Consider the following 144,179-nt stretch of genomic DNA (forward strand, 5'->3'; position numbering starts at 1 on the left):
CGCGGGCAGCTTCGGCCGCTGCTGTGAATCGCCGAGACCACCGCGGTCCCGCCTCCGCTGGCATCCGTTGACTCGCCGACGTCGCTAAGCCGCACCTGTTGGAGCTTCTTCCCCTTCTACCTGCTACCTGACTGCGGGCAACCTCACCCCCGCCTCCGCCGTCCTGGCCCCGTATTGTTTCCATGGCTGGCCCCGTTCTTCGTCTCTACGGCGTCCCCGCTTCGAACGTTTCGTTGCGCCGCCCGGGTTGACTCCGCTGCCGCGCTCACTGCGGTTCGCTGCCATAAAGTGCCGGATTGGGTTCGCTTCTGCCACGACCCGCCCGCGTGCGCCGGTTTTTAGCTCTGCTCCTTCCCCGATAGCTGTGAACCGGCTGACTGAAATGACCCGTGACCCGGAGGTGATCTACGGGCATGGACACCAGCAGGGAACAAAAGACTAATTGCTCAGTCTATGAGCATGGATGCCAGAGCAGGAGCATTGCTTCCCCTGTGCTTGCTCTGCCTGGAAAGAAGGAAACGAAGGAAAAGTCAAGGGCGGTTCAAAAAATCATGGAAGCAGTAAAATTCAGATCATTTGGAAAACCAACGACGTACAGGACTGGCTCGACGTCCGAGGAAAAGATCAGGTGCTATCCACCTTATTTATTTTTTCAATGTACTTTAAATTCCTCCTAGAACAATTATCCTCCCTTTAAATATTTTTGTTCCATGTTCATGGCAGAGACGACAAGATCATCTGTCATCCAGGTACATCGGGACAATTGTTCACCGCTGAGAAGCTTACGTTGCCGCCCTTGCGGTATAGTCTACATCAACACACCGGAGCTGCACCCGTCTGCACGAGCTGCTTAATGAGCGCATGCAAGTTACCGCTCCTGCAGCCCGGTCTATTTCAACAAATCTGGAGCAGATCATAATATATTATCAGCTTCCAGCGGATGGCTCAATGAATTGGAATACAAATCGTTGCCACTGCAGTTTGGGTAATTTCAACAATCAGCGTGGATGACCCACTGGCCGGGTTACTGACATAATTCCAATGGGATCATTTATAACCCGCCATCGTCGACTTGAACCTTCTGTTGATTCATATCGCGTTATTAACGCTAAAGATATACAATGAGTACTCTGAAGATCATCAACTCACTATCTTGCCTCCAGCTTTAACATATTACAGCGTTTCGCTGTTCAATTATATGCCGGTGTACATCATGGTCAAGCATGGAGAGTCTCAAGACAACTCCCCGAGTAGTCTTAAGACTCGGGGGCTACGATGACATGACTCAGCAAATCTGGGCAGTTTCAGCTAATTCAAGAACCCCAGGACGATGGAAGGGAAGATAACCAGGTCCCGGAAGCTGCTGCCATATTGATGAAAATTTAAAGGCCGTCAGAAAATTTCCGGCTCAAAATGAAGATTCCAGTTCAAAATCCGGCTCAAGAGACATCTTTCTCCCATAAGGCTTTGAAGCTCTCAATATCCGGTTTAAAACTCCGGTTGTAAAAGAAATTCATCTCTCGCAAGTTCGAGTTCTCAGAAAAATTAAACGTTGCCAAAGAGAACTTGCTGCCATGATGCACGGTTCAAACATGGGAATCCTGCCTTATGGGCTTATCTTATTATGGTCACATGGGGGCTTCCTGCTCATCGAGCGAAGCTATGATTACCCTTTGATCCGGCTTATACGCCATGCTTACAAAACACTTGGGGGCTTGCTACCCAGGTTAAAGGGACCAAAGAGAGTCTGTTGCAAAAGCACAAGTCAAACATAGGTGCCCATTGAGCATAGCTCAGAAATATTGCTTGGGGGCTCTTTTGTTCTAAAGAACAAGAGTTGCTATAACCCTTGTGATAGGCTTAAAAGCCAGGCCTTAAAGCCAGGTGTATTCACCTAAAACCCCGGGTTATCCTGCCTTTTTAAGTAAGCCACTCCGCCCAGGTATTCCTGGAATGACCCGCCGAACGTTTGACAAGTCAATCTTATGCAGACCCTGAACTTGTCAAAGTTAAAACGACGATTGGTTAAAGTGAGGTCCATCTTATAAGGTTTGTAAAACGGTTTAACTCAGTGGCCTGGCAGCCCGTGAAAAGCCTCGATTTTCGGCCTGGCAGCCCACGAAAACCCTCATTTTCGTGTGTTTTTATTCGACAGATTTTTTGAGGTTTATCCGATAAGGCTTATAATGCTTTATGATTATAATTCACCGGTGTTTATTGACCCGGCTTGGCTTTCGACTATAAGTCGTCAGTATATGGTAAGTTAAGATCTGATGTTTATTAACCTGGCCTGGCTTTTGACTATAAGTCGCCAGTATGAGATAACATAATATCCGATGTTTATTAACCCGGCCTGGCTTTGTTCATAATCCGGCAATATATGATAATTACCAGTGCTCAAATTTTGGGTTATCACCCTTACTACACTGGCTTGGTAAACCAACAGTATGATCAAATATCACAGGAACCGGTTTTTTAAACCGGGTTATATTATTCAAATCTTTAATAGCCAACATGCATGGCTGCATTTTTATTATGGTTATCAATAACCAGTATTATGATTAAGGTTTTCAAAGTCGCTTCAGCGCAATGGCTGTTATTTATCAATGGATATGATTTATTCTACAATGAAAGGAATAGTCCCGAGTCGCTGCAGGCTTACGACCCGGCACTTGGGGGCTACATTATTCAAGTTGAGATCACATCAAATATGCAAGTCCCATGTCACTGCCAGCATGCACCATGGCACTTGGGGGCTAATGCAAAGACATTTTTACTTGCCTTATTGAAGACCCGACTCATCATATCATAACGAGCCGGCCCTTGGGGGCTGCCAATTAATTCTTTCAAAAAAATTAAGGTACACAAGCTTTAATCCATTATATTGAAAGGTTTATTGCTCAGTTGGTAAAGCACAAAGTTCTTAACCTTGTGGACATGGGTTCAAGCCCCGTGATGGGGGTTACATCATATGATGTTATCTTCAATGAAGCATATATAAAGTCCCAGCTCAATATTATCTTACTGAGCCGGCCCTTGGGGGCTACACGTTGTTGTTCAAGTCTACATGATCATATCTATAAAGTCCCTGCTCATTATTGCATAATGACCCGACCCTTGGGGGCTACACTAGTTGAAGTTTTTATGAGCATAAGGCAATTACAAGTCCCAGGTTGCTGCAAGCATGATAACCCGGCACTTGGGGGCTACATATGTGGAATACTCAGTTTATGACTAGTGATTGAGATGAACAACCTGGATTACTTTAAGCTTGTGACATTCATATTGAAGCAAGTCTTAAGTTGTTACTACGTTCCCTTCTTAAGACTTGGGGGCTACAAGTGATATGCATATAAGAGGTATATTTTTAAGCTTGATGTTAACAACGATTATGACCCGGTGCCATCAATATTTATAAACCGGCAATTTTGGCAATGATAAACCGGCAAGTTTTACATCTTCAAGCCGGCTGAAGAATTAGAGGAGCATTTCAAAGACCAATATTTTTTAAGAATTGGGAGCTAAAGTCAAATGAATTATTCTTCACAATATTTCTCTGTGACAAGCCAATGACAGCAAATTGATTATGAAGCTGGCTTATTGACCCAGATTTTCTAGAAGAAGGAAATGACAAGGAATTAAGGATGATCAGGTGACGGCTTACAAAAGTTCTTAAACCGGAGCATAATCTGTCAAAATTGTTCTTGTGTTTGTTTTTACGGGATCAGTTTAACATGGATAAATCCAAATTAAACTGGGGGCTAATGTCGGGGATATACCCCGCGGTATGACCCGGCCGGAATTATAACTCGGCTGGGACTTGGTAAACCGGCAGAGAGTTAAGACAGATGGTTAAGGCAGACAGTTAAGACTGATGGTTAAGACAGATGGTAAACCGGCAGGTGGTAAACCGGTAGACAGTCATAACCCGGCAGACAGTCATAACCCGGCAGAGAGTCATAACCCGGCAGACAGTCATAACCCGGCAGACAGAGTCGCCTGGGGTTAATAAGCCCGAGACGTTAAGAAGCCCAAGATGCTAAGAAGCCCATGAAGAGAAGTCAGAATAGTTTAAGTCTTAATCCGAGTTGGACTCTACATGCAACCCGCCCCTTCAACTTATATAAGGAGGGGCAGGGCACCCCAAGAGGAAGAAGAAAATAATCGTTAAGGCTTAGACACAACTAGGAGAGCCGGTTTACGGCGACTCCCTCGTGATGATAATGAGACCTAGCCACAAACAGCATGTAGGGTTGTTACCGGATGATGTTTCCCGGGGCCCGAAGCTGTCTAAACCTTTGTCTTGTGTTGCGTCTCTCGATTCCGCTCAACCCCTCTCAAGCTACCACATAGATGCGTTGGCCTCACGACTAAGTCCTCACACTAGGACATCTGCCGTGAAAATTCCACGACAGGGTCCGAGGTCGCCTCCCCTCGGGCACGGAGGTCCGAAAACGTAATGGCCCTGGGGATGGCCTCTGCCCCATTTGTTTTGTACCGAAAGACTGCAACCACATCTTCTTTCGGTGCCCTGCGGCGCAGTTCCTATGGAGCTGCTTCCGGGAGGTGGTCGGCGGCAATTGGTGCCATGACAACCTCCCGGACTTGTTTGGGGGAGGTTCTTAGACTCCCCGGCGCTAGTCGCGCCCCAACCTGGGTGGCTTTGGGCACCCTGGCATGGACCCTATGGTGTACCCGCAATAAACTAGTCATCGAACGTGTGATTCCGTGCCGTGTGACTGATGCTATCTATAAAATGTGTGGCTTCTTACAGCTCTGGAGACCGCTTAGCCAACGGCACGACCGAGACGTCATTGACAACATCATTGCGGGTCTGCGTTCCTCGGCGTCGGCTTTTGCTCCACCACCGCCTCCTCCGCCACCACCTCCCGAGCCGGATTAGCTTTCTTTAGCTTTGTTTGGGGCTTGTCTTTTTTTGCATGGTAATACGTGTCTCATTCATATCATAAAGATCAAAGTACAAGTCACATAAGGACTGACATGACAAAACTGAAAAGATAGCAGAACATCTCTGAGTTTCACACCAACGCCCGTCGTCTGCCTCCGGCACCACCACGGCGGCCACCGAAGAAAAGAATGACGGATCACCTCCTCAACCGAGCTCGACGCGGCTCCATAGTTGATATGCAGCTTTGCGGACCTCCAAGGTGGCTCACCAAAAGTGAAGCCCTTGCCGTTGAACGAATCAGACCGGGGCAACACCCCGGACACGCCATCGAATTCCAGATCTAGAACCCCACCACGACTAAAACGCCGAGGGAGGAAACCATACCTGCCATCCACGAACCACGAACACAGCACACGTTCCGTCTTCCAGATGTCGTCGATGCAGACCACAATCTGCATCCGCTCCTGGACTACCTCCCAAGCTCCGCGCTGACGCTGGAGCAAATGCCGTCGCAACGGCGGAGCCCGAGGACACAGATCCACCACGAGGATGTCGTCGCCGCCACGCCATCCTTGCTTGAAGAGACTGGTTTCCAAATCCATCCCCAACCATACGACCGATGGCCTCGTCAGGGAAGGATCCGAGGAATCTTTATTCAGCGCTATCATCGTCGTTGTCGAAGCCAAAGCGATGAACAGCCTAAAAAACCTAGACTACGAAAGAGTAAAAACGATCCACATACGTGGATCCGGCGACCCCCCTCACCACCGACGACCGAGGTCGCCGGTAGAGAGGGGCCGCCGGAGGACGGCGCTGGAAGACTGGCCTCTCCTAGCGGCGGCTAGGGTTGCAGCCGCCAGGGGAGAGGAAAATGATTCACAAATCACTGCCGTATGGACCCTCTGAGCTGTTTGGGGCTTGTCCTGCTGTGCCCCTAGCGTGACTTTATGACTTGATTGTACTCTGTACTAATGTGTTGGATGCTTGGTTCGTTGCTTTATAATATAAAGCGGGGGAAAACACTTTTTCTTAATCCTACTCCACTGACCACTGCCTCACCTTTAATCCCGTGAGTGGCCTCTAATATCTCCCCTTTGCTTTGTCAATGCAAACCGCAACAGAGAGCCGGCCCAATGGCTAATCAGCTCAGATTTTTGATCTGATTGGAAAATGGCAAGAACGAGCTTGCCTGTGACGACGCCGGGCGGCGGCAGGCCAACAGCAACCTGCGAGTCTCCGATTCGGTCAAAACAGGTCAAAGCACTGGATGGTGTCAGGGAAGAACTAAAAGTATAGCGTTGCATGCTTTGCCTCTCCTTGCTGAACGAGGTATATTTAGCTCTTGCAATGTCTTTCTGACGATACATTGATCAAGCTTTCAAGCAATCCTTCTGTACATGCCTTTGTTTTTTCAGGACCTTATTACATACATTTCAGTACACTATTTTTATTAAATGGTTCATCTATAAGGTTTGCTGTGATTTTATGGTGTCCATCCAGTATAAAATCGGTGCAATATTCAATATAGAGTGGCCATACTTATGATTATTTAACATTTAATTGACATTGTTCCTGTACTACGATCGTAATTTCCAATGTGCTATTTATGAACTCTTGTTGTACGTATATTTTAAAATATCAGCGCAATTTTCTGTCGGTTAATTTTACTATCTGGTTTTGTAAATTTTATATCTCAGATATGCTTTAAAGTTTTAAACTGTCAGCATGTAGCACTACTTTTCGCTGGCTGCAATGCTATAATTCTTTTGTTTTAACAAAATTATTGTTAATTTATTTTTGACATGAAATTACTGTTCAGTTGCTTTCAGGATAAGTAGGGTCATCTATTACAACTAGCAGGTGAGTTTTTAGGCAATGACATTGACGTCGAAATTTGGCTCCATGTGGCCCATGTGTACGCAAGGGCGGTGATGCCTTTTAGTACACAAGGGGTTCAGAGGAGGTATGTCTATTTTTATCAAGAAAAAACTATGAAGAAATATCACTCCATTAGTTTGATATATCAAAAGTTTTAGTTCACTTTGACCTCTTGAATACAGTTTTTTGAAGTTTGTCTTGTGAAGTTGTGATTGACCAGAACCCGGGGAAAGCTAAGGATTTTCTTTTTAGTGGTAGTGAACATATTTTTATGTCTATTGGCAATGACAAACATGGTGAAGATCTTTCCGAGGTACCAAACATGATGAACACTAATTGAACCAATCTTTTTTTTGATGGTTAGAGGGACAGTGGTATCCCCAGCCCATCAGAGTTCAAATCCTAGTGCTTGCATTATTCCTGGATTTATTTCAGGATTTCCGGCGATGCGCTTTCAGTGGGAGGACACGTTCCCGTCGATGACGAGGCGCCTACGGTGACTTCGTAAATCTCAAGACGATATACCGGCTCAGTCTCTCGAAGGTACTCATAGGGGTAGGATGTGCGTGTGTGCATTCATAGGGGCGAGTGTATGCGCATATGTATGAGCGCTTGCATATGTTCTGTGTAAAAAAAACATGATGAACATTGTTCCAAAGTATGGTTTTGATTAACCATTTATTCTTTGGCCATTTTTCTTTTTCTCTTTAACAGAAGGTGGCTTACGAACACCTGTTTTTGGAAGGTGCTTCGGACAATAGGAAGTTGGCGGTGAAAAGAAGAGCAACATCTTGAAGAGGAAGCTTCGACGTGGAGGGGAGGGACACGTCGTGAGGAAGCATGGTTTGTTGAGGTCGACCTCTCCCCACTCCAACCCTAGCAGCATCGTTGCCCTTGCGCTCCCCCTCTGCCACCATGCCGACTCTTGCTGTGTACATCACAGATGGCGAATGTCGCCGCGACCATCCTTTTGACATCTCCTTCGCAGGTTATTTTTTCCCGTTGCAATGCACAGGCCCATGTGCTAGTGAAAAATATTGCATGCGCATGTATGTTCTCGATGTTTTCAATCCGATTCAGATGAAATTTGATGCGTACGCTTGTGTGTGTGTGTGTGTGTGGAGGTATGATTTCAGCTTGTTTTCTTGCTAGAGTAGTTATTGTCTTCGCATTAATTGGAAGAGCTCCCATTTGATTATTCATGAATCTTGGTCATGCTTGCTTAATCAAATCAGCTGGGATGCACTATGCAGCTCGATCGGTGAGTTCATCTCCGGATTACGTACATCGCGATGAGCTCCGCCGGAGCCTCGGAGGACACTTGCTAAACTCCAAAGCGCCCCCCTCCTGACCTGATCTATATGGCTTGGCCTGAAATTCTGAAAGGGACACAGCTTGACTCTAACATCTCCACTGAAGAATCGCCTTCTACTTCTAGCTGAGAAAAAATGGGTGTAAATATGTGGCTACAAGGCTCATAATCCTCTTGCACCAAGTGGCGAGAGGTCGAATATGCGCCACCGCTTGCTCCTCCTGCTCGTCTTCTTGCTTCCCCATGAAACCCTCTCCGGCACAACGGCCGCCGCCTCGTGTAACCGCTGGTGCGGCGGCACCAAGGTCCCCTACCCCTTCGGCTTCTCCGACGGCTGCCCCATCGCCCTGTCCTGCGACGCCAACACCTCCACGCCGATCCTCCCATACAGAGGCGACAACGGCACATCCCCGTACCATGTCGTGTTCTTCAACTCCACCGCATCCTCCTTCGTCGTCTCTCTCCCGCCGTCGTGCGCACGCAGCGTCTCCGACGTCAGGAAGGCGCTCTCCGGCCGCAGCTACGACGTCTCTTTCCGCACCGTTCTGATCCTCCGTGGTGGCTGCCGCGGCAGCAGCGACGCAGCGGCCGGCGCCGGGTGTAGCGTGCCGGCGTCTGCCGTGTCCAGGCTGCTCCGAACGGCGCAGTGCGGCAGGAACGACACCTCCACCGAGGTCGCGTGCGTTGCTTCTGCTGCGCCGAACGCCACGGTGGCGAGGGCGGTGTCTCTGTTCTGGGAGAAGGTCGAGGAGCAAAAGTGTGACGACGTGCTGACCTCCGCTGTATTCATGAACACGGCGGAGGGGACGGTGTCGCCGGAGTTTAAGACGGCGGAGTTGGGGTGGTGGGTCAATGGCACGTGTGCCGGCGGTGAGGCTGGCGGCCAGTGCGTCCCACAGACCGCGACGTGCTCCGACGTAGAGACACCGAGCGGCGTGAGCGGGTACCGATGCGCGTGCATGGCGGGGTCCTACGGCGACGGGTACGCGGCTGGAGATGGATGCAACGTCGGTAAGCACTGCCCACATCCCCTGATTCTGTTTCACGCGCATCTTTGTTAATCCCCGTAGGCTCGGGTCGCAAGTCTACCTGGGAGTGTTGTTTGGTTCGATCTTCGATCGGCTTATTTTCGGTTTTTGGACTTTAGCTTATTATTTATATATTTATTTATTTATTTGCGTGAATACTTTTGGTCTATTCAGGGTATGTACAATGCATAGCCTCAAGGTGATGCCTCGCATGCCACGTAGGATCGGATATGACGTAAAGTAGGTTCGGATAGGGAAGCGGGATCCTCTCCAGGAGGCGGGTGCTTGAAAGAAAAAGTGTGGTCCGGTGACAAAAGCTGAAAAGGTTGGAGTGAAAAGTAGAGATGCATGTGTGGTAGAGTCTTTATTTTTTATTTCTTAATGAGGCCCACTAGTTGTAGTTTGCATTGGGGAGAAAAAATAAATGTAAATGCCTCAAATTACTTTTTGTCATGGGGCATATGTATCCATATGCCATCATTGTACATGCCCTCATCGTGCCATGACTGTACAAAGAACACAAAAATAATATCTATAGAAAGCGTGCCGCCATCATCGTCCCTCCCCACCGGGATATTTATAAGACAAAAACCTATAAAAAAAAGAAGTCCATAGTTCAACCTTAAGCTATCACAAATGTTTAAGATCAAGTCTGAACTATGTAACCATCTACGTTACGACTACGAACTGTCACAAGTTTCAACCCTGCTCTCTTCTCAAACCAGTTTTTGATGGGCTGAAGTGATTTTGACTAGTTGACCACCCAGTCAGCCGGCTAGTCAATTGTCATGTCACCAAGTATTGGAAAAATAATGAAAGTGTCCAGAATTTTCAAATAATTCTCTAAAATCAACACTACCATGATTATCGTTCTAGAAAAGTTTCAATTATTTTTTCCAAACGGATTAAAAATACGAGAAAAATACATATTCAACCCCTTATTTGTGAAAACTTGACAAAAAAATGAAAGTGTTCAAAAACTTTGAAGGCATTATGTTAAATCAACAATGTCGTGGTGATCATCCCGGGGAGACCAATTCTCTCCGTAAGTGTTAGACAAGGCGCTGTAAATAACTAAAATGATACTTTCTCGCATGTATGTCTTTCATCATCGATTCCATGTTTTCCATGCAGATCCAACATGGGCAAAGTTGATCGTCGGGGCCGCGTTGGTAACATGGGCTTTGGTCGTGCTCATACTTGCTCTCTGCATAATTTCTTGTATCTGTCTCTGCCTTTGCTGTCACCGTCGAAGGCGCAGTAACACGAAGAAAACCAAACAATCGTTGAAAGCGTTGACAACACTATTTCGCGGCGAACTTGTCGATGGCGAGCTCGACCAAGGACTCTCTGGGCCCCGACGATTTTCTTTCGAGGAGCTCGCTGCAGCGACGGATAACTTCTCCAATGACAGGGCGCTCGGGAGAGGAGGCTTTGGGTCTGTGTACCAAGGGTTTATGAGCGACATGAACCGCGAAGTGGCTGTCAAGAAGGTGTCAGAGACATCTCATCAGGGCTGGAAGGAGTTCCTCTCGGAGGTGCGGATCATTAGTCGGCTGAGGCACCGCAACCTCGTGCAGCTCATCGGCTGGTGCCATGGCGGCGATGAGCTCCTCCTTGTCTACGAGCTGATGCACAATGGCAGCCTCGACACTCATTTGTACAGATCCGACTACGTGCTGACATGGCCTGTTAGGTATGTTGCTACTTTTTGTCCCCAAAAAAAGTATGTTGTGACTTTCTAGTTAATCAATCGTTTGAACAAATCTTAGCACAATAATTTGCTACGTATAAGGGATTCGTCACTCCTTGTCAAAATAAAGAAGCAATTCCTCACTTCTCTCATTCTCTGCCATACTAGGTACGAGATAGTGCTCCCTCACTTCTCTCATTCTCTGCCATACTAGGTACGAGATAGTGCTCGGCATAGGTTCCGCACTTCTGTACTTGCATCAAGACACAGAGCAGCGTGTGGTGCACAGGGACATCAAGCCAAGCAACATCATGCTAGATGCCTCCTTCACGGCCAAGCTCGGCGACTTCGGGCTCGTGCGGCTCATCAATGATGGCCAGATATCGTACATGACTGACACAGCTGGCACAATGGGGTACATCGACCCGGAGAGCATGCTGGCCGGCACAGCGAGCGTCGAGTCGGATGTGTACAGCTTCGGGGTCCTCCTCCTCGAGGTCGCATGTGGTCGGCGGCCAGCTCTAGTCCAGGAAGACGGTGGTGCCGTCCACCTGGTGTCATGGGTGTGGGACTTGTACGGCGGAGGATCAATCCGTGCCGCCGCCGACGAGCGACTTAGGGGGGAGTTTGACGGTGCAGAGATGGAGGGTGTTATGGTCGTGGGGCTCTGGTGTGCGCACCCTGACCGTGGCATGCGGCCATCCATCAGGCAAGCGATGAACGTGCTGCGGTTCGAAGCGCCATTGCCGAGCCTCCCGGCAAAGATGCCGGTGGCGACCTATGGGCCGCCGACTAATCCTTTGACTTCAGGAACTTTGGTGCTGAGCAGCAGCATCAGTGGCCGGTGAAGGCGTTCCTACCAGTACACATGGACCACCAACGATGGACTTTCTAGTTACGGACTGATGTGGCATATCATTTTGTGTGTCCGGTCTAATTGAAAAGCACTGGGCCTACATCGCAAATTCGATGTGTGTTCGCTAGTTAAATTCTCCATTTCTCACCCAAAAATAAAAACTTCTAGTACCACGAGCAGAAAGAGCCAAGTACTGACATAAAGTGTTGCAGCCATTGAGCGTCTATAGAACAAACCCGATGTATATTGCCGGATCATTTGTATTTTGCAAAGAAACTCTTTTTTGCTCACATAAAGCAAATGCATGTGAAATTTCGCAGTTTCATCTCTAGCAGCTGCTTAGAACTATTTCCAGCATGGTAAAAGCATGCGGTGTCATATGGTTCTTTATCATTTCGGAGGAAGCCACTCAGCTCCCTGTAAAAGCAGAGTCACCCAAAGCAGGTCAACCCGAGTTCCCTCCAAGAAGATCATTTCACTACCACCGACAGTCGTGTACCGCTGGGATTGCTGCTCATCAGCTCATGGATTCAAATAATTCAACTCTAATTTGGAAACTTCCTAATGAGAGTTGGAATGTTTCCTACTGGATATCAGGGGCTTTGTGCCATATGAAATCTTCTGGATCCGATTGTGTCATCAGTAGATTTTTCCTTCAGTTAAGTTATATGTGGGTTTGGCTCCTCTGCTGTTACGTTCATACTCTACCGGTGTTTAAGGTATTTAGATCAGTCATCCATTCCAATCCAATGGCTCTCATTCCTTCCCCTCTCTCTCTCTCTCTCTCTCTCTCTCTCTCTCTCTCTCTCTCTCTCTCTCTCTCTCTTTTTTGAGGGACTCATTCCTTCCTCTTAATTCTGCTAGTCAGTGGCAGAAAACTCTTTGTGGAAGGGAAATCCCATGCGGCTGTAGCCAAATAGCGCTATTATTTTTCCTTGAACCAGATAAGTGTGGCGTGCTCTCAGTTGTTGTAGGAGATGGGATCATACGGACTTGTATTTGTAATTTGTTTTATTTTGGAAGGTACGTACAAGTAAATTGAAATCTTGTTCATTTCTTGGGTGTGACAAGTGCTCAGTTGACTTAGATTTGGTTAAGTCTAAGTCGGTTGATATCAGCATGTTTCTACGTTATTTTTCTATTTTTATGTTTTCCTACATTTTTTTAAGTGCAGGTGAAAAAATTAAGAATTTAAATATGTTTTCGCCTTGGAAAATTAAGATCAAAATGATTTACCAAAACAAATAATCCGTTACACCATGGCATGCTTTATCTTTTCTTACATTTTAAAATGTTACAAAATATTCCATGAAAGAGAACAAAATAAAAAATACAAAAGATTATTTTTCAATTAAAAAAAGCCATGACCCATGCAGTAAATTTGTCATGCTACAAAATTAGAATTTACCATGATAGAAAACAAAAGCAAAAATATAAAATATTATTCTTCAGTAAGTTTGCCATGACCCATGAAGTAAAGCTTCCATGATACAAAAGATAACTTCCAATGTTCCATGTAGTACAATTTCCCGTGGTACAGAGCATAGCGAAAAACAGGATTTCTAAAGTAAATTTCCATCACCCACGAAGTAATTTTGCCATGATATAAAGAAAGAAATTTCCACGTTCCATGTAGTACATTTTTGCCATGGTTTAAAAGAAAAATAAATTGCCATGGTCCAAAAAAAATAGAAAAAGATTTTCGTGTTCCATAAAGTAATTTTCCCATTGTTAAAAAATGGAATTTCCGCTTGCCATGGCACTAAAAAACGAATTTTGCCGATGTCGAAAAGAAAGAAATTTTGCCATGGTTCAAACATAATTTTCCATGACAGAATTTGGAGAGTTTCTAAATAGTCGCATGGCAAAATAATCATAAATTTGCCATAATTCCTTTTTAGGAGTTTGTCAATACTCGCATCGCAAATTTAAAAGAACTTACGTTAAAACATATATATTGTTTGATTCTTGCATAAAATTATTGCTATGGCATTTTTAGGTACAAACATCTTTTTTTTTCTTCGAGCCATTTTTGATCTGATTCGTTTGTACATGATGGCAGTTTTATTTTATATCACATGGCAGTTCGCTTAATTGTGTCTGTATATATATTATATAGCTATTCAATGTCAGGTCTAATATCAATTTTTTAGCCTTTGGTAGTAATCACAGAAAATAGCGATGATCCACTTCTGAGCTCAGGCTCATCTGCACTCGCGCTGGAAAAAAAATCAAAACAAATACTGAAAAATTTCAATAAAAATCCAATTATTTTTGCATGGTAGATAATTTGATGCGTGAGGGCCGCTTCAATTTTCAAATCATTTGATCTCTGAGCAGCTCTCGGCAAAAAAGACGAATTCGAGGTTTGTAAAAAAAGTTTACTGTTCATGAATTGTTCTTACCAGATTTGTCTTTTTTGCTGAGAGCTCTTCAGATGTGCAAATAATCTGAAAATTGGAACAGACCTCGCACAATAAATTTTCTACCGTGCAAAAAAAATGATTTTTTTTGTAATGCTTCTCCTGAAAGGGTGCTGATGAGCCTGGGCACCGAAATTCTGCACTCCAGGAAATAAAAACGATTCTGCGGCCTATATCAATCCCACGTCTAAGGACTAAAATAGCCTAAACGTGAGGGGGAGTGTTGAAATATATTGCCCGCCTCTCTCCATTAGTTCGGACTTTTAAATAAATTGATTGGAGCATGAATTCAATAGTGTGCTCGCGCTGGGTTTTTTTTTCTTGCAAATATCTGTTTTGCGGATAACGCACTGGGGGGTTCCGGGAGCGAACAGAATCGTTCGCTCGATCGAATCCCCCAGGCGAAAGTAGAAGCCGAGTCGGTAACTTACTACTGTAGTCATCTATTCCTAGGTATACTTGTTATATACATGTGTATTGGCGGCAGCTATCATCACAGAATATCGATCGGGGGCAGACTAGCCTCGTTAGACGAGGCTTAGCTTTGCACGACGGTGGATCGATAAGAAGCCAGCCTCTGCGTCGTTCGTCGGCGTCGTCCAAGAGTGCTCGGCGCCGTGAATTGGACAAACAACGGCTACCATGGCACCTCAAGAAAAGAAAAGTGAGTAAATAGCATAAAACTATTACTTTACAGGTTAGGGTTCTAAAAACTACTGGTTTTTAATTTTTCTCAGATAACTACCAAGTGAGCGGTCGGCTGTTTCAAAAAACCCTAATCATAGAGTGCTTTAAAATTGATCGCGATTACGACAGTTGGGACCCGCATGTAAGAAAACCGTTTGTTTGACCGTCTGTTTGACCGTTACCTTACATGTGGGGTCCACATGTCAGTGTCCCTTTGTCATATTCTAATATAAAAATTATGTTCTTTATACATTTACAGACAACCCCTATAGGTTTTCTAAAAAAAGCAATCGGGTTCCTGAATGTTTTTTAAAAAAGCAATCAGGCCCTTGAGGATAACCCGCGTGCGCTAGAGAAACGGCGTCGGCAGCTCGTCGGCGGCCAAATCACCGGCCAGGCGAAAGGAGGCGGGCCCACTGGGTGGCGGAGTTCCCTGCCGGCCACCGCCGCTGCTCCTGGCCATGGCGCGCGGTGGCCCGTGCTCTTGTGCGCGGCGGCTTGAGCCCCTGGCCATGGCGCGCGGTGGCCCGTGCTCCTGTGCGCGGCGGCCTGAGCCCCTGGCCATGGCGCGGCTGATGGCGGCCCGTGCTCCTTGGGCGGCTGGTGGCGGCTCGTTCTTTTAGCGCTGCTGGCGGCGACCCTTGCGGGCATGCTCCTAGCCATGGCACACGGATGCCAGCGACATGTGCTCCTGTGTTGCGGCTGCTCCTCCGCGCGACCTTCATTCCCGTCATCGACCTTGTCTTAGCGCGCAACGGATGGTGGAGGTGGCCGTCGGCGGGTAGGGGTAGTCGGGCAAGGGGAGAGGAAGAAGAAAGAGCCAAAGGAGAGAAGAGAAGATAGAGGAAGAAGAGATAACTTACACGTGGGTCTCACATGTAAGGTCACGGTCAAACATAACGGTCAAACAATCGGATTGTTTAGAGGTGGGCCCGACCTGTCATAAAATGGTTTAAATCGATAGCAACAAGTGTTTTGGGTTTTTTGAAATAGTCGACCGCTCAATTGGTAGTTATCTGAGAAAAATTAAAAACCGGTAGTTTTTTGAAACCCTAGCCTGTAAAGTAGTAGTTTTATGCTATTTACTCAAAGAAAAGTAAACTAGCTGCCACCATGGCACCAGGACCGCCGCCAACACTCCCGAACGAGCTTGTAGAAGAGATCCTCGTCCGCATCCCGCCCGACGATCCGGCCAGCCTCCTTCGTGCCTCCCTCTTCTGCAAGTCCTGGAGCGAGGTCGTCTCCCGCCGTGGGTTCCACCGCCTCCTCCATGATCTCCACCGAGCACCCCCGGTGCTCGGGTATCTCCATGACTACGAGGACATGCCCGAATTCATCCCCGCCACCGCATCGCCACCATTCTCCCTCGCCGTTCCCGACCGCCGGCTCTGACAGGCCGTCGACTGCCGCCACGGCCGCGCCCTCTTCCTGTCCAACCCCAAGTGCCCGTATACCGAGGAACTCCTCATGTGGGAGCCAATCACAGGTGCCCAGCAGTGCATACCGGTGCCCGCAGCATTCCAGAGTGGCCGCACAACCGCCGCCGTGTTCTGCATAGCAGATGGCTGCGACCACTGCCATTGCCACGGAGGTCCCTTTTGCGTGGTCTTCGTCTTCTCCGTCGACGACGAAGACATACGGGAAGGCGCCGTCGAGCAGGAGTAGGAAAAGGGGCTTTTACCCCGGTTGGTAAGGGCCTTTTGTCCCGGTTTTCGAACCGGGACTAAAGGGTCGTTACTAAAGCCCTAACCCTTTAGTCCCGGTTCTTACACGAACCGGGATAGAAGGTCCTCCACGTGGCCGCTGCTGCCAGCCCAGGCAGGGGGGCCTTTGGTCCCGGTTGGTGCCACCAACCGGGACCAATAGGCAGGCCCTTTTGTCTCGGTTGGTGTCACCAACCGGGACCAATAGGCATCCACGCGTCAGCATTTCAGGGGCTGGGGTTTTTGTTTTTTTTTGAAAGGGAGGGGGGTTGGGGGGTTTTGGGGGGTTAATTTAGGTGTTTCATATATTGTGTTAGCTAGCTAATTAATAGAGAGAAGTGTCATCTCTTATCTCCGTGCTTGGTCGACGCTACGTATTATATACGTATGGAGAGGACTAGACACGCTAGCTAGTAAGCAAATGAAGGAAACAGAAGATCGTCATGAACATATGCATACAGAGAGAAGTGATATCGACCAGCTCTCCTTCTCCGAGAGATTGGTCGAACAACAAGTTCTCGTATATCTATCTGACACTACCGGCTACATATATACAATAATTATCTCTTACAATATAATCTCCTAATTAAATTGTAAGAACACAGGGTCCACATAGTATTCTCCGTTTTCAGCGATCACGTGGTCAAGGAAGAATGCCGCCAATTCCTCTTGAATTGCTCGCATACGATCTTCTGTAGGAGTTCATCCCGCATCCGAAACATCTAATTTGAAGAAGGGGGTCAATACATACATATACATATATATATATATATATATATATATATATGAATAAATGAAACTCGACACAAATGATGGTAATAAAATAAAATTGTGAATATTATTGCTTACGCACTTCATATTGTTCGTTAGAGTAGCCCCGCTCACAGGTCGTGTGGCGGATAGACTCGCAAACATAGTATCCACAGAAATCATTCGCTTGTTCCTGCCACAACCACTTTACAAGAAATAGAGGTCAATCTAACTGATAAGCAAGCATGCTAAATGGTATTGATGAAACTAGCGCTTGAATCACTAGGAGATGTGCGGAACATGCTACTATAGTACTTACTTTCGGGTGTCTAAATTGCAACTTCTTCGGCAGTCCCGGAGCTTTTGTGGTGAATTTTCTCCAAACCCTGCCAGACAAAGAAAACAATTACTTGATATCAGGAAATGAACAAAGTTGCTGATATGGTGGATAATGATCGATTTAACTTACTTCTCGAGCATTTGAGTCATGTCCGCATAGTCCTGGGGATCTTTTCGTCTCGAGTCTAAGACGGTTACTACTCCCTGCTCAAGCTTAATCTCTAGGAGAATATAGTGGAAGCTGCGCATGCATGCATAAGTCATCAATTACATTACCATAACCTGGACTAATAAGGGAAACCAAATATGCACAAGACAGTAACACTCACTTGAAGTTGTAAGGGAAGAGTATTATATCTTTGTTTTGATTTAATACCAACGATCGTAGCAAGTTGGCCTCGGCTTCTTTGGCATGTTTTTCAATCGTATATGCATCTATGAGATTTGTGTTAATGAACCCAATATCACCGATTTGTCTTTTCTTCAATTCGGCGATCTTCAATCTGCATAATATAGTGAGGATAATTATAAATACATGCAATGAAAGAGCTGACCTATATAGAGAGACTTAATGACAGAAGTAGTACTACTTACAGACAGTAGCAAGTGATCGTTGATTTATCGAGGGCCTTTTGATTGAAAAACTGGAAGAACTCCTCAAATGGAACATTCAGCAGTTCAATTCCAACGAGGTCATGCTCCGGTTTAACTCTCAGCATCAAAGTATTCATCCCATCAGACTCTCTGCAGGTTTTCATGTACCAATCATGTAATCTTCGCATCATCGTTGTTAGAGATCTTTCATCTTTGACGAGAGGCTTCCCGTAATGGTATTTGTGTTCGTCCACCTCCATGATTTCATAATGTACATCGTCGGGCAGGTAATCTCCAAGATTGCTATAACCGGCCACCATCCTCGGATCATTAGCGACGATGTCTTTAGACACCTTGAGCGGGGGGCACGATTGGTTCGCTTGTTCGCCGAGCTGGGCAATTTTTTTCCCAGCTCGTCGTTCTTTTAACCTTTGATCACTGACAGTACTTCTCGACCGCTCCGCTTCGACAAATGTCTTTGCAATAATGCGCTCATAGTTTCCTTTCGGCGGAGACTTTGGTGGTTTTGTCAGGGCATCCAGAGTGCGCTTCGCTTTCACCGGATCTACCTTCTCCTCCAGAGGTGGATGTTTCTTTGCTTTCACCCCTTCAAAGAAGTTCTTCACTTCGGCTCGCACGATCTTCGCGTTCTCCTCCTCGGTCCTCTCGTATGGTAACTTCTCTGGAGTCTTCAGAGAAGGACCGAATCTGTATTGCCTCCCGCCTCTGGCAGCTATACTGCTAGACGCCGACAGAGCAGACGGAGCGGCTGCGGCTGTCTTCTTTCCTTGCTTACGAGGCGGAGGAGAAGGACTACGATGCGCCGGAGCAGCCGGAGCGGCAGCGGGTCTCTTCCGCCGTTGCTGACGAGGCGGAGAAGGAGGAGGCTGGCTGCTTTGGCACGCCGGCGCAGGCGAAGAAGGAGGCGAAGTGCCGCCACGCGCCGGAGAAGGAGGCTGAGTGCCCTGATCACTCGCCGGAGGAGGAGGCGGCGGCGGAGTGCCCTTACTCGCTGGAGGCGTCCAGTTCGGAAGGTTAATGAGCTCCTTCCGCCATAGGCACGGAGTCTTCTTTCGGCGGAGACTTTGGTGGTTTTGTCAGGGCATCCAGAGTGCGCTTCGCTTTCACCGGATCTACCTTCTCCTCCAGAGGTGGATGTTTCTTTGCTTTCACCCCTTCAAAGAAGTTCTTCACTTCGGCTCGCACGATCTTCGCGTTCTCCTCCTCGGTCCTCTCGTATGGTAACTTCTCTGGAGTCTTCAGAGAAGGACCGAATCTGTATTGCCTCCCGCCTCTGGCAGCTATACTGCTAGACGCCGGCAGAGCAGACGGAGCGGCTGCGGCTGTCTTCTTTCCTTGCTTACGAGGCGGAGGAGAAGGACTACGATGCGCCGGAGCAGCCGGAGCGGCGGCGGGTCTCTTCCGCCGTTGCTGACGAGGCGGAGAAGGAGGAGGCTGGCTGCTTTGGCACGCCGGCGCAGGCGAAGAAGGAGGCGGAGTGCCGCCACGCGCCGGAGAAGGAGGCTGAGTGCCCTGATCACTCGCCGGAGGAGGAGGCGGCGGCGGAGTGCCCTTACTCGCTGGAGGCGTCCAGTTCGGAAGGTTAATGAGCTCCTTCCGCCATAGGCACGGAGTCTTCAGAGCTAAACCCAGCCGAGTCTTCCCTTCACCGGTAGGGTGGTCAAGCTGGAGGTCCTCAAATCCCTCCGTTATTTCATCCACCATCACCCTAGCATATCCTTCTGGAATCGGCCGGCAGTGGTAGGTTGCGCCGGGTTCAGGAGGTAAAACAGAGCCAACAGCCGCCTTGACTTTGAAGTTCTGCCATTCCGCCATAAGGTGGCAATGTTGAGACTCCGTGATAGCATCCACGGGGTAGCTAGCAGGAGCCGTCAAGACATGCTCCGGCTGAAGCAGCTCGGTGGAAGCCACACTGCTTCTCCGCTGAGATGGCGGGGTAGCTTCGGGGGTAGTTTCGGCATGTCGATTGTCGTCTCGTTCCTCTAGCGCTTGAACCCTTTCGTGCAGCTTCTGAATTTGGCCTGCTCCATTTTTTTCCTCCTCTCCTGGCTTTTGTAACCGCCTGCGTCCGAAAAACCAGCCTTCCACGGAACGGAGCCTGGCGTGCCTCGTGTCCGTCCAGGGTGCTCAGGATTCCCGAGGGCCATTGTGAGCTCGTCGTTCTCTCTGTCTGGAACGAACGTCCCTTCCTGCGCTGCATCGATATATTGCTGAATCTTCTTGACTGGTATTCTCAAAAGCTCGTTCGTCCAAACGCACCTCCCTGATACAGGGTCCAAGGTTCCGCCAGCCCCGAAGAACCAAGTCCAGCAACGGTCTGTCCAGTTCATTGTCTGTGGTTCGATCCCTTTTTCAAGCAGATCATTCTCAACCTTGACCCTCTTAGGCCGGGCTTTGAGGTAGCCACCTGACCCCGTGCGATGGTGAAGCTTCTTCTTCGCAGCATTCTTCTTGTTTGTCGCTGACATCTTCTTACTCTTTTTCGATGTCTTGTGGGCCACAAATGCGGGCCAGTGATCTCTGATCTTCTCATACCGGCCGATGAATTCTGGTGTCTCTTCTTTGTCGACAAACGTTTTCAGCTCATTCTTCCACCTCCTGAATAGGTCTGCCATCTTCTTAAGAGCATGAGACTTGATTAATTGCTCTTTAACTGGCTTCTCCGGATCCTCCTCTGACGGTAGGGTGAAATTTGCCTTCAGCTCAGTCCAAAGATCATCTTTCTGCATATCATTGACATAAGACACCTCAGGGTCTTCCTTCTTAGGCTTATACCATTGGTGGATGCTGATCGGGATCTTGTCCCTAACTAGAACCCCGCAGTGAGCAGCAAATGCATCCTTTGTCCGGATGGGTTCAATCGGTTGGCCGTCGCGCGCGATTGCTGTGATCTCAAACCTTTCATCCGAGCGCAACTTTCTCTTCGGGCCTCGTCTCTTTACCGAAGTTGTGCTCGATCCGGAGGGCTAGAAAAAAGAAGAAAGACGAGTGTTAATTAATATGTGTACATACCAAAACAATGAATGCATCAATTAACTAGTCAGCACAGGCTTAACTAATATATTTACCTGGCCGGACTCTGTTCAGTCACCGGAGCCGTCACCACGGGCTCCTTCTTGCACCAGCATTGGGTCACCGGAGCCATCATAATCATGTCTTTCCTCCTCCACTCTTCGATCACGGTAGCCTGCTTCTTCACCCTGTTCTTCCAGACCATCATTGTCGTTAAGATACGACAAGATATCACCTCCGGCTAAGATTATGTCCCCCAACACCTCTTCTGCTTGCTCGTCTCGTCCGTGCTCCATTGTTTCTGCAAATATTACAACATGGCAATTATTACACAAACATGACAGCAGGTGGATATATTAGTGCAAACGTAGACCTAGCTTATTCCGGGTTTGGGGTGGCCTCGGCAACGCTTCAAGGGTAGGGGCGCGACAGGAGGGGGTAGGAGACCAACATCGTTTTTTCTAGGGTTTGGGTGTCCTCGAGAGTTTTGGTCGAGCGAGATGGCCGGGGGGTGCTCCCGTGGTATAAGTTATCACGGTCGAGAGGGGGTATAAATATCGACCGTCCATCATGTCGAAGTTATCTAGGAGGGAGTTATCCATATCGACAACGACGACATACATACATGGGAAAATAATGTTATCGGGGAGGGGGTATATCGACCCCCCCCCCACGTGTTGAAGTTATCGGGAGGGGGTTATATCGACAACGACGACATACGTACATGGGAAAATAATATTATCGGGGAGGGGGTATATCGACCCCCCCCCCTCGTGTTGAAGTTGTCGGGAGAGGGGTATATCGACGACGACAGACCCGATAAAACATAAGAAAACGAAGAAGAAATAAAAAGAGGAGAAGAAGAAAGGAATAGAGGAGAAGATCGAAGAAAAAAAAGAAGAAGAAAAAGAGGAGAAGAAGAAAGGAATAGAAGAGAAGAAGAAAAAATAGAAGTTTCTCTTCTTTTTCTTCTTTTTTCCTCTTCTTATTTATTTCTCCTCTTCTTCCTCTCCTCTTCTTCTCCTTTCTTCCTCTTCTTATTTTCCTTTTTCCTCTCCTTCTTTTTCTTCTTCTTCCTTTCCTAGCTAGATACATAAAACTTTTCTAAAAATGTAACTTTTGCATATATAAAACTTTTCCATGGATCATCATTTCTCATATATATCCATCTATAGCCACATACATATATAAATGGAAAAAAATGCTATGAACAAAAATACATATCTACTTGGTAAATATTCTATGAACATCGTTTCTCATATATATCAATGCATACATCCATGGATCATCATTGCTCATATATCCATAGTCATATATAAAAACTTTCTGTATATGAACAAAAAAACATATTTAGCACATTCTAAATTTTCCTAACTCTTTTACAACCACAAAAATTACTCCAACTTCATGACAGTACCCACACTCCATTTCACCAAAAACCTTCTGATCCATAGTTCAAAATTTTCAAATTTCATTCAAATGAAATTTGAACCAAATTCAAATTCCTTGCTGAAAACCTATTCTAAACCAATCCAAAATTTCTGAAATTTTGCCATCACCTTTGTCTTGCATCAGTACCTCACCACAAAGAATATCATAAATTCTAAAAATGCCCAAAGCCATCTAGCATTTGATCAAACACCCTCTATATGCACTGTTCATATCTGTAAAAAAATTCAGAAAATTCAGAAAATTGGACGACGTCTTGCTGCTGCTCCACTCCTTCTCCTCTCCTCTCCTTCTCCTCTCCTTCTGCTCTTCAATGCGTCGGGGCCGGCGGCGACCATGGAGCAGGGCGGCAGAGAGCAAGGGGCACTCGGGCGCAAGAGCGGCGCTCGATCGGAACCATGGGAAAGGGGGGGCTCACTTCGAGGGGGGCGGCGATGGCAGGAGTCCAGCGACGAGGACGGCGGGCTCGGGGCAGCATGCGGTGACGGGGACGGCGGTCTCGGGACGGCAGGCGGCGACAGGGATGTGGAGGGGTGGGCTCGGGGAGGCACGCGGCGACGGGGACGACGAGGACGGCGGGCTCAGGGATGCCGGCGACGAGGACGGCGCGGGCTCGGGGAGGCGACGGCGTTGGCGGGGGCGTAGACGGCGAGGTGGAGCAGCCTGACGGCGGGGGGGAGGCAACTGGCGATGAAAACTGAAAATTTTCACAAGTGTTTGTTATATAGTCCAAGCATTAGTCTCGGTTCGTGGCACCAACCGGGACTAATGCCCCCTTTAGACTCGGTTAGTGGCACCAACCGGGACTAAAGGGGGGCATTGGTCCCGGTTGGTGCCACGAACCGGGACCAAAGGGGGGGCATTGGTCCCGGTTCGTTCCACCAACCGGGACCAATGGCCTTGCACAACGGCGTGGTGGTGGGAGTTTAGTCCCACCTCGCTAGCTGAGAGAGAGCCGCACCTGTTTATAAGGTGCGGTGCGCCTGAGCTGTCGAGCTCCTCTCTAAAGCAGGCTTACGGGCCTAACCTCTTTGTACATGCCTGTGGGCCTACTGGGCCTTCTGCGGGCCTGAATCCTGGCCCATGGATGGGTTTCTAGTCGTATTCAGGCCGTGGTGGCCCAGTAGGTGGCATAATTTTTATTTTTTGCCTGTTTTTTTGTTTTTTTTGCTTTATTTATTTTGTTTTGTTTCTACTTACAACAAAAAACTTATTTATTTTATTTTATTTTGTTTCTAATTACTTATTTATTTTACTTTATGATAATTCTTTTTGCTATTAAAGTTTCTAACAAAAAAAGTTCTTTATGAAAATTATTTTTGCTTTCATTGATTTTGAACAGAAAATACTTCGATAATTTTAGTTGCATCAATTTTATATAATTTTAGTTTCAATAATACTAGAGGTTGCTTATAATGTTTTGAACAGAAAATACTTTGATAATTTTAGTTTCATAAATTTTATTTATGTTATTGAAGTTTATTTTATCTTATTTCTACTTATATATTTTATTAAAGTTTATATTATTTTGTTTCTAATTATTTATTTATTTTATTTGTTATTTTTCATGCACCATTTTTCATGCATTTACTGATTATTTTGAGCTATAAGACCCTAAAATTGAAAAGCATTTCAAATGAACTCTGAAAAGGTTAAAAGTTGGCATGGTATCATCATTTCATCCACATAGCATGTGCAAGAAAGTTGAGAGGGTTACGGCAAAAACTGGATGCACTCCGTGTACAAAACGGACAATCTCTTTCGAAGTATCAGGATTTCATACGGAAACTCGTCTGTTACAAAGGGATTTCATTTTTTTTAACTTATTTGAACTCCTGACTTTTTATGTGTTCAAAATGCACCATTCAAAGCCACATCATCAATTTTCAACCCTTTCTGACTTAATTTGTTATTTTTCATGCATTTACTAATTATTTTGAGCTATAAGACCCTAAAATTGAAAAGCATTTCAAATGAACTCTGAAAAGGTTGAAAGTTGGCATGGTATCATCATTTCATCCACATAGCATGTGCAAGAAAGTTGAGAGGGTTACGGCAAAAACTAGATGCACTTCGTGTACAAAACGGACAATGGTATCATACTCGTCTGTTACAAAGTTGGCATGGTATCATCATAATAGTTGCGGGAGAAAGTCTTCACTTTTTCTTCGCTTGTGTTATTTGCTTATTGCGCCGTAACCATGGATAATCTTCATCGTTTATCAGGATGCTTGGGTCAGCCTTGACTTTGAAGGGAGGAATTTCATGAAACTTTTCATAATCTTCAGACATGTCTGTCTTGCCCTCCACTCCCACAATGTCCCTTTTTCCTGAAAGAACTATGTGGCGCTTTGGCTCATCGTATGATGTATTCGCTTCCTTATCTTTTCTTTTTCTCGGGCTGGTAGACATGTCCTTCACATAGATAACCTGTGCCACATCATTGGCTAGGACGAACGGTTCGTCAGTGTACCCAAGATTGTTTAGATCCACTGTTGTCATTCCGTACTGTGGGTCTACCTATACCCCGCCTCCTGACAGATTGACCCATTTGCACCTAAACAAAGGGACCTTAAAATCATGTCCATAGTCAAGTTCCCATATGTCCATTATGTAACCATAGTATGTGTCCTTTCCCCTCTCGGTTGCTGCATCAAAGCGGACACCGTTGTTTTGGTTGGTGCTCTTTTGATCTTGGGCGATCATGTAAAATGTATTCCCATTTATCTCGTATCCTTTGTAAGTCAATACAGTCGAAGATGGTCCCCTGGACAACGAGTACAACTCATCACAAACAGTGGTGTCACCTCTGAGACGTGTTTCCAACCAACTGCTGAATGTCCTGATGTGTTCACATGTAATCCAGTCGTCACACTACTCCGGGTGTTTGGAGCGCAGACTGTTCTTGTGTTCATCGACATACGGGGTCACCAAGGTAGAGTTCTGTAGAACTGTGTAGTGTGCTTGAGACCAAGAATATCCGTCCCTGCATATTATTGAGTCCCCTCCAAGCGTGCCTTTTCCAGTCAGTCTCCCCTCATACCGCGATTTAGGGAGACCTATCTTCTTAAGGCCAGGAATGAAGTCAACACAAAACCCAATGACATCCTCTGTTTGATGGCCCATGGAGATGCTTCCTTCTGGCCTAGCGCGGTTACGGACATATTTCTTTAGGACTCCCATGAACCTCTCAAAGGGGAACATATTGTGTAGAAATACGGGCCCCAGAATGACAAATCTCGTCGACTAGATGAACTAGGACGTGCGTCATGATATTGAAGAAGGATGGTGGGAACACCAGCTCAAAACTGACAAGACATTGCGCCACATCACTCCTTAGCCTTGGTATGATTTCTGGATCGATCACCTTCTGAGAGATTGCATTGAGGAATGCACATAGCTTCACAATGGCTAATCGGACGTTTTCCGGTAGAAGCCCCCTCAATGCAACCGGAAGCAGTTGCGTCATAATCACGTGGCAGTCATGAGACTTTAGGTTCTGGAACTTTTTCTCTGGCATATTTATTATTCCCTTTATATTCGACGAGAAGCCAGTCGGGACCTTCATACTGAGCAGGCATTCAAAGAAGATTTCTTTCTCTTCTTTCGTAAGAGCGTAGCTGGCAGGACCTTCATACTGCTTCGGAGGCATGCCGTCTTTTTCGTGCAAACGTTGCAGGTCCTCCCGTGCCTCAGGTGTATCTTTTGTCTTCCCATACACGCCCAAGAAGCCTAGCAGGTTCACGCAAAGGTTCTTCGTCACGTGCATCACGTCGATTGAAAAGCGGACCTCTAGCTCTTTCCAGTAGGGTAGGTCCCAAAATATAGATTTCTTCTTCCACATGGGTGCGTGTCCCTCAGCGTCATTCAGAACAGCTAGTCCGCCGGGACCCTTTCCAAAGACTACGTGCAAATCATTGACCATAGCAAGTACGTGATCACCGGTATGCATGGCGGGCTTTTTCCGGTGATCTGCCTCGCCTTTGAAATGCTTGCCTTTCTTTCGACATTGATGGTTGGTCGGAAGAAATCGACGATGGCCCAGGTACACATTCTTCCTGCATTTGTCCAGGTATATACTTTCAGTGTCATCTAAACAGTGCGTGCATGCGTGGTATCCCTTGTTTGTCTGTCCTGAAAGGTTACTGAGAGCGGGCCAATCGTTGATGGTTACAAACAGCAACGCGTACAGGTTAAATTCCTCATGTTTGTGCTCATCCCACGTACGTACACCGTTTCCATTCCATAGCTGTAAAAGTTCTTCAACTAATGGCCTTAGGTACACATCAATGTCGTTGCCGGGTTGCTTAGGGCCTTGGATGAGAACTGGCATCATAATGAACTTCCGCTTCATGCACATTCAAGGAGGAAGGTTATACATACATAGAGTCACGGGGCAGGTGTTGTGATTGCTGCTCTGCTCCCTGAAAGGATTATGCCATCCGCGCTTAAACCAAACCATACGTTCCTTGGGTCAGCTGCAAACTCAGCCCAGTACTTTCTCTCGATTTTTCTCCACTGCGACCCGTCAGCGGGTGCTCACAACTTCCCGTCTTTCTTACGGTCCTCACTGTGCCATCGCATCAACTTGGCATGCTCTTCGTTTCTGAATAGACGTTTCAACCGTGGTATTATAGGAGCATACCACATCACCTTCGCAGGAACCCTCTTCCTGGGGGGCTCGCCGTCAACATCACCAGGGTCATCTCGTCTGATCTTATACCGCAATGCACCGCATACCGGGCATGCGTTCAGATCCTTGTATGCACCGCGGTAGAGGATGCAGTCATTAGGGCATGCATGTATCTTCTGCACCTCCAATCCTAGAGGGCATACGTATCCTTTGGAAGCTTCTTCTTCAATATTTTCAATAGCTTCTCAAATCCTTTGTCAGGCACAGCATTCTCTGCCTTCCACTGCAGCAATTCCAGTACGGTACCGAGCTTTGTGTTGCCATATTCGCAATTGGGGTACAACCCTTTTTTGTGATCCTCTAACATGCGATCGAACTTCAGCTTCTCCTTTTGACTTTCGCATTGCGTCCTTGCATCGACAATGACCCGGCGGAGATCATCATCATCGGGCACTGGTTCCTCTTGATCTTCAGCAGCTTCCCCTCTTGCAGCATCATTGGGCACATCGTCTGGTTCCTCTTGATCTTCAGTAGCTTCCCCCGTTGCAGCATCACCGTATTCAGGGGGCACATAGTTGTCATCGTCCTCTTCTTCTTCGCCGTCTTCCATCATAACCCCTATTTCTCCATGCCTCGTCCAAACATTATAGTGTGGCATGAAACCCTTGTAAAGCAGGTGGGTGTGAAGGATTTTCCGGTCAGAGTAAGACTTTGTATTCCCACATATAGGGCATGGACAACACATAAAACCATTCTGCTTGTTTGCCTCAGCCACTTCGAGAAAATCATGCACGCCCTTAATGTACTTGAAGGTGTGTCTATCACCGTACATCCATTGCCGGTTCATCTGCGTGCATTATATATAATTAAGTGTGTCAAAAACCCTTACAGAACATCATGAATAGATAATTAAGTGACCAAATTAATAGAAGTTCATCATCACATTAAAACCAAAGTACATACATAGTTCTCATCTAACAACATATATATAGCTCTCCAGAGCATCTAATTAATTAAACCATACATTGAAGCTATGTAAAACATTTCAATGCGAAAACAAATGCGATCATAATCACAACCAAGGTAACAATTGATCCAACGGCATAATGATACCAAGCCTCGGTATGAATGGCATATTTTCTAATCTTTCTAATCTTCAAGCGCATTGCATCCATCTTGATCTTGTGATCATCGACGACATCCGCAACATGCAACTCCAATATCATCTTCTCCTCCTCAATTTTTTTTATTTTTTCCTTCAAGTAATTGTTTTCTTCTTCAACTAAATTTAACCTCTCGGCAATAGGGTCGATTGGAATTTCCGGTTCAACCACCTCCTAGATAAATAAAATCTATGTCACGTTGGTCGGCATATTTGTCATAAACAATAAATGAACCAAATAGTTATAAAAAGATAATATATACCACATCCGAATCATAGACAGGACGAGGGCCGACGGGGGCGGATATCAAAACCATCGCACTATGTAATAAGAAGGAATAATAAAAGTAACAAAATTAGATAAGTATCTATCTAAAGTAAGAATTTTTTTCTTTCAGAAAGAAGATAAGAACAAGAGGCTCACCACGGTGGTGCTGGCGACGAGATCGACGCGGGCGATCGATGGCGGTGAAGACGGGGACGGGACATGACGGACCGCTAAACCTAGACAAATCTCGGGGAAAATGGAGCTCGGAGGTCGAGTTTCGAGAGGAGAAAGATTAACTAGGGTGGCTCAGACATTTCATCGAACACCTCATGTTCATAGGAGGTGAGCTAGAGCACCCAAATGCCCCCCCTCGCCGGCTAGAAAAAACAGAGCACTGTGGAGTGCTCTGCTGTGGCGATGGGGTATATATAGGCAACTCATTGGTCCCGGTTCGTGGCACCAACCGGGACTAAAGGGGGGGCATTGGTCCCGGTTGGTGCCATGAACCGGGACCAATGCCCCCCTTTAGTCCCGGTTGGTGGCACCAACCGGGACCAAAGGCCTTGTGCTGCCCCGCGTCAAAAATTTAGTCCCACCTCGCTAGTTGAGAGAGCTCGAGAGTGGTTTATAAGCGCTGCTGCGCCCACCCTCTCGAGCTCCTCTCAACTGCAGGCTTTCGGGCCTAACCGTTCTCTTTGCCTGTGAGGCCTACTAGGCCTTCTGCGGGCCTGAATCCTGGCCCATGGATGGGTTTTAAGTCGTATTCAGGCCGTGGTGGCCCAGTAGGTGGCATAATTTTTTCCCTGTTTTTTGTTTTCTCTTTTGCTTTATTTATTTTGTTTTCTTTCTACTTACAACAAAAAACTTATTTATTTTATTCCATTTTGTTTCTAATTACTTATGTATTTTACTTTATTTATTTTATTTTTATTTATTTTACTGCTGCTATTTTTATTTATTTTATTAAGGTTTATTTATTTTATTTACTATAGTTTATTTTATTTTATTTTATTAAAGTTTATTTATTTTATTTACTATAAAAAAAGGAACATAGATGCGCCTATAGAGAAAATTCAACCTAAATTCATAATAAATTTCTATGAAATTCAAAGAAATTTACTGTGAATTTAGCTCAAATTCCCTGTATAAGGGTATCTATTTTCACTTTAAGAGGAGCTCAACAAGGCAGAGAGGGACGGGCTTATAAACCGGTGTGAGCGCCCTTCGATTGGCGAGGTGGGACTAAACTCTGACCGCTACTAGGACCAACCATTTAGTCCCGGTTTGTGGTATGAACCGGGACTAAAGGGTGAGCCTCTGGTCCCGGTTCAAGCCACCAACCGGGACCAATGGTGGTGGGCCAGGAGCGAGGCCCATTGGTCCCGGTTTGTCCCACCAACCGGGACCAAAGGGGCCGGACGAACCGGGACCAATGCCCACACGAGGCCCGGCAGGCCCCTGGCCGCACGAACCGGGACCAATGCTCACATTAGTCCCGGTTCGTGACTGAACCGGGACTAATGTGAATATTGCCCTGTGACCAAAGCCCAGTTTTCTACTAGTGAGTATGTCACATCGGCGTGCGTATACTCATCGGACACTGACGCCTGGGGCGAGCCGACCTTGATGCATGGCGAGTGTTACATGTCCTTCACCTATTATTCCAGTGTGCTTGTTGGGAGGTCTCAGCTCCACTTCTTGTCCGATGGTGGGTTGATCTTGGAGTATGACTTGGCAAGGCACAGGCTGATTTGGTTCGATGTACCATACTCCTGCAGCATTAAGGATATACTCCCTCCGTTCCTAAATATAAGTCTTTTTAAACATTTCAAATGGACAAGAACATACAGATGTATGTAGACATATTTTAGAGTGTAGATTCACTCATTTTACTTTGTATGTAGTCACTTGTTGAAATCTCTAAAAAGACTTATATTTAGGAACGGAGGGAGTATTTGATTGCAACCTCATGCTGGCAGAGAACGGTGGACTAGGACTCGTCGAAGAATTGAATCCGCATCTACAATTGTGGTCAAGAGAGGCTGATGTCCAATGGGTACCGGGCCGGATCATCTACTTGGGGAGTTTGTCCCTAAACGGTGCTCCAGTGGAAGAAGCTCATGTGATGGGCTTTGCCGAGGGAGCAAACGTCATTGTTGTGACCACATCTGCTGGCGTCTTCTCAGTCCAAGTACAATCAGCGCATGCAAACAAGGTGTGTGATGAGGCCAAAGGGTGTGATGATTTTGGCTATGGTAATCTGATTCCAATTGTGGGATATTATACACTCCTGTACCCCAAGTTGAGCACATGAGAAAAGGGGTTATGATATAGGTGTTACCATGGTTATTTAGCAGCTTGACCGCCTGAATTTCCTGTTTACCAACTTGTGAAATAATAAAGCTTTTGAACTAACGATAGTTAACAATGCTTTCTAAGTATTGAATTGCATTGTCTGATTCGGATTATTCTCTGAAAGAATTGGATTGCATGGAATGTGTTAGTTCTTATAATGTAGATTTCCATTGGATAAGACCGTATTCAGGTGAATAAAAGAGTACACATTCACTTGCAGGTCAATTGATTGGGTGTCACCTTGTAACCAAAACAGGAAGGTGTGGCTACTACCAGGTGTATCCACACTGATACGACCACAATTAGCACTTGCCTCTCGTTGCCTTTAGCCCACACTAACTTATTTCTGTCAACCTGCAAGCATGAAACCTCATCATTCAACATTGAACATATAAACCCGGAAGAACTGCTAGCTAGGACCAAGGCCTCCACGTCGGCTTTAAATCGCTATTGCCACCGCCTGCAAATTCTGTGCCCCGCCGAGGGCATTTTAGTCTTTTCACCTTTGGGTATAAAAAGCAGCCCGCCCGTGGAGAAACCCTAGCCGCGCCCTCCGCCCGCACTCGAGCCCCGCACTCGCACCTCCGCCCGCACTCTCTGCTCTCTTCCCCGATCCCCTCCCACGAACCCTAGCATCCTGGTGCCGCCACCCCTTCCTTCCCCCGTCCCCCCCCCCCCCAACCCCTCCCCCGCGCCGCGAGCCCCTCCCTCCACTTCGTCGCCACCGCTGTCTCTCCTCTTCCTCCCCGCTCTAGCCCCTCCAGGTCGTCGCTCGCGGTGGTTCCAGATCCTGCGCTGGTCGTCCCCATGGGTGAGGAGGGGAGGTTGGGTCTTCAAGGTTGGCGGAGGTGCAGGGAGACCGGCAGCGTGGGGAGGAGCAGTGAGCCAGGAGCCAGGGAGAGGCCAACGTCGGGGACAAGAAGCAGCGGGGCCAGCGGTCCATCGCGGTGGTTTGGAGGGAGAGGGAGAGGGAGGAGGTCGGCCACGAGAGAAGGAGCAGGCCGGCCCTGCTTCATCATGGAGGATGTCCAGCTGCTCGTCCTCCTCCGCCTCTTCTCCAAGCGTCCATCCTATCGCAACTCAGCTTCAGGTACACAATCATACTTCTCTTCCTAATTTTTCTCTCTCCCTTTCTTCCAATCCCCTATTTTTGTTTCTCTGTGCCTGCAAAGTGTTTGATGAAAATCCAATAAGGCTGGCAGGGCAGTATTAATCTATGTAAGTCATCTGATTTCTTTTTTCTATTATTTAGTTCCAGTAGAAAATAACAAGTTGAGTAGACCGACTAGCCTTTTGCAATTTAGGTATTGAAGAAGATCATCATGACTGCTTTTTCTTTCATGCAATAGTTCAGGTTTATTGTTCTTAGTTTTTCTGTAGTGGTTAATTTGATTGCTATGGATTAAAATCTAGAGCTACCTTATAATACTGCTTGAAAATAGCTTTGGCTCTTCACACATGGGAGTAATAGGACAGTTTGTGTTCCTATTTTCTTTTCTCTGTATATGTACATAGTTTTCAGATTCTATTTGTTTGCTACTGAAGCTTATGTTTTTCTTTTTCAGAATTGGGTGCGTATGAACAATGCAACGGAGGTTATGTTAATTCCTAGAATCTTATATGTTCTTTTGTCTCCTGGTGATTACTTCGAATGGCTGTGTGAGGTAATAGAGCTAATACCTTTTGTTTCTTCATCACTATAAACCGTGTCTGATTTTAAAACTGAGAGCCATAAAATATATGCATTAATCTCTCTTGATATTTTCCCATACGACCAACATTAATCTATGTTGATGTGTTCTATGCCAATTCATTGCCGATGGAGTGCCAACATTAATCGTATATAAAATTTAGTTCTAACTTGCAAAAATGTTCTGATTACTGTTTGTGTGTGTGGCTACACATCTGTGCCGTTCCAGCTGCTCTGTTCTTACTTTGAACACCGAGTTGAGCAGTGGATCACGCGGGAAAAAAATCAAACCGCTTCAAATGAAGAAATACTCTTCTAAAACTATGCTCCTCTTAGGACAGACACACCTCCTGTGCATATGGTTGTAGGTTGTATCCATGCCAAGATAGCACCTTGTATGCATAAGATGGACCATATTTTGAATATACGAAAAATCAATTTATTTAGTTTTCTTGCTGTCAGAATAAGAGCATGAAACCAACTTCCATCAAACACATATCTGCAGCATTATACTATGTACAGGGTGCAGATATATATATTTGTTGACCAAGCAATTCCTTTCTTCTGACTAAACGACCAATATATGATTACCAATCACCCAATTTCCTCCCTATTTTTTTATTGCAACATAACATATTGTATTCTCTGTTTTCTAATCTTAGTGTAATCTGATGTGCAAACAGAGATGCCTTTATTCACAAAAAGGCAGGCAGTGTAAGTGAAGAACACCTAAAACAGATGGAAAATGCAATTACAGACACACCGTCGTTCTATTTTTCTACAGGAACACAGGTTGCAATTCCAGTTTCATCGACGGACTCGCTTGCTGCTCTAGAAGGTGCTTGGGCTTGTTTCTCTGACCGATTTATTGGGACATCTCACATGGATCTTCACTGCCTCATATACCTATTTTTTATTCTCTCGTCAATTCCACACGTCTGCTCGTCCATTACATGGTACTAGATGGTCCCTGTTAAGTTAATTCGAGGTACATCCCATCAGGACTATTATTTGATTTGTTGGATTAATTTATTTCAGATAGCTTACTCCAGGTTGAATCTCTTTGTCATTGAAACTTCATTGAGAAGACAGACAACAATATACTTTGCAAATGCGACCCTAGATGTTCCAATATATTGTCATATTATGGTTTTGTTTTATTTTTTATTGCTTCCTATTGTTTGCTTTGTTTGAACTGCATTTTATAGCCAGGTTTTTTTTGTTGCTTTTGTTTTGTTTAGGTGGGTTCTAAACCATTAAAGCAGAAAACATACTGTTTATAAGAAGTATACATAGTATTGTAGATTTATGTTCACCCATTATCCAGAACGTTGACCTGGAGTCCTCCTTTTACATATTTGGTCTTCTTGGAATCAAGCAAAAATTACTAAGAAGCACATAACTGATTATTTCTTCTGCTTAGCCTCATTTTTGTTATGCACACAGGTGGGTAAGGTTTGAATCTCTATAGGACTCACAGTTAGGTGCCACTGGAGGCATATTATGTAAGTGCATGTCTATTGTTATGAGTTTCAGTTTTCGACTCTATGCAATTCTCGGTGCAAGGGCCCCCGCTTCCTTGTTGTGACGTTGCAGCCTCACTGGGCCTTCTGCAGGTATGCTAGCTCCTTCTCTCCTCTTCTTTCATACTGATGCAATTCTCTCATACTGATGCAAAAGGAGAGGTGCAAATCTGAAGATTATATAATAATTGTTAAATTTGCCTATTTTGGCCCTTTTGCAGGCAAGAGTTATGTCCAGATGAGCTAACCCTTTACTATCCAAACCTTCTGAAGATGGAGCAACAACGCTAAAGATGGAGCAGCCTGCCATGTATTAGGGCATACGCATTTCTGTTGGGATTATGCGGGTGACAATATCAGGTACTAATCTAACCATTCTCTACAATTGAAATGCACAATTCTTATGCTAATGAGATAGGTCTTCCAAAACAGGTATGTACAAGCGCCTCTGGCATACCCTCGAGAAAGAAAGCGAAGGATAAATGGAGGCCAAGGATGGTTGCCGTTTTTTGTATATTGTGATGGCTTCAACCCTGAAACAAGAATAGAAGGGAGCCTGAGAACACTCAGCTTGCGCCATGGTTAGCCAAATATTTTCAATGTACTGTAGATCCCCTGTGTTTGCTAAACAAACTAGATAGTTTGTGTATGCGAGCAATTTATTCCTTTCAACTTCCATTATGTGTGCACAATTTCATCTTCAGTTCTGAAGTACATCTCTTCCATTCTATTTCAAGTTAGGTGTATCTCAGTAGGTATCAGGAGGATAGAATAACCAATACCCTTACTGGTCATTTAATTATGTGCACTATGGATGATCACAAATTATTATGGGTTCTATACACCAAATAATGCTTTCACTTTTCTGTTTAATGTAAAAAAAATAGTTTTTCTATTGTTATTGCTTGATGTTCTGCAAGGTTCGGGTTCCTCTTAATTTTCTGGCACTATTGGTTTTGCTTGACAGTTATTTGGTGCTTTACATCTATGTTTAAATGTAGGCAGTCTGACTATTGCCACGACATGAGTTGCGATGATACCAAATTCCTCTTAATCAAAGCACCACTTTGAACTCAATGAACTAGGCACAGTACATCCCTGTGTTGCGGTCTCTGATGCAAGATGAACCATAGATTGTAGCCAAGGCATCAACCATGTCTACTGTGTTTGCTTTTCTTTGATACAATTTCACATTTGATTCGATGGTTTTACATCATGGTGCAGGCGTCCCTCACAAATCATTACCATGTTTATCGACAATTTGTTATTTGCGTTATTTGTCTGAACCGGTACCATAAATGCTTCCTTCCTTTTTATGTACTGGAGTTTTCTTTAGGCCATTGTACAAAATAGGCGCCAATGCAGTTATGGACAGTACACTCACAATGATGATTCTATCTTCTTTAATATCTACTTGACGATTTTGAAAGTTCAATTATATATGTTCTGTGCACTGATTTTTGTAGACTGTTTAAGTATATACCAGAACGCAACTTGTAGAATTCGAAGTTAATTGTATTTGCTCTGTTTTGGCAGCTCTAAGAGATAGACGGAGGTCTCAACTGGCTGGGAAGATTTGACAAGAGATGTGGAGATGGGGCACGGGGAGGGGAGGGCGAGTCGGCCTGGAGGCCCCGGTTGTGGCTTCGACTAGGCAGGCCTGGGACTCGCGGTGGCGGGCGGCCTCGCGCTGGAGCTGGTCCTGGCGGGCGGCCTTGGCCTCGTCCACACGGACTTCTCCTGGTTGTCGAACCGGTCGAGGTTGCAGCTCTTCTTCTCCGTATCAGTGTCACCGTAGTTTTTTCTTTTGCATGCGTCGCTTCGGCCGGCTTTGCTTTCCATGTCCTCGTGCTCTTCGATTTTCTTGTTCTCACTTCTCTTTATCTTGTTGCTGCAGGGTCATCCAACTTCTTGTTTATCAGGCTACTATTTGATAAAATGTAAGATATTTCTGTTTGGAAGGGTAAGATATTTCTTGCTCGTCTGTTGTTTGATAAAATGTCTCTGAGCTGAGATGTTTGTTCGTTGCTTCTTTCTCTTCCTGTCCAGGTTTCCTGACGTCCGGACCGGTCATACTTTTGCAAGGTTAGATGTGTTCTTATTGATGCACTTCATTGCTTCTTGCTACATGCTCTGTTTGCTTTGTTTCGTGGCCTACCACTTGTTCTTGTTTGGTGAGATTATGGTGCGCCTTGTCTTTTTCTAATGCTGTCAGCCTTTGTCTCCTTATTAGCCTGTTAAATTATGTATATGGGTTCACATGTAAGCAAGCTGAGTGGGTTATGCAAGCTACTTTGTAAAATGTGCATGCATAACTGCCTGTAAAGGGGTCCAGTATATCATACAAAGAGCAGCAACAAATGCTTATTATGTTCCATTAAAGCAGATTAGAAGATTGTTTAGTTTGGGTAATTTTATTAATTGCTTTTTTTCTCCTAACTGACCGAACTGGCTTTATCCAAAAAGAAAACGAGCAGGCTTCATTAGCTTAGAGAAGAGAATTTTTTAAAACGCTGTGGTTATAGAGTTGTGCTCGGTTTGCTTCTTTTGGTCATTCTTGATATAAGCAATTGGGTAGCGTTGCTGTTTACTCATATAAGGAATGGATTGCTAGGAATGAGTTTATCAGAGCCTACTGGAATGCACGCCCTCTGTCCCTGTTTTTGTCTCTGTAGCTAAACTTGAGAATTGTACACTTTGGTATATAAAGTTAGTTGCTGAGTTTACATGCAGTTATGAAAGTTAGAGCACATACATGCTTTATTTTACTTCCTTTAATACAGGGCATTCTATAATTACTAAGAACTGATTTGTTCAAGTGTGCCTCCCTAATTTGTCCAGATACATGCGAGCATTGTTGTGTCCAACCTGCACAAGAATGCCAAGAAGTCCTTCTCGGAGACGTAAGCCACGACGCATGTTTCTACCATGATTTCCTTCGATTGAATTTCGTGGATTTAGGTATTGAAAAATCATGGGCTGTGGATGCAGGATTAAGGACATGTACCTGCACTACAACGAGAGATCTGGGCTGCTTCTTTGTGGCTTCCAAATTTGAAATGTTTCTTTGGGAGTTAGTTTAGTTTTCTGTTATGGATTCACAGCTTCTCACATGTACCATCCTCTTAGACCTTTAGATTTCCAAAGAAACAAAATGAAGATATTGTGGTATGGTCTCAATAATACAACTTAAAGCTTTTCATGCTTTATATTTTCTTTGAAATTTGCTCTTGAAGAATCATGTATCTATGTTAGATTCGGTGAGAAAAAACGGCTTCCAAGCAGAGGATGCGGGAGTGTTGGCCACATTTTGTTTTTGACTTGGGTGTCTAAATATTCTCACCATACTTGGCTCCCTCTTGGCCTTTGCGCCATTGGCGCAACTAGTCATCTAGTGTATAGAAAGGCCCACCTCAACATGCAACTATGCATATTAAAAATCCACTTCAACATGCAAACATGCATGCATGTAGAATTCCATTCTACTATGCTATTTACATTTAATTCTTATACACTTTCAAAAACTATTATTTTAAATATTCATGTTCCATATAACCAAAACCTCATTGAAATATTGCAAAATATTCCTGCAACAACGTTCGGGGCATCATCCAGTTTATATAGTCAGCACATCCTTTTTTCTCGGATACTTCAAAATTTTCTGTCTGGTACAAACTGAATACGTTGACAAATCTTCAGAACCAGCAAGCTGGTTGAACTTGAGTACCACTAGGTATAACTGATGTCTCGTGTCGTCCACATCCCAGCAAATCAGTCTTGGTTATGATCAAACTCACTGTTTTATTAGCACGCAGACATACAAGTCACACACCATTTGATTCAAGAAACCTAACTCAAACTGATCTGACATTTCCATCTTGGCCATGAAGAAACTACCGTACAGAATGGCACACAAATCTGCACGTGTCATTGTCTGGAGCAGCATAATGTGTGGGCAGCTAAACATTCCTAGACTGAAAAAGGAAAATCATATACCTGTTCAGTTCACATGTATGTTTTCACACAAATCACTAGCTCATATGCAAATCACCAACCTGCATGCACCGCTGCCTCTACTTCAGCCATCATCAGCACACAAACTTAAAACAGCACAGAAAACTATGATCACGAACGGCGGCAACATGACCAAACTAACCAACCAAGCAAGAAGGATAACTCGTGCGCACCGATTAATAGTTACAGTGATATGCAGCTAATTAACCAGGAACAGAAGGATAGTTGAACTCATCATGCAGTGATAAAGAGACAGTAGAAAGTTCTCTAGCTGGATAAAGAGACAGCACAAAGTTCTCTAGCTGTCAACAAAGCGTACGTCTCCATCCTACCATTTACAAGTCTCATAACGCTGCGCCATCCCTTGTCGAAGATAGATGGTGAAGGACATAATTATGTCAGGCAATAACTACTTATAAAAGTGCTGCATACTTCTCACTCTTTGAAGAACACGAACGTACTCAAAGTATTTACTGGAGTCCATCCCCATAGTTGCATTTACTGTCGTCCCACCTCTATATGAACTGTAATTTCCGCCAACAACTAAGTCAAAGCCACCAAATTCCTTAAATAGGTCCTCAAGTGCATCGGTCTTTAGCTTCCATATGCCATTTAGTTGTCTCAGAACTCCGCTCTGCTCTGTTTTTGCCCACCATCTTTTCAGAATTTTCCTGTTCACATCAGACTCTTCAACAGACACTACACACTTTAGTGGAATACCGAGACGATGCAGCGCAATTTCTGCACCCCCAACTCCACTATAGATGGATAGTACCCTCAAACCATCTGGATAGATGTCTTTTAGAACTGACAAAAGATAAGCAATGGTGTCCGTTTGAAAAGCGTATTTCATAGCAGCAATCCTGTCCGGTGGGTTTAGACCAAACAGATTTGTATGGTTTGATGGGTAACCTAATATCCGCTCCATTTGATTTGGCTGCAGAGGGCCTAGCCGGTCTTGACCAATCCAGATAAGATTTGCCATCTTGCATTGGTGCAAGATCTGCGCTCGTTTTTCTTCTGAAAGAAGTCCTCGTGAATCTTTTATGGTCTTTCCCAACATCTCACAAAGTTGTTCAATTCCTGCCACCTCTGAAGTAACACTACCAATATGTTTTCTGGTATCCCATGTGGGCCAGTAATGTCTTGTGGAAGGCACTGCATCCTCAATTGTCATTGGTGACTTCGGAACCACAACATGCCTTCTCTCTGTTGGAAGGTTATGAAGGTAACCTTCCCTTCGCATCAAAGCCGAGAAAAGCTGACTATTTATAAACTCGGGCCGCACACCGGACAAGAAACCCGATATTTCAGACCACGCATCTTTGGTGATGTTAACAACATTTCCATAGAGGAAGAAGGGAGGCTTGGCAAGCTCACCAGAGACATTTGCACGAGGGCCCAATGTCATTTCATAATCTTCTTCCTTCAAATAACCATCACCAGCTGACCCAACACCGCCACTTAACCACGGAGTAGGTTGATTGACAGCATGACTACTTGAGGCTCCTCTATCATCTCTGAATATATGCTTGGCCTTTTTAACTCTTTTGTTGTCATCGTCATCATCATAATAGTTCAACCTCTGATGATATGTTGAATATTCAGTTTCTTGCTCCCCTTGCTCCCCTAGAAATTCAGACTCAATTTTCACCTACAATAGAACATAAGAGGCCAGATTAGAAATGAGAGTGGTTATTAATTGGATTTAAATATATATGCCACATACATAAGAGTTATAGGAACATACGAGCACTGAAGTCAATGATTACAGAGTTATATGTTTCGTAAATCATGAAACAAAACCTAGGAAAGCAACTGGAAACATCAGAAAGAACATCACAGGAACGTTTATGTAAACAGCTGATCTAACCTATAACCTTGCCATATATGCTACACGGCCCTACTGTATACAAGATGACTTCTAGCAAAAATCTAAAACAACATGTCTGTCAAATTCACCACACAAAGTCTGTAGCAGTGAGAAATGGATGTCAATCAGTTACCTGTTTCTGCTCAATGGTACTGGCAATACGTCTTGCAAAAATTGAGTCAGCAAGCTCCTGAACCGCTGCTTCCTGACCTGAAAAGAGTAGGAAACATGACACTTAAAGGATTGTTTGTAGGAACTCACCAAAACAGTCTAACAGCAGTAGACCACAATATACTCGTCAGCTTAAAAATGTCAGATTGGTACATTAAAATATGTGGATTACAACTGTGCTTTTGTCCTAACATCACGTTTCATAAGTTCTGCCGAAGTGTGCCTGGGAGCTAAAATTAGCATCTGATAATGTCAGTATTAACGAAAACGGCTTTTGCCCCGGTTTATAGATAAAGCGCCCAACCAAGCCACACACACACACACACACACCAAGGTTTACGAGTCAGATGAGTCGACGAGTCGTCCTGAGGTTGAGACTCGTAGACTAAGCGTGAGTAGTCGACACTAAAGTTGCGACTCATAGACTAGTCGACACTGAAGTGTAGTCGGCCCTGGAGTTAAGACTCATAGACTAGTCCTTGGACTCATAATCCATGACACACACACACACACCAACCCTGGTGATGATTTCAGCTATACAAGAGAAGCACAAATAAGGCCAAACAAGAGACCAGTAAACCGGAACTAAGCAAAGCTAAGCTAAGCACATGAACAAAAGGTGCTTGCTTGATCCTGACGACAACCGTAAATCTTCCTAGAGTGCCTCGACACGCAACGCCCAGCGGGACACCACCCCCAAGGTGCACACCTAGTGACAGGCCAGGTGGTACATGATACGAGCAGTTTGAAGGAGAGGTAAATGGAGCGGTGCCTTCAAGGAGAAGAATGGCGTCTGTGGACGTCGTCGTCAGACATGAACATGGTCATGCAAGGCATTCACCGGCACCCAAGCCTCCAACCCAATGGACCTTGGCAAGTAGATGATACCTCCGACAACCCTTGTGGCATGACGCTGATCCCAACAACCCCCTTGGTGCTGTAATGGCCGTCCAAACTAGGGGTAGACGAAAAGCTCGTAGCTTGCGAGCTTAATGAATGCTCGATAGATCGACTCGTGAAGCTCATAGCTCGCTTCTTAATGAACAGAACCAATCACTGGTTTTAGCTCGTTAAGCTTAACAAGTGACCTAACGAGTTTCATGAGTAGCTCATTAAGCTTGTTAATACAACACAACATGTATTCTTGTGTTAAGTTACTACATTTTGTGGCACCTCAACCCTTCTATTCCACCTAATCAACCTAACCCAACCACTGGAAAAAAATAGCGTGCTATAGCGTGTAGAGAACTGTCTCACTAAATAAATCAGTGTACGATGTCTCGCTAATAGCGTAATTTAAAGGGGCGACGCTATTTTGTATATCACGCTATTTTTTCCCTTGAACCCAGCACATCGAGGACTAGTGTACCTCCACATGTGGTCACTTTCTTCCTTCATAAAAACACATTGTAGCTGAATCAAAAGGGGGTAATGCCTATTAACTGTTAGAGTTATATATATTTAGCTGTGTATACTTTGTATTTTCCCCATTCTATGAGGGGCTTTCTGCATATTGTATTGCACATGTACGTGTATATATACTGGCCTATGGCCACCTGGAAATATAAGTGGCATATTTCCTAACATGGTATTAGAGACCCCAAAAAATTTCCCACGTGCAACCTGTGCTTGAGCCCATCTTGTGTCGCCGCTTCCTCCTCTTCAACGGTTGCGCTGCTCCCGACGCTTTTGCCTCTGGCCGCTGCCTAGCTGTTGTCGTCTTCCACTGGCCGCCACCTCTCCTCCAATCCCCAATCTCTGTTTCCGCCAGTCTCTCCGCCTATGTTGCCTTGTCTACCCATGGTTGTCAATAGTGGCATCATCGTGTTGGTCACTTGTGTGGCTCTCGTCTCTCATCCTTAGTTCCACATGGTTTTCTTGGATTTGTCTCCGACGGTGTGTCTTTAGACTATGAGGGTTGCCGACTTGGTAAACAAGTCCAGTTGCCTTATCCTCATAGCGGGACTCTGTTTCAGGGTCCTTTCGACCATGTTCATTCTGATGTATAGGGTCCAGCTCCCTTTGCCTCAAAAGGGGCGGTCACTACTATATTATATATACAAGGATTTCTCTCGACACACCTGGATATATTTTATGTCTTATCTATCTATATATAAGCGTTTTGCTGCCATGGTTCACACTCAGTTCTCTACGCCTATTTGTGTGTTCCGGCTGATTTTTCTACAGAGTATATCTCCAAGATGTTGTGTGGAGTCCTTGCTGGGCAGGGTACTCTTGCTCGGTTCTCTTGTCGTGGTGCTCATGCTCATAATGGTGTGGCTGAGCACAAGCATCATCGCCTTCTTGAGACGACTCGTGTGTTGATGATCGCCACCTCTCTTTTGCCCCACTTTTGGGCTAAGGTTCCCTCCAGTCCCAGCTATCTTAGCAACATTCAACATGCTTTGCTCAATAGGGCGGCATTCCTTTCGGGGGTCTTTTTGATCGCTCTCCTGATTATTTGACGCTTCTTTGTTTGGTTGTCTTTGCTATGTTCTTCTTGCCCCCAATGAACGCACCAAACTAACCATTCAGTCTTTGCTATTGTTGTTGGGATCTTGTCGGTCGTCGAATGCGTGTTTCCAAGATGTGAATTTTCAATTTTGATGAGTCTTGTCCCTTCTACCCACGTCCATCTTTATCTTTCCTCACTTTTCCCAACACACCTCTATCACTCATGTTGAGCCCTTGTCCACCCATCCCATTGTTCCTGCTTCTTCGACTGATGCAGATCCGATGCTGCCATCTCCTAGGGTTTCCTCACCTCACATGTCACATGATTCTGCACCTTCATCCCCTGTGGCTTCCCCATCTCTATCACTTGAGTCTATACGACGGTGTGTGCTCGTATTCTTCCCTTTTTTCCTCACTATTATACTCATCGTACACGTGTTGTGGATGACTACCAATGAGCCATCTACTTCTGATGTACCCTCTTCCTCGTCTCAGCCTACTTATGCCTTACGCCATCACCCGCATCCGCCTGTTGACCCAATGGTTTTTCTAACATTGTTGTCCTTGAGCCAACTTCTTATCATGATACAGTTGTTCATCCCGAATGGCAGCTTGCGATGGCATAGGAGATTCCCGCTCTTGAGCGCACCAGCACATGGGATCTTGTTTCTCTTCCTTCTTGTGTTCGTCCCATCACTTGTACAAAGCTCGTCTTGTGGCTTGTGGCTTTCAGCAGGATCATGATCGTCATTACGATGAGACTTTTGCTCTTGTGGCCCATATGACCATTGTTGGCACAATTCTTGTCGTGGCCTCAGCTTGATGTTAAGAATGCCTTTCTTAATGGTGAATTCTGTAAGGAGATTTACATGCAGCCACCACTTGGATATTTTGTTCCTAATGGCATGGTCTGCCATCTTCATCCCTCTCTCTATGGCCTTAAGCAAGCCCCTCGTGCCCGGTTTGAGCATTTCGCCTCTATGGTAATTGTTGCTGGTTTTCTGGTAAGTGCTCATGATCATGCGTCGTTTGTCTGCCTCTCTGCTCGTGATCGGACTCCTCTTCTATATGTTGATGTTGATGACATGATCATCACTAGCGACGACCCTGAGTACATTGCCTTTGTGAAGGCATGTGAGCAGTTTCTCATTCTTATCTTTGCACACTTCACTACTTTCTTCGAATCAAGGTTTCTTCTACCTCTGATGACTTCTTTATTTCCAAAGAAAAATATATCCAGGATCTCCTTGCTCATGCTGTTGTTACTGGTGAGCGCACTGTTGAGACCCCATGGAGCTCAATGTTCACCTCCGTGCTTCTGATGGTGACCCTTGTTTGATCTGACGCATTATCGCCGTCTTGTTGGGAGCAGTGTCCATCTAGTTGTCACTCATCCGGATATCTCCTATCATGTCCATACTTTTGAGTCTGTTTGTCTCTGCTCCCACTTCACTAGTCACCTCCCTCTTGTTCTCCAATATCTTCGGGGCACAATCTCTCACCGTATGTTCTTTCTCTGCTCGAGTTCATTACAGCTTCAGGCCTATTCAGATGCTACATGGACTAGTCACCCTGGGCTAGTGTTTTTCTTGGTGGTTCTTTCACTGCCTTGAAGATGAAGAAACAGACTACAGTTTCCCATTCGAGTGTACAGGCTGAGTTGCGAGCTCAAGCTCTTTTGACAGCAGTGGTGACGTGGTTACGGTGGTTACTTCGGGAATTTGGTGTTTCTGTCTAAAAAGCATGGACACGACTAATATAGCCGAATAGCCATCCTAGTAACTACGGGACACAGGGCGCGGACACGACACGTATCCAGCAATATCCCTTCCCTTTTGGGTTTATAAAAGAAATAAAAGAAAAAAGGGGTACATCAGGGATACTGGACAAATATGGCATGGGGGAGATGGGAACGTTAGCCGCTGGTGAGAAAGAGCCAGGCAGAGTGGAAGATGGGAAGGTGGCTGCCGGTGAGGAAGAAGCTCTAGAAAGATGGGGATTGCGGCCTGCGGCGAGGAAGAAGATTCAGGCACAAGGGAAGATGGGGATGCAAGTTGTCGACAAGCAAGAAGGTACAGGCGCATCTCATGTTCTGCACTTCTTTGGCGGCTAGAGGAAGTGGAGAAAGAGCATGGGAATAGGAAGGGCTAGAAAAGCTGACCTAGCCTAGGTTTTCAAAGGTTGGACTTTATATGGGCTTTGAGTGGAGGATTACATGTACATGGGCTTTTGGTGGAGGGTCTTCTTACGTGAATGGACTGCTCACAACCTTGCATCACTGAAAATGGGGCAATATATATGCAAAACTCTTAAATAAAAAATTCTCTCATCCGAAATTATCATTTAATCTTTGTTGCATGCCATTTATTTTTCTAAATACTTACATATCCTGCCATATTACCAAATGGTTGTTTTTGGAAAATGTTGAATCTCGTGTCCCCGTACTCGTATTGATGCTTCTTACGTTTCTATCACTACACCTACTCTGCTCTTGTTTGACAGTACAAGTGTTGTTAGTATTGCGAATGACCCTGTGAAGCATGAGCTCACCAAGCATATTGGTTTTCGTGCTTCTTTTGTGCGCGCTGGTGTGCAGGATCAATTTATTGCTCTTCGGTACAAAAATGCCTTCAGAGTTACAATTGGCGGATTCCTTTACAAAGGCTCATACTAGAGCACAACATGACTTCTATCTAAACTCACTTTGTTGAACCACCATGAGTTTGAGGAGAGGGGGGGGGGTGTTAGAGTGATAGGATCTGAGATCCTACCAGGTCTAGCTCGTAGGTTGTAGGGGTGGAAGGGGGCTTGGCGTGGAGGAAGGCGAGGTCGCCGGCGCTGGGGCACCGTCGCGCGAGAGAGAGAGGGCGCAGGACGCGGCGGCTAGGGTTAGGTCTCCCGGCTCCCTTCAGGAAGCCAAGCAAATATGATTGCTTCTGCTTAACTTCAAACGAGTCCTTACATGAGTTTATATAATCTCCAAATATGATAATTGGGCTAAACCCCTAATAACGATAAGATAACTGGGCCATGCCCCTAACTGCCTGGGCTGTAGTATATGCCGGTCATAACATCTCTCCCCGCCTGCACAAACAGCTCGTCCTCGAGCTGGAAGGCGGAGAAGCGCTTGCGGAACTCCTCGAGGTGATCAACAGGCGCTAAACACCTCCGCGTCAGCTGGGGCGGGCAGGTCGCCGAGCCCGGCGGCGGCGGTGTCCTCCTCAATGTAGTCCGCAGCCTCCAGGTAGAAGAGTCGTGGGCAGACGTGGCCGGGCACGTAGGGCTCGTCGCAGTTGAAGCACAACCCTTGGCGGCGACGCTCGAGTTGCTCGGCCGGGTGAGCCGGCGGAACGGGCGCGCCGCGGTCACGGCGAGGGGCGACGCGGAAGCCTGAGCAGGCCGACCCTGCGCGGGAACTTCCGGCCAGGGTGGCGGCCCAGTGGCCCGGGGCGGTGACGCCTGCTGGATGGCCACCGCGCGGCGCTCGAAAGCGTGGGCGTAGTACATGGCCGTCTGGAGGTCCTGTGGCCCGCGCATCTCCACGTCCACGCGGATGTGGTCCGGTAGGCCGCCGACGAAGAGCCCCGCTGACGAGCCGAAACGCCGGGGGCGTGGCACGCCAGTGCCTGGAAGCGGTCGGCGAAGTCTTGCACTGTGGTAAGGAACGAAAGGCGCCCAAGCTCCGCCAGACGGCTCCCGCGTATAGGCGGACCAAAGCGCAAGAGGCACAGATCGCGGAAACGCTCCCATGGTGGCATGCCGCCCTCGCCCTGCTCGAGGGCGTAATACCACGTCTGGGCGGCGCCTCGCAGATGATAGGAGGCGATCCAGGTGCGGTCGGACGCGAGCGTGCGCTGCCCCCTGAAAAATTGATCGCATTGGTTGAGCCAATTCAGTGGGTCGACGGTGCCGTCGTAGGTCGCGAACTCCAGCTTGAAGAATCTCGGCGATGGCTGGGCGTGGACGACAGGCGGGTATGTGTCATCCGCGTGGAACAGCGAGGGCGACGGCGCCGAGTGTGCAGGCTGTAGAGTACCGCCATGGAAAAGGGGACCGTCCACACCATCATAGGGACCCGCGGCACCCGAGGACCCGCCGAACTGCATGGTCGGGGGCGGCGCCGGCGGTGACAGCACGTGCGGCTGTCCTGAGGCCATCATGTAGACCGGCTCGATGGACCCGGCGAGCCAGGCCGGTAGCGGAGATGGCGACGAGGGAAAATGGACCTGGTGGATGGGCACCCCGGGCACCGTCGACGAAAGGCCCGGCACCGAGATCGCCGGTGGTGGCGGCGGCGGCGGCTGCTGCTGTGGCAGCGGCATTATGGATGCGACGGAGGTCGCCGGTGGTGGCGGATGCCACGGAAGCGGCTGCGGCCCCGCGATGGTGGTGACGGGGGCGGGCGGCTGCAGCCAATAGTGCCCCGCGAGGAAGGTGCGGATGCCCTGGACCGCCTGAGTCAGGTCCCGGAGCGCCGTCGTCATCTCCTCCGGGGTGAGCACGGCGAGGGCGGGCGCGGGTGGCGTCCAGGGGGCGGAGGAGACCGGCCCGGTTAGGGACGGCGTGCTGGCCGCGGTGGTCATCGGCGACGAAGAGGCGATCGGTAGCGGAAGGGAGGAGGTGGGCGGTGGCGCGGACATGATCGAGCCTGAGACACCTGATACCAGATTGATAGGATCTAAGATCCTACCAAGTCTAGCTCGTAGGTTGTAGGGGTCGAAGGGGGCTTGGCGTGGAGGAAGGCGAGGTCGCCGACGCTGGGGCGCCGTCGCAAGAGAGAGAGAGAGGGCGCAGGACGCGGCGGCTAGGGTTAGGTCTCCAGGCTCCCTTCAGGAAGCCGAGCAAATATGATTGCTTCTGCTTAACTTCAAACGAGTCATCACATGAGTTTATATAATCTCCAAATACGATAACTGGGCTAAGCCCCTAATAACGATAAGATAACTGGGCCAGGCCCCTAACTACCTGGGCTGTAGTATATGCCGGTCATAACATAGAGTTATATACATTTAGCCGTGTATCCTTTGTGTTTTTCTACATTCTATAAGGGGCTTTCTGCATCTATACTGCACATGTATGTGTGTATATACTGAGTACTCATGACCTAGTGTGAGAGTTCAAGAGCTTAATGAGCATCAGATGAACAGAGCCGGTCAAAGTTTTTTGCTTGTTAATGAGCTTAACACCGAGTAGCTCGTTAATCCACCCCTAGTCCAAACCAAGAAGCACGCCGTCTAAAAGAAGCCCGGAACATTGTGCGTCAGGAAGGTCCTAGAGTGAACATTGACATCACCACACATGCAAGAGCACCACACAAGGGCACAATGAAGGAGGGCGACCGCAGCAAAAGGTGAGGATACTGGAAGACCTAGAGAGGAGGGGCATGGAAGCAACACCTCATAGGAGAACGATGTTAGGCCTTGCACAGCTTCTGCTGATATCCCATCCTCCATAGGCACCGACAAGCAACATCGCCAACATCAAGGGAGAGCATGAAGCTTGTCACCCACTGTCAAGCCCAACAACCAGAACCTCGTAGACAAGGAGCTTGCCTCAGAAGCACAGATCACCTCTTCGGCAACCCAACAAACGAGCCCCGACAAGAGCCATCTCCGAGGAGAGCATGCGTGGGCCATCTCCCTGGCACAGGCCACCCTATCGTGCAACGACCCCTGTCCAATCCACTCAAGCCCTCGTTACAACCCCTCCATCGGAGAAAACACATAGCTAGTCACCTATCGAACTATGGACGGGGAGCACACCATGGAGGCTCCAGATCTGGCACCTCTAGATTTGGAGACTCGACTAGATGTCAAGCGACCATGCCATCAAGGCAGCACAATAGACACCCGAGCCATCGGGCTAGCCGGATCCGACCACTAGTCCACCGGAGGAACGTCACGGTGGATGGGAAAGACACCATGAGCAGAGCAGGGCAATCGAAGGTCCTCCTAGTCGCGACCATCCTGCTCCAGGCCGATGGGCACCCATAACGAGGCGATGGGAGGAGCAACACCTGATGGCAGTGCAACAGAGGCTAGGGTTAGGGTTTGGGTCGCATGGGATCCCGGATCCGAGAGTAACAGCGGAGGAGACGATAGCCCGCCCTCGCCAGCAATCGCACGGGGCTTTGCCCGATAGCTCCAGCGAGCACGACCGAGGGAGGCAGGTGGAGGAGAGGAGAGAAGCTGGCGTGGGATGAGAAAACGTAAATGTTGATGCTTCACAAAAAACCATGCACCATATAGTGCTTGCTAGAAGGGTGCTCCTATGCAGCGCCTTCAACGCCACGAATGGCAACTGACGCTCACAACAATCCCTCATGGGCCGGCCCACGAATGCGAGGCGACGCAAATTGAATTCTTTTTTATAGCGCAAAAAAAGAATATAAAAGATAGCCACTACCAGGAATCAAACTCTCACCCCTACACTAGTATACATGTTCGCCTAACCACTGGACCCTAGCACTATTGACTGAATTCATAGCGAATTATTTAAGAATGATGGCAGCCGCGCTATCTGTTGCACAAAAAATGTACGATTTAATTTATAGCTTAGATTTTCGAATTTTTTAATATATTTTGAAAAAAAAAATTCTTAAAAAAAGTGAACAACATTTTAAAGTAGTCAGATTTCAAAAAAAGTTCATCTATCCAAAAAAAGTTCACGAAATCAAAAGAAGTTGTATTCAACAAAAGTTCACGAATTAAAAAAACATGAAGTTGAAAAAAATTCATGAAATTTCGAACTAAGTTCACAAATTTGAAAAAAAGTTCATCAAATTTGAAAAGGTTCATAGAATTTGAAAAAATGTTAACTGAATTTGAAAAAGTTCATCAAATTTTAAAAGGTTTTATCAATTTTTTAAAAAGTTCATCAATGTTTTAAAAAAATCATTGAATTTCAAAAAAGTTCATCAGATTTGATAAAAGGTTCATCGATTTTGAAATAAAAATCATGGATTTTGATAAAAGTTCATGAATTTTCGAAAAAAGTGCATAATTTTGAAAAAAAAATCATCAAATCAAGAAAAGTTCATGTATTTGCAAACAATTCATCGAACCAGGAAGAAGAAAAAACAAAAAACGTAAAGGGAAAAAGGGAAGACGAAAAAAAGGAAAAAGGACAACGAAAGAATAAAAGAAAAAAAAGTTAAATCTTAACAGTTCTCGCTGGCGGGGTGGTTAGACCAGCCTAACTAGGGGAGGGAGGTCGCTTGTTCGAATCATGATAAGAGCATTTTCTTTTTTGCGGATTTAAAACACAGAAGGTAAAAACTCTAGATGGGCCGGCCTAGCGCTGCAGGCGCCCGTTAGCAAAATGCCCTATAACGGGCGCCTGCAGTGCCAAATAGGGTTCACCTTGCTAGAAGGATGAATAGTGTGTAGTTTGCATAAATGTTATAAGCAGGTATCGTAAGCAATCCATTGGCACATATATCATAAATAATCTTTTAAAGGATTCGAGTATATCTAGTAAAAGTAGTACTAGAAGCTAACAATATATTGAATAATTTTAAAACTTATTAATTTTGACCTACCGAAGCTATCAATAGCCAATGACACTTCTTCCTCAGTAAAACCCATCTGAAGCAAATGAAGCGTTTTATCCATTACCCCAAACAATGATTCAGCTTTTACCTGGAAAAGTGTGTTTTAAAGTTAAAAGTTGTAGCCTTCAGCCTAAAAGGTCCTCACATTTGTATGCAATTTAGAATCCCATATACTAAGTGTTAAAGAAATAAAAGCTAGAAACATAGGTAATAACTGCGATAGATGTTAGCAATCATGTCTAAATTTCATACTACAGCCGTTGACTATTATTGTTGTTAACAAAGGAAATGTATATAATACAGACTAGTAGATAGTGATTATTGAACAAGTTCTTTGGGGTATACACATGGAAACCTAGAACACATGGAAATAAGCAACGGTAAACAAGCACGTCAGAAAAGAATTGCAATAGAAATAACAAAATTACGGATGGTACTCATTATTTGATAGAGATAATATGGAAGTCTCTTCAAAAACACATTTATGGAGTTCCTGCTGGAAGCCTTTTCCCGTGTTAGATGATATGTTATTTTTAGTCTCAAACCAATAATCACAGTAGAAAGCAAATGACTATTGAATTTTGCAGAAAGAACATATTATAAAAATAATTGATTGCTCATGTAGTCCATATTGTAAAGGGCCCATGGAATAGCTAGCTCTAAGTATACTTCATGTCTACAAATATCGAGATTTAGAAGTAGAAGTAGCAAAGAGAAACAAAAGGAAAAGGAAAAAAAAACCTCATTTGTAGCATGGCCATTTTCCATATCTCCCGGTAATACTCCTCCCTGAGCAGTGACAATGAAATCTACAAGCTGATCAAGTAGTGCATCCTCACCTAAAATTAAGCATATGTTGGAGTACTATTGTTATAATGAATATAATGAGAGAAAAATCAATATCAAACACTACTAAATTGACTTTGATACATATTTACAATAAACGATGTTGTGATAAGACTGTGTGTGCTCTTGGTACTCCTATACAACAACAAAGCCTTTAGTCCAAACAAGTTGGGGTAGGCTAGAGCTGAAACACATAAGATCTCGAAACAAACTCGTGGTTCTGACATGCTAGAGCTGAAACCCATAAGATCACGAAACCAGCTCATGGTTCTGGCACGTGGATAGCTAACTTCCACGCACCCCTGTCCATGGCTAGTTCTTTGGTGTTATTCTAGTGATTCAGATCTATATTTACGGACTTCTCCCATGTCAAGTTTGGTCTACCTTGACCTCTCTTGACATTATCTATACACTTTAACCATCCACTACGCACTCGCGCTTCTAGAAGCCCATGGGCCATTTCTTTTGGGGCTTATGCCTGGTTTTGAAATAAGCTGCCCCCTCTCCAACTTATTTTAGAAGCCCAACCAATTTTTTTAGAAGCCTACTAATTAAGGGTGCAGCTTATTCCACAGCCAACCATAAGCCCCCAAAGAACTGGCCCTATATTGTATATGCCCAAACCATCTCAGACGATATTGGACAAGCTTCTCTTCAATCGGTGCTACCCCAACTCTATCACGTATATCATCATTCCGGACTTGATCACTTCTTGTGTGGCCACACATCCATCTCAGCATGCGCATTTCTGCTACACCTAACTGTTGAACATGTCGCCTTTTAGTCGGCCAACACTCAGCGGCATACAACATTGCGGGTCGAATCACCATCCTATAGAACCCGTCTTTAGCTTTTGTGGCACTCTTGTCACAGAGAACACCAAAAGCTTGGCGCCACTACACAATCGTAAATATATAAAAAATTGCTACGTTTACAAGTCAGTGCAGAATCACAAACCTAATTGGTTGAATGCTAAATCGACTTCCGTCTGTGAGAAGTTCATTGTGCGGAGTAAATATGACCTCCTTTCTGAGAAAGAATCTGGCTCCGGCTGAAGTTAGGAACATTCAGAATATTAGTCCAAAGAATTCAAAACGAAGAATATGATGATAACAACTATGGCTAGGAAATCACCTTGATGTCTTGTTTAGAACTGTTTTCTTCATTGTCAGAATCAAAGAGACTGCCTAACGAACTTGACGATTCAGACCCGGAATTCTGAGAGGGCATATAGCATCAAGGTAATTTGAGAAATATGAAGAGCATGAATTTAGATCTCTTTCACAATGTGCAACATATAATACCATTAATGAAAATTGCAAGATGAGAATGCCAGATTCGACACCAGCCAATATCCCTCTAAATAAGACATCATTCTAACTCCTTGTATATGTTCTCACACTAGTGACTAGCAACAATACAAAAAATGAAGGAATAACCACATAGAAGAAACAAAAGCTTAAACACTGATGACCAGAATTAGCCCTCTAAATAAGACATTGTTCTATCTTCTAGATATCCTCAAATAAAGTTACACTAGCAACCAGCAACAATACAGAAAAAAAGAATAACTGCACAAAATAAAAGAAAACAAAAGCAAACATATCAACAACGATAATTTCAAGGTTCATGAGATGCACAAAATACGAAGTACAAGATCTTTACAGGATGGTAGCAATCAAGCACTGATACTGGTGTGCAAGAAAAAAATCTTAAGGAAATAAGAATTATTCAGTATATTCTTTTTGCGGGGGAATATTGAAATCATTAACATTCTATACATTTTTCCCAATCTATACAATTTTTTCAGCTATTTCTCTTTAATCCAGAATCAGTATATCACGATCATGAAAAGGAATAGGGACACAAGGGCCATGGTAGACTTTTAACAGCAAACTACTCAATCGAGGACTCAAGAAGGGATAATTTTACTATAAAAGCAGAACATAAACACTACGACTGTCCCAACATATCAACTCGAGAATGCATGGGAAAATCAGAATCACTTACATGATGAGACAAAAGTGACTCCAATATAGTGTTAGAATCATGATCACCTGTATTGGAGATATGTGTGGTTAGTCTATAAATCGAAAGGTATTTGCTCTAAGTTAACTGTGTGTTCATTGCTGTAAAGGTTTCATATCGCTATACACATAAAAAATATTTTATAAATTATAGCATACCATGTTTCTGAAGCATTTTGTCGACCAGTATTGGTGAAAATCCCATACCAATAAAGTGTGACCTTAAATAGCTGGATGAAGAGCCTGGCTGACCATCCTAGAGTAAGAGTGAAGAAGATCATGTCATTTTTACAACTTCACTAACAACAATCCAATAAAAGGGAACGATGTCACAAAATTGTGGTAGTCCTACCAATTTGCGATTCTCTGATTCTATTTGCAATATAGAAAAGGTGTCCAGATAGCATTCTAGTTACTCTCAAATACTAAACACCGTAAATCAACTGTATCACTGTTAGTGCTCCAATCTTAAAATGCAGACTACATCCAACACAAGAATCAAATTTATGATAACTCCTTGTGTTTTGGCGCTACGATACATGTGTTCAAGTGAAAGCAAAACAGGACAGGTGAAAGGTTTCCACGGAGAAAAACAGAAACTTGACATTGGTGGTTCAGTTAGAAGCACCACTTTAAGATCCAAGACAAATGTACATCACTAGAAAAAGTACACAATATATTGATTACAGAATTAGGGCAAGATGACCCGACATCCTATTCATTAAATCAATCACCTAGAAATCAAGCACATGTAGGCAGCAATTGACACTCATTACACAATGCCTCTAAACAAGCAAGCACATGTAGTACATTACGAAACGCTGTTATATTTCTTTACAGAGGGAGTACGCACTAAACAAATACTACCTCCGTCCCAAATTACTTGTCTTAAATTTGTCTAGGTACATTCGTATCTAGACACGTTAGATACATCTGCATCTAAACAAATCTAAGACAAGTAATTTGGGACGGAGGGAGTACATACTTCTCCCGTTTTTCCCCAATCCATTAACAGTAGTTTACCACAACATTCAGATAGCACATACATCAATCGCCTCCTCCGCCTTGACGGCAGCGGGTGCCGGAGCCGGATTGGGCTGCGGCGGGTCGGCGGCGCCATCCCCATCACAATCTTCGATCTTGACCTGCGTTTAGTGTGGCAAGAAAAGGCGCGAGTCAGCACAAGGGCGGGCGGAAAGAGGAACACGGGTGAACAGAGGAACCAGCCGCTACCATCTCGATCGAATCCGCCTCAGACGAGACCCCCTGCGGAAGAAATGGTGATGACGACAGTGGAGTGGTGAGCACTGGAGTGAGGTGAGTGAGGTGGTGGTCGGCCGGAGCCGAGCAGGACACGGGCACGCGGTCAAAGCCCTAGCCGCCGCATCGCGGAGTGGAGGACTGGAGGTGGTCCTGCCTCCTGCGGCGACGACTCCGCCAGAGAGCTTTTTTTTTATGTCGGGGTTGGAGGGGGGTGTTTGGTTCAGGGATTTTTAGTCCCAGAGACTAGAAAAAATCCCTAAAAAATCCCTAAGAACCAAACGGGAGGAAATTTTTCTACAGGGACTAGAAAAAGACTCTACTAGAGAGTCTTTTTTATTAGTCCATGGGACTAGAAAAAGTCCTAAAACTTCTGAACCAAACACCCCCTAGGTTTGCCTCACTCCGACAAACCTCTCGGCAAACCCAGCCGTGAGTGTCATATAAGCTATCTTTGGCTGAAACTCAGTCAAGCCGGCCAATTAACGCGTGCATTAACTTAATCAAATCGGCATTTTTCCAAAACAACGCCATCATATATTAAATTATTCATATAAAATCTTAAGAAAATTTCAACTAAATCTAATTTTTTTACCTTTCATTACGCATATCCAAATCAAATTAAATCTTATCAAAATATCAACTATATAACTAAAATAACGGGCTCATTTGCGTGTTTTTATTTTTATTTTTTCTTCTATGTTTCATTTTTTGTTTTTGTTTTTTTCTTTTTTTCTATGACCAATCTATTATTTTGTGCTCGGCATACTATAATATTTGACATTCTGTCAAAACAAAATCCAACCAAATCAACACTTTCCCAAAAGAATGTCATGCACTAACTCAAAACAAAACTAACCAAATCAGCACTTTCCCAAAAGAATGTATATAGATATATTTTAAAGTGTATATTTACTTATTTTGCTCTCTATATAGTCTGTATTAAAATAGGAAAACGTTTAGACCCGGCGTGCCGGCCGAAACGTTGCGGCGGTCACCTTCCACCACACACGTGTCTAGTGGGGCCCAAGCACCGCTTTCCCTCTTTTCTGCCTTATCTCTTCCAATCGAGCATGTCAGACTATCGTCTCCTTCACATCTCTTTTTTTCTTCATTGCTCTGCCATGGCATCCCTCGATCTCGCGCGCCCTGCAGTCTCACCCCCACATCCGACTGCGCGTGAGCACCCATACAGGGGCCCTGCACGAGCTCGTTGATTTCCCCTGCTGTGTGGCGGGGCTGCATGGCGACGACGAGCCTGATGCTCGTCCTGCGGGGGTGTGGCGGCTCATCGGCAGTGGAGCAGCCGGTCCGTGGCGGAGGCTATTGCGTCCAGCGGCGACAAATGCTGGGACCGACAGCGACGCGGGGGACGTGCTGCAACCGATAAGGTGCGGTGTTGGAATCGGGCGAGGGATTTGATTCAATCGACGAGGGTTGGTGGTGGTCAGCGATGGCAGTGTCCACCGTGGATTTTTATTGCATTCATTCTTTTGCTGGAACCACTTTACATTTTTGCTGGAACCAGCTTTCAATGTTGCTGCAAACTCAGAGGATGGTGGTATCCTCGCCGCATGATCTTTGCTACATCAATTTTGGGCTGGAACTACTTTTGATTTTGGTTGGATCCAACATTTGACTTTGCTGCATAGGCTAGGAGTTGGGGGCGGCAACGACTAGTGGCTGCCATCTGTTTTTGCGCATTGCTGTTTTTGCTGAAACCAACAACCATTTTTGCTACAACCATCTGAAGCAGAGCTGGAATCGGCGAGATTTGTTCGCGACCTTCGACGACGGCGCATTTCTGCTGGAACCATGATTTTTTTTTTGCTGGAATGGTTGTTGGTTTTTGTGGCTACCACCAACGAAACCCCCTTTTTTTGTTGCTGAAGCTTTTTTCTATGAACACAGTGGTAGAAGCCGATGCCGGCGACGAGCAGACGACGATGACCAAGGGTGCTACAACCACGAGGCCACGTCTTGGAACCAGCTGACGAAGAGCTGCAAACGGCAGAAGCTGAATCAAGGCGACGAGGGCCACAAAACGACCATGAGATTTAGCTTCAACGACGACACCGGGGTTGCGAGCACATCGATGGCGAGACGAGCGAGGAGCGGCGCCCTCCGTGGGAGGGTAGACACGGGAAAGGTCGACCGACGCAATGGGGGCAGGGGACGCTTTTCTCCCTGGACGCACGTGGACAGGCGCGCCGGCACCTAGCACTCGCCATTAAACTTTTTTTTTTGAGAAATAGCACTCGCCATTAGAATAAGGTTATTTTGAGGAACGGATGGCGTAGCCCGTAGCAAGGCACTGGATTTTCTACCAGGGGAGTCGTCGATGCGGGCTGACAGGTGGGCTGGAGTGGACTGGGCCTCTGCCAATATATGACCGTCTCCGCCGTCAAAGAAAAAGAAAAAGAAAAAACTCGTCCCCGAGTTTCCCCCACTCCCGCCAGCCGCCGCTCCTCCAGGTCTCCGCCGACGAGGAGGGCGCCGCCGCTCGTCCAGTACCCGGACGCCACCGCCTCGCCTCGCGACTCCCGTGACCAGGAAGACTCGCCTCGTCTCTCCGCTGACCAGGAAGGTTCCAGAAGCTACCGGAAGGGTTCCCCACGCACCCCCTTCTTCCCCGCGCGAGTGCTAGTTCCGGCCGGCGCCATGGACCTGGACCCCGAGGGCATCTTCCGCGACGACAGCGACGAGGACGACGACAACCTCCATGTACGCTCCCTGCTCCGCGCTATCCTTTCCCCCATTTTCCATCTTGGGTTCGATTGCTGCGTGCGTCGCGATTTGTTTTGATGCTAGCGTGTGGTGGTTTTGGATGCAGGAGAGGGAGGCCAACAAGGAGATGGTCGTCTACCTCATAGACGCCTCGCCCAGGATGTTCACCCCCGCCAACGCCGCCAAGGTGAAGCACAAGCAGCTTATATGCGCATAGTTTCACAGCCCCAGAGCATTGTTGATTCTGCAATTAAGTCAGCATATAACATGTATTTTGACCATAACTTTCTCAAAGTGGTGCAACTTACAAGTAGTATGCCTGGTTTTCGGCACACGCAAAGTAGGCAGCTAGTCTCTGTATGCTTTCGAGGGTTTGCTTTAGGTCCAGGACTCTAGGTTATGGTTTAGAGTGAACGATTTTGGATAATACGATGGTAAGGATAGGAGCTTGCTGTATTTGCCGATATTTAGTTTGTGTGAAGTTCTGTGGTTATATTTATTTACAGGTAATGTAGCATTTTGGTCTTGTTGTTCTTTGCAGCCAGATGAAAAGCAGGAGACACATTTCCATACCATAGTGAACTGCATCACGCAGTCTCTGAAGATGCAGATTATCGGGAGATCCCGTGATGAAGTTGCAATATGCTTCTTTAACACCGTAAGTTGCTACTCACAGTAGTAAGCTTTAACTCGATGCTTGATTAGTTATTAGTTTATTTATTCACTGGTCCAAGTCCTCTGATTTTACTGCAAGTGATTGTTCGGACTATAGGCAAAGGCGAGGTTTTCGAGTTCCAACCTGTTGGTTGAGACCTTAATCTTCGCTGGTGTATTGCTCTCTGTGACAACTTTGCTTCCTAGTTTTACTTGATAGATCTGCTGTTACTAGGCCTGATGAATGGACACTGAACTTGAAGATTTCAATTATGTCTTTGAAATCCACTTTCATTCATCAACAAATGAACTGATTAGAACTGCCAGGTGTTGAAAGAGTGACATGTTGCTATGATTTGTTCTTTTGTCTATTGAGCAGTTAAATGTGTGAAAATTTGAGCTAAACTGTTTGTCTTGCACTGTGTAGATTACTAATATCTGATAAGATTCTTTTTATGATGTTCCTTACAAAGTGCAACTTCCTTGAACGCTTACAAAGTGGTACTGATATGCTATTATTACATGGTACTCTTCTTTGATATAGCTATCACATAACTCTTGCAGAAAGAAAAGAAAAATTTACAGGAGCTGGCTGGTGTATATGTTTACAATGTCACAGAAAGAGAGCAACTTGATAGGCCTGATGCAAGACTGATTAAAGAATTTTCTTGTGTAGAAGGTAATGCTACTTAATGAATTGTTCTTTTTGCACAGCCGATCAGAGTTCGAGTGATACACATGCTGGGCTACTTCCATGTAGCAGATTTGTATATAACACTTGCAGAAAATTTGAAATTGTACAGTTGGATGGTTTACTTATACCATATATCACATGCATAAAAATCATGCTACAAGACTGAAACTCAGACATTGTATTATCTCAACTGATTCTGGCATTTTACATCTCATGTTGATTTCATCTTTTGTATTCTCTTGGTCACTAAAAAATTGTGAGGCAACCATGTTTTTGGAAAGTTAGCTAGGAAATATCATTAGTATCAGTACATGAACATTGTAAGCATGATGTTTATTTCATTTTGTTTTGGCCTGAACAGAAAGGCTCTATGGATAAAATTGGAGTAGGATACTTGTGTATGAGAGAACTCAGCAACTATGTTTTCATTATGATCTTTGTTTTCACTTGTGCAAGATTCTTTTATGAATAACATTGGAAGCCGGTATGGAATAACCTCTGGATCTCGAGAGAATACCCTGTACAATGCTCTTTGGGTTGCACAGGCACTGCTGCGTAAAGGGTAACTTCACTTTTCTCCTTTGTTTCTCAGATGCCGTAGTTTATATTAATTAACACATTCCAGTAGCATTAAACATCTTTGTTGAGGTGTAGCCTGTATACATGACAAGTATTGTCTATAACTTTCTTGGGGGATACAGTTCAGCAGTAAAGCTTAAATTTCTATATATTATGCACGATCTAGTTTGCATCAGCTAGATCATTGTGCACATTATACTTATTAGTTATAAGTGAATGTAATATACTTTAGGTGCTTTAACAGTGTTTTGCTGGATGTTGAAGCATAAATTCACGTGTTAGTGAATGCAGCATCCTTTAGGTGCTTTAGCTATCAACCTATCATCTAATGTAATGGTTAACACCTATATGGTTCAACTTCAGTGATTCACCTTTCTTCTTTTTTCATTCGTCAGATCTGTGAAGACTGTGAGTAAGAGAATCCTCATATTCACCAATGAGGATGATCCTTTTGGTGGTATTACAGGAGCAGCAAAGACTGATATGATTAGGACCACAATTCAACGTGCAAAAGTTTGTTTATGCCACATAAATCTATTCTGTTTTTACACCAAGCAGCCCACAGATGCAAATTACTCCCTCCGTTCCAAAATATAGTGCGTCCTCGGTTTCCGTGCTTCAACTTTGACCATAAATTTAACCAATGAGACCGACTGTGGCGGGAGCAAAAGTTATACCAATGAATTCGTATTCAAACGAAGTTTTCAATTATATAATTTTTGCTCCCGCCGCAGTCGGTCTTGTTGGTTAAATTTATGGTCAAAGTTGAACCTTGAGAAGCGTGGGTGCACTACATTTTGGAACGGAGGGAGTAATATTGTATGGTCCTAATGATCTTATGTTTTTGTTCTATAATTACTTGCCTATCTTCAGGATGCACAAGATCTGGGCCTGTCTATCGAACTTCTTCCATTGAGTAGGCCTGATGAGGATTTCAACATGTCCCTGTTTTATGCAGTAAGTTTTCGCAGCTCTCCTCTCCCCTGGTATCAGTGCCAAATGCTAAGCAACTTCCATCTCCCAGGATTTGATTGGTCTGGAGGGAGATGAAGTAGTGCAGTACGTGCCATCTGCTGGTGAAAAGTAATTTCCTTTCTTTAAGCACCAATTTTACTTGTCGATTGTTTCTTTTGTCTTGTTGATACAAATGTAAATACTCAATGGCATCTTATTCTTCTAATTACTTTGCGCAAAGAAAAGAAAAAAGAAAAATATTGGTGCTCGTGGGAACTTGCAACTTTGTTGAATGGAGATAATCTGTGTCTCAGAACCAGATCTGAGAACAAATATACAGTCTGTTGTTTCTTGTGACTATGTAGACTTGTTATTGTCCTACCATGAATTTTGTCCGTAGTGGGTGTCAACTCTGTGCATTGTCCTCCAAATAATAAGAACATAGGATAAAACAACTGAAGTTGAATGGTTAACTTGTTATCTTTGTTCTCACCAAAAAAAACTTATTATCTTTGCTTAAGCGTACAAATGCTTCCATAAGGTTTTTTGCCGTTCTGCATGAAATTTAGGTTAAGTAACCTCAGGTGCACTTCTTGTGTGAACTAATCCAGCTGTAAAACCATTATGTGCTCGGGTGTAGGGAAGAGGTGGATGCATGTGTAGGCGAGAATTGTGGTTTGCGCACAAGGAAGAGCGGTTCACCCTTGTACACGCGGCATGGCTCTTCCCCAGCCGCGAAGCAAGGCTCTGAACACTTGTGACTTGGAGAATCTATTTGTTGCTTAATTCAACTAGTTATACATTGCACTTATATAGCAGACCCTGGAGAAAGGATACCATACACAATAGGCATATAGCCAACTAGTAATACTCAAATATGTAGCTAACTGCTACTAGGATACAAACTCTTCTCGGCTGCAATCAGGCGCCTCTCCTGATTGGGTCATTGAAACAAGGACTAGGAGTCCTAGTCGATTATCACCTTACCGTCCAAACTGGGTTCAGATGCTGCTGCTGTTGCTGTCTTAGATCTTCGCCTGTAGGTCAGATGCGCCCGTAACAAAAACTTGAATGGATTTTTTGCTTGGTCCATCAACAAGAATGGTTAGCTAACTCTGTAGAGCTTTCGGAGGCTCTAGCTATATCTTAGCATCTCTTGGTACGCATCATAATTTTTATGCTACTGGTCTGTTACCCTAATCATTATGGAAGGTTATGCTTATGCTTTACTTTACTTAGATATAGTTTTCTTTAGACCCACTTACTTCGAGCCCTCATTCTAGTATTGTTCTTTGAAGGCTGGAGGATATGACCGATCAACTGAGAAAGCGAATGATGAAAAAGCGCAAAGTCAAAACTCTCTCATTTGCAATTACAAATGATGTTTGCATAGAGGTGAACACATATGCGCTAATCCGTCCAACTGCTCCAGGTATGCTCTGACTCTGTCTTTCAAATGCTTCTTTACAAGTTGTTGTAACTTAAGCATAAATGTGTTACTTCTATATTTGTAGGGACGATTACGTGGCTTGACTCGATCAGTAACCTTCCATTAAAGGTAAAGTTATGCTCTGTGAAAAATATATGCTCTTTGTTGCTTTCTTTTTTGGATTTTGCTGATGCGCCTTCATAGTTTGTTATGCTATCATTACAAAAGTTGTGACGAGCTTACGGTAGGCTTAAGTCATACTCCCTCTGTATCACAAATACATGTCGTTTCGGATATTGACATGGTCTTCAAGATTTACCCATGACCACTAATTTTTACTATAGTAATAGTATGCATACATAACACAAGAAAATTATCATAGTATGAGTACTTTTCAAGAAAAATGTATCATATGGTTTACAAGTTCTGAATCTAAATAGTTGAAACAATATTTATAGTCAAAGTTTGAAAACTTTGACTGAAGGCATTTCCAGATGGAGGGTAGCTCAGAATTGTAGATAGCATCCTGGCTATGCAGTACCATCTCTTGGATAATGTTGAAAGAGCATCTAAGCAATTTTTTTCCTGCTCTAATTTCTAAGGATATTTGGTTTGTTTGACCGGGAAGTGAAAATGTTTTCATGGTTGATGATGCAACATTCTATAGTCTGACAGTGTGGTAACTGATTCATTGTAGACCCAGATTATGCAACGCCAATCTCTTACCATTATAGGGCAAAAGATTGATGCAACCTATGTATAGGATCAGTACCCAGCACTTCCAGATGTTTTGAGTGTGCATTTACCTAAGCAGCTGGAGATGCAAACACACAGTTTGGTTTTGGGGTGTTATGGACCGTTCCACAACCTGATAAATTGCATAAGAATAGGATAATGGTTTGGAAACTAGGGATAGGGCACTCACCTAGTCCTTGATGTGGAAGAGAGGCTCTAAGGCTTATTGGAACTTTATCTGATTGATTGCCTAAAACGGTTACACGCTAGTCCTTTATATAGTACAACTAACTTGATCCACAAGTTGGATCTCAATTCAAGCTTAAGATGCACCAAGAATAATTAAGACCTAAGACCTCCCTTAATCGAACAGGTTTCCACGTACATGTACGGCACATGCATCTATCCTGCTGTAACCACTACTATATCTCTAGTGTACTAGCCATATCCAAATCGTTAGCACACTAACTAATGTCTATCCTATTCCATCCTGAATGGACAGCCATGTTGTTATCCTGAGCATGTCGGCTGGCCGCATGGCCCAGGGCCATGACCATAACGTGGGGGCGTACACCCCCACCCGCAGGTCATGGATTCTTCTCTGATGCCCTCTCGAAGCCCTCTCCAAGTGTACTGTGTCCCTGTGAATTTGCTGCAAAATGGTCAATAATATTTAATAACGAGTAATAGTCAAATGGATAGAAAAGTTACACAGCCACACTGTTGGTATCTGGAAAATTCGAATTATTCAGATTCATGATTGAAGGATCTGAGAGCTACATGATATAATCTGATTGGATCATAGAGCTACTATTTTATGGTCATGCATTCCTGACCTTCAAGGGAGTTGAGGTTGAGGTGCCATCTGTTTGCCACACAAAAAGGAAACGGATCAAGACTAGTCATTGTGTAGAGGACTACCATTATAGATTAAGCATTTCTGTGCCTCTTGGGCATAACAGAACATTCAACAGTTTTACATATTGTAAACAATCTTTGGGCTTTTTCTTCTTCAGAATCTGTTCCTGAATGTACTCGCATAATGAGATGTTGCATATCTTATGGAAGTGAGAGTTTTCGTTGTTATTAACTTCCTTTTATTAGGGAAGATTTGCAGTGCAACTCTTCTCTTGCAGTTGCTTTTTGCTTACATTTTCTTAACACATAAAATGATGTTTATACAGACTGAAAGGTCTTTCATATGCAATGATACTGGGGCCCTTCTTCAGGCTCCTCAAGAGCGCTTCCAGCTATACAATGAGTAAGTACACATATGTTTATACAGTATCATGTAATAATGTATTTTTTAATTTCTAGATTTTTTTGTGTTATACTTCCAGTATCTGCTTCCTGGTTTCTTCACCAATCTTTCCATTATTTGTTTTCTTGTTTCAGTTTGATGCTTATATTTGTGATCTTAAAGCACTCTTATGTATTCATGTTTGTGCAGTAAAGTTGTGAAATTTTCTGTTCGTGAATTGTCTGATGTGAAGAGGGTTTCAAGTCATCATCTTCGCCTTTTAGGGTTCAAGCCATTGGATTGCTTAAAAGATTATCATAACTTAAGTCCATCAACATTTATTTACCCCAGTGATGAGGTAATAACACTACCTTATATTGTCATTGCTAAGGGTACTTTGTTCTTTTGTGCATGACGTTCATCATTCAAATACTATTATTATTTTGTTTCTACAGAGTCCAGACCATTTGTGTCTCTACTCTCTATCTTTAGACTGATAATCTTGTTCATAAGCTTCCAATATTTTCTGTGATGAGAATGTTTTCATTATATGTGCTTCTCTAACTTGAGGTAGATAATCAACAGTTGTAAACTTTCAGTATTTTCCTTGATGGGAACGTTTTCATTATATGTGATGACAATTTTGTAGTTTGACTTGGTGGTTCTAGTGCATACTACTTCTTGTTCAGGCTGAAGGACTAGTTCTCTTAGAAAATATAATACTTCGCTCAGTGATTAGTTACTTTGTGCTATTAGTAACTAAATAGATCTCTTGAAAATATTTAGGGTTGTTGAATGATGGGTGCATGCTAGATTTACCTCCTTTGCTTTGATGCAGCAAATATTCGGAAGCACTCGTGTTTTCGTTGCTTTACATAGCTCGATGCTGCGTCTTGGACGGTTAGTCACTATCGCCTATTCCCGATCCTGCCACAACTTCTATGACCACTTCAGGAAGAAAGCTTGTCCGAGAACTGAAACCTATGAATGTGCATGAAGTTATCCTGAATCATAAGGATGCACTAAAAAGAATTAGTATTGGATTATTGGTTCTAATTAATCTGGATTATTCGTTCTCACATTACATTCTCTCGTTGTTTGGGATAATTTCTGGGGATATCCACTTTGGTATGATGTTGAGGTATTATTCACGACAAGTAATGAATTCGAATACACGTGGTTGGAACATTGTTTGCTGAAGTTTTGGGTTTGTTTGTTGTGTCTTCTGTTGAAATATTTTTTGATGATCTGATCTGTAGTCTGCTGGCTGTTTGGAAAATGAAAGGATAAAGGAGTTGTGACTTATGATGTGAAAAGCATGGTAATGGGTGATATGGTACACAACAGGGAAAGTTACTTTCTTTTAGGTCATATATCTAAAATGGGTTCTTTGGTGGCACTCTTCTAAACTGTAGGATCCCAGTCAATGCCATTTATCTGTTTTCCTCGTGCTATGCCTAATTGGTTCCTTGTAACTTCTGTTGGGTCTGTATATTAATTAGATTAGTAGTCTAAATACTAGCTTGTGTGTTTGATCTACTTTAGATTTCATAGAATCGAATGGATCTAAAAAATCCGAAACATTTTTTTAGGTTGTCGTTTTGGCATGTATGTTCAACTTACTCGTCTCTTTTTGTGTATGGGAGGTGCCAAAGTCAATAAGAGTTTGGCCACACCAACAGATAATCACTTACCTTACTAACATAATGTTCTGTAGCAACCCATCATTGCAAACCTTTCTATGTTACTAGCTATCATGTGTCATGTACTCATGTTGTACATGTTCTCATGTGTTTATTCAAACAAGTGGCTGGGCATAGACTAAGATGTTCATACAAGTGGCTGGAAATTAACAAGAGTACACACGCTTATAGCATCATAAATGTAGTGTTTCGTGTTTCTTTTTATGGTTATGCGATCTGTTTTACAAACTTAGAATTATGATATGTATGATTTCAGGTTTGCACTTGCATTTTACGGGACCCCAACTCGCCCACGGCTTGTAGCCCTTGTTGCACAAGTAAGATATATTTTCCATGTTTATGTTTGTTTTGCAATGATTACTATGGTAAACTTTTTAGTCTGGGTTACGTGTATGATATGACCAACCTCTTTAGGAACAGATCTGTTCAATGTAATAGTGCAAATGGTGTTAATTGCACACAAAAAACGCTGCTTATTTTCCATAAAAAATGATTTCTGGCAAGGTGATGTGTAACATGATTGTTCTATGCATCACATGATAGCTTATCTCTAGGCAACCACAGCACTATGTCTGAAATATCTGGGTTTGATTACGTCAACAAAAATGATTATTCTTCATGCTTCATTTCCCTGAATTTTTTCTAATTGCTTCATTCAACTAATTACTTGGATATTTCTCAGTGAGATAATGAGGTAATCTGTAATAAACCCAAAATGACTTAGCTCTACAAACACCTCTTGTTGTGATGCTCAACTTTCCAATCTGTCATGTTCCAGCTTCTCCCCATTTCTCACTTGTAGGATAAGACTCGAGTGGATGGTGTGAAAATTATCTACTCCTGCATCACATTCCACTTTTTTTTTTGTATTATGCATCATAATTTTTCTGTCTGTGGCTCTGAACTTCTTGGATTTACAATTTCATAACTCCAACTATTTTCTTTTCCGAAATAAACACTGGGATTGAAAAACAGGAAGAGGTTATTTCTTCGAGTGGTCAAGATGAGCCACCTGGAATGCACATGATCTATCTTCCATACTCGGATGATGTTAGATATCCTGAAGAGGTAACCACTGGTGCTGCTTTTGTATTTTCCCTTCTTAAGCAACAGAATGATTTTACACTTATGTGCAGGTTCATCTGACTTCTGGGGATGCACCTCGCGCTACAGATGAGCAAATAAAGAAAGCTTCGAATCTGTTGAGACGTATTGACCTGAAGCATTTCTCAGTAAGCCATTTTGCTAACCCAGGTAAATCACTACCTAGAATTGATTTTAGTTTTTGTTAGAACTACTCGTAACTTATGTGTGTGTTCCACTTGTAGATTTGCCTCTTGTCTTACAATCTATATAGACCAGGATTGCTTGCTGATGTGTTGTAGCTCTATATCTTGTTGGGTTAGCATGGCAATGAGCATTAAGAACTAAGTTGATGCACAGACTCTAAATTCAGTGAATTTCTCATTATTCCGATTGTGGTTTCTGTTCTTTCATGGAACAGGATTGCAAAAACACTATGGGATTTTGGAGGCCTTAGCTTTAGGTGAGGATGAGATGCCGGATATAAAGGATGAGACCCTGCCCGATGAAGAAGGCTTGGCTAGGTACATGTTTTTATTTTGTCAATTGTGTATGCTACATCCTAATTCCGCCATTTGTTTCTTGCAAATGCAAATTATTGAATAACTATAGTCAACCATCTTGGTGTTCCTGCATCCAAACAGGGACAGTGATGATGAAAACATAATTTAGTGCATGCTGAAATAGGCTTAAGATATTTTTATTCTTTATATAAGAAAGCACAATCTAGGGCATGCTTAAATAAGCCGAAGGTTTACTTATCAAACATATTGTTTGTATTATAAAAGAAACATACAACAGTCGCCCCGTACCTTATCGTGGAATATTTCCTATACTCTTATCTTAGGCCAGGAGTAGTTAAAGCTATAGAAGAATTTAAGGCTGCAGTGTTTGGTGAAAACTATGACCAAGAGGAAGCTGAGGCAGCAGCAGCAAAAGGTGGGGCCTCAAAGAAGAGGAAAGCAATTGCTGATGCAGCTTCACAGAAAAGCGCGGCTTATGACTGGGCAGACCTTGCTGATAATGGGAAGGTGAGTAGTCAGGTTATATTACAAAGATTGTGTTTGCACGAAAATCTGCTCAATACGCAAACTGTTGTTGGATAAATTGGTCTTTTGCTGGTCGCCCACTCTACAACCTATGCTGTAATTCCAAAACTAGTGAGCGTAATATGCCAGATCTTGGCATTTTAGGAACTATAGTTCCACCAAGAATCATGCTTTGTTGAAAAGTGATCCGCAGAAAATGAGAAGGTTATACATGTTCAAACTATGCATGCACCTTCGAAGCATGAATTACATTTGGATGTGCTGCTTCTTTGATATCCCTGAATGACGCCATTCATCCAAAGCTTTCTAAGTTAACCACGCTAACGTTTGTTTTGCAAAATTCTGAATCTTTAATTTGCAGCTGAAGGACATGACGGTGATGGATTTGAAAACTTACTTGACGGCGCATGGACTCGCAGTTTCTGGTAAGAAAGACGCCATCATCAGCAGGATCTTGACTCATCTAGGCAAGTGAGAAACAAGAATCAGTGACTGGAATGTGCAAGACGTCTAGTGTGCATCCTATGTAGCCATGGATGATAGACCCACCCTCTCTGTTTGGGACGTGGCGATTTTGTATAGCAGTACCGGGTGCCAGTGTGACTTCCATGTTAGTTTATTTGAAACCGTGCTTGTGCTCTTGTGCGACGGAATTTGGGATGGAGTTGTCTTAGATGACTTGTGGCTGGTGAAGCACCATTTCCACGTGTTGATGAAAGTGTGTTCAGACAAAAAGGTTAGGACGCCGATAACTGCCACACGTGTGGTGTATCTGGTGGTTGTGCCGCACGCCCTGTGTGGCACGGAGATGACCCCGCCTGCATGACCGCGTACGGGCGCGCACAGCCATAGCCCGCACGTCCGGTGCAGCGTGATCGTCCCGCACGAGCACGCGGCCCGCACGACGTGTCTCGGCTGTCGCCCCTCCCTGCCTGAGAGTCACATGCCCCGCGTGTCAGTAACCATGCGTCCCGCCGCGATTGCCATTGTCCGGACCTCTTCGGTTGCCATGTTGCTGAACTACGGTTGCCATGGTTGCTCAATTGCAGTTGTCATCTTAGGTCAAGTGCCGGATGTCATTTTGCAACTGCAGCTGTTGCCATATATGGTTTGGTCTACTATAGTTATCATGATTTGAAAAACTTTAGGAGTTGCCACCTACTAACACTGGACAGTTGCCATGTAGCACTAAAAAAATGGCAAAAAATATTTCGGTAAAAAAAGAGTTGCCATATGCTTACAAGCACGCTAGGGCAGTTGTCATGTACCCTGCAAAACACATGGCAACTGATAGCATTTGGTGTGTGGGAGAGGAGACGGGCATGTGGGCGATGGTGGTATCTTTAGGAGTTGCCACCTACTAACACTAGACAGTTGCCATGTAGCGCTACAAACAGACGTGGCAACAAATAACATGTTCGGGGTAAAAAAAGAGTTGCCATCTGCTCATGCTCACAAATAGGGCAGTTGCCATGTACCATTCAAAAACATGGCAAATGACAGCTTGGGTGTGGGAGAGTGGGAGAATGGGCAGTCGTAGGAGATGGGGAACAGAAGTGGTGCGCGGCGTGCGGGCGCGACAGCAGTTTCATCGCACGCCTCGACTGGCGAAACGTTGATCGCGGAGAGAAACCGGCGTGCGGGCGAACTCCCTCACACCCACACACACGAGTTGTCCTATGTGGCATACAAAATCAGCCTTTTCATGCCACGATTCGTGCAAAAGGTGTTGGACGCTGATGAAAACGTGTGGGTGAGTTGTCTAACGCCCACATGTGTGGGCGTTAGTGTTTTCGAAAGGTTATTCCATCCGCTTTGTCCACAGCTTCCTATGATTGTAGACAAAGGCCAAACCTTACTAGAGAAAATTATCGATATACCATTACTAAATGCTTGGCGACGCCTGCTCGAAAATCACGTTGGGTGGTCGGTGCTACAGAAGCTTTTTTCTTTTTTGAAATAAGGCAAAGAGTTCCCTTTTTCATTAATTAAGGAGTTTGTTGCACAGTAGCCACATTACTCAAATGCTTGGCCACCGCAATGGCCCAAAGAAGTACTTCATCTTTGATGTTTCGTGTGATGATCACCGCCTTGTTCCTAAAAATGCGTGCATACCTTTCCTTCTAAAATTTCAATCCAACAAGAAGCTGTAGCGAACACGGTGCTTTCACACGTTGAGCATTGTGAGTGAGAATCTTGTCCAACTCCATGTTGGCGGGTGATCCTCTAGATCGAAGCTATGATGCAACTCCGAGATTGTTCGGTCATGGGTTAAAACACAGATTACTCCACGCACGCGATAAAGGTTTTTACCTAGGTTTAGGCCATCGTAGCCATGCCCTATTTGTTGACATCCAATTTTGGCACGGTCAAGAACTTATTTAAGATGACCTCAAGTGGAGAAGTGATCTACATGAAGGAGTTCCGTATTGTTGATATGAACATCTTTGAAGTTTGGCCATCGCCGTCCGATTTCATCTTAAAGGCCGAAACTATGCTCAAAGTACCAGGATCTTATATTCAGAGTACAGTTTGGCCGATTAAGCCCTCAAGACGACCTCATATGAAAAATGATCTACAAGAATTGTCTTCGTCTCGTCGAAACGATCGATTTTGATATAAAAATCGTCTCAATCCGAGTTTGTACGCAAAAATTAGAGGCAATACTTCGCGGACCAGTCCTGAGTGAAAAAATGACGCGAGGGACCAGACACCCACCTAGGTAGTGTCTGATGGGTCGCGTGAGTTATTCGGCCTTTGCCGGCTGAATGAAGCTTGCCGGGATGAAGCCTTGCCGGTGTGAAAGCTTGCCGGGATGGAGACCTTGCCGGCGTGGAAAGTTTGCCGGGGTGGATACCTTGCTGGCGTGGAAAGCTTGCCGGCGCGGAAAGCTCGCCGGCGTGGAAGCTTGCCGGTGTGAAAGCTTGCCAGGGTAGAAACCTTGCCGGGGTGGAAACCTTGCCGGGGTAGAAACCTTGCCGGGGTAAAACCTTGCCGGTGTGAAAGCTTGCCGGGGTACAAACCTTGCCGGTGTGGAAAGCTTGCCGGGGTGGAGGCTGTCAAAGTCAATCCGATCAGAAGTTGGAGATGGGCTCGAAAGGTTATTCAGATGACCTCGGATGGAGAAGTGTTCTACATGGAAGTTGTGCGTACCGCCGAAGCGGTCAAATTTGTTTTTGGAGTCATAATCATCGGAGATAGTATACAGCCTGCAGAATTGTTACAAGACTCGGACAGTTCAGAAAACTGCATAATTAAATCCGACCCACATTTAAAGATGGGCCCTGAAATTCATAAAGATGGCCTTAAAAGGAGAAGTGGCCCGCTTTGTATTATGCAGATCATCGAGGCAGACAAGTTTGATGTTGAACTCGACTCCATCCGAGTTAGTATGCGATTTCTACATCCCGCGCAAGAAGCAGGACAGAATTATGGGACAAATTCGGGCTGAATTCAAGTTGGACTGAAACTAAAACTGTAGGACGTGAATTGATGTAATTTTCTTGTAAGGAAAGCCTAGATGAATCATTTGCTTGTACGGGAAGTCCAGCCGCCTCTTATATATGTTAGGGGTGACGGCCGATTGAAACAACACACAATCGAACAATCAATCTACTACTTTTTCGTGTTCATCTACCTTTTATCCCTCTCCCTTGTATCTTTCTTCTCTTTCTTCGCTGTTCTTCATGCTGGAGGGCTGCGGATCCACGAGGCTCTAGGGCCGAGCGAATCGACCTGGAGCAGCCCATTGCCGCCGCACTCCCTGACGGGGTCCCTCTCGGGTGTGCGGGGTTTCGGGTCTAAAAAGCACCCGCCAACTGTCCTGCGTATCACGCTGTCGGTCGGGTCTCCTTCGACGTGAACTGCGGTGCATCACCCCCGGCGTTGGAGGTACACGATGACGTGTTCGTGTGCGAACACACTTTTTGGCGACTCCACTAGGGACGAAGCTTTGAACGGTCTCCGGCCTGTTCTTACCATGAAGAGATCGTCATCTAGGATTTGCAATCTACAAAGGTAATACGAATACCCAATTCCCTACTGTAGATGCAAATAATTCATATGGTGTTACTAGATCGTTCAATGAGTATACTCTATTGGCCAGCCCTAGTTTTCTCAATAATGCATCTAATTACGTGCATAGGCCGATTCAAAGTAATTTACATGCTTCAACTGCTTATGATACTAGTAACATACAACATACGTATCCTAACTCTCATGCATCGGCAACCCCACAAATACATATGCCGATGAACAACATGATGGGTTTGGTTAATCAATTTGAAACACCTCATGTTAAAATTTCCAATAGCATACAAGAAAGTGTTTCACCTTTTTATTCATCGGCAACTAATTTGCAATATACTAGTTCAATCATGCCGATGGATGGGAGAATTGGCCATGCTACTACTAGTTATTCGGCCAGTTACTCTCAGCCTCATATGCTACACCTCATGTCAGTAAATTTTCAGCACCATACACAACTGTAGATGTTCATAATTCGGCTTCATACCTTCCTGGTCATAGCCGAATAAATGTAAATTTTACAAGAGCGGTTTTGCCCAATATTGTAGAAGATGAGGTGGTGGTGGCTGCATTGAAGAGTTTAGCTCAAAAAAAGAGGATTAGTGCTCTTTGCCTTGAACAACATGAAAAGGGGCTATTTCCTGATTATGCGGCAATAAAAGCTAGAGTTTTGCAAGAAGATGAATCTTTGCCAATTGATAAAATTGGCGAGCAAAAATATGGTTTTACAACAATGCTTGTGCCTTCACCTAGTACTACATCATATTATACACCCCCTACACAATTGCAAAGTTTCGGCAACACCCATGTGCCATTGCCAAAAGAATCTAAAAGCATTGGGGGGCAATCGTATCCGGAGTGGGCTGAAATTGAGAAAAAGATTAAAGCCAATTTTGCTGCTCGCCACGAGAAATAAACAGAAAAATAATTGGCTCAAATAAAAGAAGCATTGCCAATTGGCAGAAACGGTGAAAAGAATGATGAATCGGAGACTAAAAGTGCTTCGGTTGAAAAAGCTGAATCAAGTAGTATATATTTCGAATCCATCAAATCCAACGAGGCAAGCATCACTGAGAAAGGGCATGGCAAGCATAGGAAAACAACGGTGCTTGATTTTTCTGAAGTTAATAGAACCTACTTCCTGCCCTATAAGTTCCGTGCCGTACAAATTGACAAGCCTCAAGAACAAGAGCAAGTAGCCGAACAAAGTTTTCCTGACAAGGATCTTCAAAATAATGATGCGCGGAATCAAGAAAAAGATGATGATAAGGCATTGGGGAGCCATCCAAAGATAGAGCAAGATATTGTTCAAGTCACACCACCATCATGCTCTCCCAACATATTTGAAGAGGTATGCCTAGCAAGTAATTTTCCTATTTTCAGATTTGGTCGCAACTTCATAGTTGATGCATCTATTAGAAAAATCCTTATAAGTAATTTTGAAAGACCAATGAAGAAGGCTAATTTACTTGTTAGTAATAAAGTTGTTATTGAGCATATCGGTCAACCCATTGCACCATTTATAAAGACCGATAGTGACTTATTGTTGCACCCAAGGCTTTCCCTATTGCTTTATGTAAAGTTCATATCTAATTGGGTAGCTTTGCTTATTTATTACTTGACTTGCATTTGGTCTCAATTGAGACATGTATGCTCTAACTATTTTCGTTTCAGAAATTTAAAGCCAAGGTTAAATTCTTTTGAGAAGACTGATGCTATTATGATATCTTATCAAAAGACATCGGGTATAGAGTGCAAAACACATTGCATAGCCGAATGGGGAAATTCCAAATCTGAACCATTCGTTTGCTTACCTCCAAAGCCGTCCTCACAGCAAGACCGGCTAAACAATAAGAAGTATACCTTCAATTCAAACATGTGTGATTAAATCTTTGATCTGTCGTTGACAAATAATTATATTAGAATTCTTGATCACCATGTTGAGCCATCTATCCAAGGGCGAATGTACTGTAAGTTGCATGATTCGTTCAAGCATAATTTTGAGGATTGCAACATGTTTCATCAAATAGTTAAATCGGCCATTGAAAAAGGACGATTGAAGTTTGTTGAAACACCAAGAGATGACCAATCTATTCTGATTGGTCCCGATGGCAAAAAGTTTTTGCATCGGCTGCTTCAAGCCGATCCATTTAAAGAGAAGGTAAAAACTGTAGGTGATGGGATCAAGCTTTCAAGTAAAGAAGTTGTTGAAGAATATAATGAACATAATCTTGAGGGCGGGAATTCCATCAAAGCTACAATGAAGACGCCAAGGACTAGGGGACAACAAGCAAATCCAACGATCGATGAAAGCAAACCAATGGAAAACAAAGGCCGAAGTAAGAGATCAAAAAATACCTTCGCTGAACTATTGGAAAAATATCAAAAGAAGAGTGAAGAGAAGAATGCTTATCGGCCAAATCATGCAAAGAATCCAAGATCACCCCCAAGGCGCAAATATGAGGATCGGTATTGGCAAAGTGAGAATTTTAATGCAACATATTCATATCCTTATTTTGGTTCGCCAGTGTCAATGCCGTGGATGCCTCCCTATGCTCATATGGAATCATATCCATCATGGGACAGGTATGACACAGGGGCACATTCTCCATATTAATTTAGACCATCTCACCAACATTATGCAGCTTCAAGAGGATCAACATTTGAACAATCACATGTTAAATACCGTTTCAATCATAAGGAATCGGTCCAGAACTCAAGGAAGAAGAAAGAGGTGGTGAAGCAAGTTTACCGTGTTAAAAGAGATGGTCGTAAGAGTGCAACTTCAGATTTGATCTCAAATGAAAAACAACCAATTAAAGTGTTGACATTGGCTACTAAAAGCAATGAGATGAAGCAACCAATTATTGAGAGTCAAAGTGCCAAATCTGAAGAAAAGAAGTTGAGAGTGCACAAGGTAAAACAAGAATTGCCATTGCTTCAAACAAAATCACTGCTGGGGTGCCCACTCGGCTTATCATATTGGCAAAAGAAGAAATTACAAAAACTTAGTGCACAAGAACTTGAAGAAAGGAACATGGCATGGGTTCCCAAAGGAAGTGCTCAAAATAAGAAGTATGTGCAAGCTTCCATTACAAGAAGTGCGGCAAAGGTGAAGAAGGAAAAGAGTGAAAACTACGAAGGACCAAGCCGAAGGTTTCAGCATCTTTGGTCTACACATTATCCATATTCTTCAACTATGCCATTAACACCTATGCCATGGAATTCGTCATCAGGTATGATTGGTAACCATCAATGGGCTTATTTTAATCCATGGATGCAATATAATTTCTTACATCATGAAAGGGTATTACCAAGTCACTATACATTTGATTAGCTACAAGTTTGTTGTTGATCAAAGGGCCGAAATACTTGATTTGTCATTTCATTTGTTTATTTCGGCTATATGTGCTTTGAATGAAGTTTACATGGTAATGGCCGATATTTATCTATCGTCCCACGAGTATGGCAATGCATGGCCAGTGTAGTATTCTAACATCGTCCTTGGTTCGATTGGAGAGCGAGACAAGGTATGTGCTCATGGAAATTTATATGCATGCCTATATTATGATTGAATGGAGTTGAGACATCATTGAATATACGTTGCATAGACCAATTCATAGTTGCAGAATTGGCTAGTGGGCTTATATTTAGTTTGGATATGATTTGGCTTATGCATCTTTGAGATCTATAAGAGGCCAAATCATAGCTGATTTTATTACTGAACATCAGATTAATGACATGCATAATATGGATGTTAGCCTTGTCTCTCTAGTACTATGGAGATTATGTTTTGATGGTTCAATTCGTAGAAATGGCCAAAGTGTTGGTGTTGTTTATATATCTCCTTATGGTACTATTTTTTTGAAGCCTCATGCCGCTTAGAATATTTTTATGCATGATTAATCAAGGCCGAATATGCATTGTTATTCAGATTGACTCTTTTACTTGCTATAGGTGCTATACATATTGAGGCTTTCGGTGATTCATTATGAGTAGTGCAACAAATATCCAAGGGTTATCAATGTTTCAAAATTTCCATCCAACAAGAAGCAGTAGCGAACACAGTGCTTTCACACGTTGAGCATTGTGAGTGAGAATCTTGTCCCAGCTCCATGTTGGCGGGTGATACTCTAGATCGAAGCTATGATGCAACTCCGAGATTGTTCGGGCATGGGTTAAAACACTGATTACTCCACGCACGCGACAAAGGTTTTTACCTAGGTTCAGGCCATCATAGCCATGCCCTACTCTTGTTTTAGTGTGTTCTTCGGTGTTATTCATCTCCCCCTACCAATGTTTCCATCGTCTCCTTTTATACCCTCTTGGACCTATGAAGAGGGGACCCGGCAGCGCGTGCGGTGACGTAGGTTGCTGGAGGCTCACCTACTCCTTTCATTTCGTTCCTTTCATGAAGGACGTGATGAGCCCATGTCCGACTTACCCTGTTTCATGCACATCCTGACGTGCTCCTACCACGATATGCCCTCCTCTAGTACTATCCCCCAACCCCCCGGGGACGACTGGTATGAGGAAGAAGCGGGGAGAGAACGCTCACGAACGAGAGGAGGGGGGCTGATGTAGGGTAGAACCCTAGTTCGGCCCAATCTTTCACACTTGGAGGGGGAAAGAGGAACACTCAAGAGCACACAAAGTGAACCAGTCAAGACAACATCCAATTACACATCCACTATCAGGGCAAACAACAAGAGATCAACAAAGGTACATGAACAACAAAGGGAAAAGAGTAGCAAGAGTAAGTTCTTCCCAAATCCATAAGGAGATGAGGTGTTGAAGGGGGTAGTCTTCTTCAATCCACAAGTGGAAGGGAGGCCTTAGAAATTCCTTGGAATTCTTCTCCAAAGGAGGCCTTGATCTCTAATGAAGAGGGGTACATGAGCACAACTCTCTCAGTTTAGTCTAATATGCTTCGCTAACCCTAACTAGGAGGTAGGGGACGGATATATATAGTGCTAGGCGTGATAGGGGGTAACAGAAGGGATACATGGCCTCTAGGGCTGGGCTGCACGTAGGCAGGTACCGGATGTCCGACCCATGGGTGATGCATCGGATGTCCGGTGGGTGCTGGATTTCTGTTCGAGCTGGTCAGGCATCTGTTGCCTCCTTGTCAGATTTTCAGTGTGCGCCGGATGTCCAATCAGTCGATGTGACACCGGATGTCTGATCGCTGTTGGCTGATGGCCTTCGCTTGTTTCTTTTCCTCTCCTGGTGGCATCGAATGTTTGGAGTTGTAGCGTCGCGGCAGCTCCGCTAGTTGCTTCCCTCGCCCACTTCCCGTGGGGCTCGGTCTTCACTCCGAGATTCTTGGACTTTGATCCCTTGGTACATGAGTATCATATCGTCTCCGTCTAAGGTAGTATACTTGTCTTGTGTGTATAAGACGGGAGTTCAAAGAGGAGCGAGTTAAGCTCATCTTCAATGGCATGTGCGCGGACTCTTGTCATCAGTCCGCTTGGCTCTTGGGGTGTTTTCCAAAGTAAAAGACACTACAAATTATCTCTTATTTTGTCAAAACAAGCACTACACATTCTGTTTTAATTATATGAATCCATTTTGAGCACTTTGTGAGTATAGACGGAATCTCTAAAACCAATTTCATAGAAACATCCAGATGGCCTGAAACATTCAAAGAAGCACAAATATAGGTAGTCTCATATTACATAGCTCAAATATAGGTAATTGCATTTTACATTAGTCCAAATCAACCAAAATCACCATCTGGCTTAGCAACTTAGTCTGATAGGTACATAGCAACAATAGGATAAATTAAGGTAAAGTATCATACTCCAACTAACTCTCAGCCACTCACCTCAATGACATCAGCCTCTTCACAAATCCCCTTGGTCTTCTTGAGATTGCCCTTGTGAAGTGCACCCATTTTAAGCAGGTCAGTTATGACATACTCCAACTTCTTATTCTTCTTGAGCTCATCTACTTCCTTCTTGATATCATCCCTCTTTTGGGGAACGCAGTAATTTCAAAAAAATTCCTACGCACACGCAAGATCCATCTAGGTGATGCATAGCAACGAGAGGGGAGAGTGTTGTCCATGTACCCTCGTAGACCGTAAGCGGAAGCGTTATGACAACGTGGTTGATGTAGTCGTACGTCTTCACGATCTGACCGATCCTAGCACCGAAGGTACGGCACCTCCGCGATCTGCACACATTCTGCTCGGTGACGTCCCGCGAACTCTAGATCCAGCTGAGGTCGAGGGAGAGTTTTTCAGCACGACGGCGTGGTGACGGTGATGATGAAGCTACCGGCGCAGGGCTTCGCCTAAGCACTGCAACGATATGACCGAGGTGGAAATCTGTGGAGGGGGCACCGCACACGGCTAAACAATCAACTTGTGTGTCTATGGGGTGCCCCCTCCCCCGTATATAAAGAAGTGGAGGAGGGGGAGGGCCGGCCCTCTCATGGCGCGCCCAAGGGGGGAGTCCTACTCCCGGTGGGAGTAGGATTCCCCCTTCCCTACTTGGAGTAGGAGAAGAAGGAAGGAGGAGAGAGGGAGAAGGAAAGGGGGGCCGGCCCCCACCCCAATTAGGATTGGGCTTGGGGGGGGGGGGGCGCCCCCACCTTGGCCTCCTCCTCCTCTCTCCCACTAAGGCCCATAGACTCCCCGGGGGGTTCCGGTAACCTCCCGGTACTCCGAAAAAATGCCCGAACCACCCGGAACCTTTCCGGTGTCCAAACATAGCCTTCCAATATATCAATCTTTATGTCTCGACCATTTCGAGACTCCTCGTCATGTAAGTGATCATGTCCGGGACTCAAAACTACCTTCGGTACATCAAAACACATAAACTCATAATATCGATCGTCACCGAACGTTAAGCGTGCGGACCCTATGGGTTCGAGAACTATGTAGACATGGTCGAGACTCACTTCCGGTCAATAACCAATAGCGGAACCTGGATGCTCATATTGGTTCCTACATATTCTTCGAAGATCTTTATCGGTTAAACCACATAGAAACATACGTTGTTCCTTTTATCACCGGTATGCTACTTGCCCGAGATTCGATCGTCGGTATCTCAATACCAAGTTCAATCTCGTTACCGGCAGGTCTCTTTACTCGTTCCGTAATGCATCATCCCGTAACTAACTCATTAGTCACATTGCTCGCAAGGCTTATAGTGATGTGCATTACCGAGAGGGCCCAGAGATACCTCTCCGACAATCGGAGTGACAAATCCTAATCTCGATCTATGCCAACTCAACAAACACCATGGGAGACACATGTGGAGCATCTTTATAATCACCCAGTTACGTTGTGACGTTTGATAGCACACTAAGTGTTCCTCCGGTATTCGGGAGTTGCATAATCTCATAGTCATAGGAACATGTATAAGTCATGGAGAAAGCAATAGCAACAAACTGAACGATCATCGTGCTAAGCTAACGGATGGGTCAAGTCAATCACATCATTCTCTAATGATGTGATCCCGTTCATCAAATGACAACTCATGTCAATGGCTAGGAAACTTAACCATCTTTGATCAACGAGCTAGTCAAGTAGAGGCATACTAGTGACACTCTGTTTGTCTATGTATTCACACATGTACTAAGTTTCCGGTTAATACAGTTGTAGCATGAATAATAAACATTTATCATGATATAAGGAAATATAAATAATAACTTTATTATTGCCTCTAGGGCATATTTCCTTCACCCTCCTCGTCACCACCTCATCCCTAGCATTCCTCAGCTCATTCTTATCCTTCTTCAGGTCATGGATATCCCTCTTCACCAGATCCATCTCCCACTTCAGCCCATCCCTATCCATCTTTAGTTCATGATTCGATTCCTCATGTTACTGATCACTTCTCCTTAAACAACATGAATGACCTTGAGATCACTGATCCCATAATGCTTGTTCTCTAGCTGCTTCCCCAAAGCTTCAATGTCCTCTGACATAATTTTCTGGTAATTATCTTGATGCACCTTTTGCATTGTTTGATATAGTATCTTTGTTCACATATGCAACAAGATTTTTGTACCAAGTGTCCAATTGCTTAACCTTGTCTTGGAGCTTGAGCACTTTCTCTACATGATCAAGCATTCTTGGATTATAGGACCCCTACATTCTTCATATTGATCCCACATCTTCTATAGTGCTTTCTTTGTTGCTTCAGGCGACTCCTTGTCAACCCACTGAATAAAGCACAATTGCCTAACTTCAAAAGATAAAAACATTTCACATAATTTAAACAACTGTCAGGAAATACAACATGTATTACAGGGAAAGAAAGAACACTCCATTTTTTCCAATTAAAATAGAAACTTTGCACTTTGCACTCCAGTTTTAAACAATGCACAACTTGAGCATAAAAATTCACAGCAACAATGCAGTGTCTAAAGATGAGGCAAATTTTCTTGAACACTTACCAAAATTTACAACTTTTAACAGTACATTTTATCAACAATTCATAGCAACTATACACTTCCACACTAACAAAATATACAACACCCAACCAAAATGGTAACATGTCAATGCACAAAGTGTTCCATGTTTGTAGAGGATTACAACTACATAAAACATCAGTTATGTGACACAATTCAGTGAGATCTAAATAAATTACATGGAATTGGATAAATCTACTAAATCCATTAACTTTGTAATGGACACAATTCATATTTCAGTAAATTAACTTGCTTTTGAACTCGCAAAAGTTTTTCATCCTTGGACAGAGGGATACTTACATCCTGTGCACAACCATAAACCTCCTTATGGTGAGGGTGCCTTTGAAAGCTATAATTTTCTTAGCATTTCTCTTGTGGTCGCACTCCAAATCCACATTGTACTCATAGTTAGAGTCTTGAATGGTGAGAGGCGTCTGGATTGAGGTCAAATCGGTTAGAGCTGGTCAATTAGACAGGAATTTCATCTTATGTCATAATAAGTCAAATCATAATAATCATATATTTTAACGTGTAGTGATTAACTAGCGAAAGAGCTTCACGCACGATACTTGTGCCTGACCCGTGCACGATGTGCAAATCCAGCGGCTACTGTTGTTCTCAGTCATATGCATGTCCGGCTGGATTCCATCTTCGTCTATCTATCGTGCAAAATTTGCCGTGTGTATAGCACAACTCATTAACTAGTTCTACTGCCTTACTTTTGTCCTTGTACGGTGCTGTGCGAGCAGTGCACCAAAACTGTGTTAAGAGCTTTACTACATGTTCTGAACACTATGGTTGGCTAATTGAAAGTTGTTTACTATTGTCCTTGAACAGTGCTATTGACATCAGACTAAATGATCACTAGGGGCGCCTCTTCCTCCTCGTGCTCCCCTCGTTTCTCCTTCTCACGGCGGATCCTGACCTCCTCTGCGACGGCGTGCGGCTGCTGGCCCCCATACTCCTTGGCTTCGGTGGCTCGGCTGCTCACAACGGTGTCGAGCTCCAGCGAAGCGGGCGCTCCCTGGTGGCTGATACGTCTCCAACGTATCTATAATTTTTGATTGTTCCATGCTGTTTTATTATCAATCTTCGATGTTTTATAATCATTTATAGTCATTTTATATCATTTTTTGGTACTAACCTATTGACATAGTGTCCAGTGCCAGTTGCTGTTTTCTGCATGTTTTTTTACATCGTAGGAAATCAATATCAAATGGAGTCCAAATGCCCCGAAACTTTACGGAGATTTTTTATGGGCCAGAAGGAAGAAGATGGGCCCTGGTTGCACCTGGGGGAGTCCCGAGGAGGGGACAACCCACCAGGGCGCGCGAGGAGGCCCAGGCGCGCCCTGGTGGGTTGTGCCCACCTCGGGTTCCCCCCAGACCGCCTCTTTGCTCTATAAATACCCCAATATTCCAGAAACCCTAGGGGAGTCGACGAAATATTCATCCAGCCGCCGCAGAGTCCAGAGCCACCAGATCCAATCTAGATACCATCACAGAGGGGTTCACCACTTCCATTGGTGCCTCTCCGATGATGCGTGAGTAGTTCTTTGTAGACCTTCGGGTCCGTAGTTAGTAGCTAGATGGCTTCCTCTCTCTCTTTTGATTCTCAATACAATGGTCTATTGGAGATCCATATGATGTAACTCGTTTTGCGGTGTGTTTTTGTTAGGATCTGATGAACTTCGAGTTTATGATCAGTTATATCTTTTTATATCCATGAAATTTATTTGAGTTTCTTTGGTCTCTTATATGCATGATCTCTTATAGCCTCGTATTTCTTCTCCGATATTTGGGTTTTGTTTGGCCAACTTGATCTATTTATCTTCCAATGGGAAGAGGTGCCCGGTAGTGGGTTCGATCTTACGGTGCTTGATCCCAGTGACAGAAAGGGAAAAGACACGTATGTATTGTTGCTACTAAGGATAAAAAGACGAGATCTATATCTACCGCCATATAGATAAACACATCTTGTCTACATCATGTCATCGTTCTTATTGCATACCCCGTTTTTCCATGAACTTAATACACTAGATGCATGCTGGATAGCGGTCGATGTGTGGAGTAATAGTAGTAGATGCAGGCAGGAGTCGGTCTACTAATCTTGGACATGATGCCTATGTAATGATCATTGCCTGGATATCGTCATAATTATTTGAAGTTCTATCAATTGCCCAACAGTAATTTGTTTACCCACCGTTTGCTATTTTTCTCAAGAGAAGCCACTAGTGAAACCTACGGCCCCCGGGTCTTCTTTCTCATATATTGGCCTAGCGATCTATTTTTCCTTTGCGTTTTTATTCAGATCTATTAAACTAAAAAATACAAAAATATCTTGCGCACTTTATTTTATTTGCGATCTATTATTTCAATCTATTATAATTTTCTCCCGTCATCGTGCCTTCTGGCGCCGTTACCCGAAAGGGATTGACAACCCCTTTAACACGTCGGGTTGCGAGTGGCTGTTATTTGTGTGCAGGGGCTGTTTATGTTTTGTTGCTTGGTTCTCCTACTGGTTTGATACCTTGGTATCATTACTGAGGGAAATACCTACCATTGCTGTGCTACATCATCCTCTTCTCTTGGGGGAAACACCGACGTACTCTTAGCACACATCATCAAGGGAATTTCTGGCGCCGTTGCCGGGGAGGATCTTCAACATAACCAGGTTCCTAATCACAAATCTCATCTCCTTGCAATTTACATTATTTTCCATTTGCCTCTCGTTTTCCTCTCCCCCACTTCACAAAAAGTTGCCGTTTTTATTCACCCCTCTTTTCCGTTCGCCGTCTTCTCGTCAGATCTATTCTCTGTTTGTAATCATGGGTGATTTCGGTATGGCACCAACAGATGATGGCCTGACTCCTAATATTGGATGTACAGGCAATTTGTATGCTAAAATTTTTATCTTGGGGCAAGGGAACGTTATGGGAAAAGAACGTATCCAAGAATTTTTCAATTGTGTGGGAAATCTGAGTCTTGATGATGCTCCTATAGTTAAAACTACTAGATCTTATGCGGATCCTATTTCAGCACTAGTTCTAAAACTTGAAAGTAAATTTATCCGCACTCATCCTACTTTGCAAAGATTGTTTTTTGAGCTGCCCGAAATAAAGAATCCTAGAGCCAAAAAGTTGGCCAGTCTCGTTCTTATGAACGAGTTTGACTACATAATTCGGGAAGCTAGGGAAATATTTGACTTTTATGGTATGAATCATGAAAAACCCGTGATAGATGAAATTCTTTACAATAGTGATTATGAACTAAGGCATTTGCTTGGGGATAATAAGATCTTTGATGAGAATCTTAAAAAGGAAGCCAGTTCTAGATATAATCCAACAAGTTTTCAATAATGTTAATCAACATTACTCTTGGATTGTTGCGGGAAATCAAAGGGGTTATGATGAAAACCAACTAAGGAATGCTAAAGTTTCCATGGATAATATGTTTTATGTTTTGTTTACAAAACCTCATGATGAAAACACCTCTAAGAAAACTAAGAAGAATAAGGATGACAAAACTTAGATCCTTGCCTTATGCCTAGCTAAGGGCGTAAAACTACAACGCTTGTTGGGAGGAAACCCAATGAATAAAATTTATTTTTGCTTTTTGCTTTCTGTTCTTGTGTGTTTTCACAATTATGCTTCTGGTATGATTGTGTTTTTGTGTGTTTTAGTTAGTGTTTGTGCCAAGTAAAGCCTTTAGGATCTTCTTGGGTGATAGTTGTTTGATCTTGGTGAAAAAGACAGAAACTTTACACCCACGAAAATAATTTTCATAAATCACAGAAACGTGCTTTTTCGCTGGTTCTTTTTGTAGAAGATCAATATACAAATTTCCCTGGTCGTCCTAATTTTTCAGAATTTTTGGAGTTACAGAAGTATTCGCCAAAGTCATATTACTACAGACTGTTCTGTTTTTACAGATTCTATTTTCTTTGTGTTGTGTGTTTATTTTGATGGCACTAAGGTTTTCCTTGATGAGTTTTTGCCATAGAAAAGTTGGAATACAGTAGATACAATACAAAAACAAAATATGAATTGGTTTGATACAACACTTATATTAGTGGTTTGCTTTCTTATACTAACGGATCTCACAAAGGTTTTGTTGAGTTTTGTGTGATTGAAGTTTTCAAGTTTTGGGTTATCTTACGATGGATGAAGGAAGGATGTAAGAGCCTAAGCTTGGGGATGCCTCGGCATCCCAAGCTATTATCCAAAAATAAGCAACCTAAGCTTGGGGATGCCCCCGAGTGGCATCCCCGCTTTCTTCCAACAACTATCGGTATTTTACTCGAGGCTATATTTTTATTCGTCACATGATATGTGTTTTTCTTGGAGCGTCTTGTATGATATGTGTCTTTGCTTGTTTTATTTTATGTTTTAAGTCATCAATCCTTGCTGTACACACTTATTTGAGAGAGCCAAAATTGTACCATGACTTGTTAGAATTGCTCTCTGTGCTTCACTTAAATCTTTTATGAGCTAGGACTTGCTCTAGTGCTTCACTTATATCTTTTTGAGCACGGTGTGCTTAGTATTTTTGAAGAAATGCTCTCTTGCCTCACTTAGATTTATTTGAGAGTTAGTAAAATTATGAAGAAATTCTCTCTTGCTTCACTTAAATTATTTTGAGAAAAATAAAATTTGTTATGCTCATGATCTTTCACTTTTATTTGTTTGAGCTTATGAAAAGCAACACATGAAAATTAGTCCCAAAGTGATAGATATCCAAGAAGGATAAAGTAAAAGAATGTCATGAAGATCATTGGACAAAATAAACTTGATTCTTAGTAATAGCTTTGAGATATGATGATGTGATATGTGAGTTATGTTGATGAGTAATTGTGCTCTAGTAAGAATATTGGTGTTAAGGTTTGTGATTCCCGATGCATGCACGAAAGTCAATAATCATGCAATGAAAATTATATCCTACTTGTGGTGCATTATTCGGTGTTACTTATGCTTAATGCTTGCTTTACAAAATTATTCGTTTCTTGGTTGGTTGCTTCTCAATCTTTTTGCTAGCCTTCATTTTGCACCAAGTATGATCTCTACTTGTGCATCCAAAATTCTTTAAACCAGTTTTGCCACATGAGTCCACTATATCTACCTATATGCGGTATTCTTTTGCCGTTCTAAGCAAATTTGCATGTGCCATCTCTAATTTTCAAAATAAACTTCTCTTTTGTGTATTTGTTTCGCTCGCGGAACGGTAACAGGTGGCTAATATTTTCCATGCTGGATGTGTTATTCTCATGATGAGTGTTTATTCACTTGTCATTGCACGAGAGTAAGGCAAAGGTTTTAGAGATTCCCAGTCCCGAAATGCAAAAATGAATTTACTTTATGTTGTCAAATAATAAATTCCTTGGAAAGTGTTGGTATGGAAGGCACCCGTGAATACGGCTAGACATGGAAAGTAAAAGTATGGTGGAAAAAGGAATAAATTTTATTTTTTTCTTGGGAACCGCCTATGGCATATCTAGCACGGGAAGTGTTCGTAGCTCTACGTTGTTTTTGTTGGTGGGATGGATACACCTCCCAAAATGTTTTTATCTCAAATTTTTCGCTTTGAGCTCTGGCACCTCTACAAATCCCTACTTCCCTCTACGAAGGGCCTTTCTTTTACTTTATGCAATTTTATTTTGAATTTGAGTCTCCATCTTCTCTTACAAAAGCACCAACTAGGAGGCAATATGATTGTGAGTAAGTATTGGGTGTAGCTAATATGTGAGTGTGTTTCATGAATGGATCAATGTTTGAGCATGATGGGCTAGGGATAACTTGTTTTAGCATTGCTATTTTGAAAGACATGGTTGCTTGTTGATATGCTTGAGTATCTAAATTATTATGTCAAAACTAGACTATTGCTTTGAATCACATAAAAGTCCAAATGTCCATGCTTTAAAGAAAAGAATATGATATGACTTGATGAACAACACTCCACATCAAAAATTCTGTTTTTATCACTTACCTATTCGAGGACGAGTAGGAGTTAAGCTTGGGGATGCTGATACGTCTCCAACGTATCTATAATTTTTGATTGTTCCATGCTATTTTATTATCAATCTTGGATGTTTTATAATCATTTTATAGTGATTTTGTATCATTTTTTGGTACTAACCTATTGACATAGTGGCCAGTGTCAGTTGTTGTTTACTGCATGTTTTTTACATCGCAGGAAATCAATATCAAATGGAGTCCAAATGCCCAGAAACTTGACGGAGATTTTTTATGGGCTAGAAGGAAGAAGATGGGCCCTGGTTGCACCTGGGGGAGTCCCGAGGAGGGGACTACCCACCAGGGCGCGCCAGGAGGCCCAGGCGCGCCCTGGTGGGTTGTGCCCACCTCGGGTGCCCCCCGGACCGCCTCTTTGCTCTATAAATACCCCAATATTCCAGAAACCCTAGGGGAGTCGACGAAATATTCATCCAGCCGCCGCAGAGTCCAGAGCCACCAGATCCAATCTAGATACCATCACAGAGGGGTTCACCACTTCCATTGGTGCCTCTCCGATGATGCGTGAGTAGTTCTTTGTAGACCTTCGGGTCCGTAGTTAGTAGCTAGATGGCTTCCTCTCTCTCTTTTGATTCTCAATACAATGGTCTATTGAAGATCCATATGATGTAACTCGTTTTGCGGTGTGTTTTTGTTAGGATCTGATGAACTTCGAGTTTATGATCAGTTATATCTTTTTATATCCATGAAAGTTATTTGAGTTTCTTTGGTCTCTTATATGCATGATCTCTTATAGCCTCGTATTTCTTCTCCGATATTTGGGTTTTGTTTGGCCAACTTGATCTATTTATTTTCCAACGGGAAGAGGTGCCCGGTAGTGGGTTCGATCTTACGGTGCTTGATCCCAGTGACAGAAAGGGAACCGACACGTATGTATCGTTGCTACTAAGGATAAAAAGACTAGATCTATATCTACCGCCATATAGATAAACGGATCTTGTCTACATCATGTCATCGTTCTTATTGCATTACTCCATTTTTCCATGAACTTAATACACTAGATGCATGCTGGATAGCGGTCGATGTGTGGAGTAATAGTAGTAGATGCAGGCAGGAGTCGGTCTACTAATCTTGGACGTGATGCCTATCTAATGATCATTGCATGGATATCGTCATACTTATTTGAAGTTCTATCAATTGCCCAACAGTAATTTGTTTACCCACCGTTTGCTATTTTTCTCAAGAGAAGCCACTAGTGAAACCTACGGCCCCCGGGTCTTCTTTCTCATACATTTGCCTTGCGATCTATTTTTCCTTTGTGTTTTTATTCAGATCTATTAAACTAAAAAATACAAAAATATCTTGCTGCACTTTATCTTATTTAGGATCTATTATTTCAATCTATTATAATTTTCTCCCGTCATCGTGCCTTCTGGTGCCGTTACCCGAAAGGGATTGACAACCCCTTTAACACGTCGGGTTGCGAGTAGCTGTTATTTGTGTGCAGGGGCTGTTTACATTTTGTTTCTTGGTTCTCCTACTGGTTCGATACCTTGGTTTCATTACTGAGGGAAATACCTACCGTTGCTGTGCTACATCAGCCTCTCCTCTTGTGGGAAACACCGACGTAGTCTTAGCAAACATCATTAGTGGCGACATGGTGGTGCTGGTGTCTCTCTGACATTTGGGTCCGTCCAAGCCGGAGTCATCCTCGGATCTGGCCACGAGGCCGAGATGCGCGTGTGTCTTTTGATGGTCGTTAGCTGGGGGTGGGTTATGGTTGCAAGCTACGGTGGAGCTGCAGCGGTGCGGCAACTGGGGTGGTTGGTTGCGCACTGGCAGCTAGGTTGGCAATATGTGAGGGTGGTTTTTTCCTCTCAGGTATGAGGCAGCGTCCTCGGGCTTGGCAGGCGGCGCTGTGAAAGTCATTTTAACCGGTTGCGTTACATACCGGTAGCAACCTCACCTTTTATAGATTATTGAATTCATGCTCCAGCCAACTCATTCAGAAGTACGAACTGATGGAGAGAGGCGGGCAATATATTTCAACACCCCCCTCACGTCTAGGCTATTTTAGTCCTTAGTCGTGGGATCGATCTAGGCCGCAAAATCGTTTTTTTAATACTGCGTTGGCAGGGTCTTGAACTCAAAACCGCTTGGCTATGATACCATATTGAATTCATGCTCCAGCCAACTCATTCAAAAGTCCAAACTGACGGAGAGAGGCGGGCAATATATTTCAACATCGATGACTTTAAGATCCGGGCTGTAAACATTTATTCTTCTTCCTTTTGCTATACAAACTGAATACCATGCCTAATACAACTATTTGGCCCCACCATTGTCCTTCATACGACAGGGATAGCAGTGGCCCCACCATTGTCCCTCACACATAAATTCATTCTTTTATTTCATCATAGCTAAATTAAATTGTCCATATCATTTAAACTATAAGTTAGTTTTTGAAACAATTTATATATTTGAACTCCTGGTGCCGAGACCTTTAGAACTAGACGAATCTTGGATACATTTCAAACACTTTTAAATTTCAACGATATATTTCGCTAGAAAAATGTGCAAAAACCTATTTCAATTGAAATATGTGAAACCAACCTATTTCACTAGAAACTTATATTAACCCAAATACAAAATTAAAATGATAACTTGTGAAACTTATTATTTGGAAATGTGTAACAAATTTTTTCAAAAGAGTGAAACATATTTTTTGAAAATGTGTAATTGAAATAGATGTTTTTTTGTGAAACCCAGTGAAACGTGAAATGTAGGTTCTCAATTGTGAAACAACAACCACGGAAAGTGAAATTATAATGCATTGTTGCGAAATTGATGATTTGAAAATGTGAAACAATCTATTTCAAAATAGTGAAATAGTTTATTTGAGAAATGTGCAATTGAAATATATGTTTTTTTTGTGAAACAAGCTAGTGAAAAGTGAAATGTAGTTCTAAATTGCTAAATAGTAATCACAAAAAGTGAAATTTTAATTTATTAGTGTGAAACTGATTATTTGGAAATGTGAAATAAATTATTTCAAAAGAGTGAAATAGGTTATTTGAGAAATGTGCAGTTTGAACTATATGCTATTTTTGTGAGATGTAAATTTAGAATTTAGAATTTTGAAATGGTAACCAATGGAAAGTGAAATGTAAATTTAGAATTTATGAAATAGTAACTGGAGAAAGTGAAATTTTAATAGCCCAGTGTTAAATTGATTATTTCGAAATGTGAAATGTATGTTCGAATTTTAACATGTTTGAAAAATATCCAAGATTGGTCTCATTTTAAAGGTTTTGGCGCAAGGAGTTCAAATATAAAAAAAGTTTCAAAAATGATGTATGGTTTAAAAGATATGAATGTTTTAAATTAGCCAAGGTGAAAAGAAATGGTTGGATTTATTGTGTGAGAGAAGAGAGAGAGAGTGGGTCTGCCACATTACTCTCAATCTTACATGTGCAATACAGTGGTGGCTAGCTGTTGAAATACCAAATATTTCATAAATATAGGAACACCTTTTATACAACACACAAATCAATATAGGATGTGAGGTGTTACTATCTGGTTGGACGAGCCATTGCCGGTAGGTAGTGTCACCGCGCAATTTTCCAATTTGGGGTGGCGCTGCCCTGTGGCGGCTGTGGCGTATGAACATCTCGGCGTTTACCTGTGTCTGATCTATAGGCTGTTATCGTGCCTAGTGCTCTACTTCTTGACCTTGTTTCATGGCAACCTTTGGTCATCGGATCCGGGTTGAGATGGCTCGTGGAGGGTGATAACTGATGTCTACTATGCAACTTTATTCTTGTAGACACGTGTTGGGCCTCCAAGCGCAGAGTTTTGTAGGACAGTAGCAATTTTCGCTCAAGTGGATGACCTAAGGTTTATCAATCCGTGAGAGGTGTAGGATGAAGATGGTCTCTCTCAAACGACCCTGCAACCAAATACAAGAAATCTCTTGTGTCCGCAACACACCCAATACAATGGCAAATTGTATAGGTGCACTAGTTCGGCGAAGAGATGGTGATAAAAGTGTAATATGGATGGTAGAAATATATTTTTATAATCTGAATAAATAAAAACAGCAAGGTAGCAAATAGTAAACGATCACAAAAACGGTATTGCAATGCTTAGAAACAAGGCCTAGGGTCCGTACTTTCACTAGTGCAACCTCTCAACAATGCTAAGATAGTTGGATCATATGATCCCTCAAAGTGCAATAAAGAATCACTCCGGAGTTCCTATTAGCGGAGAACAAAAGATAAAAATTGTTTGTAGGGTATGAAACCACCTCAAAGCTATTCTTCCCTTTCGATCTGTCCTAGAGTTCGTACTAAAATAACACAAGCTATTCTTTCCGATCGATCTAATCAAGAGTTCATACTAAAATAACACCAAAGCAAATTCATAGTCATAGTACTCAATCCACACAAAGAACTACAAAGAGACCCCAAATTTTCTATCAGAGAAAAGATAATAAAAACGTGCATCAACCCCTATGCATAAATTACCCCAATGTCACCTCGGGAATCCGCAAGTTGAGTGCCATAACATACATCAAGTGAATCAATACGATACCCCATTGTCACCTCAAGTATTCATACCGCAAGACATACATCATGTGTTCTCGTATCTGAATATTCAATCCGACAAGACAAAACTTCAAAGGGTGAAGATTTGATTCATCACAACAAGAGTATAGAGGGGAGAAACATCATATGATCCATCTATATTAACAAAGCCCATGATATAGATCATGAGAGAGAGAGAGAGAGATTAAACACATAGCTACTGGTACAAACCCTCAGCCCCGAGGGTGGACTACTCCCTCCTCATCGCGGTGGCCGCCGGGATGATGAAGATGGCCACCGGAGATGATTCCCCCCTCTGGCACGGTGTCGAAATGGGGTCTAGATTGGTTTTCGGTGGCTACAGATCCTTGCGGCGGTGGAACTACTGAGCTAGGTTAACCCCGAAGGGTTTCGGAATATTTGGGAATTTATAGAGCAAAGAGGGGGTGCGGGAGGCCACCGAGGTGGGCACAACCCACCTAGGCATGCCTGGGCCCCCAGGCGCGCCCTGGTGGGTTGTGCCCCCCTCGGGGCATCCCCTAGGTGCTGTTCTGGTCCATTGGGTGTCTTCTGGTCCAACAAAAATCCACAAAAAGTTTCGCGGTGTTTGGACTCCGTTTGATATTAATTTCCTGCGATATAAAAAACAAGCAAAAAACATCAACTGACACTGGGTCAATAGGTTAGTCCCAAAAAATGATATAAAGTTGCTATAAAATGATTGTAAAACATCCAAGAATGATAGAATAACAGCATGAATACTTCATAAATTATAGATACGTTGGAGACGTATCAGCATCCCCAAGCTTAATTCCTACTCGTCCTCGGGTAGGTAAATGATAAAAGAAATAATTTATGAAGTGTGAATGCTAGCAAAGTGCATAAGTTTGATCAATGACAATTTCAATCACTTTTCCATGTGGGTTGTGCATCATAACAACAATTCTTTCTCATAAAATTTCTCATGTTATAGTGGCAACCAATTCACATGCTAAGGTTCAAACAATGAATTCTCTTGAAACCCAACAACCTATGTTCTCAGTCACCAAGCAATTGCAATTCAACTTATTCAACAGAGTTTAAGTAAGAGCTCCACATACTCAACCATCATATAGTCTTCTATGATTTCTAACACTCACCGCATACACATGAGCAAAACGTTTCAACTGGACACATAGAAAGATAGGGGCTTATTGTTTTGCCTCCCAACGTATTCACCTCAAGGGTGATGTCAACAATAATAACTCATGCTACCCATATTCAACTGGACATATGTGCCTAGATCTTTCCTCACCACATGATGCTTGCCAAAAGAGAAAAATAAAAAGGAATAGAGACAAAAACTTTGACTCTTGCATAAAAGTAAATACATAAAGTAAAAGATAGGCCCTTCGTAGAGGGAAGCAGAGGTTGCCATGCGCTTATTTGTTTGTATGATCAACCCCTTAGTGCAAAAGAACGTCACATTATATTGCCCCTTGTGATGACAACCTTTATTATGCACTCTGTCACTTTTATTCTTTACCATCACAAGTTCGTACAATGCTCAATTTTCTCTTACACTAAATGATCTCACACTTTTAGAAGCAATTTTTATTGCCTTATTGCACCGATGACAACTTACTTGAAGGATCTGACTCAATCCTTAGGTAGGTATGGTGGACACTTGAAAATAAGATTTGGGTTTAAGGGTTTTTGGATGCACAAGTAGTATCTCTACTTGGTGCGGAATTTTTGGCTAGCAAAGATGGGGGGCAAGCACCACATGTTGAAGGATCTATGACAATATAACTTCTATGTGAATATGAACAAACATAAATCATTACGTTGTCTTCCTTGTCCAACGTCAACAATTTTGGCATATAATATTTTGATGGGGGCTCACAATGACAAAAGATTTCCAAGATAGTGTGTTTGCATGTGAAAGTTCTCTTCCTTCTACTAATCATTCGTGAATTGCTTGTATGACCAATATTGTGATTGTCAAGCCTCAAAAGATTTCACTTTCTAAACCCAATGTGAAGCTACCACTAGGCATGATATGAACATATAATTTCAAATTCATTACATTCAATTTATTCAACAGTTTACTCATAGGATATAATTGAAGCACAAGAGTAAAAGACAAACTACTCCAAAAAGATATAAGTGAAGATCATGCGAGTAGTTAGGTAAATAGGTAGCTAATTATGGACTCTCTCTTATTAAAAAACTTTCAGATCTAAGTATTTTATTAAAACAGCAATCAAAAACAAAATAAAATGACATTTTAAGAATAGCGCTCATCATGTGAAGAAGCAAAAACTTGGGCTCAACCGATACTAACCGATAATCGTTGAAGAAGAAAGGTGGGATGCCTACCGGGGCATCCCCAAGCTTAAATGCTTGAGACTTCTTGGAATATTAACTTGGGATGCCTTGGGCATCCCCAAGCTTGAGCTTTTGTGTCTCCTTAATTCCTCTCATATCATGGTTTCCTAAATCCCAAAAGCTTCATCCACACAAAAGTCAACAAGAACTCGTGAGATAAGTTAATATAAACCAATGCAAAAACCTTATCATTCTCTACTGTAGCAAATCACTAAAATTATTATTCAACATTGCATACTAAATGCCTCTGCATATTTAATACTCCTATCCTCGAATAGAATCATTAAACAAGCAAACATATGCAAACAATGCAAACATAACAGCAATCTGCCAAAACAGTACAGTCTGTAAAGAATGCAAGATTCATCATACTTCCCTAACTCCAAAAATTATTAAATTTTACCACACTATAGAAAAGTTGCCAGAGCTTCTTATGCAAAAAGTTTCAACATTTTATCACATTCTGAATTTTCTAGGGAATTTTTGCAACAGCGATAAACTTTCTATTTTGAAACAGCAACATGTATACTTGCAAAATAAGCATGGTAAAGGCTATCCTTGACATTTCTATTGAAAATAAAGATGCAAAACATTATTCTAACTAACAACAATCAAATACTAACAAAATAAAATGACGCTCCAAGTGTAACACATATCATGTGACAAATGAAACATAGCCCCAAGTGAGGTTACCGATAATGTTGGAGACGAAAGAGGGGATGCCTTCCGGGGCATCCCCAAGCTTAGTTGCTTGGATCTTCCTTGAATATTACCTTGGGGTGCCTTGGGCATCCCCAAGCTTAGGGTCTTGTCACTCCTTATTCTCCTCATATCGACATCTCACCCAAAACTTGAAAACTTCAATCACACAAAACTTGACGGAACTTCGTGAGATAGGTTAGTGTGATAAAGAGGAAACCATTTCACTTTGGTACTATAAAAGACAAGATTCATAATTGTTTCCACACAATGCATACTGTAGCATATCATTTCCACAATTTATATTGAGCAATATAAGCCATAGAAACTAGAAAACAAGCAAACTATGCATTGAAAACAGAATCTGTCAAAAACAGAACAGTCTTTAGTAATCTGTACTCCAACCATACTTCTGCTACTGCAAAAATTCTTACAAATTAGGAAAACGTAGATAATTTGTATATCTACCACCTGTAAAAATTTCAGATCAAAAGCATGTTCCAGTGAATTTTAAAAATTCTTGGAATGAGCGCAAAAGTTTCTGTTTTGCACAGATTCAAGTCAACTATCATCCACACTATCCCAAAGGCTTTACTTGGAACTTTATTGAAACAAAATCAATAAAACATGATTACTACAGTATCATAATCATGTGAACACACAAAAACAGTAGGTAAAAGTGTTGGGTTGTCTCCCAACAAGCGCTTTTCCTTAATGCCTTTTAACTAGGCATGATGATTTCAATGATGCTCACATAAAAGATAAGAATTGAAACATAATGAGAGCATCATATGAAGCATATGAGTAGCACATTTAGGCCTAACCCACTTCCTATGCATAGGGATTTTGTGAGCAAACAAATTATGGGAGCAAGAATCAACTAGCATAGGAAGGCAAAACAAGTGCAACTTCAAAACTTTCAACATATAGAGAGGAAACTTGATATTATTGCAATTCGTACAAGCATATGTTCCTCCCTCATAATAATTTTTAGAAACATCATGAGCGGATTCAACAATATAACCATCACATACAACACTCTTTTCATGATGCACAAGCATAGAAGATTTATCACTCTTTATGGCATGCATGTCATCATAATAATCATCATAGATAGCAACTTCATTGTCACAATCAATTGGAACCTCTTCCAAAATAGTGGATGTATCACTAAATATAGTCGTGACCTCTCCAAATCCACTTTCATCAATATTGTAATAATATTCAACACCCTCCAAAATAGTGGGATCACTACTACCTAGAGTGGACACTATTCCAAACCCACTTTTATCAATGTAATCATCATAAATAGGAGGCATGCTATCATCGTAATAAATTTTCTTATCGAAAGTAGAAGAAATCAAAGGATCATATTCATTAAGCAAGCATCCCCAAGCTTAGGACAAGCATTATTTCCAGAAAATAAATCTTCAAACATGTCATACTCATTAAACATAGCATCCCCAAGCTTGTGGTTTTGCATATCATCACAATCATTCTTATCAATAGCATGAATGGCACCAATAGTATAGCAAACATTATTATCATATTCTTCCAAGCAAGTGCCAAAAAGATTTCCAAGATTATAAGAAGTATTATTATATTCCCAATCATAATCATCACAACAAGCAATAGGCATAACAAAATTATCATCAATAGTGCTGTCGGACATTGTGCCATAAGACATAGAAGTGATATCATCATCAAGTTCATCATCTTCCACAATAATTTTCGATTCATTTTCATGGGGCACAACAATAATAGGAGCAAAATTATTTGGGAGAGATACCCTTTTACCTCTATTCTTTCTTCTTTTTCACCACATCATGTGTGGGTTCAATTAATTTTTTTTGAGCTCCTTGTTGAAGAGATTGATTGGATAGGAACTTCCTTCTCGTTACCTGATTCATCATAATAAACACTAGGAGGGTATTGGGAAATATTTTCCCTTTCATTAGTACTCTCTTCATATTCTATTAGTTTACTTGTCTTTAGATAGTTGGCAATATAAGGATTCTCAATGCAATTTACCGCACAAAACATATAAATTTCCTCTAGATCAAAATCAAGAAATCTCTTGAGATTAAATTTTGGAATACCCTTAGTTATACGTTTCATTTCTTCATACCCCAAGAGAAGACTAAGCTCTTTATGATGCCCAAGGGTAATCAAGTTATCACAATTTTTGGACACGATTTGATCATGAAACAATTTGCATTGGAGATTTAAATGACCATGTTCGTTGCAAAGTTCACAAGGATGGCAGAAAAAAATTAAATCTTTCAGCACAATCATCTAGCCTCTCTTGCAACATTTTTGTTTCCAAATATTTATGCTTCTTACAAAATCTATCTTCCCTTTCTGGTGTGCAAAGGCACTCCCAATTCACTCCGCAAAAAGTGACATGCTTATAAGAAACATTTTGTCATGACTTGTGCAATCATCAATAGCATTTTGGATATTCAAAGAATTCATACTAACAACATTGCAATCATGCTCATCATTCAAATATTTTTTCCCAAGCATTTTATTGACTTCTTCTTCTAACAATTCAGCACAATTTTCCGAACCATCATTTTCAAGAAAGATATTATAAAGATGATCAATTATATGATGCAACCTAAATTCCATTTTTATGTAGTTTTCTTTAATGAACCAAACTAGTGACAAAACAAGAAACTAAAAGATTCGATTGCAAGATATAAAGATATACCTTCATGCACTCACCTCCCCGGCAACAGCGCGAGAAAAGAGCTTGATGTCTACTACGCAACTTTATTCTTGTAGACACGTGTTGGGCCTCCAAGCGCAGAGTTTTTTAGGACAATAGAAATTTTCCCTCAAGTGGATGAGCTAAGGTTTATCAATCCGTGAGAGGTGTAGGATGAAGATGGTCTCTCTTAAACGACCCTGCAACCAAATACAAGAAATCTCCTGTGTCCCCAACACACCCAATACAATGGCAAATTGTATAGGTGCACTAGTTCGGCGAAGAGATGGTGATAAAAGTGTAATATGGATGGTAGAAATATATTTTTATAATCTGAATAAATAAAAACAGCAAGGTAGAAAATAGTAAACGGGCACAAAAATGGTATTGCAATGCTTAGAAACAAGGCCTAGGGTCCGTACTTTCACTAGAGCAACCTCTCAACAATGCTAACATAGTTGGATCATATGATTATCCCTCAAAGTGCAATAAAGAATAACCCCGAGTTCCTATTAGCGGAAAGATAAAAATTGTTTCTAGGGTATGAAACCACCTTAAAGCTATTCTTTCCGTTCGATCTATCCTAGAGTTCATACTAAAATAACACAAGCTATTCTTTCCGGTCGATCTAATCAAGAGTTCATTCTAAAATAACACCAAAGCAAATTCATATTCATAATACTCAATCCACACAAAGAACTACAAAGAGACCCCAAAGTTTCTATCGGAGAAAAGATAATAAAAACGTGGATCAACCCCTATGCATAGATTACCCCAATGTCACCTCAGGAATCCGCAAGTTGAGTTCCATAACATACATCAAGTGAATCAATATCATACCCCATTGTCACCTCAAGTATTCATACCGCAAGACATACATCATGTGTTCTCATATCTGATTATTCAATCCGACAAGACAAAACTTCAAAGGGTAAAGATTCGATTCATCATAACAAGAGTATAGAGGGGAGAAACATCATATGATCCATCTATATTAACAAAGCCCATGCTATAGATTAGGAGAGAGAGAGATATTAAACACATAGCTACTGGTACAAACCCTCAGCCCCGCGGGTGGCTACTCCCTCCTCATCGTGGTGGCCGCCGGGATGATGAAGATGGCCACCGGAGATGATTCCCCCCTCCGGCAGGGTGCCAGAACGGGGTCTAGATTGGTTGTCGGTGGCTATAGAGTCTTGCGGCGGCGGAACTTCTGATCTAGGTTAACCTCGAAGGGTTTCGGAATATTTGGGAATTTATAGTGCAAAGAGGGGGTGCGGGAGGCTACTCAAACAAATCACGATCATCAATCAACCCATAGGACAAAACAGATCGACTCAAACATCGTAGGATAGCGACACATTGATGTCGCTTGAAACTGTGTTGGTATTTCCCCAAAGAGGAAGGGATGTTGCAGTACATCTATGGTAGATATTTCCCTCAGTTGTGAAACCAAGGTATCAATCCAGTAGGAGAACCAAGCAACACTATGTAAACGGTACCTGCACACAAAGAACAAATACTTGCAACCCGACGCGTAAGAGGGGTTGTCAATCCCTCCACGGTAAAAAGATAGATAAATTTGTGGTAGATTGGATAAATAGTTCTCGATAAAACGTGAAATAAAATAATTAATAAAAAACTATAGCAAGGTATTTTTGGGTTTTTGGAATAATAGATCTGAAAATAAAAGTGGCAAATAATAGATCGAAAAGCAAATATGATAAAGAATAGACCCGAGGCCGTAGATTTCACTAGTGGCTTCTCTCAAGAAATAGAAAATCGAATAATTATGACGATATCCAAGGCAAATGATCAATATATAGGCATCACGTCCAAGATTAGTAGACCGACTCCTGCCTGCATCTACTACTATTACTCCACACATCGACCGCTATCCATCATGCATCTAGTGTATTAAGTTCATGGAGAAACGGAGTAATGCAATAAGAACGATGACATGATGTAGATGAGATCTATTATGTAGGAATAGCCCCCATCTTGTTATCCTTAATAGCAACGATACATGTGTGTCTTGCTGCCCCTTCTGTCACTCAGAAAGAACACCGCAAGATCGAACCCATCACAAAGCACCTCTTCCCATGGCAAGAAAAATCGATCTAGTTGGCCTAACTAAACCAAAGATTCGAACAAGAAATACGAGGCTATAAATAATCATGCATATAAGAGATCAAAGAAGACTCAAATAATATTCACGGATATAGATCTGATCATAAACTCAAAGTTCACGGGATCCCAACAAATACACCGCAAAAAGAGTTACATCAAATAGATCGCCAAGAGACCATTGTATTGAGAATCAAAAAGAGAGAAGAAGCCATCTAGCTACTACCTATGGACCCTTAGGTCTGTGGTGGACTACTCACGCATCATCGGAGAAGCACTAATGAGGATGATGAACCCCTCCGTGATGGTGTTAGATTGGATCTCGTCGTTCTGGAACTTGCGGCGGTTGGAATTGTGTTTCGTTGACTCCCCTAGGATTTCTGGAATATTTGGGAATTTATAGGGCGAAGAGGCAGTGCAGGGGGGAGGCGTGGGGGGCACAACCCCCTCGGCGCGCCTGGGCTCCTAGGCGTGCCCTGGTGAGTTGTGCTCCCCATGGTCCTCCCATGTGGTACTTTCTTGGCCCACAAGGTGTCTTCTGGTCCAGAAAAAATCTCCAAAAAGTTTTGCTGCGTTTGGACTCCGTTTGGTACTGATATTCCGCGAAGTAAAAAACAAGCAAAAACCAGCAACTGGCACTGGGCACTATGTCAATAGGTTAGTCCCAAAAAATGATATAAAGTTGCTATAAAATGAATATAAAACATCCAAGAATGATAATATAACAACATGGAACAATAAAAAATTGTAGATACGTTGGAGACGTATCACACATCATTGGATAATAATATATAGCGTTGAGCACCATGTTTAAGTAGAGATTACAGTGGGGAGAAGATGTGTTACATCGCTGCATAGAGGGGGAGAGAGTTGGTGTTGACGGTAGCGAGGTTGTTGGTGTAGATCGCCGTCACGATCCTTGCCTCGGCGACATTCCAGCGCCATCGGGAGAGAGGGGGAGAGAGCCTCCCCTCCTTATTCTACTTCCTTGACCTCCCCCCCTAGATGGGAGGAGGGTTTCCCCTCTGGTCCATGGCCACCATGGCGGCAGAGGGGCGGGAGCCCCTCCGAGATTGGATCTATCTCTTTGTTTCTCTTCTGTTTCGCGACCCTGTTTTCTAGCCTTTCACCGTTTCTTAAATTCCCGGAGATCCGTAACTCCAATTGGGCTGAAATTTTAACACAATTTTTATCCGAATATAAGCTTCCTTGCGGCCGAAGGACACCTCTAACTGACCTACGGGGTGGCCACAAGCTTGCCAGCCGCGCCCTGGGTAGGGGTGCGCGCCCCTTGAGCTTATGGGCCCCTCGGGCATCGTCTCACGTTGATTCCGCTTCCCAAAACTCACATAAATTCCAAAAAAATCTTCGTAAAGTTTTATCGTGTTTGGACTTTGTTTGATATGGATATTATGTGAAACAAAAAACATGCAACAAATAGGAACTAGCACTGGGCACTGGATCAATATGTTAGTCCCAAAAAATAATGTGAAATGTTGCCAAAAGTATGTGAAAGTTGTAGAATATTTGCATGAAACAATAAAAAATTATAGATACGATGGAGACGTATCAACATCCCCAAGCTTAATTCCTGCTCGTCCTTGAGTAGGTAAATGATAAAAAAAGATAATTTTTGATGTGGAATGCTACTAGCATAATCTTGATCATATAATCTAATCATGGCATGAATATTAAGACACGAGTGATTCAAAGCAATAGCCTATAATTTGACATAAAGACATCAATACTCAGGCATCCCAACAAACAATCATGTCTTTCAAAATATCAATGCTAAAGAACGTTATCCCTACAAAATCATATAGTCTTGTCATGCTACATCTTCTTAACTCAAAGTATTTATCATGCACAACCCCGATAACAAGCCGAGCAATTGGTTCATACTTTTTAACGCGCTTCAGCTTTTTCAACTCCCGTGCAATACAAGAGCGCAAGCCATGGATATAACATTATGGGTGGAATAGAATATGATGTTGGAGGTTGTGTGGAGAAGACAGAAAAGGAGAAAGTCTCACATCGACGCGGCTAATCAACGGGCTATGGAGATGCCCATCAATTGATGTCAATGTGAGGAGTAGGGATTGCCATGCAACGGATGCACTAAGAGCTATAAGTGTATGAAAGCTCAAACTGAAAACTAAGTGGGTGTGCATCCAACTTGCTTGCTCATGAAGACCTCGGGCATTTGAGGAAGGCCATCATCGGAATGTACAAGCCAAGTTCTATAATGAAAAATTCCCACTAGTATATGAAAGTGACAACATAGGAGACTCTCTATATGAAAAACATGGTGCTACTCTCAAACACAAGTGTGGTAAAGGATAGTAGCATTGCCCCTTCTCTCTTTTTCTCTCATTTCATTTTTTTTCTTCTCTTTTTTTCCTTTTTTGTTGGGCTCCTTTTGGCCTCATTTTTCTTTTCTTTTTATTTTTGTCCGAAGTCTCATCCCGACTTGTGGGGGAATCATAGTCTCCATCATCCTTTGCTCACTAGGGCAATGCTCTAATAATGATGATTATCACATGTTTATTTACTTACAACTCGATAAAACTAATACATGACGACTCTATAGGAATGCCTCTGGCAATGTACCAGGATGTGCAATGATCTAGCATAGTAAAGATGTCAAAAAACAGACAAGCCATGAAAATATTGTGCTTGCTATCTTATGATCATGCAAAGCAATATGACAACGAATGCTCAAGTCATATATATGATGATGATGGAAGTTGCATGGCAATATATCTCGGAATGGATATGGAAATGCCATAATAGGTAGGTATGGTGGCTGTTTTGAGGAAGATATAATGAGGCTTGTGTGTGATAGAGCATATCATATCACGGGGTTTGGATGCACCGGCGAAGTTTGCACCAACTCTCGAGGTGAGAAAGGGCAATGCACGGTACCGAAGAGGCTAGCAAATTGCGGAAAGATGAGAGTGCGTATTATCCATGGACTCACATTAGTCATAAAGAACTCACATACTTATTGCGAATGTTTATTAGCCCTCGAAGCAAAGTACTACTACGCATGCCCCTAGGGGGATAGATTGGTAGGAAAAGACCATGGCTCGTCCCCAACCGCCACTCATAAGGAAGACAATCAATAATAAATCATGCTCCAATTTCATAGCATAACGAGAGATGATGTCTACTACACAACCTTCTTCTTGTAGACGTTGTTGGGCCTCCAAGTGCAGAGGTTTGTAGGACAGTAGCAAATTTCCCTCAAGTGGATGACCTAAGGTTTATCAATCTGTGGGAAGCGTAGAATGAAGATGGTCTCTCTGAAGCAACCCTGCAACCAAATAACAAAGAGTCTCTTGTGTCCCCAACACACCCAATACAATGGTAAATTGTATAGGTGCACTAGTTCGGTGAAGAGATGGTGATACAAGTGCAATATGGATGGTAGATATAAGTTTATGTAATCTGAAAATATTAAAACAGCAAGGTAACTAATGATAAAAGCGAGCGTAAACGGTATTGCAATGCTAGGAAACAAGGCCTAGGGTTCATACTTTCACTAGTGCAAGTTCTCTCAACAATAATAACATAGTTGGATCATATCACAAAGTCACTAATAGCGGAGAACAAACGAAGAGATTATGGTAGGGTTCGAAACCACCTCAAATTTATTCTTTCTGATCGATCTATTCAAGAGTCCGTAGTAAAATAACACATAGCTATTCTTTCCATTCGATCTATCATAGAGTTCGTACTAGAATAACACCTTCGGACACAAATCAACCAAAACCCTAATGTCACCTAGATACTCCAATGTCACCTCAAGTATCCGTGGGTATGATTATACGATATGCATCACACAATCTCAGATTCATCTATTCAAACCAACACAAAGTACTTCAAAGAGTGCCCCAAAGTTTCTACTGGAGAGTCAAGACGAAAACGTGTGCCAACCCCTATGCATAAGTTCACAAGTTCACTGAACCCGCAAGTTGATCACCAAAACATACATCAAGTAGATCACGTGAATATCCCATTGTCACCACAGATAAGCACATGCATGACATACATCAAGTGTTCTCAAATCCTTAAAGACTCAATCCGATAAGATAACTTTGAAGGGAAAACTCAATCCATTACAAGAGAGTAGAGGGGGAGTGTCACGCCCAAGATGTGACCCTATCCTAAAGGAACTCGAAGGTCCCACCAAGGATAGAGGCGCATCTTGAAGACGCTTATGCAAGGTGGATATCATTACATCAACATTACATAATAGATGGGGATACATACAAGGCATACAAATGCCGCACGAATACATCAATACATCAAACACATGAACAACATCCGAGTACGGATGAAACACAAACAGAAGCTCAAACGACATCCACCCTGCTAGCCCAGGCTGCCGACCTTGAACCTATCCCCTGATCAAAGAAGAAGCAGAAGAAGAACTCCAAAGCAAGAAACATCGCTCTCGCGTCATGATCATCGCAAAACCTATACCTGCAACTGTTGTTGTAGTAATCTGTGAGCCCCGAGGACTCAGCAATCCCATTACCATGGGTATCAAGACTAGCAAATCTTAAAGGGTATGGAAAGGATAAGTGGTGAGGTTGCAGCAGCGACTAAGCATATATGGTGCCTAACTTACGCAAAAAGAGCGAGAAGAGAAGCAAAGGAACGGTCGTGAAACTAGTAATGATCAAGAAGTGATCCTGAACTCCTACTTACGTCAAACATAACCCAAAAACCGTGTTCACTTCCCGGACTCCGCCGAAAAGAGACCATCACGGCTACACACGCGGTTGATGCATTTTAGTTAAATCAAGTGTCAAGTTCTCTACAACCGGACATTAACAAATTCCCATCTGCCACATAACCGCGGGCACGGCTCTCGAAAGATAATACCCTGCAGGGGTGTCCCAACTTAGCCCATTATAAGCTCTCACGGTCAACGAAGGATATTCCTTCTCCCGGGAAGACCCGATCAGTCTCAGAATCCCGGTTACAAGACATTTCGACAATGGTAAAACAAGACCAGCAAAGCCGCCCGATGTGCCGACAATCTCGATAGGAGCTGCACATATCTCGTTCTCAGGGAAACACCGGATGAGACATCCTACGAGTAAAACCAGACCTCGAGTTTCCACGAGGGGGCCCCGCAGTCTACTCAGTTCGGACCAGCACTTAGAGAAGCACTGGCCCGGGGGGTTAAAATAAAGATGACCCTCGGGAGCGCGACTCCCAAGGGAAAAAGGCTAGCTGAAGCAAATGTAAAACCAAGGTTGGGCCTTGTTGGAAGAGTTTTATTCAAAGCGAACTGTCAAGGGGGTCCCATAAATCACCCAACCGCGTAAGGGACGCAAAATCAAGGAACATAACACCGGTATGACGGAAACTAGGGCGGCAAGAGTGGAACAAAACACCAGGCATAAGGCCGAGCCTTCCACCCTTTACCAAGTATATAGATGCATTAATTAAATAAGAGATATTGTGATATCCCAACATAAACATAATCCAACAAGGAGCAATCTTCATCTTCGCCTGCAACTAGCAGCGCTATAAGAGGGGCTGAGCGAAAGCGGTAACATAGCCAAACAATGGTTTGCTAGGAAGGGTGACAAGATTAGAGGTTCATGGCAAATTGGGAGGCTTGAAGAGCAAGTGATAGGTAGTCCAGCAAAGGGATAGAACGATGCAACTAGCATAGCAATGATAGTAATGAGATCCAAGATGACGGTCATCTTGCCTGAAATCCCGCTAGGAAGAAGAACGAGTCCATGAAGAAGATGAAGCCACGAAGACGAACGAATCCTCACGATCGCAACGACACGGGAACTATCAAGAAGAAGCACACAACAAGGTAAACACACCACACATGAACAAGGCATGAAGCTCAATCAAGTATGATGCATGACAAGGCTACAAGAAGCTACTCATGGCAAGAGATGATGCATACAAGAACAACACATCAAAGCAAGTTTAAATGAGGCCGGAAACAACATATAACAAATCCGGTAAGTCCTCATATGCAAATTTCGAAATTGGTCCAGATCTAAATAAACCTTATGTTCAAGTTGTTAAACAGCAAGTTAAAATGCACCAAAATGATCTACACAAAATTCTAGTCAAGGTACATATAAAGTTCATTAGATTCGGAGCTACGGCCTAGAAGATATGAGCAAAACAAGTTAAGCATGGCATTGGTGCAAAATGCATTCAAACATCAAACAAACACACTCAAGGCATGGATGCAACATGATAATATGAAACTACATGAAATTCTAAGCAAGTTTCATATAGAGCATGCTCAAAACGGAGCAACGGTGCAACTCATACACTCCAAACAAGACATAACAACAATCTGTCCAAAACAGCAACTAGGCATCTTGCAAGCATCAAAACAACATGCTAAAGCACCCTAACATGATAATAAAAGGCATGGACATGATTTACAGGTAAAGCACAACAAAAGATGAACACTGAGCTATCTCCAGAAATCACTAGAACATGCTCAAAAGGACCTGGCAAGATTGCAAATACCCACAGATTCACAGACTTAGCGGAAATCACTGGGCATGGCAGAAATAACATCAGGTTGCAAGGTTTATAGCTATCAATCAACAAGTTACAGGAACATATCATGGCAACCAAAGGCATGGCATGAATCTAATAATTACATAGAACAAAAGTCCCTTACTGAACATGAGCTAAAAAGGCACAGAAGATATGATGGCACCCAGGTAAATATGACAAGTTATATGACAAATTCAGACAGTGAAAATAACAGGACATGGCAGAAACAACGATAAGTAGGCATGTTGGTGAGCTTGAATCACTCACCACAGAGCAATACATGGCATGACAAGGTAACCAACAGTAAGATGGCATAAATATGAAGCTAAGCATGGCAATAGCATAGTCATAGGGTACATGGATAACTAGTAACAACCATGGCAAAATTGATTAACATGTAAACAATCTGCCAGGAACATTTTATAGCAAAAGTAGAGCAAGATTAAGCATGCTAGAGCACTCCATAATTGAAAACATGGGCATGGATGGATAGAGCATAACATGTGTAACAATACATCCTTAGTGAACATCTCCAGATTATGCATAGAATGACTTGTAGCAGCAGGTTTACATGGCAATAAAATATAACATACTCGGACTTGGCAGAAATCACCAAGTCACAGAAATGAGCAACATCACGGAGGCTAGTTTGCATGCTTGTGCTAGTCACCACATAGATCCTAAAAATACAAGACAAGCACCACTGTGAATATGGCATGATGTAGAACAAAACACATGTAGAGCTCATGCTCATAGGATGCACACACAAAATGCAATGAAAAAGACAAATCACCAAGTTCTGATAACAGACAACAGTTAATAGCATATAGCATTCTTGCAATGATGATTAGAGCATCAAGATGGACTCAAACACACATGGCACAATGGAACTAAATGAGGAGCATCTCATGATGAACATTTCGATATATCATTCACGCAAAATGGAGCAGTATGCAGAGAGTTATGATGCAATGAACAGAGCCATATATTGTAAAATATTCGGGACTTGGTAGAAATTTAGACCTCGCGGGAACCGGGACGAAGAGGATCTGGGACGAGGAGATCCGGGGCGCGGCCGCGTTTGGATGGATGCGTTGGTGGATCTGGTCCACCTCCAGATCTGGACGGGGACAGAGACGGGCCCGGCGACGACGGGCGGGAGACGAGGCGGCGGAGGGCGCGGGTCGCGGGCGTAGCGCCCGCGAGGGGCGGAGGCGCGCGGGGCAAGGCGGCGGAGGGCGCGGCGGCGGAGGGAGAGGCGCGGCCGGGCGGCGGTGGTCGCCGGGGCCGGGCTGCGAGGTGGCCGGCGGCGGAGGGGGCCGGCAGGAGGCGGGAGGCGCGGGGCGCCTCGGGCGACAGCGGCGGATGGGCCCGCGCGGGCCCCGGATGGGCTCCGCGGCCGCGGCGGCGGAGGATGGCGGAACGCCACGTGGTGCGCTGGGATTGGCGCGGGGGCGGTGGCGCGGTTCGTCCGGTGAGCGGCGGACATGTCCGGCGCGGTGAGGGAGGAGTTTTAGGGTTTGGACTGCGCGAAATCCAGGGGGAGCACAAATATATAGGTAGGAGGAGCTAGGAGAGTCCAAATGAGGTGCGGTTTTCGCCCACACGATCGTGATCGAACGACCGAGAGCATGGAGGGGAGTTTGCTGGGTTAGTGGGCTGATTTGGAGGGGTGCTGGGCTGCAAAGAGAAGGGGTTTTCAGGCTACGCGGTCAACCGTTGGGGTATCAAACGACCTCCAAATGGAACGAAATTTGACGGGCGGTCTGTCGGTGCTATACCAAGGCCACTCGGCAAATCTCGGCCTATTCCGAGAACGTATTTCTCCCGCTCATGAAAAGAAAATAGAGGGGGGTGCAACGGGTGCGGCGAGAGTGTCGGATCGCGAAACGGACAACGGGGAAAAGGACTGGATGCAAGTTTTGAAAAACATGATGATGCAATGCAGATGATGACATGTAAAAATGCAACACGCAAGAAAATGACATGGCAACGACGGCAAATAAACGGAAGACACGTGGCGCATCGGATCCGGGGCGTTACAGGGAGAAACATCATAAGATCCAACTATAATAGCAAAGCTCGCGATACATCAAGATCATGCCGAAAGCGAGAGAGAGATCAAACACATAGCTGCTGGTACATACCCTCAGCCCCGAGGGTGAACTACTCCCTCCTCGTCATGGAGAGCGCCGGGATGATGAAGATGGCCACTGGTGATGGACCCCCCCTCCGGCAGGGTGCCGGAACAGGGTCCCGATTGGTTTTTGGTGGCTACAGAGGCTTGCGGCGGCGGAACTCCCGATCTAGGTTTCTTTCTAGGGGTTTCTGTATTTATAGGAATTTTTGGCGTCGGTCTCATGTCAGGGGGGTCTCCGAGTCGTCCTCGAGATAGGGGGCGCGCCCTCCACCCTCGTGGATGGCTCGGGACTCTTCTGGCCCAACTCTTTTACTCCGGAGGCTTCTTTTGGTCCATAAAAAATCATCAAAAATTGGCACGTCAATTGGACTCCGTTTGGTATTCCTTTTTTGTAAACTCAAAAACAAGGAAAAAACAGAACCTGGAACTAGGCTCTAGGTTAATAGGTTAGTCCCAAAAATCATATAAAATAGCATATTAAAGCCCATTAAACATCCAAAACAGATAATATAATAGCATGGAACAATACAAAATTATAGATACTCTGGAGACATGTCAAGAGACTATACGTGCATGCTTCGGGAATCACAAACCTTAACACCAATATTCTTACTAAACCACAATCATTCACTAGTACCTCCCACATATTACCATCTCTATATCGCAAAACTGTTGCAAGGAATCAAACATATCATATTCAGTGATCTACAAGTTTTATGTAGGATTTATGACTAACCATGTGAATGATCAATTCCTGTTGACTCTCTAAATAGATATAAGTGAAGCATTAGAGTTTAATTCTTTCTATAAAAGATTTTCCCATGCTCTAACAAATATAAGTGAAGCAAAAGAGAATTCTACAAATGGCGGTTTTCTATGTGTAGAGAAACAGGCAATCCAAACTTCAAATGATATAAGTGAAGCACACGAAGCATTCTATGAAGCCATACTCAAAAGATATAAGTGAAGTGGAAAGAGAATTCTATAAATCAACCAAGGACTATCTCATACCAGTATGGTGCATTATTAAAAGAAACATAAAAAAGCACACGACGCTCCAAGAATTTACGCATATCATGTGACGAATAAAAATATAGCTCCAAGTAAAATTACCGATGGTCGTTATTAGAAGAAAGAGGGGATGCCATCCGGGGCATCCCCAAGCTTAGTTTCTTGGGAGTCCTTGAATATTACCTTGGGGTGCCTCGGGCATCCCCAAGCTTAGGCTCTTGCCACTCCTTATTCCTTCATCCATCGTGATCTCACCCAAAAATTCAAAACTTCAATCACACAAAACTTAACAAAACCCTCGTGAGATCCGTTAGTATAATAAAGCAAATCACTACTTTAAGTACTGTTTCAAACCCATTCATATTTTATTTTTGCATTATAACTACTGTACTCTAACTTCACCACGGCTTATATCACCGATACAATCCATAGATTCATCAAAACACACAAAACAATGCATCAGAAACAAAATCTGTCAAAAACAGAATAGTCTGTAGTAATATGAACATTGACCATACTTCTGTAACTGTAAATATCCTCAAAAATTAGGACAAAATAAACAATTTGCATATAAGTACTTTGTAAAATTTTCAAAAACTATTGACGTTCCAGTAAAAAAATTTAAAGTCACACACCACAGTCAAAGTTTCTGTTTTTGCACTGCACAAACCAAACAAGCAATCTAATCATCCTAAAGGAAAATCTTGGCACATTATTTTTATAATACAATGGATTTGTACAAGGGGATAATTATTTTTGTTAAATTTTTTCTGTAATCAAGGTTCACAAAGTTTCCATGGGCATGAACAAAGTTCAAGGCTAGCTCCCACTTTAACAATGCTTGTCTTTCTCACTTTCACTTTTCTTTTTGAAAAAGTTTTAGGTTCCCCTCTACATATATTTTTTAAACTTTTTAAAAGCACACAATAGAATAAAATGACTCTCTAAAACTTCCGGGTTGTCTTCCTGGCAGCGCTTTCTTTAAACCATTAAGCTAGGCATATAGTGCTCAAGTAATGGATCCACCCGGATCCCAAGGTATTGAAGGAAATATGCCCTAGAGGCAATAATAAATTTATTATTTATTTCCTTATATCATGATAAATTTTTATTATTCATGCTAGAATTGTATTAACCGGAAACATGATACATGTGTGAATACATAGACAAACAGAGTGTCACTAGTATGCCTCTACTTGACTAGCTCGTTAATCAAAGATGGTTATGGTTCCTGGCCATAGACATGAGTTGTCATTTGATTAACGGGATCACATCATTAGGAGAATGATGTGATTGACTTGACCCATTCCGTTAGCTTAGCACTTGATCGTTTAGTATGTTGCTATTGCTTTCTTCATGACTTATACATGTTCCTATGACTATGAGATTATGCAACTCCCGTTTACCGGAGGAACACTTTGTGTGCTACCAAACGTCACAACATAACTGGGTGATTATAAAGGTGCTCTGCAGGTGTCTCCGAAGGTACTTGTTGGGTTGGCGTATTTCGAGATTAGGATTTGTCACTCCGATTGTCGGAGAGGTATCTCTGGGCCCACTCGGTAATGCACATCACTATAAGCCTTGCAAGCATTGTAACTAATGAGTTAGTTGCGAGATGATGTATTACGGAACGAGTAAAGAGACTTGCCGGTAACGAGATTGAACTAGGTATTGAGATACCGACGATCGAATCTTGGGCAAGTAACATACCGATGACAAAGGGAACGACGTATGTTGTTATGCGGTTTGACTGATAAAGATCTTCGTAGAATATGTAGGAGCCAATATGAGCATCCAGGTTCCGCTATTGGTTATTGGCCGGAGACGTGTCTCAGTCATGTCTACATTGTTCTCGAACCCGTAGGGTCCGCACGCTTAAAGTTTCGGTGACGATTGTATTATGAGTTTTTGTGTTTTGATGTACCGAAGGTTGTTCGGAGTCCCGGATGTGATCACGGACATGACGAGGAGTCTCGAAATGGTTGAGACGTAAAGATCGATATATTGGACGACTATGTTCGGACACCGGAATGGTTTCGGGGAGTTTCGGACATATACCGGAGTACCGGGGGGGTTACCGGAACCCCCCGGAGATGGGCCTTAGTTTAGAAGAGGAGGGGCGGCTAGGGCTGGCCGCGCGCTCCCTCCCCCTCTAGTCCAAATTGGACAAGGAGGGGGGGTGGCTCCCCCTTTCCTTCCTCCTCTCTCCTTCCCTTCCTTTCCCTGGCGCGCCCTCCCCTGGCCGGCCGCCTCCTCCCTCTGGTCCTTTATATACGGGGGCAGGGGGCACCTCTAGACACAACAATGGATCTCTTGATCTCTTAGCCGTGTGCGGTGCCCCCCTCCACCATATTCCACCTCGATCATATCGTAGCGGTGCTTAGGCGAAGCTCTGCGTCGGTAGCATCATCATCAGCGTCACACACGCCGTCGTGCTGACGGAACTCTCCCGTGAAGCTCTGCTGGATCAGAGTTCGCGGGACGTCATCGAGCTGAACGTGTGCTGAACTCAGAGGTGCCGTACGTTCGGTACTTGGATCGGTCGGATCGTGAAGACGTACGACTACATCAACTGCGTTGTGCTAACACTTCCGCTTTCAGTCTATGAGGGTACGTGGACAACACTCCCCTCTCGTTGCTATGCATCACCATGATCCTGTGTGTGCGTAGGAATTTTTTTGAAATTACTACGTTCCCCAACAGTGGCATCCGAGCCTGGTTTTATGCGTAGATGTTATATGCACGAGTAGAACACAAGTGAGTTGTGGGCAATACAAGTCATACTGCTTACCAGCATGTCATACTTTGGTTCGGCGGTATTGTTGGATGAAGCGGCCCGGACCGACATTACGCGTACACTTATGCGAGACTGGTTCTACCAACGTGCACACAGGTGGCTGGCAGGTGTCAGTTTCTCCAACTTTAGTTGAACCGAGTGTGGCTACGCCCGGTCCTTGAGAAGGTTAAAACATCACCAACTTGACGAACTATTGTTGTGGTTTTGATGCTTAGGTAAGAACGGTTCTTTCTCAGCCCGTAGCAGCCACGTAAAACTTGCAACAACAAAGTAGAGGAAGTCTAACTTGTTTTTGCAGGGCATGTTGTGATGTGATATGGTCAAGACATGATGCTATATTTTATTGTATGAGATGATCATGTTTTGTAACCGAGTTATCGGCAACTGGCAGGAGCCATATGGTTGTCGCTTTATTGTATGCAATGCAATCGCCCTGTAATGCTTTACTTTATCACTAAGCGGTAGCGGTAGTCGTAGAAGCAATAGTTGGAGAGACGACAACGATGCTACGATGGAGATCAAGGTGTCGCGCCGGTGACGATGGTGATCATGACGATGCTTCAGAGATGGAGATCACAAGCACAAGATGATGATGGCCATATCATATCACTTATATTGATTGCATGTGATGTTTATCCTTTATGCATCTTATTCTACTTTGATTGATGGTAGCATTATAAGATGATCTCTCACTAAATTTCAAGATAAAAGTGTTCTCCCTGAGTATGCACCGTTGCCAAAGTTCGTCGTGCCGAGACACCACGTGATGATCGGGTGTGATAAGCTCTACGTTCATCTACAACGGGTGCAAGCCAGTTTTGCACACGCAGAATACTCGGGTTAAACTTGACGAGCCTAGCATATGCAGATATGGCCTCGAAACACCGAGACCAAAAGGTCGAGCGTGAATCATATAGTAGATATGATCAACATAGTGATGTTCACCATTGAAAACTACTCCATCTCACGTGATGATCGGACATGGTTTAGTTGATTTGGATCACGTGATCACTTAGATGATCAGAGGGATATCTATCTAAGTGGGAGTTCTTAAGTAATATGATTAATTGAACTTAAATTTATCATGAACTTAGTACCTGATAGTATTTTGCTTATCTATGTTGTTTGTAGATAGATGGCCCGTGCTGTTGTTCCATTAAATTTTAATGCATTCCTTGAGAAAGCAAAGTTGAAAGATGATGGTAGCAATTACATGGACTGGGTCCGTAACTTGAGGATTATCCTCATTGCTGCACAGAAGAATTACGTCCTGGAAGCACCGCTGGGTGCCAGGCCTGCTGCAGATGCAACTGACGACGTTAAGAACGTCTGGCAGAGCAAAGCTGATGACTACTTGATAGTTCAGTGTGCCATGCTTTACGGCTTAGAACCGGGGCTTCAACGATGTTTTGAACGTCATGGAGCATATGAGATGTTCCAGGAGTTGAAGTTAATATTTCAAGCAAATGCCCGGATTGAGAGATATGAAGTCTCCAATAAGTTCTACAGCTGCAAGATGGAGGGGAATAGTTCTGTCAGTGAACATATACTCAAAATGTCTGGGTATAACAATCACTTGATTCAACTGGGAGTTAATCTTCCGGATGATAGTGTCATTGACAGAATTCTTCAATCACTGCCACCAAGCTACAAGAGCTTTGTGTTGAACTATAATATGCAAGGGATGGATAAGACAATTCCCGAGCTCTTCGCAATGCTAAAGGCTGCGGAGGTAGAAATCAAGAAGGAGCATCGAGTGTTGATGGTCAATAAGACCACCAGTTTCAAGAAAAAGGGTAAAGGGAAGAAGAAGGGGAACTTCAAGAAGAACAACAAACAAGTTGCTGCTCAAGAGAAGGAACCCAAGTCTGGACCTAAGCCTGAGACTGAGTGCTTCTACTGCAAGCAGACTGGTCACTGGAAGCGGAACTGCCCCAAGTATTTGGCGGATAAGAAGGATGGAAAGGTGAACAAAGGTATATGTGATATACATGTTATTGATGTGTACCTAACCAGAGCTCGCAGTAGCACCTGGGTATTTGATACTGGTTCTATTGCTAATATTTGCAACTCGAAACAGGAACTACGGATTAAGCGAAGACTGGCTAAGGACAAGGTGACGATGCGCGTGGGAAATGGTTCCAAAGTCGATGTGATCGCCATCGGCACGCTACCTCTACATCTACCTTCGGGGTTAGTTTTAGACCTGAATAATTGTTATTTGGTGCCAGCGTTGAGCATGAACATTATATCTAGATCTTGTTTGATGTGAGACGGTTATTCATTTAAACCTGAGAATAATGGTTGTTCTATTTATATGAGTAATATCTTTTATGGTCATGCACCCTTGAAGAGTGGTCTATTTTTGTTGAATCTCAAAAGTAGTGATACACATATTCATAATGTTGAAGCCAAAAGATGCAGAGTTGATAATGATAGTGCAACTTATTTGTGGCACTGCCGTTTGGCTCATATTGGTGTAAAGCGCATGAAGAAACTCCATACTGATGGACTTTTGGAATCACTTGATTATGAATCACTTGGTACTTGCGAACCGTGCCTCATGGGCAAGATGACTTAAACGTCGTTCTCTGAAACTATGGAGCGAGCAACTGATTTGTTGGAGATCACACATACTGATGTATGTGGTCCAATGAATGTTGAGGCTCGCGGCGGGTATCGTTATTTTCTCACCTTCCTAGATGATTTAAGCAGATATGGGTATATCTACTTAATGAAACATAAGTCTGAAACATTTGAAAAGTTCAAAGAATTTCAGAGTGAAGTTGAAAATCATCGTAACAAGAAAATAAAGTTTCTACGATCTGATCGTGGAGGAGAATATTTGAGTTACGAGTTTGGTCTACATTTGAAACAATGCGGAATAGTTTTGCAACTCACGCCACCCGGAACACCACAGTGTAATGGTGTGTCCGAACGTCGTAATCGTACTTTACTAGATATGGTGCGATCTATGATGTCTCTTACTGATTTACCGCTATCTTTTTGGGGTTATGCTCTAGAGACAGCTGCATTCACGTTAAATAGGGCACCATCAAAATCCGTTGAGACGACACCTTATGAACTGTGGTTTGGCAAGAAACCAAAGTTGTCGTTTCTTAAAGTTTGGGGCTGCAATGCTTATGTGAAAAAGCTTCAACCTGATAAGCTTGAACCCTAATCGGAGAAATGTGTCTTCATAGGATACCCAAAGGAAACTGTTGGGTACACCTTCTATCACAGATCCAAAGGCAAAACATTCGTTGCTAAAAATGGATCCTTTCTAGAGAAGGAGTTTCTCTCGAAAGAAGTGAGTGGGAGGAAAGTAGAACTTGATGAGGTAACTGTACCTGCTCCCTTATCGGAAAGTAGTTCATCATAGAAACCGGTTCCTGTGACACCTACACCAATTAGTGAGGAAGCTAATGATGATGATCATGAAGCTTTAGATCAAGTTACTACTGAACCTCGTAGGTTAACCAGAGTGAGATCCGCACCAGAGTGGTACGGTAATCCTGTTCTGGAGGTCATGTTACTAGACCATGATGAACCTACGAACTATGAAGAAGCAATGGTGAGCCAGATTCCGCAAAATGGCTTGAGGCCATGAAATCTGATATGGGATCCATGTATGAGAACAAAGTGTGGACTTTGGTTGACTTTCCTGATGATCGGCAAGCAATTGAGAATAAATGGATCTTCAAGAAGAAGACAAACGCTGACGGTAATGTTACTGTCTATAAACCTCGACTTGTTGCGAAAGGTTTTCGACAAGTTCAAGGGATTGACTACGATGAGACCTTCTCACCCGTAGCGATGCTTAAGTCCGTCCGAATCATGTTAGCAATTCCCGCATTTTATGATTATGAAATTTGGCAAATGGATGTAAAGACTGCATTCCTGAATGGATTTCTGGAAGAAGAGTTGTATATGATGCAACCTGAAGGTTTTATCGATCCAAAGGGAGCTAAGAAAGTGTGCAAGCTCCAGCGATCCATTTATGGACTGGTGCAAGCCTCTCGGAGTTGGAATAAACGCTTTGATAGTGTGATCAAAGCATATGGTTTTATACAGACTTTTGGAGAAGCTTGTATTTACAAGAAAGTGAGTGGGAGCTCTGTAGCATTTCTAATCTTATATGTGGATGACATATTGTTGATTGGAAATGATATAGAATTTCTGGATAGCATAAAAGGATACTTGAATAAGAGTTTTTCAATGAAGGACCTCGGTGAAGCTGCTTACATATTGGGCATCAAGATCTATAGAGATAGATCAAGACGCTTAATTGGACTTTCACAAAGCACATACCTTGACAAAGTTTTGAAGAAGTTCAAAATGGATCAAGCAAAGAAAGGGTTCTTGCCTGTGTTACAAGGTGTGAAGTTGAGTAAGCCTCAATGCCCGACCACTGCAAAAGATAGAGAGAAAATGAAAGATGTTCCCTATGCTTCAGCCATAGGCTCTATCATGTATGCAATGCTGTGTACCAGACCTGATGTGTGCCTTGCTATAAGTTTAGTAGGGAGGTACCAAAGTAATCCAGGAGTGGATCACTAGACAGCGGTCAAGAACATCCTGAAATACCTGAAAAGGACTAAGGATATGTTTCTCGTTTATGGAGGTGACAAAGAGCTCATCGTAAATGGTTACGTTGATGGACACTGATCCGGACGATTCTACATCGCAAACCGGATATGTGTTTATATTGAACGGTGGAGCTGTCAGTTGGTGCAGTTCTAAACAAAGCGTCGTGGCGGGATCTACGTGTGAAGCGGAGTACATAGCTGCTTCAGAAGTAGCAAATGAAGGAGTCTAGATGAAGGAGTTCATATCCGATCTAGGTGTCATACCTAGTGCATCGGGTCCAATGAAAATCTTCTATGACAATACTGGTGCAATTGCCTTGGCAAAGGAATCCAGATTTCACAAGAGGACCAAGCACATCAAAAGACGCTTCAATTCCATCCGGGACCAAGTCCAGGTGGGAGACATAGAGATTTGGAAGATACATACGGATCTGAATGTTGCAGACCCGTTGACTAAGCCTCTTCCACGAGCAAAACATGATCAGCACCAAGGCTCCATGGGTGTTAGAATCATTACTGTGTAATCTAGATTATTGACTCTAGTGCAAGTGGGAGACTGAAGGAAATATGCCCTAGAGGCAAAAATAAAGTTATTATTTATTTCCTTATATCATGATAAATGTTTATTGTTCATGCTAGAATTGTATTAACCGGAAACATGATACATGTGTGAATACATAGACAAACAGAGTGTCACTAGTATGCCTCTACTTGACTAGCTCGTTAATCAAAGATGGTTATGTTTCCTGGCCATAGACATGAGTTTTCATTTGATTAACGGGATCACATCATTAGGAGAATGATGTGATTGACTTGACCCATTCCGTTAGCTTAGCACTTGATCGTTTAGTATGTTGCTATTGCTTTCTTCATGACTTATACATGTTCCTATGACTATGAGATTATGCAACTCCCGTTTACCGGAGGAACACTTTGTGTGCTACCAAACATCACAACGTAACTGGGTGATTATAAAGGTGTTCTATAGGTGTCTCCGAAGGTACTTGTTGGGTTGGTGTATTTCGAGATTAGGATTTGTCACTCCGATTGTCGGAGAGGTATCTCTGGGCCCACTCGGTAATGCACATCACTATAAGCCTTGCAAGCATTGTAACTAATGAGTTAGTTGCGAGATGATGTATTACGGAACGAGTAAAGAGACTTGCTGGTAACGAGATTGAACTAGGTATTGAGATACCGACGATCGAATCTCGGGCAAGTAACATACCGATGACAAAGGGAACAACGTATGTTGTTATGCGGTTTGATCGATAAAGATCTTCGTAGAATATGTAGGAGCCAATATGAGCATCCAGGTTCCGCTATTGGTTATTGGCTGGAGACGTGTCTCGGTCATGTCTACATTGTTCTCGAACCCGTAAGGTCCGCACGCTTAAAGTTTCGGTGACGATTGTATTATGAGTTTTTGTGTTTTGATGTACCGAAGGTTGTTCGGAGTCCCGAATGTGATCATGGACATGACGAGGAGTCTCGAAATGGTCGAGAGTAAAGATAGATATATTGGACGACTATGTTCGGACACCGGAATGGTTTCAGGAAGTTTCGGACATATACCAGAGTACCGGGGGGTTACCAGAACCCCCCGGGGATTTTAATGGGCCAAGATGGGCCTTAGTGGAGAAGAGGAGGGGCGGCTAGGGCTGGCCGCGCGCCCCCTCCCCCTCTAGTCCGAATTGGACAAGGAGGGGGGGGGGGCGCCCCCTTTCCTTCCCCCTCTCTCCTTCCCTTCCTTTCCCCCTCCTACTCCAACTAGGAAAAGAGGGAGTCCTACTCCCGGTGGGAGTAGGACTCCTCCCTGGCGCGCCCTCCCCTGGCCGGCCGCCTCCTCCCTCTGGTCCTTTATATACGGGGGCAGGGGGGCACCTCTAGACACAACAATTGATCTCTTGATCTCTTAGCCGTGTACGGTGCCCCCCTCCACCATATTCCACCTCGATCATATCGTAGCAGTGCTTAGGTGAAGCCCTGCGTCGGTAGCATCATCATCACCATCACACACGCCGTCGTGCTGACGGAACTCTCCCGTGAAGCTCTGCTGGATCGGAGTTCGCGGGACGTCATCGAGATGAACGTGTGCTGAACTCGGAGGTGCCGTACGTTCGGTACTTGGATCGGTCGGATCATGAAGACGTACGACTACATCAACCGCGTTGTGTTAACGCTTCCGCTTTTGGTCTACGAGGGTACATGGACACACTCTCCCCTCTCGTTGCTATGCATCACCATGATCTTGCGTGTGCGTAGGATTTTTTTTGAAATTACTACGTTCCCCAACAAGTATATCAAAGCCAATTTTAATTAACAATGATTTGTAATTTAGTATTGAGCACAAAGCAACATATATCATGCAACAACAAAGTCTAACTCTCTTCCTATGCATTGGCATGTCATAAAAGAACAATTCATGCACATCAAGTAAAGGTCAATACATAGCATAAGCAGTTTCTTGCTATTTTATCGTATTGGAAACATAGAGATGCGGAGATGTAGTTTGTCGGTGTACAAAAGTAGGGGCTCTCCTTTTTACCCCTTTACTTGTGCACGGGTAGTCGGAGCCGCGCCCACGGCCACACTAAGCAGGGCAGAGGAGGGAAGTCGAAGGCACAAGGCGACCAGAGGCAACGCCAAGACAAAGAAACACAAAAGAGCACAGGGGCAAGGTGGAATCCCCCGGCAAGACCCTTGCCGGGGCGGCCTCCGCGGCCCGGGCAAGAGCCTTGCCGGGGCAGCTTGCCCAACACTAGTAGAGCGAGCCACCCTTGAGCCCGAGGGTTCCAACACCGCCAACAACCACATTGGAACCAAGGCTCGGGAGGCACCTCCGTGGTGGCATGCAGATCTTTGTCAAGATCATAAACATACGAGATCAGAGGAGGACCAGAAGACGACGATCCTCGGCGGGATCCTAGCCAAGGAAATCCACGAGACCCCCGGCAAGACACTTGCCGAGGAAGACCACGATGCCACGGCAAGGCCCTTGCCGGAGACACCTACGGGGCAGCAGGGCCCGCATCTGCCAAGGCTCCACCGCCGTCCCCATGCAGCTGCCATCTCAACCAGCTGGGCAAGCACCTGCGTGGCGACGAGCGGCCTCCACGACCGACTCATCAAGCACCTGCGTGGTGACATGCAGATCTTCGTGAAGGCTCCACCACCGCGCCAGCCCAGCAGCCAGCCAACGTGGCACTACGACGCCTCGTTAGCTCAGACGCGTGTTGAAGCCAGGCGAGGCGACGACGGCTAGGACGAGCTTCCTTGCCGTCCCCGATAAAGCGAGAGGGGCACGTCAGCAGCGCATTAAATGTGTTTGTCGGATGGTGCCAGAGGATAGACTCATCCACTATACACCTTTCCACCTCCTGTGTGCCACTGTGGCGACCCCTTTTGTCTATAAAAGGAGGACCGAGGTGACCAGGAGAAGGATTCAGATCTTTTGGGCAAGTCACACCCCGTAGTTAGCTCAAGAACACAAGAACACTCAAATAATCCACCAAAGCAGGAGTCGGGTATTACGCATCTTCGCGGCCCGAACTTGGGTAAACGATCTGTGTGCTTCCTGTCAGACCCGCTCTTTGCACAACCTCGCGCCCGCCAACCGTAGAAGGGATCCCAGTGATTCCATAGGTGTCAATTTCTCCCGACATCTTTGGCGCGCCAGGTAGGGGAGGTGCAGTTGTGAAAATCCGGTCTAGCAGTTAGCCTAGCAGTCCTTCATCGCCATGGCTCCCAAAAAGAAGACGATCACGGTGATCAGTTCATCCGGAGTCGGACGGCCTGTACCGGTGCGAGCGAGCAGCGGGGCAGTCGCGGACAGAACCCGAGGCGCGGCCCGCGAACACCAACATCGCTCTGGCAGTCAGAGCCTGGCGAGCGGCGTCGTTCGTGCGCGAGACGACAGGCCGCACGCCGCCAGATCCAAAGACGGAGCTGCCTCCCCCCGCAGGCGGCGCGGGGCCCTCCAAGGGTGGCGCCGTGCCACCCACAGGCGGCGGGGCGACCTCCAAGACACCTACGCCGGCGCCCATGACCCGCTCTTCCTAGGGTGTGCGCGACGAGCAGGGTCACCACGCTGGTGACCCCGGACGCCGCCGTGGGAAGAGTCATGTGCATCATTCACGGGACAGAGGAGGCCAACATGCCCGTCGAAGCGCTGGCGAAAATGGCGTGCAGCCGCAGTGCCGTGATGGAGCTCCTTCTAACATGGTTAGGAGTCGGAGCGTGTCACGGTCCACGCAGCTTTCGCCGCCGCCCACGCCGGCAGAAGCTTTGGCGCGCGTGCAGTTGCTCCTCGACTCCCCTCCTGCTGCGGAAAAGCTCGACGAGTGGAGAGCCACCATCCGGAGCCCCGTCGGCGTCGCCAACAAAGACAAGCCACGGCCAGCGGGGCCCTTAGGCCGGCGCTCCATCGAACCACCACACGCCAGCGATGGAGGGGTCGGGGGTGCTGCAGCCACGGTGCACTCTCCTCCTCCACGCCAGCCACCGCGGGTGTCGATCCGTCGTGATGACGCTTGCGATAACATTTCCATAGCGTCGTCTGACCAACGGACCCACCGCGACCAGCGCCAAGTTCTTCGAGAGCGAGCCCATGAGGATGCTTGAACCACCATCGAGCGCCGGCACGATACACGCCACCAGTCAGATAAGTGGGCGGGGCCCACTATGGACCACCCAGCACCGGGAGGCTCTGGCGGCCTACCTTACGAGGTGGGTTGCCCAGCCTTTACCCGTGAGCTGCGGCAGTTCCAGTGGCCGTCCCACCGCACGTTCAAGCCTGACATCGGCGAGAAGTACAACGGCAAGACCCATCCATCAGAGTTCCTCAGCATCTACACCATCGCGATGCAAGCCGCTGGAGCTCGTGACGACAAGGTGCTTTCCAATTATTTCCCGTTGGCCCTGAAACCCAATGTCATGTCTTGGTTGATGCACTTGCCGGCGGATTCCATTTCTTCTTGGTCGGATCTGTGTCATGAGTTCGTTGGTGCCTTCACTGGAGGCCACCAAGCTCATGGCCAGGCGAGTGATTTGCATATCATTCCCCAGAAGGAAGGTGAAAACCTGCGCAAGTACATACAGAGGTTCAGCCGAGTGCAATACAACATCCTAGATGCTCATCCTGCCGCCGTGATCAGCGCATTCCATCAGAATGTGCATAACCGAAGATGCGTGTGACAGCCTGGTTTTTGCCCTCTTCTCTTTGTCTGATTTTCAGTTGGTTTGGTTTTGAAATTTGGAGTTTTGAATCTTTTCAGATGAACTTAAACACTTGGGTACCCCTTGACTTTCACCCAAGTGCTTCATTTCCCTCTCTAACTATCATTTCTTCTCTGGTTCACCTCAAAATAATATTTTTAATATTTTTCTTAAAGGAAAATATTCATTTCCCTCTCTAAAACCCTAGCTAGCTCAATGTGCTCCAAAGCAACCCCACTTTTCTTGCCCACAAAAATCTGAGAAACTTCCCAAATATTCATTGAACCCTAGGGCACCTTCCTAAGCAAAAATATTTCATCACTTTTTGGAATATTTTTGCTATAGAAAACATTTTCTGTTCTGGATAGAAATGGCAGGTTCTACAGCAACTACCATTTTACTTGCTCTATTGTGGCTGATTTTTCTTGTGCATCATCACCTTAGTAGATGATTGCTAACCTCCAATGCCCAGCTCCCAACTCTCAGTAGTTTGACCACAGTAAGCTCTCAAAGTTACTGACCAGAAACTTACCAGGAAGTTGAAATCCATTCTAATGCGTCTGAGCTCAAACCAAAGCATGGTAACCTTTCAATCTACCACGAAATACACGCCAGACATGACGTTTGGGCTTAGGTCGGCCTCAGGTCAGAGTTCACGCGGTGACCACGCGTGTGCATGATGCCAACCTACATGTCGCCGCGCTCTGAGTGCCGCCGAGCGCTCTGTTACGCGCGTGCTTGCTTCACCGACTGCCAAGCCTTGCCAAACTTTGCCATGATCTTCGTCCCGACCTTCTTAACTCCCTCCTGGCGCTCACCGACGCCGAAGCTCGTCGCAGCGAGCACGGGTGCGGTCCGGCCAACACAACAGTGCGATGCGCACTGTGTTTGTCGCCACCCTCTCGCCCCTGTGCTCGTCTCCACTCGCCCACAGTTCCCGCGTAGCTGCGTCGCCTTCCCCCTTACTTACTAACACTGTTCGTCGCCGGGCGCCGTGTCCAGGTGTCCTCCGGCGGAGCCCGATCCCCTCTCGTCGCTCGGCTATAAATAGAGCCCTCCCCAGCCTCCTCGAGCATCTTCCACTCCTCACACACACTCCACGATCTTGTAGAAAGTTGTAGCCCGGCCGGGCAGGCCGCGGGCCGCCGTCCCCGAGCTCGAGCTCGCCGGCGATCTCCTCGGGTTGTCTCCGCAGCTCCAGCCCCTCCCAGGCTTGGGCCACCCTTCCAGGGCCTCCGTCGTGCTTCGGTGGTGCCATTCCGGCCGGTTGGAGCCCCTGGTGTCGCCTCTAGTCGCCGTCGTCTTCAACTCCGGCGACCTCTGCTTCCTGTCGCCGTTGGAGAGGTCGTTTCCGACGCCGTCCGACCACCCCTAGCTAACCTACGGGTACGGGCAGGTGCGCCTCCGTCTCCTCTTTCGATCCCTCCCTCTAGTTCGGGCATGAAGCCCTCCTCGCCGGCGTGTGCTCTAGCGAAGCCGCACCGTCCTCTGTTTCCCTCTCCCCCTCCCTCTCACCTGACTAGCGGGGCCTGCTAGTCAGCCACTCTGTACGCGCACGAAGTGGTACGAGTGGTGGCGCCCGCGAGGTTTACGCCTTCGACGTCACCCCCCTTAGTTCCGTTTTATTTAAATTCAAATTTAATTCTATCCAGAGAGCATCAAGCAGCCAATTTTTTTAACCATAAGTCCAAATGAATTGATTCTTTTTGCATTGTGTTCTTTATGAAGAAATCTAGCAGCTCACCAAAAATGAGATTTTTCTCTGCTGTCTAGATTTTTTGGTGAATTTCAGAAGGGTTCTTGATGTTTTCTTTTGGTGTTTATAATTATTTTCAGAAAGTGAAGGTTGTCTTGAGGATCACCAGGAGGATTGTGAACCTCATCTGCACTAAGGCAAGCCACAACAACATTTTCATGGTGCCATTACAATATTTGTGATTTTTCAACTTGCATTAATGATTTAATCCATGCATTTAAACCACTAGTATATTATTTATATTCTGATTGGTTGCTTGTTTAAGTTGATATGCTTAGTTTACAGAAAGTGTGAAGCTAACTAAGTTGGTTAAGTAACTAGCAGTAATATTTGTTATGAAGAAGTAATATGATTATGGATATAAGTAATTATTTTGAGTTATTTTCTTGGAGGAGAAAAATGATAACTTTGCTAAGTAAAGATTCTATTTAAAGTGATGATTAATCATAACCAGGGAAGTGTTATGAGTTGTTGATGTCTATGCTTAGTGTGGATATAGTTGACCCAGTTATTTCCGATGATATATGATACATATATTTGTGTTGCACTTTCATGGCATGTTATGACACCGGTTACTTTCACGTTAAGTTGAACCTGCTAATAACTCAACTTGAATATATCGTTGACCGGGTCATGGTGCCACTGAAGCAAGTTTTCCCAGTGCAACCAAATTTGCCTTTATGGGAAGGCCTTTATTCGGTCCGTTGTCATGCCTCTGGTCGGTGCCTCCAACGAGGGAAGGTTATGGGCGTGCGGTACCCTGGCCCGGTAAGCAGACATAACCTTGTGTGCCTGTTGTTGATGTTATGGTACCTTGTCCCCGTTTGGGACCGTTTATGTTTTGCCACGACGGTGGCCGTTGGTGTCTTTGGTAGACACGGGGCCACCCAGGACTAGCCCAGTGGGGAGTGAGTCGGAGTGGCCGAGAGAGTGTCATGGCAATGGAGGGGTTTCGTCGGAATGCCGTTGGTCCACCCGAATGGGAGTGCGAGGCCATGGGTTCCGTGGTGTGGGTACAGTGCGCTACCTCTGTAGAGTGTATTAAATCTATCAATAGCCGAGTCCACGGTTACGGACACGCTCGAAAGTAGGTCACACCATGGGTCAACGTTTAAATTAATCTTGCACACTAAGTTATGAACGTCGCACTCTTGAGAAGATGATGGGGGGTAAACCATTTTGATGTTGGAGACCAAGTGTTGGTCATGGTTGTGATCGCCGGAAAGATCACCGTTTGAGACCAAGTGTTGGTCATGGTTGTGATCGCGGAAAGATCACCGTTTGGTTACAAGGTAACCTGATCCAAGACCACGAGGTTGGTCCATTTGTGATCCGAGAGCGATCACCGTTGGTAAGCAAGTCCGAGGGAATTTTATCACGAGATCATGATCACAGCATTTATGATATGTTGTTGCATTGCTAATTGGTTAAGTATCATGATATTGTTTGTCATTATGTTTATGTTTGTTGTGAGCTTGCAAGTACATTCAATGTACTGACTTGGCGTGTCATGGCAGCTTTCAGGAAAGTCTCGTTGGAAAGGAGTGCTGTCCGAGTCTAGATCGTGTCCACATCAGTGTCCCTGTGCTATGGAGTTCTGCTACGACGTTGTTCCGCTGCCACGTAGTTGTTATGATCGAGGCCCCTTTATGTTCACTAAATAATGTACATATTGTTCAGCTGCACCGTGTGTGCCGCTTGGCCTCGCCACCTGTTGTAATATAAACTATGATCCGCTAGCATCAATAAAGCGGTTGTTTTCTGTACCAAGATGTTGTGTGTTGCCAGAAGACATGGTCTCTGGGCTGGCAATGCATGGTAAACCGGTTGCTCTGAGCCGGGGAGCCACAACACTTGGTATTAGAGCCGCGCTGACTGTAGGCCATGCTAGACTACAACGTGTTAACCGCATGTTAGTTACGAGTTTAAGTTGAGTGTCGGTAGCATTTGTAGCTGGTTGTTGCATTGTATGCACTCGTTTTATTTTTATGCTAACCTGCTAATGGTTGTGAGTGTAGATGGCTCCAGTGCCGTATCCATGCCAGTTGCAGCTGATGCTGTACACGCCTCCGCATCTCCTTCGTAACGTGTGGCGTTGGCTGTACCCCCTCGGTGACGACCCAGTCTATCGTGTGTACCGGGAGCGTCTAGCAGACTCAGTGTATGAGTATCACGCAGTGGTTACTCTGCGCACCAGTTCCGATTCCAGCACTTACACTCGTACCTCCCGGAGCGGTTTTGCTTCTATCGCTTCTCAGGCTGTCCAGTTTGCTACATTCGAGGTCCTTGTCGAGCTTCGTTATAACGTGGTCCGGATGCAGAACCACCCAGGTTTCTACTACTATCCCTCTCTGCACGACAATGGTCGTGTCCATTTCCCTATCATTGATCCGGAGTCTGATAGTGTTGCTAGCCACCTTTCCCGTTATATCACTGCTAGCTATCTTATGATCCACGAGTTGGCTCAAGAGCTGACTTGTGCTCGTACTGCTTTAGCCTCTACTAGATCTGTCACTGCTCCATCCTCTACGGGATTTACTCCTTATATTCCATCCAGTTCTAGTTCCCCTATTTCACCGGTTACTCCTCCGAGTAGCTTGGGCACCTCGACCGTGAATCCTCTCAGTGCTCCTGCTGAGTGGGTTTCACTTCTCACTACTCCTGTAGCCCCGATGCTTCACCCTGCACCTGCCCCGGAGGGAGAGCCCTCGAGGCAGCGTCATCGAGTTACCTTTAACCCGGAGGTTTCAGTTAACCTCGTCAGTTCAGGATCCGAGTCCGCTTCAGGAGAGGACCCCGCAGCACCAGCAGAGTAGTAGAGCTTCTGAGTATCCGCAGTTGTCAGGATGATGTACGGATGTAGTCGTACGAGTCATGATGTTCCGTTTCCTGTATGAGAGTAGTTGAACCTGACATGATGTTTATCTTTCATGTATGAGTCTATGTATAATTATGTTGGAACTCTATTTTATTCGTCGTATTTTCTTCGTTATTTTGTTTTCTCTCGGGATTTGTTGCTGGCTTTTCCCCCAATTTATTTTTGGATGTTTCTCATCTCGGTTGCGTTGTCTTGGGGAAAATCCACAATAGGATGACGCGGGGAGGCAGCAGTAGCGACGCTCATGTGGATACTCCTGTTCGTCGTTCCGCACGACAGGCAGGGCACTCCCCCGAGCTGTACGTTCCACCACCGCCTCCACCGCCAAATCCGCCCTCCACAGAGCAAATTCTGCGTATGTTTGAGGAAAGAAGGAATAATGATCTGATTGAAATATTAAGGAGTGTGCAAGCTGTGGTTGGACAAAATGGAAATCAGAACGGTCATGACTCCAAGCTGTCAGATTTTCAGAGAACCAAGCCTCCCAGTTTCAGTCAGGTTATTGATGTTGGGGAACGTAGCAGAAATTCAAAATTTTCTACGCATCACCAAGATCAATCTATGGAGTAATCTAGCAACGAGGGGAAGGGGAGTGCATCTACATACCATTGTAGATCGCGATGCGGAAGCGTTGCAAGAACGCGGATGAAGGAGTCGTACTCGTAGCGATTCAGATCGCGGTTGATTCCGATATAAGCACCGAAGAACGGTGCCTCCGCGTTCAACACACGTGCAGCCCGGTGACGTCTCCCACGCCTTGATCCAGCAAGGTGAGAGGGAGAGGTTGAGGAAGACTCCATCCAGAAGCAGCACGACGGCGTGGTGGTGATGGAGGAGCGTGGCAATCCCGCAGGGCTCCGCCAAGCACCGCGGGAGAGGAGGAGGAGGGAGAGGGGTATGGCTGCGCCGAAAGAGAGACGTTCTCGTGTCTTGGGCAGCCCCAAACCTCAACTATATATAGGGGGGAGGGGGCTGTGCCCCCTCTAGGGTTTCCACCCCAAGGGGTGGCAGCCAGCCCTAGATCCCATCCAAGGGGGCGGCCAAGGGGATGAGAGGGGGGGGGCGCCACTAGGGTGGGCCTTAAGGCCCATCTGGACCAAGGGTTTGCCCCCTCCCACTCTCCCATGCGCCTTGGGACTTGGTGGGGGGGGGGGCGCACCAGCCCACCTGGGGCTAGTCCCCTCCCACACTTGGCCCACGCAGCCTTCTGGGGCTGGTGGCCCCACTTGGTGGACCCCCGGGACCCTCCCGGTGGTCCCGGTACATTACCGATATCACCCGAAACTTTTCCGGTGACCAAAACAGGACTTCCCATATATAAATCTTTACCTCCGGACCATTCCGGAACTCCTCGTGACGTCCGGGATCTCATCCGGGACTCCGAACAACATTCGGTAGCCACATACATACTTTCCCTATAACCCTAGCATCATCGAACCTTAAGTGTGTAGACCCTACGGGTTCGGGAACCATGCAGACATGACCGAGACGTTCTCCGGTCAATAACCAACAACGGGATCTGGATACCCATGTTGGCTCCCACATGTTCCACGATGATCTCATCGGATGAACCACGATGTCGGGGATTCAATCAATCCCGTATACAATTCCCTTTGTCTATCGGTATGTTACTTGCCCGAGATTCGATCGTTGGTATCCCGATACCTTGTTCAATCTCGTTACCGGCAAGTCTCTTTACTCGTTCCGTAACTCACATCATCCCGTGATCAACTCCTTGGTCACATTGTGCACATTATGATGATGTCCTACCGAGTGGGCCCAGAGATACCTCTCCGTTTACACGGAGTGACAAATCCCAGTCTCGATTCGTGCCAACCCAACAGACACTTTCGGAGATACCTATAGTGCACCTTTATAGTCACCCAGTTACGTTGTGACGTTTGGTACACCCAAAGCATTCCTACGGTATCCGGGAGTTGCACAATCTCATGGTCTAAGGAACTGATACTTGACATTAGAAAAGCTCTGAGCAAACGAACTACACGATCTTGTGCTAGGCTTAGGAATGGGTCTTGTCCATCACATCATTCTCCTAATGATGTGATCCCGTTATCAACGACATCCAATGTCCATGGTCAGGAAACCGTAACCATCTATTGATCAACGAGCTAGTCAACTAGAGGCTTACTAGGGACATGGTGTTGTCTATGTATCCACACATGTATCTGAGTTTCCTATCAATACAATTCTAGCATGGATAATAAACGATTATCATGAACAAGGAAATATAATAATAACCAATTTATTATTGCCTCTAGGGCATATTTCCAACAATTGATCCCTTGGATGCAGACGATTGGTTGCGAACCATTGACAGGAAGCTCGAGATTGCTCGTACTGAAGAGGATGATAAATTTCCATTTGCAACCCATTATCTTGAAGGCGCTGCTGCCATATGGTGAGAAAACGCAAAAGACATGTGGCCTGCTGATGAAGAAATCACCTAGGCAAAATTCAAGGATCAGTTCCGGAAATATCATATTCCTACTGGAATTATGAAGGTTAAGCAGCGTGAATTTCTCACGCTCTGTCGTGGAATTGTCACGGCAGATGTCCTCGAGCTAGGACTTAGTCGTGGAGCCATCGCAGCTAGGAAGCTTAAAGGGGTTAAACGGGACAAGGAACACGAGGGTTATACTGGTTTGGCCCCTTACGGTGAAGGTAAAAACCTACGTCCAGTTGAAGTGGTATTGATTAGGGTTTCGATGACCAGGGAGCTTAATTGCTATGCCTGGCTCTCGACGAGATCTTACTTGTCCCTAAACCGCCCCCGGGTCGTCCCCCTATATAGAGAGGTTGACGCCCAGCGGTTCTCAGAGTCCCGGTCGGCTCATAAGAGTGTCCGGCTCGGACTCTCAACTATTCTTGCCTTACACTACAAGTCTTGCCATACAGCGGTTTATCACTACGGGCCTTAAGCCATCCCCGGGTCTTAGGCCCATCATTGACCCGCCGTCTTCAAGCTCGGTACTGGGCTTCGCGTGATGACCATTATGAGTAACCCGGCCCCTCCTGGCGGGTGACTCTAAGGGTTATATCCTCAACATTAGGCCCCAGATTGATTTGAACCGGTTCATGTCAATCTTCAATTCTTTTTGAGAGAAAAGATCTTCCGGCTTATGGTCGTGTGAAAGTTATAACCCGCCGTGACGTCATCTTCTGGATTCCTGGTAACCCGCCATGACGTCATCTTCCATTAAGTCCATTTTTTACTCCACCATATCCGCAACGGATCTTATCTTTAATTGCCGTCCCAAAAATCGAGGCGTTTTTATGGCGAGATAACCACGCCGTGGCCTCCTCATTTCTCGCGCCCACTTATGAGCCTCACCTTATAAATAGCCCGGCCCATGAGCCTCCAGTCACTCGTCGCCTCCATCTTCGTCCTCCTCTCGCCACTGTGCTGCCGCCCGAGCTCCGCCGCCGCCACCGCGGGTTTCCTCGTCTTCACCAACTCAGGCCGCTGCATCAACCTGACGTGACCAGAGAAACGCGATGAACCCCCGCCGTAACTCCGCACCTATAAGTCCCTGCACCTCTCCACCGTAGATCCGCATTAGGGTTCCACTGTTCTTCCTCTGTTCTTCGCTGTTCTTCTCGAATCCTCTGTAGTTCTTCTACTGTAGTTTGTTTGATCCAAGAGTAGTACAGAGCTCCTGCGGTAGTTGTTGCACTTCCATTTTTCCACTAGTAGATCCCCTTTGTTTGAAATAAGATCCCACTCTGAATCCATGAACTTCTTCTGCATCAGTTCTAGGTCTAGAAAATTTTCTCTTTAGCCGACCGTTTTGATCCAAAATAATTACTGCGATCTGTGAAACTTGTTTTCGCCATACTTAGTCAAAAATTGCATCTGCTGAGATATGGCGGCTCACATTTCCGGCTTAAAAGAAACCGCGCGCCGTAAACTTTCCGGCTCATTTAATGATAAAGCTGTAGACAATTTGAATTACTCACGATACCTTCAGCGGCTTAGATAACCCGATGCACTTAACCATATGTCATTAGGCCCCTCTCATAAGCTGCCATTTGAGTATTAAACTGTAGACGTCTGCCGGCTTATAATTGAACCGGACATTTTCCTTTTGTCATAGGCTTCATCTTTCACAATGCCTCCCAAAGCCCCCAAGGCACCCATCACGTGCAACTGGATGAGATCCAATGTCACCGACGACACTTTAGCTGATTTCGTAAAGACGGGTTACTTGCCCAAGAAGGAAATCATGTCTTATCATGCCCCTGACCCGTCGGAGGAGAGACCTCAACCTAGAGATGGTGAGGTGGTGATATTTGCTGATCACATGAGCCGGGGTTTCGCACCGCCCGGCTCAAAATTCTTTAGAGAGGTTCTGAACTTCTTTGATCTGCGGCCACAAGAAATTTGACCCAATTCCGTGTCAAATATATGCAACTTCCAAGTATTCTGCGAAGTCTATCTTGGAGAAGAGCCCAGCCTACTGCTTTTTAGGGAGCTGTTCTATCTGAACCGCCAGAATGAGTGCGCTAATGGACCGAGCTTGGAACTTGGTGGAATCTCCATTCAACGACGGAGAGATTGCCTTTTTCCTTACGCTGAACCGCCAAGCTATCCAAAGGACTGGAACCAGACGTGGTTCTACTGCCAGGACACTTCTCCGGCTGACGAGAGCCCTCTGCCCGGCTTTCGTGCCCTGCGTCTGGAGCCAAATCACCCTCTGCCAGACAAACTATCTCAGGCCGAGCGTCAACCTCTGATCCCCACCATCAATAAGATCAAGGCTCTCCTGGGAAACGGTCTCAACGGCATTGATCTGGTCCGGGTTTGGATCTCCTGGCGGGTGATCCCTTTGAGCCGCCGCCCCGGCTTAATGTGTGCTTACACGGGCCGGAAGGATGACCCTCTGCGGCACAGCCCCAATGATCTTCCTGAGGACGTTGTGGACGACATGACCAAGTCTCTCCTGAATGAGAGCTTAGCCGACTATGGGAGGACCGGCTTGAACCCCTTCTGCCAAGCTAACCCGGCTCCGGCGGTAAGCCACTGACCTGAACACCTTGGTTTTCCTTTGAATAGTTTCCATCTGAACTTTAAGAAATCTTTGTTGTATGTTTCAGGCTAATGACAAGTTCTGGAAGGTCAAATATGACCATGAGGCAGCCAAAAAAGCCAGGAAGGCTAAGAAAGCCGCCAGGAGAGCCGCCCCTCGCAAGAAGTGAAGCAGACCTACTGCCTCAGATCTGCTTCAGCTAAGCGATAGCTCCGAGTCAGAGGTAACCCTTGATTCCTCAGGCTCTTATTATGCTTTTCATCTGTTTTTAACTATCTCACTGACTTGATTATTCGCAGGATGATACCGGAGCAAGTAACCCGGTGACTGAAGAGGTAACTATACTTTCCTCCGAGTCGGAGCCCTTGCCAAGGCCGAAAGTCCGAAGAGTGACCCGGAAAGTAAAATTTTCACATCCTTTAGCTTATCAAGATCCTCAATTTCTTTTGAAGCAACGGATTCATGAGAACCGGTGGCACACCCAGACCAACAAGGATGCAGACCTCTCCTCCGGCTTACCTGAAGCATCGAGGAAGCGCCGGACCGAGGTTATCTCCAACTTATATCCTTTCACCCTTTGGCGGGTGTTACTCGTCAACCGCTCAATTCTTCTGATTCAAATTATCAGGAAACTTCACCTTCCTCTGGTGATTCTATGCAATCTAACCTGCCGGCTTTCAAGACCGCACCCGGGTAACAATGATCATCTTATGTTGCACTTATCTTTACTCATGCTTCTGTACTAACCTTTTGTCCTTTCAGTGCCCAGGCAAAGCTCAGCAAGAGGGCGAAGAGGAATAAACCGGTCGAAGAGCCGGTCTTGACTGAGCCGGAGGTTTCAGCTCAAGAACCGCCAGCCTCTGCTCCTGAAGCCACCGCTCCAACCGACGAGCCAATCACAGAGACTTCTGCTAACCCGGAGATCTCCAGCCCAGCTCAGCCGACCGATGACCCGGACGTGGTAATCACCCGGACGGAATTTGTCGAGCCGGGGAGACCCACTGCGCTGGCTAAGTGCTCTGCCAAGGAAGAGTTGCTAGAGCGCCGCAGGGCCAAGCTAGACATCACCAACTACGCTAACCTGAGCATTGGAGATATCATCTCCGGCTATGTCAATCAGGTGCACAACAGCCGGGACCTGGAGATCGACATGGTGAAACAGATACAGCAGAAATCTGAGGTACCACTCTCTTGCTTACTGCATAGTCATCTTTACCATACTAGCCCCCAAGTCTACTACTTATGATAGAATATGTTGTAGACTTAACTTCTGGCTTACTTTCATGAACCGGCAATTTGTAGATAGAACCTTTCAGCATACATTAGCCCCCAAGTGCCAAGTGTCTTTGCTTGGAAAGTGCTTGGGACTTTAAAGTTGTATAATAGTTATTCATACTATAACCCGGAAATTGCACAGGCTGCTTGCAAGAAATTTGAAGCTGATATCTCTGAGCTGAAGAACCGTCTGAAGACTCAGGAAACTGAGACCCAGAAAGCCAACGCTAAATTTGAGTCCAGTGTTGCTGCTCAAGAGAAGCTGAAGAAGAAGTTTGAAACCGAAAGGAAAGCTTGGGCCGAAGAGAAGGCTGCTCTGGTCAGCCGGGCCGAACAGGCGGAGGCGGCTCTGACGGAGAGAACCGCCGAACTCTCCGGCTTAAAACGCCATGTGTCACAGATGGTCGCCGCAATCTTCGGTAAGTCATTCTACAGGCTTTCAACAAGTTTATAGTCTTTATGTCTCATAATTCCCATCATTGCTAGCGGCTTATCTTACTTTGTTAAGCAGGTCCCAGAAGCGCCAACCTCAATCAGAACGTGCTGACCAAGCTGAAGGCCGTGTACACCTTGGTGGAGCAACTCTACACCGGGTCACAACGCGCCTTGGCCGTTGTGGCCCTGTCTAATGAGGTTCCGACTCACCTGGCGGACGTACTTCGGCGGCTTGCCGTTCTTCCTCAGCGTTTCCAAGAGCTGCGACGGGCCTCTGCAAGAGCCGGAGCCATAGCTGCACTGAGCCGGGCCAAGGCTTTCCTTCCAGAGCTAGACCCGACTGACATTGCACTTGGATACCCCAGCCTGAAGGAAGACGGCACCCCCTTCGACCAAAAAGACTTTGCTGCCTATGTGAAGATCGTGCGCCCGGTGGCCACCCTGATTGGGAATGACACCGACCTTACCAAGTACCAGCCGGGCTACGACGCAGAGAATCAGAGGATCCCCACTCCGCGTTATGAAGCCATCAGCTTGGTCCCGCCGACTCGTAAGCAACCTTTGCCCCAGAAATTGACCCGGCCGGGTTAATTGACGAGGAGGCTCAATTTGAAGCTTTGAGCGGCATTGACTGGAAATCGTCAACCTTCCAGGTCATGGGAACAGCCGGAGGAGCGGAGAGGGATGAGCCGGAAGCTTCAGCTCAGCAAGCATCTTGACTTGTAGGCGGCTCATGACTACATCTTAAAACAATGCCTCATCTTTTGGACTCTGGGAGTCTTGTAATAGAGTAGGACAAATACTTAATTTTGTCGTGCCATCATGTACGTGTTGAATGCTTAGCTCCATTCAAACTGCTTCTTCTTATTCCTCCGGGTTATAATTGATCAGTTATTTTCCTTAAGCTCGAATAGCTGTATTGAACCATCCTGCATAGAAAACAAGTCACAAGTCTCTGGGCGGCTTACCGTACTGAGAATCATAAACCATATATATATAACCCGGAATATGAACAAAGTCACCAAAGACTGGCCCTCAATTATATCTTTGATGTAACCATAACAGCATACTTACAAGCCTTCAATCATACTTCCGGTTCATGTAACCCGAATAGTATGTTTAAAATCTCAATGCCGGTTCACCAGTATCGATAAGGCTTATTGCGTGTTACCAAAGTTAAACCGGCGGAACCAAAAAACTGCTGATGTGACCGAAAGAACTTGTTGTAAGTCAGAAGATCAAAACTTAGGGGCTCCCGGTTCGAATACGACCAGAGAACCATCCAAAGGGGTTAAGCTAAGATTCGAATGCGATCATATAGCCCCCAGTGGCTTTGGCGATGCCGATCAAGAGGGTACCGACAGCTATGTTCTCTTTGGTTCGAATACGACCCATGTTTGAACAGGAAGCCCCCAAATGACCTTAAGAGTTGTTTAACGACGCTGATTCGAATACGATCCACGTCGGTTCCCAAAGGGGGTTGAGCTATGATTCAAATATGATCAAAGAAAACTCCCCAATGAGCTCGGCACTTTGCCAATCAAATGGGTATCGACAGCTATGTTCTCTTTGGTTCGAATACGACCTATGTTTGAACAGGAAGCCCCCAAGTGACTATATTGTTTACGGCTAGATTCGAATACGATCATAAGCCGGATCCACCTCCAAGTGACCATTTGATGGTGTAATGGAAATAATACGTTTACCTTTGGAGGAGAAAAGGACAGAGGTCCTGCTTTATTATTTAACATAATATATACATGACTATAGAGATATGTACATCATGAGAGCCGGCGGCTCAAGTGTAATAAGGCCGAAGCTGAGCTATATTCCACGGCCGACGGGTTTCCTCTTCCGACTTGCGTGAATCTTTATGCTCCCGAACGTCAATAAGGTAGTATGACCCGTTGTGCAAGTTCTTGCTGACCACAAAGGGTCCTTCCCAAGGCGGGGATAGCTTATGTGCATCTGTTTGATCTTGGATGAGCCGGAGCACCAGATCACCTTCCTGGAAGACCCGGGACTTAACCCGGCGACTGTGATAACGGCGCAGGTCTTGTTGGTAAATTGCTGAGTGAGCTGCTGCCACGTCACGCTGCTCGTCCAACAAGTCAAGAGCATCTTGGCGCGCCTGTTCATTATCCGCCTCAATATAAGCCGCCACTCGAGGTGAGTCATGACGGATGTCACTGGGGAGGACTGCTTCCGCTCCATAAACCATGAAGAAAGGCGTGTAACCCGTAGACCTGTTAGGAGTAGTATTGATGCTCCATAACACGGAGGGTAACTCCTCCGCCCAACAACCCGGCGTCCGTTGCAAAGGGACTAAAAGCCGGGGCTTAATGCCCTTCAAGATCTCCTGATTAGCTCTCTCAGCTTGACCATTGGATTGAGGATGAGCCACTGATGAAACATCAAGTCAAATATGCTCTCGTTGACAAAACTCCTCCATAGCGCCCTTAGATAGATTGGTGCCATTGTCAGTTATAATGCTGTGTGGAAAGCCAAAGTGAAATATCACCCTTTTCATGAACTGAACTGCCGTGGCTGCGTCACACTTACTAACTGGCTCTGCTTCAACCCACTTTGTGAACTTGTCAACTGCCACCAAGAGGTGGGTCTTTTTATCCTTGGACCTTTTAAAAGGCCCAACCATGTCAAGCCCCCAGACCGCAAATGGCCAAGTAATTGGAATCATCCTCAGCTCCTGAGCCGACACATGAGACCGTCGCGAGAACCTCTGGCAACCATCACATTTACTGACCAAGTCCTCCGCATCAGCATGAGCCATCATCCAATAAAAACCATGACGAAAAGCCTTGGCCACAAGGGATTTTGAGCCGGCATGATGGCCACAATCCCCTTCGTGAATCTCACGCAAGATTTCTTGACCCTCCTCAGGGGAAACACAACGCTGGAATGCTCCCGTAACACTGCGGCGATGCAGCTCACCATTGATAACAACCATTGACTTAGACCGCCGGGTTATTTGTCTGGCCAAAGTTTCATCCTCAGGCAAATCTCCCCGGGTCATGTAAGCCAAGTATGGCACCGTCCAGTCCGGGGTGATGTGGAGAGCCGCCACCAACTGTGCCTCCGGGTCAGGGACAGCCAAATCTTCCTCTGTAGGTACCTTAACAGAAGGGTTATGCAAGATGTCCAGGAAAGTATTAGGCGGCACCGGTTTTTGCTCCCAGCCGGCTTAATGCATCAGCCGCCTCGTTCTTCCTGCGATCGATGTGCTCTACTTGGTAACCCTGAAAGTGTCCAGCAATGGCATCAACTTCACGGCGATAAGCCGCCATGAGAGGGTCCTTGGAATCCCACTTGCCTGATACTTGTTGAGCCACTAAGTCTGAGTCGCCGAAGCACCTTACCCGGCTCAAGCTCATCTCCTTAGCCATCCGAAGACCATGGAGCAAGGCCTCGTACTCAGCCGCATTGTTAGTGCAAGGAAACATCAACCGTAGCACATAATGAAACTTGTCACCTTTAGGGGAAGCCAATACAACTCCAGCCCCCGAGCCCTCCAATTGCCTGGACCCATCGAAGTGAATAGTCCAATATGTATTATCCGGCTTTTCCTCGGGCACTTGTAGCTCCGTCCAATCGTTGATGAAATCCACCAAAGCTTGAGATTTAACAACAGTGCGTGGTACGTATTTAGACCATGAGGCCCGAGCTCTATAGCCCACTTAGCCACTCTTCCTGTGGCTTCTCTGTTTTGGATGATATCTCCAAGGGGAGCAGAACTAACCACAGTGATAGGGTGACCCTGGAAATAATGCTTAAGCTTCCGGCTTGCCATGAACACACCATAAACAAGCTTCTGCCAATGTGGATACCGCTGTTTGGACTCGATGAGCACTTCACTGACGTAATAAACCGGCCACTGAACCGGATGCTCCTTACCCTCTTCCTTGCGCTCCACCACCACAGCCACACTGACGGCTCGTGTGTTAGCAGCTACATACAGTAATAAAGGCTCCTTCTCAACCGGAGCAGCAAGGACTGGGGGCTCCGCCAGCTGTCTCTTCAAATCCTCAAAAGCAGTATTAGCAGCATCATTCCAGACAAAGTCATCAGTTTTCTTCATCAACTGGTACAGTGGCATGGCCTTTTCACCCAAGCGGCTTATAAACCGGCTCAAAGCAGCAATGCGACCTGCTAGACGCTGGACGTCGTTTAGACACGCCGGCTTAGCCAGAGAGGTGATTGCCTTGGTTTTTCCGGGTTAGCTTCAATGCCTCTGTTAGAAACCAGGAAACCCAAGAGCTTGCCTGCAGGAACACCAAAAACACACTTGGCCGGGTTAACCATCATCTTGTAGACCCGGAGATTATCAAAGGTTTCCCTTAGATCATCTATCAAGGTTTCCTTCTCCCTAGACTTAACCACAATATCATCCACATAGGCATGAACATTGCGCCCAATCTGGTTATGAAGACAGTTCTGCACGCAACGCTGATAAGTCGCCTGTGCACTCTTGAGTCCAAAAGGCATAGACACATAACAGAAGGCTCCAAAGGGAGTGATGAACGCCGTCTTCTCCTGGTCCTTAACTGCCATCTTAATCTGATGGTATCCAGAATATGCATCCAAGAAACTTAAACGCTCACAACCCGCCGTGGCATCAATGATTTGATCAATACGAGGGAGAGCGAAAGGATCAGCCGGACATGCCTTGTTTAAGTCCGTGTAGTCCACACACATCCGCCAGGTGCCATTCTTCTTGAGCACGAGCACCGGGTTAGCTAACCACTCTGGGTGAAAGACTTCGACAATAAACCCGGCCGCCAAGAGCCGGGCCACCTCCTCACCAATGGCCTTCCGCCTCTCTTCATTAAACCGCCGAAGGAATTGCCTGACCGGCTTAAATTTCGGATCAATATTGAGAGTGTGCTCAGCGAGTTCTCTAGGTACACCTGGCATGTCAGAAGGTTTCCATGCAAAGATGTCCCTGTTCTCACGGATGAACTCGATGAGCGCGCCTTCCTATTTTGGATCCAAATTGGCACTGATGCTAAACTACTGAGATGAGTCACCTGGAACGAAATCAACAAGTTTAGTCTCATCAGCTGACTTAAATTTCATTGCCGGCTCATGCTTCGTGGTCGGCTTTTTCAGAGACGTCATATCTGTTGGGTCAACATTATCCTTGTAGAACTTCAGCTCCTCTGTTGCACAAACAGACTCTGCATAAGCCGCGTCGCCTTCCTCACATTCCAAGGCCACCTTTCGGCTACCATGAACCGTAATGGTCCCATTGTGACCGGGCATCTTGAGCTGTAGGTATATGTAACACGGCCGTGCCATGAACTTGGCGTAAGCCGGCCACCCAAATATGGCATGATACAGACTTCTTATCTTGACCACCTCAAAGGTCAATTTTTCTACCCTGTAGTTGTACTCATCTCCAAAGGCCACTTCCAATTCGATCTTACCAACTGGATAGGCTGACTTACCAGGCACCACGCCATGGAAAACAGTATTGGACTGGCTGAGGTTCTTATCAATCAACCCCATACGGCGGAAAGTCTCATAATAGAGGATGTTGATGCTGCTGCCTCCATCCATGAGCACCTTAGTGAACTTATATCCTCCCACCTGAGGAGCCACCACCAGGGCCAAGTGACCCGGATTGTCAACCCGGGGAGGGCGATCCTCCCTACTCCACACAATAGGCTGCTCAGACCATCTTAAATAGCGTGGAACCGTCGGCTCAACAGCATTCACAGCCCTCTTATGAAGCTTCTGATCTCGCTTACACAGACTGGTGGTAAACACGTGATACTGTCCACCGTTAAGCTGCTTTGGATTGGTCTGGTAACCCCCTGCTGCTGTTGATGACCCTGGCCGGACTGCTGATTAAAGCCCCCTTGACCATTCTGAGGATTAAGATTTGAGCCGCCGCCCGGGCCATGAAAGCCGCCAGCGCCTGAGCCGCCACCCGGGGCATTGTTGCCATTAAAGGCATTGGAATTCTTAAAGGCCTTCATGATTGCGCAATCTTTCCATAGATGAGTAGCTGGCTTCTCCCTAGAGCCATGCCTCGGACAAGGCTCGTTCAACAACTGCTCGAGCGTCGGGCCTGACCCGCCAGCTCGGGGAGGTGGCCTCCCTTTACGTCGCTGGCTGTTACCCTGTGAGTTGGCATTGGCCACAAACTCCATGCCGCCATCAGCCTTACGCTTGTTACCTCCTTGATTTGCCGGGTTATGCCGAGGACCCTTGCCATTGCCGTTCTTCTTTCCCTTCCCTGTCCTTTCATCATCTGACGCGGGGTCCTTGGTACTATCAGAGTCGGCGTACTTGACGAGAGCCGCCATCAGCGTACCCATATCATTGTAGTCGCGCTTGAGCCGCTCGAGTTTCATCTTCAGGGGCAGGAAACGACAATTCTGCTCCAACATTAAGACTGCAGAGCTGGCATCCATCTTATCAGATGAATGTATTATCTCCTTGACCCGGCGAACCCAATGTGTCGTAGACTCACCCTCCTGCTGTTTACAATTAGTCAAATCCACAATTGACATAGACTTCCTACAGGTATCCTTGAAGTTTTGTATGAACCGGGCTTTCAGCTCAGCCCAAGAATCGATAGAATTCGGCGGCAGCCCTTTCAACCAAGTGCGGGCAGTCCCATCTAACATCATGGTGAAGTACTTGGCCATCGCCGCTTCACTGACCTCCAACAATTCCATGGCCATCTCGTAACTCTCGATCCAGGCTCCGGGTTGTAAATCGGCCGTGTAATTAGGCACCTTCCTAGGACCTTTGAAGTCCTTGGGTAGACGTTCATTGCGGAGATCCGACACTAAACAAGGGACACCACCAGTCCTCGTAGGGATACCCACGTCGACGGAAGCCGTCGGATAAGCCGAGGGTGTCTGGTAAGCCGTCAACTGAGGCACCTGCTCTGCCTCTTGCCGTGCTCTGTCTTGGTCTGTTGCGTGAAAGGCTCCGTTATGAGCCGGGCCATGGCCAGGTGGCAAGTCATGGCGTCGGACATTACTTGAGCCGGTCGCTGAAACCATGTGTCTGCTATAACTCAGGCTCCGGTCTGGACGAGGGGTTGAATGGATCCTGTCCCGCCTGTAAGAGTACGCCTCTTGCTGCGCCAGAGCTGTCTGAAGGAGCTCCCTGACCCGGCGGGTTTCGACCACAGTTGGGGAGTCGCCATCAATTGGGAGAGCCGCCAGTCGTGCCGCCGCGGCGACCATGTTTTCCAACGGGTTGGCATAATGACCCGGTGGTATTGGCACATACTGAGGTGGGGCAGGGTTCACCCGGGGCGGTCCCATTACTTGGGGCTGAATTGGTGTCCCAGCCCCGGGCACTATGATCTCCAGCGGGTTACTAGACCCCGCACCTCGCGTGTTGAAGAGGTTTCGAGGATCGTAAACCGGAGGGAGTCGAGATTGGGCCTTTTGATGCCTCCTTCTCATGACCTCATTGGATGCGTTTTGATCCATCGTGAGCCGGAAGGACTGTGCCTGAATCAGCTGAGTCTGGGCGTCGAGAGCCGCCCTCTCTGCAGCCATCCTGATCCCCTCCGCCGCCAGATCCTCCTTGGCCTTTGCTAGATCCAACTTTAACTGTGCCACCTCCGCGTCATGCTGAACTTGATCCGCTGGAGCCACCGTAGCGGTCAGCAGGACCGTCAGCTTTTCTGTGATATCCATCAGCACCTGAGCCGGTGAAGGCGCCGGGCTTCCTGACCCAGCGGCGGGGTTTTGAACAGGTTGCGCGCCGGCCATGAAGATTCCAACCCGTCTCGGCGGTTCAAAAGGGTCCGGAATGCTGTCGCCATCGGAACAACCCCTGAGCCTGCCATCCTGAAGTTGATACAACGAGTTTGACTCATCCGTAGACGACTCGCCGTCAGAGCCGGCGGCCGTCTCATCACCAGATCCAGATCCATCAGAGAGCCCTCCATGAACACATCCCACAAAAGCATGCTTCAAGGCAGGTAGGGCCCGGGCGGGTCGTGCGCGCTGAGCCGTCTCGATGAGATCGGCGCAGAGATCCGGCTAAGGGCCCGGCTCACCAATCTTGCCAATGAAGACATGAATTACGCCAAAGGGGACCCGGTACCCGTACTCAATTGAGCCGGCATCGTGGCCCCAGTTTGCATCGTCGACGTAGAGCTTGCCGCGACGACTCTTGGTCATCCGGCCCACAGCGTATCCCTTGAGCCCTTCGAAGCTGCCCTTCAAGAACTCAAATCCACCGTGCGATGGCCCCACGGTGGGCGCCAACTGTCGTGGAATTGTCACGGCAGATGTCCTCGAGCTAGGACTTAGTCGTGGAGCCATCGCAGCTAGGAAGCTTAAAGGGGTTAAACGGGACAAGGAACACGAGGGTTATACTGGTTCGGCCCCTTACAGTGAAGGTAAAAACCTACGTCCAGTTGAAGTGGTATTGATTAGGGTTTCGATGACCAGGGAGCTTAATTGCTATGCCTGGCTCTCGACGAGATCTTACTTGTCCCTAAACCGCCGCCGGGTCGTCCCCCTATATAGAGAGGTTGACACCCAGCGGCTCTCAGAGTCCCGGCCGGCTCATAGGAGTGTCCGGCTCGGACTCTCAACTATTCTTGCCTTACACTACAAGTCTTGCCATACAGCGGTTTATCACTACGGGCCTTAAGCCATCTCTGGGTCTTAGGCCCATCATTGACCCGCCGTCTTCAAGCTCGGTACTGGGCTTCGCGTGATGACCATTATGAGTAACCCCGCCCCTCCTGGCGGGTGACTCTAAGGGTTATATCCTCAACACGCTCCTTCAAGGAAATCAGTCTGTGGGTGAATATTTGCAAAAGTTCAATCATTTGGCCCGTTACTCTCTCTTTATGACGTTGCCACCGAAGAAAGAAAGATTGATAGATTTCTTGGGGGATTAAACCCGCAACTCTGATGTACCCTCAGTATGTTTGATTTCCCAGATTTCCAAACTCTGGTAAATAAGGCTTTCATTGCTGAAAGGGAGCACAAGCTCGTATCAGGCAATAGGCCTGCCTATAACGATCACAAGCGCAAGTTCGAGCCAAGGAAGGAAGGGCAGCCAGTGCAAAAGGCTCGTACCTGGCAGCATACTCAGGTGGAATACAAGCCCAATTGGCAACAGAATGTTAACAAGACCACCACACAAGTCAAGAATGTCGTGACCAACCCGGTGCGAGAAGAGTGCCAGCGCAACAATTCTTGCTTCAGTTGTGGGCAAACCGGACATTATGCCAGACAGTGTCCCAAGAACGGCAAGGCAAATGCCCTATTCAGGCCACAAGTCAACTTTATGGAGTCATGCCCTACCCAGCAAAACATCACTGGGCACGTTCATCACCTCTCCGCAGATGAAGCCCAAGATAACCCCGAAGTCGTCATTGGTATGTTTTCTGTTAATAACATACCTACCGTAATTTTATTTGACTCTGGGGCTTCCCACTCTTTTATTTCGCTGAGTTTTGTTGCCCAAAACAAATTTCCTTGTTCGCTTTTGGGCAAGAATATGCTGGTACAATCCCCAGGATCCTTAATCAGGAGCAATCTGGTCTGCCGCAATCAGGAAATCAATATCAACGGAGCATGTTTTCCAACTTCCTTGATAATCATTGAGTCTGTAAAGTTGGATGTTATCTTGGGTATGAATTGGTTGACCCAATATCAACTATGCATAAACTGCGGGACCCGAGAAGTCACTTTGACCAGTCAAGAGGGGCAGACTACCAAATTCTATGCTCGCAGAAGCATACCCAAGAAAGAAATGGTTTTCACCGCTATGGCTGGTGAGTTGGAATTAATTACTGTGGTCAGTGAGTTTCCTGATGTATTCCCAGAAGAACTGCCAGGCATGCCACCCGATCGAGAGCTTGAGTTTGCAATAGATCTTGTGCCTGGGACCGCACCATTATACAAGAAGTATTACCGGATGCCCTCATCAGAATTAGTGGAGCTAAAGAAACAGCTTGATGAAATGCTCCAGAAAGGATATATCCGTCCTAGCTCTTCACCATGGGGATCACCTACTATCTTCGTGGATAAGAAGGATGGCAGCCTCCGCATGTGTGTGGATTAGCGTTAGCTGAATGATGTCACCATCAAAAATAAGTATCCACTGCCCAGGATTGATGACTTGTTTGATCAGCTCAGTGGGGCCAAGGTATTCTCCAAGATTGATTTAAGGACAGGATATCATCAACTCAAGATTAAAAAGGAAGATATTCCTAAGACCACATTCACTACTCGGTATGGTCTTTATGAATATACAGTTATGTCCTTTGGTCTCACCAATGCCCCTGCCTTCTTCATGCATATGATGAACAAAGTATTCATGGACTTCCTCGATAAATTCGTGGTAGTCTTTATCGATGACATACTTATATACTCAAAAAGTGAAGAAGAGCACAAAGAACACCTCCGAGCAGTGCTACAATGACTCCGCGACCATCAGCTATACGCCAAATTCAGTAAATGCAAGTTTTGGCTCAAGCAAGTTGGATTTCTCGGACATCAGCTATCCGCTGAAGGTATAGCCGTGGACCCGAGCAAAGTAAAGGATGTGCTAGATTGGTTGCCACACACAACCGTATCACAGATCCGGAGTTTTCTTGATTAGCCGGATACTACCGTCGTTTCATTGAAGGATTTTCCAAGATTGCTAAACCCATGAAGGAGTTACTCAAGAAGGATAAGAAGTTTGAATGGACTGAGGACTGTGAGAAAAGTTTCAATGAGCTAAAGATACGGCTGACGACCGCACCTGTGTTGACTCTTCCAGATATCTACCGCAGCTTTGATGTGTACTGCGACGCCCCCAGACAAGGTCTTGGATGCGTACTTATGCAAGACGGCAAGGTGGTAGCATATACATCATGACATCTATGACCCCACGAGGGAAATTATCCTAATCATGATCTGGAATTGGCTGCGGTGGTTCATGCTCTAAAAATTTGGAGACACTACCTCATCGGGAAGAGGTGCCAAATTTTACCGACCACAAAAGTCTCAAGTATATATTTACTCAGCCAGATTTAAATCTCCGTCAAGGAAGATGGCTTGAGTTAGTCAAGGATTATGTCCTTGGAATAAATTACCACCCGGGCAAGGCCAACGTGGTTGCCGATGCAGTCAGTCGAAAGCGTGTCAGCCTGAATGTCATAATGAAATCCTTGCCTCCTGAACTTCAAGAGGAGATTGCTCAGCTCAACCTGGTCATAGTTGATGCTGGTCTTGCTAATATTTTGGAAATTGCACCTACACCTGAGGAAGAGATCTGCAAGGCCCAGCCAGCTAACACCGTCCTGCAGAAACGTGCCAAGCGTATGATAGCAGGACAGACTCCAGATTTTTCTAAGGATCAACTTGGTACCCTCCGATTCCATGGAAGGATTTGTGTACCCAGTCAGGTGGAGTTAAAGAAGAAAATCCTATCGGAAGCACACGAATCTTCGTATTCTATTCACCCTGGAGGTACTAAAATGTATGAAGACCTTCGACAAATATTCTGGTGGGATGGAATGAAGAAAGACATTGCCTATTTTGTGGCCTGTTGCGACATATGCAACAAGGTGAAGGCAGAGCATCAGAAGCCAGCCGGACTTCTCCAACCGCTGCCAGTTTCACAATGGAAATGGGATGATGTCTGCATGGATTTTGTCACAGGGCTACCTAAGACTCAGCGAGGCAATGATGCAATCTGGGTCATAGTGGACACCTTAACCAAGGTAGCTCACTTTATCCCGATCAGAACCACATATCGAGCAGATCAACTTGCACAACTGTATGTATCCAGGATAGTCAGTCTGCATGGAGTACCCCGAACAATCACTTCTGACCGGGGGTCACTTTTTACCTTCGCTTTCTGGTCACGTCTCCATCAAGCCTTGGGGACAACGCTAAAATATAGTACCGCTTATCATCCTCAGACTAATGGACAGACTGAGCGGGTAAACCAAATACTCGAAGATATGCTACGAGCCTGTGCTTTGGCCCAAGGATCTAAATGGGAAGACTGCCTGCCGTATGCCGAGTTCTCATACAACAACAGCTTCCAGACTAGTCTAAAGATGTCATTGTATGAGGCTTTGTATGGCCGTAAGTGCCGCACCCCTTTGAATTGGTCTCAAACTGGAGATAGCCGTATTTTCAGAATGGATCTCATGATCGAAGCTGAGAAGCAAGTCAAGGAAATCCGAGACAGATTGCAATTGGCCAAATCGCGACAAAAGA

General features: G+C 44.8%; 4 protein-coding genes and 1 pseudogene across 15 annotated transcripts; 4 read left to right on the forward strand and 1 right to left on the reverse strand.

Moving 5' to 3' along the window:
• The first annotated feature begins 8,222 nt into the window (after nucleotides 1–8,222).
• On the forward strand, nucleotides 8,223–12,001 carry LOC109738820 (uncharacterized). The gene is made up of 3 exons (XM_020297925.4): nucleotides 8,223–9,110; nucleotides 10,262–10,823; nucleotides 11,035–12,001. Exons 1-3 carry the CDS (start codon nucleotides 8,300–8,302, stop codon nucleotides 11,666–11,668), a joined length of 2,007 nt encoding a protein of 668 aa, XP_020153514.1. The 5' UTR covers nucleotides 8,223–8,299; the 3' UTR covers nucleotides 11,669–12,001.
• A 3,898-nt stretch (nucleotides 12,002–15,899) lies between these two features.
• On the forward strand, nucleotides 15,900–31,031 carry LOC109738733 (uncharacterized; annotated as a pseudogene).
• A 583-nt stretch (nucleotides 31,032–31,614) lies between these two features.
• Nucleotides 31,615–37,508, forward strand: LOC109738907 (uncharacterized). 12 transcript variants are annotated; one of them, XR_005756218.3, is made up of 11 exons: nucleotides 31,615–32,162; nucleotides 32,638–32,736; nucleotides 33,547–33,750; nucleotides 34,209–34,378; nucleotides 34,507–34,645; nucleotides 34,718–34,866; nucleotides 35,822–36,046; nucleotides 36,183–36,248; nucleotides 36,335–36,370; nucleotides 37,127–37,188; nucleotides 37,277–37,508. XR_005756218.3 is itself a non-coding variant. In XM_073499825.1 (11 exons), exons 7-11 carry the CDS (start codon nucleotides 35,872–35,874, stop codon nucleotides 37,366–37,368), a joined length of 408 nt encoding a protein of 135 aa, XP_073355926.1. In that variant the 5' UTR covers nucleotides 31,615–32,162; nucleotides 32,638–32,736; nucleotides 33,547–33,750; nucleotides 34,209–34,378; nucleotides 34,507–34,645; nucleotides 34,718–34,866; nucleotides 35,822–35,871; the 3' UTR covers nucleotides 37,369–37,508. The 12 variants fall into 12 exon arrangements, 9 of the variants coding, with proteins under 9 accessions (XP_073355926.1, XP_073355929.1, XP_073355925.1 ...); XM_073499825.1 differs by having other exon boundaries at nucleotides 36,183–36,225; XM_073499828.1 differs by having other exon boundaries at nucleotides 33,547–33,600; nucleotides 34,718–34,886; nucleotides 36,183–36,225.
• A 967-nt stretch (nucleotides 37,509–38,475) lies between these two features.
• Nucleotides 38,476–54,682, reverse strand: LOC109738810 (probable inactive DNA (cytosine-5)-methyltransferase DRM3). Its single transcript, XM_020297915.4, has 10 exons — nucleotides 54,456–54,682; nucleotides 54,269–54,367; nucleotides 53,382–53,478; nucleotides 53,206–53,252; nucleotides 52,330–52,413; nucleotides 52,153–52,246; nucleotides 51,091–51,188; nucleotides 50,338–50,437; nucleotides 40,306–40,382; nucleotides 38,476–39,953 (listed from the first exon to the last, which is right to left on the reverse strand). The coding sequence occupies exons 1-10, from the start codon at nucleotides 54,456–54,458 to the stop codon at nucleotides 38,709–38,711; spliced, it is 1,944 nt and encodes a 647-aa protein (XP_020153504.1). The 5' UTR covers nucleotides 54,459–54,682; the 3' UTR covers nucleotides 38,476–38,708.
• An 886-nt stretch (nucleotides 54,683–55,568) lies between these two features.
• On the forward strand, nucleotides 55,569–68,047 carry LOC109738800 (ATP-dependent DNA helicase 2 subunit KU70). Its single transcript, XM_020297906.4, has 20 exons — nucleotides 55,569–55,873; nucleotides 56,394–57,206; nucleotides 57,316–57,396; nucleotides 57,751–57,867; nucleotides 58,428–58,542; nucleotides 59,014–59,119; nucleotides 59,532–59,649; nucleotides 60,010–60,093; nucleotides 60,161–60,219; nucleotides 61,389–61,522; nucleotides 61,605–61,648; nucleotides 63,439–63,515; nucleotides 63,705–63,852; nucleotides 64,333–64,394; nucleotides 65,454–65,514; nucleotides 66,173–66,265; nucleotides 66,334–66,451; nucleotides 66,702–66,804; nucleotides 67,128–67,311; nucleotides 67,691–68,047. Exons 2-20 carry the CDS (start codon nucleotides 56,871–56,873, stop codon nucleotides 67,802–67,804), a joined length of 2,154 nt encoding a protein of 717 aa, XP_020153495.2. The 5' UTR covers nucleotides 55,569–55,873; nucleotides 56,394–56,870; the 3' UTR covers nucleotides 67,805–68,047.
• Nucleotides 68,048–144,179: the final 76,132 nt, after the last annotated feature.

Source organism: Aegilops tauschii, chromosome 5, assembly GCF_002575655.3.
Source record: "Aegilops tauschii subsp. strangulata cultivar AL8/78 chromosome 5, Aet v6.0, whole genome shotgun sequence".
Lineage (NCBI taxonomy): Eukaryota > Viridiplantae > Streptophyta > Magnoliopsida > Poales > Poaceae > Aegilops > Aegilops tauschii.

Excerpts from the sequence above, each read along its gene's own strand:
- LOC109738800 (XM_020297906.4), top strand. The coding sequence starts at position 56,871 with ATGACCGTCTCCGCCGTCAAAGAAAAAGAAAAAGAAAAAACTCGTCCC. Across the intron at positions 60,094-60,160 it reads ACATGTCCCTGTTTTATGCA|GATTTGATTGGTCTGGAGGG; the intron begins GTAAGTTTTCGC and ends TCCATCTCCCAG. Across the intron at positions 67,312-67,690 it reads ACCTTGCTGATAATGGGAAG|CTGAAGGACATGACGGTGAT; the intron begins GTGAGTAGTCAG and ends TTTAATTTGCAG.
- LOC109738907 (XM_073499824.1), top strand. The coding sequence starts at position 35,872 with ATGTGGAGATGGGGCACGGGGAGGGGAGGGCGAGTCGGCCTGGAGGCC. Across the intron at positions 36,047-36,182 it reads TGGTTGTCGAACCGGTCGAG|GGTCATCCAACTTCTTGTTT; the intron begins GTTGCAGCTCTT and ends TTGTTGCTGCAG. Across the intron at positions 37,189-37,276 it reads AAGAAGTCCTTCTCGGAGAC|GATTAAGGACATGTACCTGC; the intron begins GTAAGCCACGAC and ends CTGTGGATGCAG.
- LOC109738820 (XM_020297925.4), top strand. The coding sequence starts at position 8,300 with ATGCGCCACCGCTTGCTCCTCCTGCTCGTCTTCTTGCTTCCCCATGAA. Across the intron at positions 9,111-10,261 it reads TGGAGATGGATGCAACGTCG|ATCCAACATGGGCAAAGTTG; the intron begins GTAAGCACTGCC and ends TTTTCCATGCAG. Across the intron at positions 10,824-11,034 it reads GTGCTGACATGGCCTGTTAG|GTACGAGATAGTGCTCGGCA; the intron begins GTATGTTGCTAC and ends CTGCCATACTAG.
- LOC109738810 (XM_020297915.4), bottom strand. Across the intron at positions 53,479-54,268 it reads AGGCGGAGGAGGCGATTGAT|GATGGTCAGCCAGGCTCTTC; the intron begins GTATGTGCTATC and ends CTCTTACTCTAG. Across the intron at positions 40,383-50,337 it reads ATTGGCTATTGATAGCTTCG|GTCAGGAAGCAGCGGTTCAG; the intron begins GTAGGTCAAAAT and ends TACTCTTTTCAG.